General features: G+C 39.0%; 16 protein-coding genes across 35 annotated transcripts in view; 6 read left to right on the forward strand and 10 right to left on the reverse strand.

The window, feature by feature from the left end:
* The window catches only part of LOC104822667, an 8,444-nt gene extending 2,194 nt beyond the window's left edge, over window positions 1–6,250 (reverse strand). The window contains exons 1-10 of one of the 2 annotated variants that reach the window (XM_010553955.1): window positions 5,865–6,250; window positions 5,268–5,437; window positions 4,991–5,173; window positions 4,802–4,901; window positions 4,699–4,729; window positions 4,058–4,094; window positions 3,746–3,898; window positions 1,784–2,982; window positions 688–1,421; window positions 9–587 (exon numbers count right to left, since the gene is read on the reverse strand). In XM_010553955.1, coding sequence (XP_010552257.1) covers window positions 9–587; window positions 688–1,421; window positions 1,784–2,982; window positions 3,746–3,898; window positions 4,058–4,094; window positions 4,699–4,729; window positions 4,802–4,901; window positions 4,991–5,173; window positions 5,268–5,326 — 3,075 coding nt within the window. In that variant the 5' untranslated portion in view covers window positions 5,327–5,437; window positions 5,865–6,250. Of the gene's footprint in view, window positions 588–687; window positions 1,422–1,783; window positions 2,983–3,745; window positions 3,899–4,057; window positions 4,095–4,698; window positions 4,730–4,801; window positions 4,902–4,990; window positions 5,174–5,267; window positions 5,438–5,864 lie in introns of both variants that reach the window. The other variant, XM_010553954.1, reaches the window with a different exon arrangement.
* A 1,934-nt stretch (window positions 6,251–8,184) lies between these two features.
* LOC104822668 (trihelix transcription factor ASIL2) lies at window positions 8,185–10,117 on the reverse strand. Its single transcript, XM_010553956.1, has one exon. It carries the CDS (start codon window positions 9,734–9,736, stop codon window positions 8,432–8,434), a length of 1,305 nt encoding a protein of 434 aa, XP_010552258.1. The 5' UTR covers window positions 9,737–10,117; the 3' UTR covers window positions 8,185–8,431.
* A 322-nt stretch (window positions 10,118–10,439) lies between these two features.
* Window positions 10,440–12,252, reverse strand: LOC104822669 (dormancy-associated protein homolog 4). The gene is made up of 4 exons (XM_010553957.2): window positions 11,799–12,252; window positions 11,018–11,348; window positions 10,716–10,764; window positions 10,440–10,606 (listed from the first exon to the last, which is right to left on the reverse strand). Exons 2-4 carry the CDS (start codon window positions 11,280–11,282, stop codon window positions 10,579–10,581), a joined length of 342 nt encoding a protein of 113 aa, XP_010552259.1. The 5' UTR covers window positions 11,283–11,348; window positions 11,799–12,252; the 3' UTR covers window positions 10,440–10,578.
* A 2,460-nt stretch (window positions 12,253–14,712) lies between these two features.
* LOC104822672 (probable polyamine transporter At3g13620) lies at window positions 14,713–16,924 on the forward strand. Its single transcript, XM_010553959.2, has 2 exons — window positions 14,713–15,222; window positions 15,642–16,924. Exons 1-2 carry the CDS (start codon window positions 14,946–14,948, stop codon window positions 16,772–16,774), a joined length of 1,410 nt encoding a protein of 469 aa, XP_010552261.1. The 5' UTR covers window positions 14,713–14,945; the 3' UTR covers window positions 16,775–16,924.
* LOC104822670 (feruloyl CoA ortho-hydroxylase 1) lies at window positions 16,842–18,316 on the reverse strand. Its single transcript, XM_010553958.2, is given in 4 exon segments — window positions 16,842–17,602; window positions 17,680–17,921; window positions 18,007–18,100; window positions 18,102–18,316. Coding segments are annotated over 4 exon segments (1,065 nt in total). The 5' UTR covers window positions 18,254–18,316; the 3' UTR covers window positions 16,842–17,025.
* Window positions 18,317–19,141: 825 nt separating this feature from the next.
* Window positions 19,142–22,717, reverse strand: LOC104822673 (IQ domain-containing protein IQM2). Its single transcript, XM_010553960.2, has 9 exons — window positions 22,469–22,717; window positions 21,487–21,956; window positions 21,271–21,385; window positions 21,120–21,185; window positions 20,932–21,020; window positions 20,749–20,839; window positions 20,413–20,655; window positions 20,200–20,301; window positions 19,142–20,071 (listed from the first exon to the last, which is right to left on the reverse strand). Exons 2-9 carry the CDS (start codon window positions 21,912–21,914, stop codon window positions 19,397–19,399), a joined length of 1,809 nt encoding a protein of 602 aa, XP_010552262.1. The 5' UTR covers window positions 21,915–21,956; window positions 22,469–22,717; the 3' UTR covers window positions 19,142–19,396.
* Window positions 22,718–37,231: 14,514 nt separating this feature from the next.
* Window positions 37,232–40,716, reverse strand: LOC104822674 (transcription initiation factor TFIID subunit 7). Of its 5 annotated transcripts, none has more exons than XM_010553966.2 (8): window positions 40,634–40,716; window positions 40,418–40,523; window positions 39,651–39,796; window positions 38,986–39,116; window positions 38,770–38,889; window positions 38,422–38,487; window positions 38,142–38,305; window positions 37,232–37,585 (listed from the first exon to the last, which is right to left on the reverse strand). In XM_010553966.2, the coding sequence occupies exons 3-8, from the start codon at window positions 39,763–39,765 to the stop codon at window positions 37,582–37,584; spliced, it is 600 nt and encodes a 199-aa protein (XP_010552268.1). In that variant the 5' UTR covers window positions 39,766–39,796; window positions 40,418–40,523; window positions 40,634–40,716; the 3' UTR covers window positions 37,232–37,581. The 5 variants fall into 5 exon arrangements, with proteins under 5 accessions (XP_010552268.1, XP_010552263.1, XP_010552266.1 ...); XM_010553961.2 differs by having other exon boundaries at window positions 38,986–39,119; XM_010553964.2 differs by lacking the exon at window positions 40,418–40,523 and having other exon boundaries at window positions 38,986–39,119; window positions 40,634–40,712.
* Window positions 40,717–41,254: 538 nt separating this feature from the next.
* LOC104822675 (40S ribosomal protein S6-like) lies at window positions 41,255–42,985 on the reverse strand. Its single transcript, XM_010553967.2, has 6 exons — window positions 42,876–42,985; window positions 42,728–42,792; window positions 42,297–42,354; window positions 42,087–42,195; window positions 41,737–42,009; window positions 41,255–41,654 (listed from the first exon to the last, which is right to left on the reverse strand). Exons 1-6 carry the CDS (start codon window positions 42,879–42,881, stop codon window positions 41,416–41,418), a joined length of 750 nt encoding a protein of 249 aa, XP_010552269.1. The 5' UTR covers window positions 42,882–42,985; the 3' UTR covers window positions 41,255–41,415.
* Window positions 42,986–43,594: 609 nt separating this feature from the next.
* LOC104822676 (serine/arginine-rich SC35-like splicing factor SCL30A) lies at window positions 43,595–47,067 on the forward strand. The gene is made up of 6 exons (XM_010553968.1): window positions 43,595–43,682; window positions 44,550–44,711; window positions 44,994–45,071; window positions 45,846–46,016; window positions 46,149–46,292; window positions 46,491–47,067. Exons 2-6 carry the CDS (start codon window positions 44,569–44,571, stop codon window positions 46,780–46,782), a joined length of 828 nt encoding a protein of 275 aa, XP_010552270.1. The 5' UTR covers window positions 43,595–43,682; window positions 44,550–44,568; the 3' UTR covers window positions 46,783–47,067.
* Window positions 47,068–48,489: 1,422 nt separating this feature from the next.
* LOC104822678 (glucan endo-1,3-beta-glucosidase 4-like) lies at window positions 48,490–52,015 on the forward strand. 6 transcript variants are annotated; one of them, XR_002024538.1, is made up of 6 exons: window positions 48,490–48,682; window positions 49,440–49,637; window positions 49,713–50,963; window positions 51,051–51,078; window positions 51,161–51,430; window positions 51,533–52,015. XR_002024538.1 is itself a non-coding variant. In XM_010553976.2 (5 exons), exons 2-5 carry the CDS (start codon window positions 49,571–49,573, stop codon window positions 51,336–51,338), a joined length of 1,524 nt encoding a protein of 507 aa, XP_010552278.1. In that variant the 5' UTR covers window positions 48,490–48,682; window positions 49,458–49,570; the 3' UTR covers window positions 51,339–51,519. The 6 variants fall into 6 exon arrangements, 1 of the variants encoding a protein (XP_010552278.1); XR_002024539.1 differs by having other exon boundaries at window positions 49,446–49,637; XR_002024537.1 differs by having other exon boundaries at window positions 49,458–49,637.
* Window positions 52,016–52,223: 208 nt separating this feature from the next.
* On the forward strand, window positions 52,224–57,235 carry LOC104822677 (probable acyl-activating enzyme 18, peroxisomal). Of its 7 annotated transcripts, XM_010553971.1 has the most exons (15): window positions 52,514–52,824; window positions 52,936–53,065; window positions 53,142–53,437; window positions 53,553–53,754; window positions 53,839–53,879; window positions 54,434–54,562; window positions 54,646–54,722; window positions 54,821–54,904; window positions 55,033–55,041; window positions 55,129–55,216; window positions 55,939–56,155; window positions 56,224–56,352; window positions 56,430–56,528; window positions 56,614–56,820; window positions 56,922–57,235. In XM_010553971.1, exons 1-15 carry the CDS (start codon window positions 52,556–52,558, stop codon window positions 57,033–57,035), a joined length of 2,091 nt encoding a protein of 696 aa, XP_010552273.1. In that variant the 5' UTR covers window positions 52,514–52,555; the 3' UTR covers window positions 57,036–57,235. The 7 variants fall into 7 exon arrangements, with proteins under 7 accessions (XP_019059114.1, XP_010552273.1, XP_010552275.1 ...); XM_019203569.1 differs by adding an exon at window positions 52,224–52,366 and having other exon boundaries at window positions 53,169–53,437; window positions 53,553–53,879; window positions 54,821–55,041; window positions 55,122–55,216; XM_010553973.1 differs by lacking the exon at window positions 55,129–55,216 and having other exon boundaries at window positions 55,033–55,078.
* A 510-nt stretch (window positions 57,236–57,745) lies between these two features.
* Window positions 57,746–67,209, forward strand: LOC104822679 (MAP3K epsilon protein kinase 1). 4 transcript variants are annotated; one of them, XM_019203573.1, is made up of 24 exons: window positions 57,746–58,069; window positions 58,295–58,429; window positions 58,814–58,834; window positions 59,194–59,267; window positions 59,342–59,432; window positions 59,497–59,580; window positions 59,791–59,892; window positions 60,058–60,189; window positions 60,362–60,433; window positions 60,580–60,683; window positions 60,819–60,918; window positions 61,072–61,464; window positions 61,860–62,192; window positions 62,274–62,318; window positions 62,540–62,719; window positions 62,831–62,914; window positions 63,212–63,309; window positions 63,395–63,478; window positions 64,012–64,757; window positions 65,042–65,421; window positions 65,509–65,643; window positions 65,857–66,263; window positions 66,406–66,520; window positions 66,672–67,209. In XM_019203573.1, the coding sequence occupies exons 2-24, from the start codon at window positions 58,295–58,297 to the stop codon at window positions 66,846–66,848; spliced, it is 4,092 nt and encodes a 1,363-aa protein (XP_019059118.1). In that variant the 5' UTR covers window positions 57,746–58,069; the 3' UTR covers window positions 66,849–67,209. The 4 variants fall into 4 exon arrangements, with proteins under 4 accessions (XP_019059118.1, XP_010552279.1, XP_010552280.1 ...); XM_010553977.2 differs by having other exon boundaries at window positions 57,746–58,028; XM_010553978.1 differs by having other exon boundaries at window positions 57,746–58,028; window positions 60,819–60,894.
* A 435-nt stretch (window positions 67,210–67,644) lies between these two features.
* On the forward strand, window positions 67,645–80,777 carry LOC104822680 (mediator of RNA polymerase II transcription subunit 13-like). The gene is given in 24 exon segments (XM_010553981.1): window positions 67,645–67,946; window positions 68,318–68,437; window positions 69,233–69,303; window positions 69,419–69,558; window positions 69,639–69,725; window positions 69,895–69,982; window positions 70,056–70,136; window positions 70,926–71,003; window positions 71,097–71,176; window positions 71,548–71,674; window positions 72,071–72,130; window positions 72,573–72,819; window positions 72,989–73,037; window positions 73,126–73,259; window positions 73,542–74,585; window positions 74,587–74,880; window positions 75,031–75,208; window positions 75,340–75,457; window positions 75,690–75,777; window positions 75,906–75,984; window positions 76,126–76,421; window positions 76,539–77,625; window positions 77,790–78,161; window positions 78,281–80,777. Coding segments are annotated over 23 exon segments (5,427 nt in total). The 5' UTR covers window positions 67,645–67,946; window positions 68,318–68,413; the 3' UTR covers window positions 78,886–80,777.
* Window positions 80,778–84,323: 3,546 nt separating this feature from the next.
* On the reverse strand, window positions 84,324–96,101 carry LOC104822681 (calpain-type cysteine protease DEK1). The gene is made up of 31 exons (XM_010553982.1): window positions 95,694–96,101; window positions 95,394–95,539; window positions 94,980–95,230; window positions 94,472–94,654; window positions 94,184–94,319; window positions 93,570–93,700; window positions 93,367–93,481; window positions 92,266–93,271; window positions 91,981–92,091; window positions 91,831–91,889; window positions 91,554–91,716; window positions 91,193–91,466; window positions 90,956–91,106; window positions 90,750–90,861; window positions 90,497–90,662; window positions 90,317–90,387; window positions 90,131–90,222; window positions 89,826–89,988; window positions 89,616–89,687; window positions 88,985–89,478; window positions 88,594–88,891; window positions 88,169–88,488; window positions 87,654–88,005; window positions 87,232–87,552; window positions 86,987–87,091; window positions 86,718–86,846; window positions 86,216–86,596; window positions 85,992–86,129; window positions 85,449–85,685; window positions 84,895–85,352; window positions 84,324–84,789 (listed from the first exon to the last, which is right to left on the reverse strand). The coding sequence occupies exons 2-30, from the start codon at window positions 95,516–95,518 to the stop codon at window positions 85,047–85,049; spliced, it is 6,462 nt and encodes a 2,153-aa protein (XP_010552284.1). The 5' UTR covers window positions 95,519–95,539; window positions 95,694–96,101; the 3' UTR covers window positions 84,324–84,789; window positions 84,895–85,046.
* Window positions 96,102–97,493: 1,392 nt separating this feature from the next.
* LOC104822780 lies at window positions 97,494–100,952 on the reverse strand. The gene is made up of 8 exons (XM_010554127.2): window positions 100,512–100,952; window positions 99,566–99,652; window positions 99,230–99,487; window positions 98,959–99,123; window positions 98,802–98,855; window positions 98,545–98,691; window positions 98,170–98,388; window positions 97,494–98,041 (listed from the first exon to the last, which is right to left on the reverse strand). The coding sequence occupies exons 1-8, from the start codon at window positions 100,683–100,685 to the stop codon at window positions 97,820–97,822; spliced, it is 1,326 nt and encodes a 441-aa protein (XP_010552429.1). The 5' UTR covers window positions 100,686–100,952; the 3' UTR covers window positions 97,494–97,819.
* Window positions 100,953–105,294: 4,342 nt separating this feature from the next.
* LOC104822682 (serine/threonine-protein kinase BRI1-like 1) lies at window positions 105,295–109,931 on the reverse strand. Its single transcript, XM_019203549.1, is given in 4 exon segments — window positions 105,295–106,081; window positions 106,083–106,467; window positions 106,470–109,030; window positions 109,667–109,931. Coding segments are annotated over 3 exon segments (3,393 nt in total). The 5' UTR covers window positions 108,931–109,030; window positions 109,667–109,931; the 3' UTR covers window positions 105,295–105,534.
* Window positions 109,932–116,209: the final 6,278 nt, after the last annotated feature.

Raw genomic sequence — 116,209 nt, forward strand, 5'->3', positions numbered from 1 at the left:
TCTTTCCCTGCATCCTCTGACCCCTCGGACTCAAAGGTATGTTCACCATACTTCTCATCATTTCTGAAACTCTCAGAGCCGTCTGAAACTTTTAGCTGGGCAATATCAGAACCGATACCTAGTCCAAGATTGGTACATTCTATCCCATTTTGCTCCTGATCAAGATTCAGAGGGATGGTAACACTATCATCAGACTTCGTAGGAGACAACTCTGCTAACTCAGCAGCTTCAGAAGCAGTTTTCCTGAGGTTCGTCGGCCTCTGAGGTTTTTCTTCTTCATTTGTACTCTTTGGGCGGGCAGAGTTTCTTGCCTGTAGACGGAGACCAGTTTTTCCAGGCCCAGAGGATAGTTTCATGCCCTCCTTCTTTACGTCAGAGAAGTTGGGGACTGACTGTGCAAGAGATTTGTCTGAATGCACTCTCCGTTTAACAGAGCTAGTGGTAGAAGCTTTAGCCGTTGACCGTAAACCTGATGTAGCAGTAGTTCGAGTAGCCAAGAAATTATTTTTGTTTTGTTGAAGCTTCTTACTCTGGTTGATCCTAGAAACATCCCCATCTTCTTCACTCTGAAATGAGCTAACCGGATGCTGTCAAATCATCACATTATCAGATTAATTAGAAAACGAAAAATAAAACTTCATCATATCCTACCCCAAGTACTCTTCAGTTTCAGAAAGCTTAGTATACCTGTTCCTTTTTGGCACTCATCCTAGAATTGAAGTACACAAGTTTCTCTGCTCGTCGAGCATTTGAATCATATTTTGTTGCAGACACAGAAAACTTGGCCTTCATCTCGGCGCTACTGCTATCAAGTGTATCTTGCATCGCCTTCAATTTGGCTTCCTTCTCAGACCTTCTAGAACTCCATTCTTCCCTCAACTTGGCATCCCTTTTCTCCATATATTTCTCATAGAACTTTCCTCTAGAATCAACTGAAAAGCTGAGATCTGAAAACTTCAGCCTCGCAGTATCCCCATAGTCATTGTTGCCAACCATCTTTGTTGTTGGCGGAGTTCTGAAGTCTGCATCGCTTGATCCTAAAGCGGGTTTCGCCATTGTCTTCCTATCAGGTAGTTGTACAGGAGATGATTCTGAAGCTGCATGTCTTCTAAGCTGTGAAGTTGCCACCTTTTCACTTGGCTTTCCAGCGGGTATACCACGTCGACCAGAACTGGATTGTTCCCCAGGAACACGGAGCATGTGTTCAGCAAACAGTTTCTCAAGCTCATTCGCTTTCATTTTCAATTCATCATTTAGCTCTTGGTTCCCCTTTGTCAGTCTTGTCCTTTGAGCTTGCTCTGCTGGGAATGGATGTGTCAGAGAATCATTCTCTGACCTGTCTGAAACACTTGGCTTTGTACTCGAATCAGCAGAATCAATTCCAGTCCTCTGATCATAAGGCCTTTTTATCTGTTCAGAACCTAAACAAAGAATGAGCAAGAAAAATAATCAAAAGAGAGATGAGCTAATTTGTGTCAATCCAAGCCCATATAAAAAAAAGGAGAAAAGAAAAAGGTTCAATTGTATAACACTTACATATCTGTAGTCATGATCATTTTAAGAATAGGAAGAAAGGAATCAGGAAGCCACAAAAAGACGGAGGATAATCATAGTTAAGCACACAAAACGAATGAGCAAGGATACACAGCAGTTAAAGAAGACTTGACGCAGTAATGCAGATCATAAACATCTGAAATTATAAAGGATGCTATTGCTAACACACAAAATGATTTACCCTGGAACAGGCATGTGAACTAAAATTCACCATATTCCTGTCACTAACCTGCAGAAACCAGTTTCTGGGCCCTCCTTCCCTGGGGATCTTCAACCAATGATGGTTGCCTATCTGAAGATGTTAGCTCTTTTTTCTGAGTTTCCACTGATCCTCCGTTGTACCGGACACTCGCATTGTTAGGTTCAATACCATCCAGATGCTGCAACAGAGACAATGACTGACTCTGGGAATCCCTGGATTGTTGTATAAGGTTCTTGCTGTTCATTTCCAAATCACCCATGTCTGCATTGGATTCATCATTCGTTTTTTCATTCTCTGAGTTATCCAAAGCCCCTCTGGAGCTCACCTCAGAATATGATTGGTTCATACACCTGGAATCCTTTTCCCCACGGACCAAAGAACCATGTGAGACTCCTCGATGTTCCACTTGATTCTTCGTATTCAATTTCACCTTCAAGTCCACCTCCTTGTTTTTTCCCAACAAACTAGAACTTGAATTTTGAATCTCTAATTGGCCCAATCCCAGGACACCGACACCATCAGAACTTGAGATTGCGGGATTGCTCAAACCATTTTGGTGTTTCTGGTCACTGTTAACAAATTGGTTTTGATATACATTGCTTCCATCTTTCAACACTGATGATGATGAGGGTGTGCACAATGGACTATCGCCAGTACCATCTTGCTTGTCATTGCTTAAATCGATGCTCATGTCACTAGCACCACTCCATCTCCGTAACACAACCTTCTCCATACCCATAGAAGATGATAAGTCAGTAGAGAGTCTTTTCACCTCAATGGATTTTCCTGCAGCTGGTTTCCCTCCAGAGTTTGAGCTCTCTTTCTGCTTGTTCTCAAAGAGGTTGATTCTATCTTGCACGCTAAGCCTTCTTGTGAGTTGTTTAGGCTGACTTGACGATGGCTCATTCACCACTGGACCTGTCTCCTCTTCATCATTCTTTTCACTTTGGCTAGTTTGCTGCATGAGAAAGTTGGGATTGGACCTGGACTGACGAAACATGGGAAGCTTTGATTCTTGTTGGGATTCTTCCATCCCAGTTTGATGGCTCCTATCTGTCTGAGATCTAGTCACGTCTTGGAGACCAGATTGCCCTTCACTAGGGTCATCAATAGACATATCAGATCCCCATGATGCTCGTATGGCTTTGTCTTCCAAAGTGGCTCCGCTAGAGCTGATCAGCTCTGGCCTTCTTTGGCAAACTAAGATAAATTTGGTACATACTTCACTGCAATAAGATTAGCAGACGAAGTAAAATGAGAATATGCATCACTGACAATTAAGAAAGCCAAAGAGCAAAACACGTATGGAACTCTAAGATATAGAAGGGCCTCTGCAAAAAAGTGGGATAACTCACCACCTTGACTCTCAGTAACTAATGGTGAGATCCAGATCTTGTAGGTTCAGTTAGATATCCTAGTCATAAAAAATCATCTACATCCACCTAAAAGCAGTTCGCAAGTCTCCATCAGACCAATCCTACCTAAAGTCTATAATCTATTGTGGCATATATAATGCCTGTTTAGGTTTCTGTTTATGGAAAAAAGTTTGTCAGCTAAGATCTAACAATGTCTAACCCATTACCATAAATAGGTGCCTGTATATATATATATATATATATGGGAGATTATACAGAAATCAGATCTAGCAGTTTTGCGGCCTAAAGGTTTGTTTAGGAGGAATACCAAAACACTCTTTAGTATCAAAAGAGTTCAAACTTCACAATAGGATGGGGACCTCACTGAAATTCGGAGACCCAACATGAAGGTTGACAAAATAAAATCTTAACCGCATAGTACACATATCAAAAATTGATGTAGGAATATGCTGGTTTGTAAAAGCCAAAATGTGGATAGCCTCCGCTCTGGAAAAGCTAGAACTCATAATACAGTGCCAAACTTTTCTATGAGAGAAAAATTAAAAAGGTTCCATAAAGGCTTCAATAATGCTCATACAAATAATAGATGTTATGAAGGCTATGAAAAACTTACTTCAAGCGACTGGCCCCAAATTGATCAGCAAATTTCCTTAATTCAGAGACAGTGTCAGGATAGAAACCAGCAGCAGATGCACGATTACATGCAGTGGCTAGGTCCTGCCTAACTGCTGCCAGTCGCAAATCAATAGCTCTCAGTAGCTCCTTCCTGGAAAACATACAATAATGCAATAATAAAATCTTCTTTATATCGCGTTTGAAGTCAGAGCAGATGTGTGCACATATTATCATCTTTGATATCCTATAAAAGAATCATCATTCACCAAATTAGGGAAAGTTTGTTAAGAGTAGAAACAGAGATTTTTACTTTGTCAGATCAGCTGCCGCCATAGCTTCTGTGCCATCTGAACCAAGAAAAGCTAAGCCAGATTAGCAAGGAAAGAAGAACAAATGATTCACAATGTTGGCAGATGATGGAACTCCATGGGTGTAATTGGAAACGATGATGATACAATAATTTTCAGAATGTTTTTAAAATCTGTAGATAACAACATGAGAGGCCACCATATGACAGTAGGAAGCAAGCTTCTGAAAGAGTCTCATTTACAAGCTAGTCTGTCGCCGGTACTGAAGAAAAACTACATTTGTACCTTTTCAAAGACCTCATGTTCAACCAAATAGAAGTTTATGTTACATATGGTCTTAAAGACCCAAAGGTAAAATCAAATCAGCTAATTAGTCTGGTCTTGTAGATGGTTTCTCCAAATCAAGGCGTAAAAATCAGTTACGATAAAGCTTATATGTCGTGGGGGAATAAATCTTGGAAACTCGGCCTATATGAGTCAATCAAGGACCACAGTTACAACTAAAACAAAATACTACTCTCACATCAATAGTGACTTACCCAACACTATCCAGTTCTATTTTTCGATACATTTATCATTACTATACAGAATCTTCAAGTTCATGGACAGAATACACCCAGAAGACAAGTAACAACATACGTACCTCTTGATGTAGATTGCTGATCACCCATCCCCTATTAAAAATTGTAAAAGTCAGTACAAACATCCAAGTTAACATAGCTTTTGCTTTAAATGATTTGAAGAACCTCAGCATATATTTGTCGGGCTGCTTCCAACTGTGACATCTCCACATCCAAAGCGTTTACCAATTCCAAGACCTCTGGAGTGCTAACAAACCGTACAAACCTATAAACCAGCAAGCACAAGAAAATCAAAGTTTTAGCATAAGCCCTGATCCAAAATACACAAATATCAGGTTCTGCATTACATATAACCTTTCAAGTGTCCCTTTTGTGAACCAAGTTTCAGCATGTTTATTGCTTTCAACTTCTAGCCTGATAGACTGAACTGCCTCGGCAACCTGTTCTTTTGCCACTTTTAAATGAGCAACAAACGGCTTTACTAGTCCAGAAGCCAGCTTCTCCGTAATCCCGGCACTAGATACAAACAACTCGCATCTGCCAGAAATGAAAGAGGAGAAGATTATCCAAAAACCCTACAAGCACTGGCACTATAACAGTGAAAAGAAGAATCATTCTGTAATTCAATTACCTTGATCGCCTCGGGGAAAGCTGGAAGATGGCATAGTCAAGGGGTGTAGAGGACTTCATCTTCTGCTCGAAACTATACAACCTTGTACAAAATCTTCGTCTTAATATCAAACTTATCGCTTAACATCAATGTTGAACAGCATCAAAAGCTCTGAGTCCATAATTCACATCCTAAGAAACAACAAGGGAAAAGCCATCACTATAACTTAAATGCTATACGAAGAACAAAGTTCCATCACTGACGGATCCACATGAACAGAAGAAACATCACAACTACATTGGCGCTAGAAATAGAAATCTTTCAACTTAAAAGAACAAAGGAGACATGACCAAAATAGTAAGCCCAGAATCCAGAATCAAGTACATTTGCTAGATCCGATTCCAATCATGGAAAATTAAAACTCGATCCAATAAAGGAAACTAATTCAAGACGATTAAGAAAATCGTACAGCCGCATCAAGAAAATCGGAGAATTCAAATTGAAAACAAAGTACATCCCCAACAGGAAAGGAACCACAAGAAAAGAACTTCACTGCGATCGGGGGAACAAAAAAAGTTCAAGTGAAGTGCTTGCCGGATCGTCGAAGTCGGAGTATACCTGCCGAGAAGAATAAGCAAGATCTTCGTGTAGTTAAGGTGAATCGGTATTTGCAAGATTCACATTCAAATAGTGACTCCCATTGCCGAGTCCCTTTCCCAATTTTCTCCTGCTCGGCCTCGATTATGCATTTTCTTCTTCTCAAAGTTTCTTAAAACCCTAACAATGGAGGTGGTTGTGGCTTCACTCGAATCTCACATCACCTTTTCAAATTTTCTGATTTCGAATAGCTTCCGCGGGGAGATTGTGATTTCTCTCTCTCTCTCTCTCGCGTCGTCTCTCCCTCCACCGTGAACACCCTTTTTCCCAAAGATACAGTAGAGAGAGAAATAAGAGAGAGAAAATGCGCTTCAGACAGAAATCACCATTTTTGTAGACGTAAAGTAATTGAGCGTAGACTTGAAACTTAAAAACAAAAGGATTATTATAAAACAAACATGAAGCGAAAGGAAAAAATCGAATTTCCGGAATTACCCTAACACCTAAAATTTACTTTGTTTTCTTTTGTCTTTAAGGAGAGATTAATTAGCCTGATGCACGAAATGGCGAGGAGCATACCAGGGCATTTTGGTAATTCAACTTATAGATTTAGAAGACGGCCAAACATTTGAAAAAACCAAAAGATTCCAGAATTTAACGGTAAAGGACTCGAGGGTGACAATGATTGGACGTTTGAAGAGTAATGAATACATTTGATTACATATATATATATATATATATTATACACTCGCAAATGTTATATACATATATAAAACAAATTTTCAAATAACAAATTATTTGTAAGGGTATTATTTAACGTTATTAGAAAGTAATGTAGTAATTCCATAAACAAATGTAGTAATTCCTGTAAATGATAATTAGCATACGTGGAAAAAAATTATACGAAGGATTAAATGTATGGAAATATAAGGTGACTGTATTATAAATTTATAATTTGGAAGCTGATTTGGTCATTTCTAGTCAGCAAAAAAATAATAATTTTTAAAAACTATCTTACCATTTTCTTACCAACTTTTGGAGACATATTCGTAAACAGATGCTGTGGGTCCCCCAGAAAAATAAAATTTTAGAATAGGAGATCACTTTTTTCTTTAAATTAAATGGAGAATTGACCCGTACATGGAGGGTGGTGAAGAGGGTAGATACACAATGGAATATTTGAAAATTTTATATTCTAATTTTTTTTGTAATCAGATATCTTTAACCAAAGTTCAAACTAATTACTAAGACGAGAATAAATAAATGACTCTAAATTTGAACAAAAAATATGTTTTGCAACCTTCATTTCACGGGTTGTTGCACTGTTAAGTTTAGATTTTTATATTTGAGTTTTATTCAAATATAAAAATAATATCATATATCAAAACTTAGTCTTGTAAAACAATAACGGTATACACTGTTTTATGTGCAAAACTGCAGAGAAGCAAGTGATTAATCAAAGGCTAAACCGATACAAAGCAGCCATATTATATTAATATTACAATCCATCCAATACAAAATGAGAAAAACATCTCAAACAGATTATTAGATGTTTGGTTGTTGGCCAAGAATCTCCAAAAGAATAAAAAAAATGAAAATGTTTGAAACATGAATGCGGGACTCTAAAGTTTCCACTTTTATAATTAGTATCTAATGACGCCAAAAGGTCCATCTAAATCAGATGAATGCATATGATATTTTATAGAAAATTTTTATTTTAAAAAAAAAAACATTTTGTTCAAACATTGCTTTATAGATAATCATGGGTTATAGATAATCATGGGTTGTTGATGCTTTGGACACAAGAAATCTGGACAGGACAAAACATACATAGGTTCATGAAACAAATTATTAAGAACCCACCTCGCTAAACTCTGTGGACTATCTAAACTTACCTCACGCAGTGAAATGGTGAAATAAAACTAACGAGTTTTGGTGAAAGGAGAAGAAACCTAACCAAGATTTCAGACAGTAACCGACGAAAGAGTCCCACATCTAACATGTATGCAAGGAAAATTGAGTCCATACAAAGATATGGACACCCTCTTCCAACAAATTAGTTTTAGACCTATAGACGACGCAACAGTAGAGAAACCGTCAGGAGAGGAACACAAAGATGCATAGCCGCTAGTAATTGAGAAGCCGCCAATCATCGCTGTCTAAAGGGGCAATATTGTTAGAGTCCCACATCTAATGTATATGGGGAAAACTAAATCTTTATAAGATTATGGACACCCTCGATAAACTAGTTTTTAGGGTATTTAGTTGGACCCTGGTTCTATCAAGATAGAGCTAGATTCAAATCTAAAATCAAGAAGAGCTCAAAATTTGCAGAAGAAGATATAAACCCAAATACCTTCAGCAAGCACAGATCAAAGATGTTGAAGAAGAGATCCGATCTGGGTGTCTCAGTGAATCCAGAAACTTGGGTAAGTTAAAGATCTGTTCCACTGGAGAAAGTTAACAAGATTGGCAACAATGACAATAATTATAATAATACACTCTCCTGAATCCTAATGCTGACGACACAGTGAGCATTACCAATGCAGAATGCTATGAATCACGAACTGATTTGCTTAGCTTAACCTCTAGTTACTAACATCGCTGTTATTGTTGATGGCAGCAATGTTGTTGTTCTTACTGCTATGATCCTTACTAGTGTTCCCCATTCCACCGCCTCCACCTCCGTTTCTCCTCCCATGTTGCCCAAGCTGCGTTATCTCCAATTGGGTTTTCATGAAGAACTGCATTCTCTGTAACTCAAGATCCTTCAAAAACTTCATACGCTCCTTCTCCATTTCCACCACCTGCTGAAGCTTCGTTGTCTCTGCTTGCTCATAAGCCTCACCCAATCTCAGAATTGCCCTCGTCAGCTCCATCCATTTGTTTGCTTCTCCTCCTCCACTGTCTTTCTTCTTCTCTGTCTTCAGCCTTTTTGTCAGTGGAGGAGGCGGGAGACTGTCTGCGGAATCAGCAGACATCTCTGTTTCTGATTCCGAGTCGGAATCAACAGCGTTTCTCTTCCTGAAATGCCAACGTTTCGACTCACTGTTCCTTTTCACTATCCCTTGCTGCAATGGTGTCCTCCCCTGCGGCTGGAACGGATTTGATCGGTTGCTCATCGGAATCCCCATAGCAACATTCGGGGATCCTCCTCCTCCGCCACCGAGCGAAGCGGTATGAATCCTCGTCGTGGCTCCAATTAGACGGTCAAGCTTGTCGACCGACATCGGCGGCGGAGTAACCTTCCCTTGTCGGTACAGATTCGAACGGCTGCTCATAGGGATCCCCATCGGAATCTTATTCGATGATCCGCCGCCGCCGCCACTCGGAGAGGACGTCGGGATCTTCGTCGTTGATCCAATCAGACGGTCAAGCTTCTCGAAGAAGACCCATCTGCTGGGTCCACCACCAGCAGACATTCTCGCCTTCTCTTGCTTATACTTCTTCTTCACCGTATCGATCCTGTTCTTACACTGTATATCGGTCTTCGGAGTTTTGCCGTAAACCTCCCTACTGCTCACGATCTCCGCCACCTCCTTCCAGTGCTGCTGCTTCAGATTCCCTCTGCTCAGTTCTAAGTACCTCTCCCCCCACGCATCGATCAACACCGCCGTCGCTCCCTCACTCCAGCAATCCTCTCTCCCTCCTCCGCCTCCTCCGTCTCTGCCGTTGCTGCTACATCCTCCGCCACCCCCACCGCTCGCCTGGACCGGGAGAGTCAAAGCCAACGCGTTCGCATCCTGCCGTGACAACGACACTGGAGAATACGGGGGCGGCCCCGTCGAAGCCACCGTCACCGTGATCCGCCCCACCGGCGGGGTCGACAGTTGATCCGGGGAACCGGAAGCCGCCGGAGAAGGCTGAGAGCGGATCTCGTCGACGTCGTCCATGGATCTGGAAGCCGGCGAAATCGTGGAGAGGGAAATTAGGGTTTGGTAAAAGGATCTGTTCAGACGGAGAGAAGGGGGTCATAACGGGAGGGTGACGGCGTCGGTGAGAGGGGAGGACACGTGGAAAGATGTTGAGATATGGACGGTGTCGACGTGGAGGGCTGTGATTGGTTGGAGAGGGTGAGTTTCCGTCACCGGCGCAAGTGAGAGTTTTGCCGGCTCGGTTAGGTAAGATGAGTCTAGACGGTTTTTCCCCCTTCTGTTTTTTTAATCTTAAAGGGGCGAATTGACGGAAAACGCCATGAAATTTCGATGCAATTACCGGAAATAGCCCCGACAGATCGCTTTTCCGGTGATGTACCGAAACTACCCCTGCCTGTTTTTTTTTCCCGACGATAAGCGAAGAAGCTTCCATGTTCTGTTCTCCTCCTTCGGTCATCATCATTCCACAAGCGGGAAAAAAATTTAAAGAAATCTAATAAATAAATACCTCTTTCTAAATGATTTTTATATAATCCATGCAATTACGTAAAAAAAAAAAATTATCATACATGCGTATCATTATGTAGTTTAAGTTATATCGTCGATGAATAAAATATCAAGTTTATTTATTTATATGGGCTTTGAGTGTTGGGCTAAGTAATGGGTATTTGCGGGCTTAACACCAACAATAACAATAAAAAAGCATTGTCTTTTGTCTTGGTTATGTAACAAAATATCAATAATATTCACAAGCATAAGATACATATACATGTTATGTACATTAATGTATACACATATTAGATTTTTATATTCATATTGGTTATGTACAAATCCATACTCCTCGGGTGGTTCTATTCTCATCAACGGTCCAACGCGTTTATCACAATCCTGTGTGATTACGTGGGAAGAAAAAAAAAACCCAACATCAGATGAAAAAATACGTACAAAGATCCGTACTTTAAAAGAACAAAATTTGAAAAGAGGAAGAGAGGTAAACCAGTCATAAGTAGTGAGGGTTTGGGCATCGACTTCACCAGGTGTTCCAGCTGCATATACACATACAACATTCTTTTTAATATTTATTTAATATATATATATGACGGAGGATTTAACGAAATTCTTAAAAACAAACGCAATCGTAACCAATTATAAAATACGGGGTTTAATTGTAAATACAAAAAATAGAGTCCTTTTCCCAAGTTTGTCAAAACAAGAGGGGGTAGATGACAAATTATTTATTATTTTTAGCATGAATTTAATTTTTTTTAAAAAAAAAGAGTATAGTAATGAGAAACTCACGGGTGTGAGGAGTTCCCGGGTTGCTGCTGGATCCGACCGGAGAATCAGGAAGACGACCGGAATCAATCCTCAAGTTCCGGAGAATTCCGCCGTTGTTTCCCTTCACGACGGTTATGCTCCTCGTCACCGCATGATCGCCGGAGATCTGCGGCGGCGATCGGACGGCGGAGATCTGATCTTTTTGCTTCTTCAGTTTCCCGAGACCGGTCTCCGGCGCCGGACCGGCCACAGTTTCGTCCCAAAGCTTGTGTAGGAGAGTACCCATTTGTTCGAATTACGAAAAAAGATTTTTTTTTTTTCTAGGATTCTTCTTCTTCTTCTCCTTCTCCATCTGCGGATTAGGGTTATTATAGGGAGAGAGTCGTTGAATATTTTTGGAGAGGCTAATCTATGGATTTACGTTTACCTTTCAAAATTAAGGAGATTTAATTCAGGGAATACGCTAATTAAGAAAATTTATATTTTCATTCGGCTAGTAGACCATAAATAATTCATTGATACAATGATTTCGATTGTACAAATTAAGCGCAAATTAGGGCAGACAAGTTTGCTACCAATACAACCCAAGTTGCGAAATTGGCTAGGGTTCTTACGGGAAGAAACAAAATTCAGCTACGGGAAGCAGAACAGAACATATTCCAGAGATTCCCCACGATCCAAACAGAAACTCGGTCAAAAGCTGTCAGCGTGACGGAGAAGTCGACAACTGTGTACACTACCATTCTCATAAATTCAGCGAGAGTTTCCACGGAAATGCCAGAGAAAGAAGACAGAAGCTTACCAACGGAGCTTGAAGACGAAAACCCCTCGGCCCGTTCGGGGACTGTCGTTGAGAAGATAGATCCATATTCAAAGAGCTAAACTCATAGACGGACCCCCAAAAAACAAGAAATCAAACGAAACCCGGTGCGAAAAGTTCCAAGCTCTGAGCCGATCGAGAACCGATCAGCGGAATCCGATCAAAACCCAGAAACCTAATCGTCGATTTTCACCAAATGCCAAAAAGAACAAGAAAGTTTGGACAAAAGAACGAGGTTGTCTTCACGAGGCCAAGGAAGAAGCAAAACGTGAATCACCTTCCTCTCCTTCGCTATCAGACACGTAAACTGGGACTGGTATGGTGACTCTCTCTCTCTCTCTCTCTCTCTCTCTCTCCCTCCCTCCCTCCTGTAGGCAAGTCTCGGCTCACAGCCTCACAGGAGTATTTTACAGAAAACTTTCCAATTCTGAATTTTGCTTCCACCAACCCAAACAAGCAAATTGTAATTCTGTATTTATACAAATCTTGACATTATGAAGTACCAGTAGACATATTATTTTATATAGCTTCAATATATTTTCAAACCCTAAAAAATATAATTATAAAGTATTAAATTTAAAACTTGATTTCAACCACCTTTTTTAAATAAAATAAAAAAACTCTCAACTCTTTTCAACTTTCACAAACCATGTTGACATTGACTATATTGTGGAAAGACTGTTAAAAAAATAAATTTATATGTTACTTTTAAACAATATTGAAAATTAATACAAAAGATTGGGTAGCATCTAAACAGTTTATCTATATTGGTATTTATCAAATTTAAAATATATGAGAAAATAAAAATGTAAAATAAAAATTTCGAAACTATGAAATTTGCAAGAGACATATTTCTTCATAACAGAAGCGTATTTTAGTATTATCCTGTTTTGTCGCATTTACCTTTTTGTCTGATTTTGTTATTATAATTATTACTTATCTCTAACAAATAGTTTGTCGGACTATTAAGATTTTATTTGATTTATAACAAATCTTGATCTGAAGGACCTACCAAACATACAATTAATAACTTTTATTTCTCGTAGTAATATATTTAATTAGAAATTAGTTTCATTAATTTAATTTATTTGTCAACCACTTCACCAAAGGCCAAGGATTAAAGAAATGAAAATACATGATACGTGGATATTTTTATTTGTAGTATACGTGACGGAACTTTTTTATTAGTATCAGGATAAAAATAAAAGATAAGCCTATTTAAAATTTATTACTATTTTATTGTAAATATGAATACACACGCATATGGACAATCTCCGTGACTCGATGATGATTAAAAAAAATTAATTATGTTTAACCTAACTAAGATGGAATTTAGCTATGGTTAGCATATAATTTTACTTTAGTTTTTGCATGAATCAATTAAATTAATTCAACCAATTATATCACCACAAATTTTGTTAACTTTTTAAAATTCTTTTTATTCAACCAATTACTTATTTATTATGATATTTATTTATCATGTTGACTTTTTTATTGGGAGAAAGAAACTCATCATTAATTATGAATTTCACCCCAAATTATGTTGGCTACCTAATTAAGTCCCTGATATTGACATCTTACTAAATCCCATGTAACATAAGTAAATCCTAATTTTCTTGACACACATTCTTGTATATACATGTATGTATCTTCATTCTCACACACATATACATATACTGTATATATCGGTGTGTATTTATACAACATAAAACTCAACAACAGCTACTTTGCAGACAAGAGAGGAAGCCCCAAAGTCCACATCAAAATCTCCCTCCGAGACGATGCAAATTCGTCAAGTTCTCCTCCAATATCGCCTTTTCACATCTAAAACAGCCAATGCAAGACTCAGAGTCGGGATCTTGAATCTTGAATCTTGAGCTAAGCTTTTTGTCCGAGTAATTTTTCAAATGACGAAGATTCTGATGATGGGCAACCCTTCAACAGATCTTTATAGCACCAACAAGTAGAGAACAACCGGAGGTTCCACCGGTGAAGAACGCAATGCCCGACAGCTTTCTTCCTCGAGGGGGAAAGAAAAAGATAAAAAGTTTCGACAAGAACGAGAAGTAAGTAGCATCACAGCATAGCAAAAGAGAATTTTCAGGTCAGTTTCTCAATGGGAAGTTCTGTATGGCTCCCAGACTCCATTGAGCTAGACATGGAAATGGAGACAAAGAAATAAACTTTATAGAATAACCCTCACCAAAAGTTCAATGTAGATATGAGTAGAGCACAATGGCCAGCTCAAGTTAATCGTCGATCAATTCTCAAGTAAACCCAAATGTCTATGACCAATTTGTTATTGATATAATGCAATTGGGAAAGTAATGGTCAACTATCCTTTTTCCACAGCCTTACTGTCATGTAAATGGATTCCTAATTGGCAATATTTTAGTGCAAAGATAAAGGGTATTTTTTATATAATGCAATGTGGGAAATAATGGTCATTTATCTTTTCTCCACCCGTGTAAATGAATCTCCTAATTGGTAATACTTTAGTACAAAGATGGCCGTAATTTTATAATTTGGTAGTTAAGATGCAATTTGATTTGGCACAACAATAGAAAATTCAGGTTACAAATATCCCCTCATGTCTTATCTTATCCCTTTATATATTAATTAATTTGTTACAGAAGATTTTGTATACAGTCACGCATGTGTGTATGTACACGCACCCCAATCTGTCCAATCATCATGCATGAAACCATAAAATAAAGCATGAAATGACAAATTGGTCAACAGAAAAAAAAAAGATTCTTTGTTTTTAGAACTATTGAGGGTTGAATTTCCCTTTTTTTTAATATAACTCCATGATTATGGTAAAAAAAATGTAAAAAAAAATGGATTTTATAAATTTAGGAGAGATATTAACAGATTAATCGAATCATAAAAAGCCGGAAATCATAAAGATCGGACGGTCCGTCATCTTTCCCAGAGATTCGGTGTCAGATGATGAAACTGACTTGCGTTTCTGGAAACATATCTTCACGATATTTTTTTGGAATCCGTGATTTATATATTTCCATAGAATCGTTTCTTCCCTTATAAATCCCTTTATTGGGATCATCAGATTCTCCCAGATCTCGGAAACCCACAAAAAAGGGAGAGAGAGAGAGAGAGAGAGAAAGCATGACAGTTGCGGAAGCGGAAGCATCGAACCACAACAACTCGGCGGAGCTCCCCCTAACCACCGCCGGCTCCGACGGCGGAGCGACGGCGAAGAAGCTGACTTTGGTTCCTCTGATATTCCTTATATACTTCGAAGTCGCCGGCGGTCCCTTTGGGGAAGAACCGGCGGGTCAAGCCGCCGGTCCGCTTCTGGCGATCCTCGGTTTCCTAATCTTCCCTTTCATCTGGAGTGTTCCTGAAGCCCTAATCACTGCAGAACTCTCCACTGCTTTTCCAGGTGTGTGTGTATGTATTCAAATGCATCGGAATCGAATCTATATCGCCAAAGATCCAAACTTTTGTATGATTTTCCCGAGTTTTTGGAGTTGTGTAATCATGGGTTTTGAACTTTCAAATCTCCTGATCTCATTTTGTCTGGTCGTTGGATTGAAGAAAGCTCGCAACTTTATGTACTTTCATGAACTTTTCGTAACTGTTGAGATTGCTTAACATATAAGCACTGTGGCTCTGATTCGTGTCTTAAGTCTCAACCTGAAAATCATGAATTCGATCATCAAATTCATGAAGGGTCCAAACTTTATATATGGAGGTCGCTTCTCTAAATCGTGTCTGAACCTGAAATTCTGGGTTTTAACCTTCATAGACCAGTGATTTAACTAAAACCCGTGTTCGGTCTGATTCTGTTGGTGTTTCCAGGCAATGGAGGGTTCGTGATATGGGCTCACCGTGCATTTGGATCGTTCGTCGGGTCCATGATGGGTTCGTGGAAGTTTCTTAGCGGTGTGATCAACGTTGCTTCGTTTCCTGTCCTCTGCGTCGATTACTTGGATAAGCTCTTCCCCGCCCTTGAATCTGGTTGGCCAAGAAAAGTTTCAATATTCGCCTCGACAGTGCTCTTATCTATCTTGAACTATACAGGCCTGAGCATTGTAGGATATGCTGCGGTTATTCTCGGTGTCGTTTCTCTCTCGCCTTTCCTTCTCATGTCCGCCATTGCAATCCCCAAGATCAAACCTCACCGTTGGGGTAACTTGGGAAGCAAGAAAAGGGATTGGACCCTCTACTTCAATACCCTTTTCTGGAACTTGAATTTCTGGGACAATGTCAGCACTCTTGCCGGCGAAGTGGACAAGCCCCAGAAGACGTTTCCCTTGGCTCTTCTCGTTGCCGTGATCTTCACCTGCATAGCTTACCTGATTCCTCTTTTCGCAGTCACTGGGGCAGTGTCGGTAGACCAGAGCAGATGGGAATCAGGGTTTCATGCCGAAGCAGCAGAGATGCTGGCCGGAAAATGGCTGAAAATATGGATAGAGATCGGTGCTGTCTTATCAAGTATCGGCCTTTTCGAAGCTCAGTTAAGCAGCAGCGCTTTTCAGCTGGAGGGCATGGCGGATTTAGGGTTCTTGCCCAAATTCTTCGCTGTTCGATCCAAATGGTTCAACACTCCATGGGTCGGAATTCTCTTGTCAGCTCTCATGTCTCTCGGTTTGGCTTACATGGACTTCACAGACATCATATCCTCTGCAAATTTCTTGTACAGTTTGGGGATGTTGTTGGAATTCGCATCGTTCATATGGCTAAGGAAAAAGCTTCCTGGGCTTAAGCGCCCTTACAGAGTTCCGTTTAACATTCCGGGACTGGTGGCGATGTGTTTGATCCCATCAGGGTTCCTTTTTGTGATAATGGTGTTTGCTACTAAGACTGTCTATCTTCTGAGCGGTCTAATGACTGCAGGAGCGATCGGTTGGTATTTTCTGATGAATTTCTGCAGATCAAGGAAGATCTTCGAGTTCAGTGATGGTGCCATTGATGATGATCGTGAATCATGATGGTTCAGCACAAGTTCGGTTTGAAGACATGAATGGAGTTCTTGCTCCTGTTTGTACTTCTGTCTACTTTCTGTACCATGTTATCTGCATTTATATGAACACTGAAACCGAATCATTCAGAGAGAAAGTGATTCTTCCATCTTCGATCTACCGTTATCTCCGTCTATCAGGTCAGGATTTTTGTTGAATCATGTACATTTTGATCATTCAACAGATTGATATGTTCTGTGAGTTTACAGTTATTGTTACTATTAGATCTTAGCAAAATCGAGTGTTTTCTTCCCGTCGTGAGCTTTCTTGAAGAAATGCTTCACGTAATCGGAGTAGAGAACGTTCTTGTACAGCGGTTCCTGTCCTCGGGCGACCATTTCAGGCAGAGGACTGATCACTGAGCTCGGTTTGGGGTTCACAAAAATCGGGACAGAGATCCTGTTCTTGCTTCCATTGGCGAGTACACGATGCTCCACGCTCTTGTACAGACCGTTGCTCATTATCTGCATCGCGTCTCCGATATTAATCACTAGAGATCCTTTGATAGGTTGGACATGAACCCAGTTCCCTGTCGTGAGGGACCGTACGTGTAGACCGCCGGTCTCGTCTTGTAAGAGGATGGTGAACGAGGAAACGTCCGAGTGGGGACCGACACCGACTGCGAGGCTCGGGTCGGGACAGATCGGGTAATAGTTAAGGTTGACTCGGAATGAACCCATGAATAGTGACTCTCTCTCCTCTTCGTCGAGCTTTCTCACGTTGAGTTTCTTCAGCAACATCTCTAGAAGCTTCCTGACAAGATTCTTGGACTTGTTCATGTACTCCAGTGCTTCATGTCTGTAAACCAGACAAGAACATGCATAAATACATGAACATGACATGATCATGTATATGTAATGTTTTCGATCGCCAACCTGCAGACTTGAGGCCAAAACTGCGAGGCCTCGGATTCGGAGACAAAGAAGAGACTGAGATAATCTTTCCACTCGAGAGCCTTATCGGCTTGTGGGTTGAAGCTCGTAACGAGACGTACGTTCTTGGAGGGAGAATATTCCTTCAAGAACTTCCTCTTCTCCTCAACTGGCAAACCGAAGAATCTGCTCGTTGCAGTTTTCACATTCTCCAGAACCTCTAAAGGAACTCCATGGTTAACCACCTTGAACACAATGATCAGTGTTCTTATATATCTATAGGTCGGATTACAGTATAGATATCTGTTTTTAGTGTATACGTACACTTACCTGAAAGAAACCCCACTTCTCGGCAGCATCAGACACGGCTTCTCCGATCTTTTTCTCGTCCGGGTCCGACATATCGATCACGGGAATGGATTCTGTTGATGAGCTGCTCTTCGAAAGGCTGAATGTATTCATCAGGAATCGATTTGATGCCGGTTTCGGACAAGCCCTTGACTCCATTCCCTTTGATCACGACAAAGTCGTACACTTTGGATGGATCTGAGAACTGGGTTGCCTGTGTTAGATTCATTTTTTGAATTTGAACTCTTAGAAAAAGTTTAGATCTTCACAATATATATATATATATATATATATATATATATACATGCAAATTTCTATACATGCAAAAATCCCTAAAGTGTAATTGTCTTGGATGAGATCGTTTACATTTGAAATATTTTCATTTCTCCTAAAATAAGGTTAAATACGTCATAAATTAATAACCATGTTTTATAGATGGCTAAAATTCGTATGATCTGCCTAGATTTGACAACTTTAATCAAATTTTCACCGCACGTTTTAATGTTTTATAGACATTTAACTCGTTTATAATGATGCGTTGAAAAGTAAATCCTCACCCGCCATCACCATCGATAGCGGTGTCAATTAAGGTCCGAAGTCCGACCCGAACTCATCCGAAAAATGTTGGGTTTTGGGTTTAAGTTTATTTATCCGAAAAAATTGGGTTTTCAAACCGGTTTCAAATCAGCCTTCGGATCCGATTTGGAAAAAAAAAAAAACCCGATAATTTTCTTCTCAAAACATCTTAAATTTACAAAGAAATTGAGCGAGTCCACCCGATCCGAATCCGAAATCTATAAAACTGGATTTCGGGCTTAGTTATATAGATCCGAAAAAGTCGGATCAATCCGAACTTGAACTGAAACCCTCAGATCGAGTACTGACTCAGATCGGACCGACCAGACTCTAAGATCAATCGGTCTAGAGAGGAAAAAACTTTTGTACTCCACAGTGTAAAATTTAGTGAAAGTAGCCCAGTTGGACGGAGCTTCTGACTCGAGCAGAGGATTTAGGTTAGGCCGGTTTGGGCTTAACCGAATCGAAATCGAACAATTGGGCTAAATCAGGAAGAAAACGTCGTGTTCATTGGGCTCTTTATAGAGTGTATAAGGGAATATCTAAGATCTCTTGTTCTCACCCTCAGTTGTCTATTACAAACTTGCCAAAGAGAACAAATGTTCAAAAGGAAATAATCTTACATTTATGCAATTTCTTGATCAACAAGAAACTGAATGAACAAATGAAATCCTGTAAAATGTTAAAGAAGAAGAAAAGTGGAAAAAAGAATCCCTATGTCATCTTCTCTATTCACACAAAAAGAATAGATCAGAAGAATATAGTGAACTGGAAAACGTTTTCTGAGTAAAACTTCTCAGTCATGGCGTGTAATCCCTGCAGGCAGAGAAGATCCTCTCCACATCGGTGAAGCGTGATGGGTTTGGGGAGAGAAACAAGATCTGGAGATGGACAGTGCACTTCTGGGAGACAAGTTCACTTGTTCCAGTGCCCGAAACTGAAGCTCGGATGGATAATCTCTTACACAACCGATCCTCGGCCCTGCCCCTGTTGTCCATTTGCATGATAGCTGTTTCCCCAGCTGGAAAGATCTCGTCTCTTTCTTGGAGTTTATCCTCTTAAGGATTGATTCTTCTGGAATCTCCCCGTTCTCTTCTCTGGGTGAGTTCGATTCCACTGGCTTTGATTCTTGGTCTATTTCAAGCATCTCTTCCTCATCTTCATCTCCCGAGTCATACCCTTCAGAGATTTGGCTATGATTTGGGTCCATGGATCGGTTTTCTTCACTAAATCCGCTGAAAGATTCGACCCTTTTCGGTAATTCGAGATTGGCCAACTTTCTGGACTTGGAATGTTTCATCACCAGAGTTGTTTCTTCTTCTCTTGAACCGGCTTTCTCGTGACAGATACTGCTATTCTCGGTCTCTACACAGTCCAACTCTTGTGTTAAATCTTCTTCCAACGAGTGGTTTCTTAGATGAGTACTTCTTTGCTTGTGAATTGAGAACTCATCCTCATCCGTTGGACTCATCTGAAAAGAACAGAAAGCAGAATAATTCAACAACATAATCTTTGAAAAACTATTCCCGAGTACAAAGATCTTCAAGAAGAAAAGCCGAGAATCTAATATTATGATGATGTTTGTTATATCTCTCTTACCTTCACATCGGTGATATCAACACGGGTCTCTCCGAGGAAGGAAAGGAAGTCCATGAAATTCTCTTCTGTAGGCTGATAATGCCCGCTGTGTGGCCAAACAGCCTGTTTCAAAGCCACCAATACAACAAAAAGCTTAAGCTTATATTCTTCAAGATACCAAACAGGATATATATATATATATAAACAATATACTGATCATGTATCCATCAATACCTTAAGAACACCATTTTCAATGACCAATCTTCCAGCTGCAGCAGTGGCTCCTCCCGCCAAGAAGCTCGAATGCTGAAACGTACCCTTCTTCTTCTTCCCGATGTATAAAACCTTTGACGTGCTGAGGACAAAAATCCACTTAGAATCAATATCTTCTGCAGCAGTTGTGTGAAGAATCTCTCCACTTTGCTTGTAGAAGAATTTCCCATCTCGCACAACCACCTCATAAGCCTTTCTTTCCATCTGCAGACACAAAAACCGGAACAAAGTAAAGAAAACGTTCTACGTTTTTGTAGATAAATTCGTTTTTTGAGTAGATATCAAACTGATACTAACCGGACCAAGGTACTTTATGCACTGCTGTTGAAGTTTCCACCGGGGACATTTCTCCACGATATTCACTTCTTTCCCCTCTCCGATATCAAGCCTGCAACATTTGAATCAATTCCACATACATGATCAGCTTCACGATTCTACAAAGAAGATTTAGAAGAATAAAAGGATAAGTGCATCGGTTACCAGTAGAAGAAGGGTTCTCTGCTCTGACAATGGAGCCATTTGTTATAATAGAAGTGCAGATTGTGTCCATACCGATGTCTCGGGTCAATCTGTTTAACAAAAATGCATAATAATGTCTGAACACATTAGACCCGACAAGCTAGGAAATTTGGCTATGATTTGGCTCCATGGATCGGTTTTCAACTCACCGCCTCTAGCCAGTGTTGTAAAGCGAGTTTTTGAGCTCTTCCATTCTTTGACAAACCTTTACCGACCTGTAAAATTCCAGCAATAAACAGAGTGAGTATGGTGAAACAGATTTAAGGAAACAAAGATCAGAAAAGTATTAATCTTGGTCACCTTAGCGGCTCTGGTCCTCGCTCTTGACCACCGAGAAATAGCAGTTTCATGTTTCTCGATATCGAAGAACGATATAGAACTCCTCTTCAGCTCCGCAAAATCCAAGAGCTTCCACCTGTGATGCATTAGAAGGAAAAAAAACACCAATTAGACATAAAACACTTTTGACATTACCCGAAATCCAGCTTCAAGCCTCTAAGTAAACTCGGAACTAACCAGCTTTGCTCGACAAGAACTGCACAATCAGCTAGCTTTCTTCTGGTGCGGAAGCTTTTGTAAACTTTCTGCAATTTGATGGCAGCCTCGTGTTTCGGGTTTTTCAGATCCAAGAGAGACAATTCTCTAGCAATATCCATCTCATAGACATCGTCTTTCTTATGATCCTCCATTGGAAGAGACCTGTTGAGAGAGATCATCCTCTGCAGTTGCCTCCCTTTGAAGCTAACGGATTTCTCCACGACCATTTTACCGGATCCCATAGATTTCAGAATCGTGGGTTCCAGAGTTCCGTCGTTGAAGCTGACAGATCTTGTCGGAGTTTTACACTCATCATCTCCGAAACTTATTGACTTCACTTTGACTGATTCCAAAACAGCTTCCACATCGTTGTGCTCCGCAAACGGGCAAGAGAAAGAGATCCCCATTCAACAGAAACCTTCAGATCTTCAATCCGAAAATATACAAATCTGCCATGGAAAAAAACAATCGGATCAGAAGTTAAAAAAATCGGGAATATGTGCAATTTACACATATCCGGAGATATACATATATACAGAGGAAGAGCATTTTCACAAACACCGTAGGATCAAAAGATTCAGGCCGAAAACAGAACTAAAACAAGAACTTCACGGATCTGCGAGACATCGTAACCCAGTTGAAGAATCTTGGAAATGAATCAGACCCGAGAATCTGATCAACATAAACGAGAGCTTCAGACAAAACCCATAAACGAGACGCATTATCCCGATAACATCGTATTTCAGTAAATCAGTGAGGGGTCACGGACTATCAAATACTACTCAAAAACCATGGAGAACTACGAGAGATCACGGAAATCTGTTCGAGTGGAGTAAAATACAAATGCTGATCAAAACAATCTCGTGGAGACATCACGAAACAATCCATTGGAAACATCGCAGGCACAAATAGAACAAACAAGAGAAAATTTCTATTCCAGAAATCAAGGGCGCGTTATTACCTTGAAGACAAAGTCAGAGATAACGGGGTTTATCCCCAAACTGTAAAATTTTCCAGAAATGCCGAAACTTTCCGATTGTATTCTCTCGAATCTTCTTCTGTTGATTCTCTTCTGTCCTCAGAACGATGATTCTTAGGTTCTTTCCTTCTTTAAACACGGGAAAATGTAAATTCGAAGCTTACAAGCTCTTCGGCAATGGAGTTATATATAATGGCGTCAACAGAGAGAGAGAGAGAGAGAGAGAGAGAGAGAGAGAGGGAGGCGTCGGTTTTTTCCAAACACGTGTTTGTAGCTACGGAATATTCACAAGAGTTTAATTAAAAAGTTCAATTTCATATCTTCACCGTTTACTCCTTCAAAATTTCTGCCCCAATAAAAAAACAAAAACATTTATTATCTAATATAAAAAAAAATCGTAATAATTACGATATTTTATGAAAATAATCTTTAACAAATGCTTGAATTGGATCTTCCAATTGCTACTCCGCCTCTATTTCTATAGTAAAACTATATAACCGTATTGTTTTTTGCGTAAATTCAGAAATTATGTGATCAAATTGTCACTTTCCCATCAGTTATATATATATATATATATATATATAATATGGTACGGATTCATGGTTTTGACATTGTCTTCACACTTTCCGTGGACTATTAATATCCAAGAGTGAAGGACATTTGCTAAGTCAATTTTCATATGTAATTTCATCACGCAGCGTGAATTGTTGGAGCCCATACCTTAGCCGAAAAGCAAATACATGATCTGGAAGATGGCGATAATCCTGCATCCAAGTGCTACGATCTCAATCAAGAGAATCCATGATTTGACGACTGAGATTATGCTAATATATTCTCGGTTTCTATAACTTTCCTCCTGCAGATATTAGTTTCCTTATATTATACTGTTGCCTTTAGTATAATTACACGACATTGTATACTCTGTAAAATTAGATCAGACAATAAGAACTTTTTCTTCTTTCCTCTGGTTGTTCTGCAACCCCAAGTTTCGAAGGTTTTCACATGGTATCAAGAGCCTCTGGGTTGCTGATTCTGTGATTCCTTTCGTCATCATTCTGCTTTCCTCCCAACAACTCCTTCCTCCATCTTTTTTTTTTTCCCCGGCTTAAGCATGGATCTAAATGCCCCGAAAACAATCCCTGTGCTCCTCTCCGGAGATAACTATTTCTATTGGTCGAAAGCGGCTAAGGCTATTCTCAAGAGTCGTGGCCTTTGGGATCACACAACCCAAACACAAGTCACGCCCCAACCTATTGCTGCAACAGAGCAAGAAACTCGGATTCGCCCAGATCTGTCAACTGAGTGGGTGAAGGAGGATAATCTCGCTCTTGCTATTCTTCAGAGCTCGTTGGATTCCAACGTCCTGAAATCATTCATTGCCTTGGAGACCACTAAGGAGCTTTGGGAGGCTCTTCAGAATGTCTATGGTAATGTTAGCAATCTCTGTCGAATTTTTGAACTCAAGAAACGTATGTTTGCTCTCCAACAGAATGGCAAATCATTCAACACGATCCATGGAGAACTCAGCTCCCTGTGGACTGAACTCGAGGAATTGCGCCCCCCTACGGCGGACATCAAGGCGTACAAAGACAGGTTGGAGGAGGATAAGGTTTTCTCCATCCTCCTTACTCTTGACAGCTCGTACAATAATCTCATATACCATATTCTTCGCCAAGACAAGCTCCCAAAATATGATGATGTCTGCATGATGATTAAAAGAGAGGAAGGAGGACATATTCTGTTTTCAGGTCCAAGCGAACTTGCTCATTATCGCCGCGGTCCGAACCATTTTTCCTCGCCTTCTGCTCCCGGTCGTGACCGACGTCCTCTCTCGTGCGATCACTGCAAGAGGCAAGGCCATTCCAAGGAGAAGTGTTGGCTTCTCCATCCTCACCTCAAGCCTTCAAGATACAAAGATTCACCCAAAAGCGATCAGGCAATGACTGCTGCTACTACAACTCTGTCATTTACACCTGATGAAGTTCAAGGTTTTAAGCAACTTCTCCTTGCCATGAAGGACAAGGAGTCGGGTAATGTTGTCTCTGATTCATCTCTTTCTCTAAATGCATCTTTCATAGTTGATTCGGGAGCCACCAATCACATGATTAGTAATCCAAACTTGTTGAGTAATCTGAAAAAAATTTGGGGCAAGGTGAGTGTGGCTGATGGTCAAACTCTCCCAATTTTAGGACACGGCCAACTACATGTTTTTGATAATCATGTTCCGGCATTTCATGTTCCAGATTTTCAAAACAATTTGCTCTCCATTCCTGCTCTTACACTCTAGGGTTTGCGCAGTGGATGTAAAACAAAAATTTATAAGAAACCCCTAGAACCATGTAGTATGATCTTGTAGAAACGTCAGAACGCTTACCTCAATCGATCCGGGGCCTGTATCAATCGAAGAACTCGTCTGATCACGGAAGGGAGGAAGAGTACTTCGCCCTCTACACGTATCCACACGGAGGAAAGGATTCCAACGCTTGGAACTCGTATGCTAGGACTGTTTTTTTGTAGTGTTTTTAACTCAGTATACCCCAGAAGGGGGTATGGTGGAAGGACTAGGGGTCTCGGGCAGACCCGAGAAATCGGATTGCAGGAGAAGGCCAAGGACCAGGTGGAGTGAGTGGTTCTGCGGGTAGATAGGGACACTACAAGAAGTGTTGTAGGTCCCGGATGACGAGGTAGGGAGAGTCCGAGGTAGAAGGACATGTTGATCTCAGACGAGTAAACCGAAGTTGCTTCGGTTCTCGGTGGTAGGTCAGGAGGTGAGGTCTCCACATTTAGGTGGAGCTTCCTCGGGTAGGATGCTCGAGAGATGGTGTGAGGTGGGAGGTGCCGGATTTCACCGGGTAGAGTCGGTGTAGGTTGGAGCGCTAGGACACTCCCTCTCGAGGTGGAGTACGTGCACTCACGTGTCTCATTCTCGGTGGAGCATTCGTAGATGACTAGGAGCGTCTTCACGGGACAAAACCGTGGGACAATCTTAGTTGGCAGGTTAGGGTCCGAGGGTAGAAGTCGCATACTCATAGATAGTGTAGACTCTATGGGGATCCTGGGCTAGGTAGGTATCTATCGGGTCTCGATAGTATGACTCAGGTTAGTCTCAGAGGATGTCGGGATAGACTTAGGGGGTGGGTAGACGTCGGGTATAATCCTCGAGTTGCTAGCAGGTGAAGTCTCGGACTTTACCAAGGAGGGTTAGTTTGACGATCTAGGGAGTCATACAACCGAGGGTAGCGTCTGCCGGTCGGGTGACGTATGTTAGGACTTCTGTTCGAGTCCTATCGGGGTGAACGTTCTAACACGTTTACCGAGTGTTTTAGGTTTGGATGAGCAGGATCAGTGGCAGAATAAGGCGACGAGTCCTTGAGGAGTCATTGGTGGGAGCGTCATCAGGTTCAAAGGCAGCAGCATATGACTAACTCTGATGCATCAGATAAGTGAGGTATGTCAGGTAAGTTGTGTTTTAAATTTTGACGAAAATCGATCGGTGTTGGAAACAGCGAGTTCCACTAGTGTTTATTTTTATTATTTCTTGTTCTCTTTCTCCACCAAGATGGAGATTGTTGGGCCTCACGGCTCAGTTGGCAAAAAAGAGAACCTTCTGTTTTGGAAGGAGATTTCGGTTTTAATTGAAACGATGCGCTTCGATGTTAGGGTGAATACCCTATCGTGTTTCATTATGCGGAGACGACGCACATGCTCGAGGAGGAACGTTCGAGAGAGAAAGAAAGATCGCGGAGATGGAGGAGCCTCTCGGCGACGCCGAAGCTCAGAGACGACCAAGGAGAGAGGTGAGATTGAAGGTCTCGGTAAGGGCCTTCTGGTTCTCGCTTGTAACTCAAGGGCTGTCATGTTTTTTCCCGATTCTTTCTTGGGTGAGCCTACGGTGATTGTGGAGGTCGCCGATTGTTGGTTTCTCTCGATTCTTCTCTAGTGGATTCGTCGACACCGTCCGACCGAGATGTAGGCCCGAGCTTGCCCGGTAACCGAACTCGTTAAAACGTCTCTGTCTTCTTTCGTTTCTCGCAATAACCCTAACACTAAGGGGCCGAAATAAAGAACTTCTTCAGACCTTTTTGGAGAGTCTAAGGGGTTGAAGAAGTGATCTAAATCTCTTTTTCTAAAAGCACATCATCGAATAGAAGATTCGAGTCCTAGCAGACAAGTTCGTTTGTCGGCTCCGTAAGGCGCTCTATGGTCTTAAACAATCGCCCCGAGCATGGTACAAGAAGCTCCATGATGCTCTTGTCACACATGGTTTTTCTCGCTCGGAGGCTGACCATTCTCTGTTTTTCCGTCATAATGCTTCTCTTATTACAATTATTCTCGTATACGTTGACGACATTGTGATTACAGGAAGTGACAACCTTGGCATCGCGAGCGCAAAACAGCTTCTAAGAACCTCCTTTGACATTAAGGATCTCGGCAATCTCACATATTTCCTCGGAATCGAGATTCACCGTAATTCGGATGGTTTGTTCCTTTCGCAACAAAAATACTTACTTGACTTGCTTCATGACACAGGCAAGCTTGGAGCCAAACCTGTGACTACACCTCTTGAGGCGGCTTACAAACATCAACGCGAGGGGGAATGCTTTTCGGATGTCACACTTTATCGCCGCGTTGTGGGTAAGCTAATTTACTTAACTATTACACGACCTGATATCTGTTTCTCCGTGAACCAGGTTAGTCAATGGATGCATTCGCCAACCAAGGACCACTGGCACATGGTGAACCGAATTCTCAAGTATCTCAAGGGAACACCAACAAAAGGACTATGGATGAAGTGCAACAATGACGTTGGGATCACGGCGTACTGCGATGCGGATTGGGCTGGAGACAAGAATGATCGAAAATCAACCACAGGCTACTGCACATTTGTTGGAGGAAACTTAGTGACGTGGAAAAGCAAAAAACAAACGGTGGTCGCAAGATCAAGTGCAGAAGCCGAGTACAGATCAATGGCTAACACTACATGCGAGATTATTTGGTTAAGGCATCTCCTTAATGATCTCGGGATAACTCCGACACTCCCGATACCTCTCCATTGCGACAATCAAGCGGCGATGCACATAGCGGCAAACTCGGTGTTTCATGAAAGGACAAAACACATAGAGGTAGACTGTCACCTCATTCGGGAAAAGATTGCTCACGGGATCATCTCCACCGAGTATACCAAAAGCTCGGAACAACTCGCAGATATTTTCACCAAAGCTACAGGTGCTTATATTCTCAACAAACTCCTCGGCAAGATTGGCCTCATTGATAATCGAGGTCCAATCTTGAGGGGGAATGTTGGAGCCCATACCTTAGCCGAAAAGCAAATACATGATCTGGAAGATGGCGATAATCCTGCATCCAAGTGCTACGATCTCAATCAAGAGAATCCATGATTTGACGACTGAGATTATGCTAATATATTCTCGGTTTCTATAACTTTCCTCCTGCAGATATTAGTTTCCTTATATTATACTGTTGCCTTTAGTATAATTACACGACATTGTATACTCTGTAAAATTAGATCAGACAATAAGAACTTTTTCTTCTTTCCTCTGGTTGTTCTGCAACCCCAAGTTTCGAAGGTTTTCACATGAATTACAAGTTTGCGATATTTTTTTCTCACCAAATATAAATTTCAAGGAAAGAATGGTTTTAGTATAATTAAATAAAACACAGACCAATTAGAGAATTAAATTAAATATTTTAGTTCAGATATATAAAATTAGATCGAATAAAATTATATTGAATTAAATATTTAAAAACTTATTGTATATAAAAAATAATTAAATCGAAATAAATACAAAAAATATATATATAACTAACTTTTAACAAAAACCAAACTCAAAACAGATTATAATGGAGACAAGAAGTTTCAATCTTCAATAAAAAATTAGTATTTGACTCAATCTGTTTTTCGGCGTATTAGGAGAAAAAAATGCAAGTTTAGGTGACGTAGTTGCACACGTGGAATTTACTGTAATATTGTTGGGTTGAATTTTGTAATAAATCCAATCTCCTTTGACTGATAAACAAAAATAATAATAAATAATATTTTGAACATAATCCATCAATGAAATTTCTTTCTACCTTTCGCAACGGCCCACGAATTGACCACTTTGTACAAAAAAACCGAGGAAGAACAAAATATATATATGAAATTTAAATAACAATAATGCAAAATTCAATGGACCATTCGAGTTTTGCACCAAATGACACTCTATTGCATAAATGTAGTATCTACCCTAATTATTTTATTGTGAAAATCGCTGTCATCAATACAAACATATATATATATATATATGTATGTATGTGTTCGCTTGGTTATTATTGCAATCATTTATTTCTAAATATATTTATAGGTAATGGGAACAAAGGTTACAAATCACCATTGTAATTATAAAAACATAACAGAGAAACCCAACAGATTGTGTGTGAGTGGTCAAGCTTGGGGTATGAGGTAATTTCATCTTGAGGTTGAGTGTTCGATTTCTGGTTGGTGGGGAGAGAGGTAATTTCTGGGTTTATATGATCCATATACAAAGGCTGCTCCAGTCCGGGAGTTTACCTAGTCAGATGTATGAAAAAAAAAACATAACAGGAAATATTATGGCGATTATAATTTTTAATTATAAAAATCTTATAAGATAATTCATATGTATAACTTTTTTGTAAGGACTATTAACAAAAAAAAGATAATTGATTTAGAATAAACTTTTTGTGACGCAAAATAAACAAATCATTTTTTTTCTCTAAGCACCTAATCGAGTCGATAGTGACTTGTCTCCGTTTATGTCCCTCTAATTATCATATGACTAGACACAAGATATAAATATTAAATTAAATTGCACCTTATTACGCAACACTTTTTATTCTAAATAATTTCGCTTGTCACTTAATATTATTATATTTCCAGCAGAATCATATATTGTCTGTATATGTTTAGAATTAATAACAATTAAACATAAAAATCAATTTTGATAATATAACCTAATTAAAAGATACGTAGACTGAATTCCATATATCGTTCAATCGTTTTTCACATTCGAAATTAATCGCCGGTGGTTCATCTAAAAAGGCACATTTTGATTATTATTAAGTGGTATTTTTTTATATATTATTGTATAGGAGATTCCGTGACTCGTGAATTAAATAAGTTATTATATATTATAATAAGCAAATAAAGGTGATTTAAAAGTGAGTTTGAACAAGAGGTCATATACGTAACTTTACACATCACACATACTGACGTGCATACGTTAGTAGATATACATACGCATATACATATCGCTTTAGTTATAAGAGAATCAACGCGTAATACAGATAATAGAATTGTATAACATGTCGTATGTGTGCGAAAGTACAGTAACACCGCCGTACGTATGCGCGTATTTTGGACCGAACAGATAAATTTATATATCTACCTTTCTATCACAATTTAAAAAAAAAAGAAAAAGAAAACAATGCAGAGGACGACAAATTAAAAGAAACAAGAAACATAAAGAAAACAAATTAAATGGTCGAGGTTTAGGTAATGATATGGAAAATTGCTGTGGACTATATACATATATATATATATATATATAGTTTGTTTATAAATACAATACTAGATCATATATTGTGGAAAACATATATATATATATATAATATTAAAACAGAAAAATGAATATATGATTGGAGAAAAATATAGATTAATTTTGAGATATTATTTTCGATAATAAGAAACACAATATTAGATTAAATTGTGTATCATATTCATTTCTATTATATCTATATTTTTTATTTTATTTGTTAATTTTTCTATAAATATGTACGTTGTTTTCGTTTTAATGTAATAAGAATTGAAGAAGATGTGTAACAATAAAATAATTTCGTTATTTTTTATTTAATTTTTGAAATTTTATATTTCTATATAAAGTTTGTTTATAAATATAATATTATTTTTAATCAAATAAAAAAAATATAACATACGAGTAATTTATTTAAAATGTTCTTTTAAATTACATTATATAGATTAAAAAAACCCATCTAAATAAGAGAAAAATTCAAACAAATTTCGACCGACTATCTTAATGAGGGGTGAAGATGTCCGCTATGTACTCAACTGTCTGCACATCATAAAACATCTCTCTCGTCTTATATATGCCTGTTTAATGAGGTATAACATACGCAAAACCTGTATTAAACTATGATTTTTTATTTGATTTTGATTATTCTCTACCCTAAACATTAGATACGTTATATATATGTATATAAAACTGTCGTGTCAATATCTCAAATGGGGGGTCAATGATATAATGAATTAGCAATTCGCTGGTACGTACGGATAAATTAATTGCAGCATTTATTTTCATGGTATCTGAAATAAATTTATGATAATCATCATTATATTTATTTTTATTTTTCTTTTTAAGAAAATGGCACTAGGTTTTGATACCGTACAGGTTAGGTAATTGACACGTGTCGTATTCACGTTGAAACACGAAGTGATGTCCTGGGTGAAGCACCGCCGTACCCAACACAGAGAGAACCGTATCTCAATGACGGCAGTCACTTTTTATATCTGTCTTCGAGAATCTCTTGAAACACGAATCTCTAGATTTGCTAATGTGAATGCCCGTTTTGTTTTTGTTTTTTTCTTTCAAATATCCGTCTAAATTAGTGTGTTTATTTCTTAATAAACGAGCTATTTTCTCTTTTTATCCAATCAATGAGTTAGATTTAAAATTTTGAAGCGTACCACGAAACATATATATATATATATATATACATAGTCATATATTGAGATTATTTAAGAGAAAAGTTGACCTAATTTTTACCTTTTCACGAGATTCTATGCGTGTATATGAAAGTATACATTTTAAAATATAGGAAAAAATGGCATTGTATCATCAGTTCTGTTTATTTTTAGATATTCTGTTTTATTAAAAGATACAAAAAATACGATATAATAATAATAATAATTTTTTTAGGGTATTGGTTTCGTTTTAAAAAAAAATATCGAGCATAGGAACAAAATATAGATGGTGTTGGGTATTAATTAGGAACACATGAGGGTAAGAAAGTCAAAGGGAGAGCAAGTGATAGCGTAACAACCGGGGCACAGCTGGGTAGCACAAGGCCGAATTAAAGAAGATGTGTAACAATAAAATAATTTCGTTATTTTTTATTTAATTTTTGAAATTTTATATTTCTATATAAAGTTTGTTTATAAATATAATATTATTTTTAATCAGATAAAGAAATATAACATACGAGTAATTTATTTAAAATGTTCTCTTAAATTACATTGTATAGATAAAAAAAACCCATCTAAATAAGAGAAAAATTGAAACAAATTTCGACCGACTATCTTAATGAGGGGTGAAGATATCCGCTATTTACTCAACTGTCTGCACATCATAAAACATCTCTCTCGTCTTATATATGCCTGTTTAATGAGGTATAACATACGCAAAACATGCACTTAATTAAGTAACTTGGTATACGATATACGCTTAATTAAGCATTAATCCAAAAAGATTCGACGTGTATATATATATATATATATATATATATATATGTATGCCTGTTTATCACACATTGTATTAAACTATGATTTTCATTTGATTTTGATTATTCTCTACCCTAAACATTAGATACGTTATATATATGCATATAAAACTGTCGTGTCAATATCTCAAATGGGGGGTCAATGATAGAATGAATTAGCAATTCGCTGGTACGTACGGATAAATTAATTGCAGCATTTATTTTCATGGTATCTGAACTTTTATCATTTGATATCCGAAGATCTAACTGATGGTAGCAAAATAAATTTATGATAATCATCATTATATTTATTTTTATTTTCTTTTTAAGAAAATGGCACTAGGTTTTGATACCGTACAGGTTAGGTTTAGAATTGACACGTGTCGTATTCACGTTGAAACACGAAGTGATGTCTGGGTGAAGCACCGCCGTACCCAACACAGAGAGACAACCGTATCTCAATGACGGCAGTCACTTTTTATATCTGTCTTCGAGAAACGAATCTCTAGATTTGCTAATGTGAATGCCCGTTTTGTTTTTGTTTTTTTCTTTCAAATATCCGTCTAAATTAGTGAGTTTATTTCTTAATAAACGAGCTATTTTCTCTTTTTATCCAATCAATGAGTTAGATTTAAAATTTTGAAGCGTACCACGAAACATATATATATATATATACATAGACATATATTGAGATTATTTAAGATATTCTGTTTATTTTTAGATATTCTGTTTTATTAAAAGATACAAAAAATATGATATAATAATAATAATAATAATATTTTCAGTGTATTGGTTTCTTTTAAAAAAATATCGAGCATAGGAACAAAATATAGATGGTTTTGGGTATTAATTAGGAACACATGAGGGTAAGAAAGTCAAAGGGAGAGCAAGTGATAGCGTAACAACCGGGGCACAGCTGGGTAGCACAAGGCCGAATTAAATATTGACAGGTAGGATCCTCCCTTAGGGGTAAAACCGTCCTTTTACTAATCGCATGCTCCAACCAGACACAAATAACAAAGGGAAACGCGCTTGGTTCAGAGGGGCAGTGCACCGTCCGATGCGACGACCAGTAGCAGAGAAAAAAAGACAAGAAGCACCCACCCACCGCTGCAAAGGTGCACCGTCACACACTGGATTATTTTCAAACTTAAACTCCTTTGACCATTGTTTGTCGTTGACTCTTTCCTCTCCGACTTGTACCGTACGTACGCGTAGACCCCCTCGCGCGTGTATAACACTTTCATATGGTTTTTAAAATAACTATATTGAAATGTCCGAATAATTCTTATTTTACCCCAATATTTTTTAATCTAAATGATAAATTTTCTTCAATATGATAATATTAGGATATTCTTCTTTTTTTTTTTACCACAAATTGCATATTATATTTTGTTTTCTTAATTATTGTATAATAAACTTAAGGTGAGATTGTTAAAGGCAATATATATATGTATATATATATATATGATTTTCCAATATGAAGACATGTGTTTTGTGAATATATATATATATATCACAAGCTTTTTTTAGGACGTTATCGTCGTATAAGTGACGCAGCAACAGTCAAACTCAAGACCATAGAACGGGTTTAACGTCCACCATTTTCAATTTTAATACGTAGGCGATAAGAGATGTTGAATTTTATAAAGATAGATACTATATATAGTTATCGATTTTAAAAAAATGATTCGTAATAATTTTTTTTGCATTGTATTGCAAAAGAAGAAATATATAATGAACTTATAAATTAGACGAATACAAACCAACTGCTAATTTTATATGAATTTAAAATACGAAAACAAATGTATATTAGTTAAAAAGCGTTGGAATTTGGTCGCACCGAAAACAATAACTCCACCAAAATGTCATTGAATAAGTTTTCAAACCAAAATTAATATGAATTTATATTTTTTTTTTCATTTTTGGTCATTATGGGGCCAAGGGAATGCAATTATGCGACCCTTTTTAAGAAGAAAATTTTCAACTACCACATCTTTTTGGACTTACATGGCACATCCAACAAAGCATCCTCACAATGTATCAACATCATCTGTTACATCATGACCGTCCACTTCGATCTGGGTGCCCACACTTATGGTTATATATATTATCTTCATTTATTGTGAAATTTTTATTAATTAGCTCTAACCCTTTAGTTATTTCATTAAAAATACTCATCTCCCATATAGTTAATTGCGTTATTGATATGCATAATCTAGCAAATATTTGATAGATCGAACCTACTCGTTTGATATTAGGATCGAGCATCTTGTAGATAAAAATCATAGAAGGTGATACAATTAAACAAATAAACTATTATTTTATAATTAAAAAAAATATGAGTAGTATATACTTTTTTTTTGGTGAAATGTAAATATACACCAAAAAATGGATGTTTTACAATTGCTATATCTTATATATATATATATAATATGATTTAGATGAATTCGACGTTGCTGGATTTAAAGGTCAAAATAAAGATTTACGTTTTATTATGGGTTTCTTGATATAATTCATACACATATATGTGTATATATACCGTTTTTCAATGAACTTGTACGGCAAGTTGGTCTAAGTCAAGGAGTTGGAGTGCTTCCCAAGAAAACAACGGTCCAAATCAACCATGCTAGTGAGATACCAAAAAGTGCAATTTCCAAGTGAACACTATTTTTATTTTTGTTTTTTTTTATTTATTTATTTCGTCCCCATTTATACCAAATTGCCCTTCTCGGCTTCAATGCATATATATATATATATATAGGAGACAATTTTGTAAGAATATGACAATTAATGATATGACAAATTCGGTGTTTTTCTTTACATTTTCTCTATCTAATTAAGAGTCCCGCCGACTAAATTGGATTAAGTTGAAAATGAATACATTCCATTTCGGGGAAATTACAGGTAAATTTATATGTGATAATTACATCAAAAATCAATTTTTTTTATCAGAAGAATATATATCATTCTTTAATTTCTAAGAAATACATCTCCTATGTATGCATACACAAGTGTGTAAATTATACAATGAATAACGACAAGTCATTGGCCAATGAAGTAATTTCCCGGAAATTTACAACGCACTTAAGAATATATATATATATATATATATATATATATATATCATATGGTATTATCCCTAAAGGATCGATCCAAATATTGGTGAATCAGTCATTAAATTATAGATCGATCATCTAAGAATATAGACAGACATCAAGACATGTGTGTGTTAGTTGTGGTGCTTATCATCAGACCAAGAAAACACAACTCGACTAAATTAATATTTAATCAAACTCAGTTAGTACACATAATTATACCATTATTAATTAATTAAATTAATGCAACGCCTTAGTTAGAGGGTAACGAGGGCATGCAATGCATGAGGAGTGATTAAAAAAAAACTAATTAGTGGTTAATGTATAATACCACAGTGGAGATTTGTTAAAGAACATGCATATGAGGAGGGATAAGATCAACTACAGCTAATGGCATCAATCATAGAGATACTGAAGCATATATTTAGTATTTAAAACTGGGATTAGGGTTTTGGTGGGTAATTAAGGAGGGCTAATCCCCGATTAATCAGAAGGGTCAGAGTTGGTACGAAGGCATACACGCATGGTTCACATGGTCAACCTCGTGAAATATATTTTCCAATTCAACACCATTTTAAGATAATGGAACGACGATTACATTATGCACTTTTTTTTATAAAATATCTCAATAGATTCAAAAAATCAAATTCACGAGATAAACTCGTTGATTACCCACCTAGCTAAACCATAATCTGAATTTTTTTTAACATTAATAAATTTTAGTCGAACTATTTTTTTTTTTATCAATGATTTTTTTTTAAAAATCCAGGCCATGTGCTCGGAAGCATGTTGGAACTAAAACACACACCTCTTTTTCTGTATTTCAAACTTAAAAATGAATTTCTAAAATCACATGTCTTCGACTTAAATTTTGGTCAAACCCTAAAAATATCCAATGAAACGACGCATATAATATTATATACATTATATGTAAATTTACGTGTGAAGACTTCAAAAGATCATGAGAAGCCCTAGCATTTATGTGTAAATTCATAGCAAAAAAAAAAATCAAATATCTATAATCGATGAAACGTATAAAATATTGCAAAACCAAATTTAAAAAAATATTAGCAATGCAGAGTCAATGGTGAAATAATTTTTTTTAAAAAATGGATGAAAGAACATGTGGTCATAAATTTAATAGAAATCCTTCTTTGGATCCCTCCCCGACATAAAAAAAGGTACTCGGACACGTACAACTAGCTGTACTCGAAACCGCACTTAAAAGAGTTGGACGTAATAAATGTGAACAGGTTATGAAAATCAACACAAAGGTATAGTACGGAAAAAAACAAGATCCGAGGAATTTAATAATATGGAAATTATATATTATGATCAATCTCACATGGGCATTGCCTTGTGATGAGTATTGGAGACAAATCTTGCATGAGCATGAAAAACTAGGACAATCTCTTGGTTTATATAGTTTTTTTTTTATTATAAAAAATGAGTTATTGAAAATAGAATATTTAAAACTTATATTGAATCATAGGATAAAAAGAAATTAACATGGCTACACGGGGGAATAGTTAAGAATTGATGTGATAATTCACCAAGTAAATTATAAGAGTGTCAATTTAGCCACGAGATCCGAAACACGATCCGATCCCACCCAAAAAATATTAGGTTTTGGGTATAAATTTTTTGGTTTGAAAAAAATCGAATTTTAGTATCAAGTTTAGTTCGGATTTCGGGTCGATCTGAAAGTACGATATTTTTTTTTGTAAAAAAATTATTAATTGATAAAAATAATAAAATTATAAAGGAATTGAATGGGTCAATCCAGCCCGATCTAAGTACAAAATTTATAGGATCGGATATGACTATATATACCTGAAAAAATCGGACCGGTTAACTCAAACCTGAAACCTTTGAGTCGAATGCGGATTCGGACCGATAACCCTAGTAAATTATTCTAAGAAGGAAGTGGATAATAAAGGTAACCAAAACAAAAGTATCTTACATTTTTTCAACCTAATAATCTCAATTTTTTTTTTCTTATGGATCAAAGCTAAGAAGAATTGCAGCCCAAAAGCGATCGTGCTTTCTCAAGAGCCTCAATGTATGTCCCCCAATTATCATGGTTTATTAATGGCCCAACGAATACTGCCCATTTAAGTGGTACCAAAAAAGTGGTACCAAAAAAAGCTTAAAACATGGGCTTCACATTCACATGGGTCAACCTCTTGATTTTTTTTCTTCTGTTTTCTAATTCAAACACCATTAACAAGATACTGACCAAACCCTAGCAAAGTCAGAGAGGAAGACAGAAAACCTAATCCTTCTCCTCCAAAGCTGGCTTCCATTCCATACCAACAACAGCCAAAAAACGGTGCATATACACATATATGAATCGTACGTAACGTACCTTCCATGGACATTTGAATTATTCCCATTGTTATACATTTGAAGCTTCCATCATTCATCTTTTTCATGCCCTTCTTCATTGATCTCTGCATTTTCTCACCTGTCACACAACCAAAGAGAACCCGTGGGACAAATATCTAGTTTTTTACAGTGCAGATGACCTGTCGCTGCCATAGTAAAACCCGTAATTACCATGGCTATAGACACTAATTAACTGGTTCAAGTAAACCGACAAGTTCGATGCTTCTGTTTTTTTTTGGTAACACAGAGAGTTGCATCTGCATCTGTGACGACTGTTAACGTTCACACTATAACCTCGGCCAGCAGAAAGGGAAAAATATTTGCCAAAAATGTAGATGAACAACATCCGTACGAGTAAACATCTATATAACCTCCGTCCCAGAAGCGATGAGGTTTGGAGACAAAGTTTGCATGAGTATTCAATCTATGGCATAACATTAGCTGGACTGGACTGGATGCAGCAGTACTGACAATCTCTTGGTGATATTAGTTTCAATAAAAGGAATGCTACATGCATGGATCTGGTAAATACCAGAAACATGATGACATTGACTAGAGAAGCACCGATTCTTTTATTTTTTTCTGCAGGTAGACGAACATATATTTAGTTATTGAAAAGAGTATTTAAAACTTACATTGAATCATCGGAGTCGTCTGATTCACTTCTCTCTGGCTCAGGCCCTGCAGGATTAGGCCCGGTTGTTTCAGGAGCTTCGGGCTTTTCCGCTGGGGTGGGTGATGGAGGCTTCTTGTTCATGTTACTAGCGTTTTCGTTGGCAGCTTCCTCTTGCTCGTTTACCTATCGCCAAATTAACAAGACTAGTAACGCACGGAAGTAATTTACCCAGGCTTACATGATTTTTAATGTTCGAAAATCACCTTTAAGTAACCAATTCTATAACAAAAATATCTTACATTTTCAACTGTACCGCCAGTCAAGATGTTCACCAGGTCTCTCTCAACACGCTGTACAAGCTCTGGCTGTAACATTTGACAGTAATCATGTCAGTTAAATAAATCAGATGTCGAAAATCAAACACCACTCCCATGTTTAGATATCCCAATACTCTCAATCTTTATGGCTCAAGCTAAGAGCAATGCCCAATACTCAACCGCCTTTCCTAAGGGCCTAAAGAACACAACTACTAAAACACAATTTGACTGCCCTTGTAAACTACTATATGTTTCCATAACCCCACGCTATTTGTAAATACTTGATGTATTTTAAAATAATCACAAGATACTACAGGTAGAGGAAAGTACATTAAGGTCAGGCTCTCGACGGAATCTTCGTTTCCGAGCATCCTTCATAGGAGGAGTGAGACCATGCCTATATTCTACTGTACTGGGTGCAGGGTCACCTGTCTCCCTGACCATGATCATCTATAGCAAAGCAAAACGATTAACGTTCATATTGCCTTTCATCAAAATGGAATGGAAAAGGTTATTGGAATTTGGAAGAGATGTGTCGATATCTACCTGCCCGATATCAGCAGTTTTTACCAAAGCACAGTCATCATAGGTTTTAAAGGACTCAACAACACAAGGGAGATCTAGCAGAGAAGCAGGGAACTCTTCGTTTCCAATGACAAATGTCCCGGTTCTCCCATCTTCTGCAACACAAACCATATCCATCAATCCAGTTGCTCTAGTTGCATATTGAATGTCAACTACACCATAATTGTGAAGATTAGATGAACAAAAACACCTGAACAGCGATAATGACCTCATAACGCAAGAGAGCGAATGCAAATGATTTACTAGAAAAAAGCACACAAAGCCATAAAACTCATCCTAAGCAACTGCACGAATCAAAGTGACAAGAATGTCTTTACCCTTGACAGGCGAGAACCTCAGGCAACATCTACCAACTGATCAAGTTCCAAAGGACCAACTAGTCAGGTCAATACCACACCAAACACTACAATATTCATTAATCAGAAACTCGCACTACAGGTTCCAAAACACGAACAAATTAGCTATTATAGGTACTTCAAACCGGATCTCTACAAAATTCATTGATTCCATGTGCACTAGTTCAGGAAAAAGAGAGGAGCGAAAAGGAAGAAACCTGGGGTTAAACCTAGATAAAAAAACTAAAAAACTAAAAAAAAGGAAACTATGGACTTGGCAAGGATCCTCACCGGAAAAGGACAAATCCAAAGGGATTTCGTCGGTGGAAGAACCATCATCGCCCAAAAGCCGATCAATTCGCTCTGAAATAGATGGCGGAACCCTAAGAATGAACTGCTCCTCCATCAAGATGGTGACAACAATTTCGGTTAAAAACCTTTGCACACAAAAATTATCACAAGACCGATCAATTTCCTGAAACTGTAACACCATCAGATGAGAGATTCCAGAACTCTCTCTTTACCAAATGTAATGCAAAATCAATTACGTTCTAATTAGAAATCCACAATGCTGAACCCAGAAAAAAACAAGTTCCAATTAAGTTTTTTGTTCAGAACAAAACTTATTGATCTGTAGAAAACGATAGAATCATCACATAGGAAAAGAAATACCATCATAGAACTTCACACAATGGAAAATATCTATTCCTATCTTGCCAAAAATTCAATATTTCAATCCTTTAGAAGCAACACTACAACATTCCTCAAGGGCAGAGAAAAAAAGAGAAAAACTTTGGGTTTGTGGATCAAGGTTATTTTTTTTCATTGGAGGAAATAACCGTTACATACCAGTAGATTTGTAGTCTAAATTCAAAAACTTCAAAATAGTAATGTACGACAACCCATAGAAATCGAGAATTTCTCAAACAGAGATATTTCAAATGATTTCTACGAACAAATAAAACGTGATATCGGCCGCAAAGATCGATAATTACGGGGAAATTTAATCAGAACTCGAAATACCAAATCAATTTGCAAAACAGAGAACAAAAACAGACCAAAACTACTAATTTCCCTCAGGAACCACGACCATGAGTCGGCGGATCAACGGCGTTAGCGTCAACGATTGCTTCACCAGACTAGTGGGTTTAGGGGCTGTAAATCCTGGTTCCGACAAGAGGGAATCGCAGCCAGAGAAACGGTCGGAATCTTCAGCGCAACAGGAAAGATGTGCAGGAAAAAAACATACAGATAGATGAAACCCTAAAACGCACCAGAGAGAGAGAGAGAGCGCGCGCGTTGGCGGCGAGGCAGGGAGCGACTTCGACAGCGCCGGCGAGAGGAGAGAGAGAAAGAGAGATGGTCTGATTTGTTTTGGGCCTTAAAAATATTTTAGATAAAATCAGTAAGCCCAAATTAAAATTGTAATGGGCCTACGGTTAAATCTATATATACACACATATCAATCAATCAATGAGCTCTGCAGGTTCTTTTTCTCTACGTTATAGACTTTCAGAGTCTTTGGATATTGTTTCTTCCTTTCTTTTTGATAATGAGAAGTTTAATTTAACACCACTATATATATATTTATATATATAATGATATATAGATAACAATGAAATACACATTTTACACAAGTTCATTTTTTTAATAAATTTTTGTCACTAGTTTCAGATATAGAAAAATATTCTTGTTGCAGAAGTAGATCTATTGTATTTTAATTTTATCCAAAAAAAAAAAAAATAGATCTATTGCAAATTTGTAAAACATATTGACCATAAAAAATTTGGTAAGAACCCATTATTTGTTCCGATCCAAAATCACTTGTTTCAGTAAAAAACATTTGTTTCGTCTACAGGCGAACACCTTGAGAGATTGCAAGCAGCTTTCGTAGGGAAACAGAAAGAGAACACACGTGCTGATAGGATGAGAGAGCAAAGCCAACGGAGATAAGCATGGAATCCACCCGGTTACATGATCGAGCTTCACATGAACAATTTAAACAAACAACAGTTCCCTCGACTACTACAATGCCAGATCACCAAAACGAGAGAGCCTAAGCAGCAACAGAAGGCTTGGAAGCAACAGACAGCCTCGACCTCTTCTTTGCCAAACTCTCACTGCGACGTTCCCTCTGCTCCTTCAAGCGGGTTGCCAAAAGCTTCTGGTACTCAGCAGCATCTGCATTCGCCTTTGCGATTCTCTTCTTCTTCTCTGCAATTCTCGACCTCTTCCTCTGAAGGGTCAATGGAGTCACCAGCCTCTGTATCTTTGGTGCCTTGCTAACCTTCTTACCTGAAGTTTATAATCAAATGTAAGGAAGATCCACAACATCCGAGGACAAAAACTCTCAACTGTTTTTCGTGATTTTGCTTACCGGTTTTGGTTGTGAAGGTGCGACGGTAGGTGTTAACATACTTCCTGACATCATCCTCCTTGGAGAGGTTGAACAGCTTGCGAATCTTTGATGCCCTTTTCGGCCCCCTCATTCTCGGCTTCTCGGTGTCAGTTAGCCCAGGAAGATCGTTCTCCCCTTTCTTCACGATAACCAGATTCAATACCGAAAGATCCGGACTCACAATGCATCCACGGACAGACTTCCTTCTACGCTCTCCATTCCTCCTGCCGTATCCTCTGAAGCATGGTGTGCCTATTCAAATCAAATAGATCGTGTAAGTCGGATAATCTGATAAGACCATTCGCTGAAAAGAAGAAACGACATTGTACCTCGGTGAAGAAGAAGGCGGACACGGCCAGGAGTAAGAACTCCCTGCTTCATTGGGAAACCCTGCTTGTCACATCCTCCCATGATTTTGAACACGTATCCCTTGAACTCCTGTAAACAAACAGTCGGAGAAAAAAGAACAATCTCAAAGATGTTACACAATATAAAGAGCATGACTTTCTAAACCAATCAAGGAAACATAGGAATCGAACCTCTCCCAAGGCATCTCCACTGACTTCCTGAGAAATCCTCTTGTCAAAGAATGCCCGGCTGTTTCATCAGGATTCAAACTCAGAAACTTTACCCATAAAACCAATCTAAATCCATGGGCGATCAACACTGATCAGGTAACTTCGAACATAAGATGATTCCAACAAACATTAAGTCCCGAATTACATTATTAATCAATAGCAGCATAAATCTAACATAATCCGAATCCGAAACCGAAAAAGCAATCAATAGGGCTAGTTTTCACACCACAGTAGCACACCGAGAAAATGCACAAATTCTCAAAAAAGATTTCCCACGAATCAAATCTAAAACTGGAAGAAACCTAATCTAGAGTCATGCACAAAACAACGTTACCTGAAACTATATAACGAATCTAAAAGAAGGACGCGAGAACAGAGAGGATAGTGCTTACAGTTTCTGGTCATCATCGATCTCGAGCTTCTTCTGGCAACCAGTTGTGGGATTCGCGATATTGAACTAAAACAGACAAAAGCAACGGGTCATGAAACAAAAGCTCTAATCTCGTGAGAAAACAAGAGAAGAAAAGGAATCAATCTCACCTTCATCTTGTCTGATAAACACTACACCACCACTGCAGCACGCGCCGAGAGAAAAACGCTGGTTAGCAAACTAGGGTTTAGCAAACACCAGCAGCAGACATCTACATTTACAAGGAGATGAAAACGGGTCGGGTGCTGTTTCAGAATATGGGCCAATAAAATATCACCTCGGCCCGGCCAGGTCAATTAATGGGCTTTTCTACGATAAACCCTTAATATTAACCATCTGCTCTCAAATAGCGTGTGTATATATATAAAGATTCTATATATACTTTCTATCAATAGATGTGTAATTCAATTCTATCGATTCCACATATGTATCTATATTCCTTCATAAAAATGAAAACACATGTTTATAAGATGAAAATGGCCATCAGGGTTTCTTTATTTTTTGTTTATACTTTCGTCTCGTAAGAATCAAAATATCTCATATTTGTCCTTAACATTTTAAAATTTATTTGCAGACCCTAGAAAATAAGAAGGTATTAGATATAATTTTGTGTCATAAAAACTTATAAAACCATCTGTTTTTTATTTTATCGCGGAAAATCGAAACAGAACGTACATAAATGTGTGGCTCAATACGATTTTGGACATGATTTGGGGTCCATTTCAATTTTAATTGTTTGAGGCATAAAATGAAATGTTAATTATATTGAAGGGTGAAAATATAAAACAAAAGAAGGATATAGAAGCCCTAATGTCCCTTTTCGCTTGATACTGTAAGGAGATTTTGGGTTTCTCCGCTCTCTCTCTCCACTTCGCTGCCGCGCCTTTTCAACGGTGGTTCGCCGTCCGTCGTCGCCGGTAAGCCCTTCCCGTGCTTCTCCTTTTTCCCCTTCCCGGGCTGAAGATTTCGACGGTTTCTCTGGCGGTGTTTCTGTCTTGTCGGAACCGGTTATTCACAACCCCTGAACCCACTAGCCTGGTGGAGTAATCGCTGACGCGAACGCCGTTGATCGGCCCATTCATGCTTGAGGGAAATTTGGAGTTTTGATCTGTTTTTTGTCTCTGTTTCTGTCAAATTGTTTTTTTTTTTAAAAACTTTCGCGTTCTTATTAAAATTTCCCAGTAAGTACCGATCTTTTAGAAAAAGTTGCGATTTCTTTGGGGTGTAGTACATTACTTCTGCTGTTTTGAAGTTTTAATGTTGAGTTAGGCTACAGATCTACATGTAACAGTCATTTGTTCCAATAAAAAAGAACCTTGATCCACAAACCCAATGTTTTTGGTTTTCTTTGTCAGAGCTGCTTATGAGGTCATGTTGTAGTGTTACTTCCAAAAGATTGAATTTTGGGTAGGAACAGAGATTGGGAATTCTAAATTTGGGAGGAGATACCATTATATTTGCCGTTGTTGGAAGTTCTATGATGGCTTTTCCACCTATCGAAGCGGTGGTGAATCTATCCTTTTGCAGAGGTCAATAAGTTTTGTTCTGAACCAAAAACCTTATTTGGAACTTTTTTTTTTCTGGGTTCCGCATGTGTGATTTCAAATTAGATCATAATGTTTCGGTGGACTTTGGTTTTTGTGGTATGTAGTAACTCAGAAATAGAATTTTGTCTTAAGTTTCTGGCATTCTGATTTTTGAGCTAAATGCCCGAGGCTTTTCTTTTTAATTGTGCAACGATATTTTGGTGTTGTTTTCTAACTCAATTTCATTGATTGATAAAGAGGTTGAAGATTATCCACAATGAGGGGAAGGAGCTACACTCCATCACCACCAAGGGGTTATGGGAGGAGAGGTCGAAGCCCTAGCCCTCGGGGACGATATGGGGGTCGTGGCCGAGACTTACCTACTAGTCTTTTGGTTCGCAACCTACGCCATGATTGCAGGTATACCCTTGTTCACATCTCACTTGGTGTGAAGGTTTTCAGAATGTTGATTGTATATTTTATGTTCTCTTACTTATCATGAAATAAATGTGTGTTTGAGCAGGACATTGTTTTTCTAATAGAAATATGTAAGGAAACATGTAAATTGTAGCTGAGAAATTTTCTTTTAAGATACTTCTCAAATTAAGATTCTCCATATTTGGTTTAGGTTCCTACTGTCTTTTAGTTTTATAGCTTTTACCAATTGGTTTTTGCTACTTATATACTTTTCTGTTTTTGCAGGCCAGAAGACCTCAGGAGGCCATTTGAACAGTTTGGTCCTCTCAAGGACATCTACATGCCGAGGGATTATTATACTGGGTGAGCAAGTGCAGTAAACTAGATGTTGAAAAAGCATTTGAATGTTTTCTTTCGTTTTGGTTGGGTAGTACCTCCATGCTTTTCTTTTTTCTTTTTAAACCATGCTTCTTGAATCTTTGTTTCCTAACTTTTTATTTGTTTTCCTTTTTGCCATTTTCTGCATCTGGGTGTTGCTTATGATTCGATGGGATGTTTATGTGGACGTACCAAACAACAGTGATTTGTGAATCATATTTAGTGTACCTTTTGTTTCCATTTCTTTCAACATGAGTTGTCGTTTTTTATCATTAAGTCCTTATTTTAGCTACAATGATTGATTTTCAGGGTCAGCTAAGTAGCAACAGCCAATAAGTTTACATCATTTTCAATTGAGTATTACCAAAACCCCATCTTGTTTTGTTTTGGTAGTATGGGGGGGAAGAATACATTGATGATATGTTCCATGTGATCACACTTCGAGTGTGTTAATTGAAGTTGTTGAGGTTTAACAGTGAAACTAAAGAATTGAAGGCAACAAAGAAGTAATTAGAGTTCTTTTGAAGATGATGTAAATGATAATGAAGAATGGAAGGAAGTTGGGTTTGATTTCAATTTGAAGATGTATCAAGTCTTGCAAGGTTAGCAGGCAAGTGCTTGCTATTTCCAGTTTACCATCATGCTGCAGGGGTTTGCCAATTCCATTCCAACACTTTCTGTCACAACGGTATATTTTCCTGAGTGTATGGTTTCTTGGTTTCTAGTCTTAGATGTTTTCCTTTGTTGTCTTTTATGCAGAGAACCACGAGGTTTTGGTTTCGTCCAGTATGTGGATCCTGCCGATGCTTCTGAGGCAAAACATCACATGGATGGCTATCTTCTTCTTGGCCGTGAACTGACTGTTGTATTTGCTGAAGAGAACAGAAAGAAGCCAACTGAAATGAGGGCAAGGGAGCGAGGAGGAGGAAGGTGAGCTGAGCTTTTCTTCTTTACAACTCTCTGTGTTTGATATGATCTTTGGGTGCCAGGTGGGCGTAAGAGTAGTATCTCTACTTTCTTAAGAAATACCCAATGCTCAATCTTGAATTTCCGTGTTTGTAGGGGCAAATTCCGCGACAGAAGACGTAGTCCCCCTCGCTACTCTCGTTCACCTCGATATTCTCGATCTCCACCTCCTCGACATGGTAGATCTCGATCCCGGAGCCGTGACTATTACTCTCCTCCACCTAGGAGGCATCACTCAAGGTATTGTTTTTGTCTGAAAATCATAGGATGTCTGATGAAGAATCAAGGGCATTCTCAACTAAGTCGTGGTAGCAGAATACTCCTTTGTGTATTTTGATGTTAAAACTGGAATGAGAATGCTAATCACGATTTTCGTTGATGAAAACCATACCATCAACTGGACTGCCTGTTTTATAATCCGATCCTCTTGTGTTGTAGGTCTGTCTCGCCCCGGAATGATAGGTACGAGAGGGAGAGGTCGTACTCACGCTCACCAGCCCGTAATGGCTCAAGGGGTCGCAGCGGAAGTCCACCGAGAGGCAGAAGTCATAGCCCTAAAAGCAGGAGCCCGGGCCCGAGAAGGAGCAGGAGCCAGACCCCGAGAAGAAGCAGGAGCTACACTCCTGAGCCAGCCAGGAGCCGCAGCCCTAGCCGGAGCAGGAGCCCGAGCCCTCGAGGACGTGAAAACTACAGGAGGGAGCAGAATGCTGACCGTTCTCCTAGCCAGTGAGTGATAATATATAGCGTCTTTCACTGTCACTCTTTTCTGGTGGTTTTCTGCTATATATAGCTGCAGATACTTGTGCCATTAGAATGAGAATTTTCTCCCTCTTATCAGGACAAATCTTTTGTAGGGTTATTATCTTGTTTGCTGTTAAGAGTCTTCCCATGAAAGATCACCTAAAAACACATGTTACTGTAAGATGCGGTTTGCTTTTCAAGTTTCTTAAATGTGTTGTGTCTTCTGTCCGGATCTAGATGGGGCCACCAATGGAGGAAGCTTTTTGACGTTTTATTTCCACTTGTTTGAATTGGCTCTTTTCGCTTTCCAGCTATTCACTCCATGTTTTCTCTCTGCTTCCACACTTCCTTTTCCTGAACCATCAAAGATTCCATTGCCCAAAAGGAGAAAATCTTTACATATATATATATATATATATTTCATTTGATATGCTTATGTTGTTCCTGTAATCTTATACTGGTGCTGATGTTTAATTTATTTTTTGGTTCTTGTTCACAAAATGTGCGACATGCTTTGATTCTGTAAGGAAATCCAAAACATGTTTTCGCTTTTGCAGAGGAAAAAACCCGACCAAAAGGCTCTTCCTTTTCCTCAGGTTGCGAAAATCTTTCTGTATGCGTCTCTTCATTCACGGCGATAATTTTGACATCTCCTCCTTTTAAAGTTTTCCCCCAAGAAAAATACATAAAAATGAAAATAAAATTGTATTTATAGGAGATGCGCATCTATGTAATTTTATTATAAAGTTGACATTTTTCTAACGAGTATAAGCATTTCTAATTGCAAATCCTAATTGTAAATATTTTCTTAAAGGAAACAAACAGTGGTTTTTTTATAAATTGACATTTCTATGAATAAAAATTTTAAAATGCCATTTGTTCAAAAGAATAATTGCGGTTTTTTAATTATTTTTTGGAGTGTTTATTTTAATCAATATTTGTGTGAAGGAAGGGGTATAGTTGTCGAGAATGTAAAAGCTGCAGTCATAATGAATTTGTAATAAGACTGGTCCTCTCTTCTGTATTTATTTAGCTTAAGCCCTTTTGGTTTCCCACGCATTAAAGTGAAGTAGGGGTGGGCACAAATACCCGAAAATCGGGTATCCGTCGGATACTCGTCTCACGGATACCCGATTTTAGGGTACTCGTAATTTTCAAATCCGAATCCAAATCCTTATTTTTCAATACCCGTGAATCCGGATCCAAATCCGGATAATAGAATTTTTAAAACCGGATATCCGCGGGTACCCGCGTATTATGATTATAAATAATTATATCTTATATTTATATAACATTTTTATAAAATACAATTATTTTAGATGAAATAATTTCATATTTTTTTAATATTAATTCAAAAAAATTAAATTTATTATTATTTGTCTCTTATTATCTCTTTTGTCTTATATATTTTATCATAATTCATCAATTTTTATAAATATATCTTCATGTTTTAAAAATTTTATATATGAATATTGTTGTTTTTCTTAAATAAATCCGGATCCGGATATCCGCGAGTACCCGACTATTATTCCGGATACCCGTACCCCGGATACTCGTAAATACCAAATCCCGGATACAAATCTCATAGTTAAATATCCGAGCCTCCCGGATCCGAATCCAAATCTCTCGATTTTCCCGGGTATCCGACCCGTGCCCACCCCTAAAGTGAAGTGAAGAAGTGAATTCTGAGAGAGAGAGAGAGAGAGAGAGAGAGAGAGAGAGACGAAAAGTGTACTTTTTTCTTGGTGGGTTTTTTACATTGCAACGTCTCTGAAGCTGCTGCTCTCTCCCCTCTTCTGTCTTGGAAGAAAGATCTCTTCTTTCCTTTCTGTTTTGTCGTGACTGAATCCTTCCGAGTGAATCTGGTCGGAGCTTTGAGTTCGAATCAGGTGAATCTTTCATCTTTTCTTGATTTCTGCATCTGGGTGTCTGATAGATTTCGGCGTTTAGTTTGTCTGCTGCACGCACTAGAATTTCTTGGACATTCTTGTCTGGTCTTCACTCGCAGTCTCAGAGAACATGTATGGATGAATCATGGAATCTTGTGGCTTTTTCCCTGTGCTCGGAGGATTCATGTTGGCCCACTCTCATTTCGGAGCCGTTCCATATTTCCAGATATATCTACGTTGCATTTACTTGGAGATGATCTGTTACTTATTTTCTTTGTCGGAATCTTGAGTTCATGTCTGTGTAAGCAAGTGCCATGTGCACTTGTATTGATATTATATCAGTTCATCCTCCAAAACCCAGATTCACTCGAGTAAGAAACTGAGGTTTCCTGCTCAGTTCCGGGGTTCCTAGATCAGTTTCTCAATGGTAATTCGCCTGAAATTCCTGTGAAATTTGCATTTATCTCTGGCTTTTGGCATAGTTTATAGACAATTCAAAGAACAAACTCCAAGCAATTGATGTTGCCAGTGATGTTTATGATCTTAAGTAGCAGTGAGAATCATCAATGGTTTGATTCATCGATCAAGAGAGAGAGATGATGATCCATGATCTTGCTTAGCATATCATGTGATTGTGTTCTTCCTGATTCTTGTTCGCGGAAAACCTGTTTCCCAGAGCTTCTGCAGTTCAAGATCATGTTTCAACTTTCAAGTTTCCATGTCTGAATCTTTCAAACTGGATCCATGATCTTTTAAGTTCAAGAACATGTTTCAGGTTCCGTGATCTTGCTTGGTGTATCGTTTTGGTTGCGTTCTTTGTGATTCCTGGCCGCGGAATAACGTATCAGGTTTCAAGTTTCAAAGTCTGAATCTTTAATCTTCGCCTAGATGCTGCTCCGGAGATGGTTTGCAGATACGGTTTCGATCCTATTCGCCCTTCTTTCTTGCACAAACGGTACGCATTCCCTTCTCCTCATGCTTTTCGTCATTCTTCAATCTGAAAATCTCGGTTCTTATGCTGTATACATAGGAGCATTTGTCGGAGTAAACCTCGGGACCGATATTACCAAAATGCCATCTCCCTCGGACGTCGTCTCCTTACTCAAATCGCACCAAATCACTCATATCCGCCTCTACAACGCCGATAGCCACATGCTCAAGGCATTAGCCAACAGTAATATCGAAGTTATGGTCGGTGTAACAAATGATGAGCTGATCAGTATCGGGCGAAACCCTTCATCGGCGGCCTCGTGGATCAGTGAAAACGTCGTTTCTTACGTACCTTCGACCAATATAACCGCCATTTCCATCGGAAGCGAGGTTCTCACGACGATCCCTCATGTCGCCCCAGTTCTCGTCTTGGCTTTAAACAACGTTCACAAGGCTCTCGTGGCGGCTAACTTGAACTTTAAGGTGAAAGTTTCGACTCCGATGTCTATGGATATCATCCCGAAGCCATTTCCTCCGTCCACCGCGACTTTTGACTCGTCTTGGAACACGACGGTTTATCAGATTCTTCGGTTTTTGAAGAACACGGGATCGTATTTCATGCTGAATGCTTATCCTTACTATGGTTACACTACCGGAGATGGGATTTTTCCGCTCGAGTACGTTCTCTTCAAGCCGGTTTCTCCAGTTAAACAGATCGTGGATCCGAACACGCTTTTACGCTACAACAGCATGTTCGACGCCATGGTTGACGCTGCTTATTACTCAATACAAGCTCTGAACTTTTCCAAGATCCCGGTTTTTGTCACGGAAACAGGCTGGCCATGGCTCGGGGGAGGGAACGAACCAGCTGCCACGGCTGGAAACGCCGAGACATTCAACGGTAACCTGATAAAGCGAGTCATGAACGGCTCGGGACCGCCTAGTCAGCCGGATATCCCCGTCAATACATATATATACGAGCTCTACAACGAAGATAAGCGATCCGGGCCAGTTTCTGAGAGGAACTGGGGGATGTTCTACTCGAACGGTTCAGCGGTTTATCCTCTGAGCTTGAGCGGATCAGAACCCGCGGCTCTGAACGGTTCAGGCGGCGTTTTCTGCATGGCGAGAGAGGAGACAGACCCGGACAAGCTTCAGGACGGTCTGAACTGGGCATGCGGCCAAGGCCGAGCCAATTGCGCAGCCATTCAGCAGGGACAACCTTGTTATCTGCCCAACAATCTCAAGAGTCATGCTTCTTTTGCATACAATGATTATTACCAGAAGATGAGAAGTGTCGGAGGAACATGCGATTTCGACGGGACCGCCATTACCACGACAAGAGATCCTAGTAAGCTTCCTTCATTACATCATTAGATCAAGAATCACTCGTATATTCGTCGTATAATCTCTGATATTAGTTCGTCGGTCCTTGCAGGCTACGGAAAATGTATATACACCGGCAGGTAAAGATCTGCTTCGTTCTTTATCTTGGATTCCGGTGAGTTTCTGAACTCAGAAATCCCAATCTTTTTTTGTAACTTTCAGCGCAAACGCAAACGCTACGGGTGGTGGAAACTTCCCTCCGGCTGCGTTTGGACCTGTGAGTCCCTTTCGAGGAAACGCAAACGCGGTCGTGGTCTCAGGCCGCTATCTTACGTTCTTGGCTCCGTCATTGGTTACGGTGATAGCAGTCTTGATTCAGAACAACGACCGCGTTTTGTAGCTTGGTGATCACGTTTCCCGGTGGTTCCTGAACGGCGTTTTGAGTTAAACCGGAGAAGACCAGGATATGTGAAATATCGTTTTCCTTTTGGGGTTAGTTAAGAAATAGTTTTGGAATATTAAAGATATTATTACAAAATTATTGGTGTGAGGAAAAAAAGGATTATTTTTTTGTGGCTTTATTATATCTGCCAGATCAGCGAGAAATTAGCAAGTCCAATGATGAGTTCAAAACGCTGCGTTTCGACGAACCGTCGTTCGAGACGTTACGGGGTAGTGAACGTAAAAGCAGGTTTTGGATTTCGATTAGCGGCGGAGGCGGCGGCGGCGGAATGATGCCACCGGCGGAGACGGGAGGCTGAAAGGCCATTCCTAGTGGAGGAACGGGAACGGCATCGTCTTGGGTATCGAAGACCTCTGTGTCGGAGCTGAACATGGATCCACCTCCCGAGTGATCCGCCGGACCAGAGGGCGATAATCTCTGCCATTGGATCGCCACCATTATGGATCCCGATGGGTTGTGTCCTTCGATCTCTATGTGCTTGTTTTCCAGAAGATTCAATGTTGCTCCCGTTGTCGTTTTGAATTCCTTTGGCTTTGTCCTGGGTTTTTTGTTTTGACGAATGTAGAGTGACTTCCAGTTTTGAGGCGTTGATTTCAAAACCCGGTTCCTTCTAATGCTATTTCTTGTGAAAAAAGCTTCCTATTTAGGTTAGTTTCTGGTGAAGTCTTGGAAACAAATGATTGAAATAGTCAGAATTCCCCTAGCGATTCTCTCGGTGGCCAAGATGGGGCTTTTCGATTCAACCCAAGACAATATATACCGATTTGGTAATTATAAAAGAGTGAATCTTATTATCCCCACGATACCGACTTTACTGATAGTTTGTACCATTAAGGGTCGATTCTTTGTACGCCATTTAGTGGAAGCTACTAAGACTGGTAGGTTTGGTTTTTCGGAGGAATCTAAGAACCGTACAGGAGGAAAAGGGGGAAGAAAACAAGAGGGTTTGGTCCGAATTCAACTCAGTAAGTCGACTTATACAAAAGATTAAGAGCATTTAAAGACTTTGAACCATTATTTGCTTGTCTAGAGCTTTCGTGTCCGCATGATCCACCTACCACTGTTTGTGTGGTTGGTTGAACCCAAAATATTAATGAAGACGGAACCTCCAGTCTTTACAGAGAGAAAAAAGAGTCACTTTTAGAGAGAGAGAGATGTGGAAGAGCATAGGAGAGGTGGGGGTGGATGACTATGTGAATGCTGGGCTGAGCTTGGAAGAGGCAAAGAGATTCGACGAAGTGGTGAGAGATGTGATTTCGAAGGTCGAAGGGTCTGACCCAAGAGAGCAATGGAAGGCGTTGGTAGGTTCGAGTGAGCTGAGGCCATCGCACCCATATTCTCTGCATCAGCTCGTCTACTACTCTGTCTACTCAAACTGGGATGACTCCCTTCATGGCCCTCCTCTCTACTGGTTCCCTTCTCTGTACGCCTCTCTCTCTCTTTCCCCTCAGTGTTCAGTGTCCATTGATTCTGATTGGAATTCGAACTTGAGTTTCTTGACTATGGGTTGATGTTTATCTTCTGTGTATTACAGGACTGAATCGAAATCGACAAACTTGGGAAGGTTGATGGAAACTCACTGTCCTAGGCTTCTGGGTTCTTCCTACAATAACCCAATTGAAAGTTTTGGCCTTTTCCGAGAATTCTCTCTCCAACACCCTGATGTGAGATGTTTTCCATTTCAGATAATGATGCCTGATAATATTTTGTGGGGAATCCTTTTCTTCCATTTTGATTTAGTGTTTTCCAATTTCTTTTCTTCCTCAGGTTTATTGGTCGATTGTTCTTGATGAGCTCTCACTGGCATTTTTCTCTTGTCCGAGGTGCATTCTTGACACTACTGACAAATCAAAACCTGGAGGGACATGGCTTCCTGGAGCGGTTTTAAACATCGCTGAGTGTTGTTTACTTCCTTCAAGCCACCCTAGAAAGGAGGATGATAGTGTGGCCGTTGTATGGAGAGATGAAGGCTCTGATGATGACGATGATTCCCATGTCAATCGTATGACACTGAAGGAACTCCGAGAGCAAGTAATGTATGTATTATGATGAACAAATTGTGATTAATTAGGGATAAAGATTGAAACCTTAATCTGAATATGTTCAATGGCTTTGTGAAAAGCATATGATCTTGTTGCCCTTTTGCTTCAGGATGGTGGCAAAGGCATTGGCTGGAGTTTTCGCAAAGGGCGACACAGTAGCAATTGATATGCCAATGACGGTGAATGCGGTGATTATATACCTGGCCATTGTATTGGCCGGATGTATCGTTGTATCAATTGCAGACAGTTTTGCAGCTAAGGAAATTGCTACACGGTTAAGAGTTTCTAAGGCCAAAGGCATATTCACTCAGGTGTCATTTCCTGCCTTTTATGTATTCTGTCTCTCGTTTACCTTATCAGACAGTGTATTTATTCTGTTCGGGTTGCATTCTCAGGACTATATATTTAGAGGAGGTCGGAGATTTCCTTTATACAGGTGAATACAACTTTCTTTCAATCCTGCTCTAACTAGGGTTACCCGAGATTTTCGGGCAACCCCCGACCTGGTTTCCCCCTCTGGGACTTCTCAGTCAAGGGTACTCCGTCTCGGCCTCGCAAGGGTCGGGTACCCGCAAGGTCCGCCAAGGGCTCGCGAGGGTAAGTGAGGCTCGAGGCGAGAGGGAAAGATTCGAGAAGAGAGAGGAAGATTCGTGAGTGTCTAGCGGAGGACTTGAGTCGAGGGGTACCAGACCCACAATCAATCGGCTGAGCTCTCGAGCTTCCGAGATTTTGCTGTTCAGCTTTCTCTCATCGGCTCGCTTCCTCTACGCCGCGATTCTCCCCTCTCTTTGGGTTACCATGGGTTTGGGTTTTCGCTAGACAGAACCTGACCTCGAACCTAAAGCTCAGTTTTCTGTTAGTGGCTTGGGTACCCACGGGACGGATACCCATGAAACCCGTGGGTTCGAATCCCCATGCCCAGCCACAGTTATAACCTCTTCTATTAATTGGATAACATATGTTCGCTTAAACATTTCTGTTTCTGTGTAGTCGAGTGGTGGAGGCCGCTCCATCTAAGGTCATTGTCCTCCCTGCCACTGGAACTGAACTCGGTGTTCAGTTAAGAGAACAGGACTTATCATGGAATGACTTTCTTTCCAACGCAAAAAACCATCCTAGGTAAAATTTACTGTGTTCAAAACTAAAGGCTTTTGTTAGAAAAGAATGCCTTTTAGACATGGGGAACTCTCATTTGGCTGCAGAGGCGTATACTACTTTTGTCCAGCTTATCAGCCCGTGGATGCTATGATTAACATTCTCTTCTCATCTGGTACTACAGGTAAAGAATATGATCCGAGGATACAAGTAATCTTATATGGTTGAAGATATATATATATATATATATATATATGCATTTATTGATGTGTATTCTTGCAGGTGAACCGAAAGCTATCCCCTGGACGCAGCTCTCCCCGATTCGAAGTGCTTGTGATGGATGGGCGCATGTTGATATCCAGCCAGGTGATACATACTGTTGGCCTACAAATCTCGGGTGGGTAATGGGACCAACCCTAATATTTTCATGCTTTCTTGCTGGTGCGACGCTTGCTCTATATCACGGGTCTCCCCTTGGCCGCGGTTTTGGAAAGTTTGTTCAGGCAAGGCACCTTTCGTTGCTGAATTCAGACAAAGCGGGTGAGAAACATTTTGTGCTTTATGTGATTAAATGCTGTTTCAGGATGCAGGAGTTACCGTTCTGGGTACGGTTCCGAGCTTGGTGAAAACATGGAAGAGCACAAAGTGTATGGAAGGCCTTGATTGGTCAAAGATAAAGTAAATATGTATATTCCATTCTAGGAATATTCAAGCAGGGGTTGGTGCAGATTGGATACCTGAGTTTTTTTAAATATCCGACTTCGGTTTTGCTCTCTCGGGTTTCACAGTTAAACTACCCTTTCTCAGCCTCATGAAGGGTGGGTGCCCGAACTTCGGGTACTCACGAGGTGCGGTGAGGGCTCAGTTAACCGTGGAGGCGAGCGAGATTTTGGCCGAGAGGAAGAAAGGGAGGGAGGAATGAGATAGAGGAAGTAGAGAAGGGTGAACGGTGAGATGTCCAGCGAGGTGAGGCGAAAGTTCCCTCGCTCCTCGCGGCCTTCTTCAGTCTTCAGAACCCCTAGTTAGGGGTTTAATGAAAAATGGTCGGGTTTATTGAAATCGCAAAAGAAAAACTCTAACCCCTCGACCCTCGCATGGTCACGCTATTCGTCTCGCGGTCTCTCTTTGCCAAACCTCCACCCCTATTCCCCTCGACTTGACCCTCCCTCTCTCTCCGTCAACTCGGGTTAACCGCAGGTACAGATAACTGCCCGATGAAACCCGACCTCGAACCTGCGGCTTAGATTCTCCAACCCCATGTACCTGAGTTCGCTCTCGCCGGGTCTTGGGTTCTGAATTTCAGTTCCTTAACATATACCACGGGACCTGCTGGTTTGGGTATCTGTCCACCCCTAGCTTCAAGTGATCCGTTTTCTGACTCCATAAACATGGTTTTTCAGGAGTTATGCAACCACGGGTGAAGCTTCCAATGTCGATGACGATCTCTGGATTTCATCGAAATCCGGTTATAAACCCGTGATCGAATGCTGTGGTGGTACAGAACTTTCATCATCTTACATCATAGGATGCCCACTTCAACCTCAGGCTTTTGGAGCATTCAGCACTCCTTCCATGACTACTGGAATCGTCATCCTCGATGAAAATGGCTTCCCTTTCGTAAGAATTTCTCGATTTCAACGTTTATATCTGTTGCAAAGAGACTTTTTGACATCGGTTTTTGGCAGCCCGGTGATGATAAACCCTGTTCCGGAGAGATAGCTTTGTTCCCTCGATACCTCGGGGCCACAGATAGACTCCTGAATGCAGATCATGATGCAGTTTACTTCAAGGGAATGCCTTTCTACAAAGGAATGGTATAGTATTGCAGATGATGATGATCATCATCATTGCCGTCATGCATCATCATATTCTCCTTGGTTCTTTACTGCAGCGTCTCAGAAGGCATGGGGATATCGTGAAGAGAACTGTTGGAGGATATTACACTGTTCAAGGCCGAGCCGATGATACCATGAACCTTGGAGGCATCAAGGTATATATTAGATTTATTACACCTTAAGTGTCATTTTCTGAAACTTTTCCTTTTTTAAGTTTGTGATTGTTTCTGGAAAATGCAGACGAGCTCTATTGAGATTGAACGAGTTTGTGACAATGCCGATCAGTGCGTTTCCGAGACCGCTGCAATCAGCGTGGCACCGAGAGATGGCGGTCCGGAAATGCTGGCCATACTCGTGGTCTTGAAGAAAGGGTTTAAAAAGAAACCTGAAGAACTGAAGAATATGTTCTCCAGAGCTATCCAGAGAGATCTCAATCCTCTCTTCAAGGTTCGAACTCGTGTGAGATTTTTACGTTTTCGATCGAGAGAGAGAGCGATTATTATGAGGGTTTTTTTTAATGTTGCGAGAGAATTCGTGTTTTTTTGCAGGTAAGCATTGTTAAGATTGTGCCCGAGTTTCCAAGAACAGCTTCGAACAAGTTACTGAGGAGAGTTCTGAGAGATGAGATGAAGCAGGAACTGTCCGTATGGAGCAGAATCTGAACTGGAACATGTCCACGGATTCACAGTACGGAGCAGAATCTAAACTGGAACAATGATCGTAGAATCACAGTCACTGTATCTTACTTTTCAATAAATTGTTTACTTTAATCTTCGGTTTGAATAGCCAATGAATATACTATATATATATATGCGTGTATATAAATGTAAGGACTGTTATATGAGATGTGATTGTTTAATTATGTGGGTTTGTAAAACCAATACAAAAATCTCGGTTTTAAAAATGTGAAAATCATTTTCGCAAATGGTAACATCAATGGGGAGGGGGGGGGAGCCTTTAACTGAATATAAAGGTTTATGATATGATTGCAATTTGCATTTTATATCATTATAATAGTTTTGATTTAATCTAGAATTTGGTGATAAAATTATAGTGTATAAAAGAAAATAACATTTCATTTCAATACGTAACCGATCTTATTATCTCTTGTGCCTCCTGACACGGTCCCGAATTATCTCTTGTGCCTCCTGACACGGTCCCGAAGACAAATGTGAAGTAAACGTTAATAATAATATTTGTAAAATTCCTTGTCAAGTTTTAGTGTTTAGACATACTTTTAGGTCAGAAATTAAACAAATGAAAAATAAAGGGGTCAAATGTTAAACAAAAAAAGCAAAAGAGAGGGCCCCACAAAAAAGATCAACCGCATTTTCCAAAGGCCAAACCTTTTGTTCTCCTCCCTTCACTCTCTCGATTTCTTTCTCACCCCTTACTTCAAATTTTTATTTCTTCTTGTCATTTTCAGTACCGTGTCAGGGCTGGCATCTGATCATCGTCAACCTTTGTTTAATCCCCTCAATTTCTCAGTTAAACCCTAATTCATGTGAATTATCGCTCCTAATGTACCGATTTCTGGGGTTTCCTTGATGAGCAACCGTCGGAGGATTTTGTGACACGGTGGAGGGAGCGGTAAGATGGCGCGGCAAATGACTTCCTCCCAGTTTCACAAATCGAAGACTCTCGACAACAAATACGTCAGCTTAATTTCCTCAATTTTCTCGGATTTAAATCGGGGGTTGATTTCTTTTGTCTGGTTTCGTTTAGGGTTCCGTTAGCTTTTTCGGGTTTGTTCAATGGGTGATTTTGTAATTGAGATGCGGGATTGGAGTGTGAATTGTGTGGAATCGTCGGAGTTTATGCTCTTTTGTTTCTTTTTCTGCTAAAAGCTTGTACTTTACGGGGGAGATTTCCTTTACTATTATATGCACATTCCAAGAACGGTTCTTGATTTTGGGCGCAGATGCTGGGAGATGAAATTGGGAAAGGAGCTTATGGTCGAGTTTATAAAGGATTAGATCTTGAAAATGGGGACTTTGTGGCCATTAAGCAAGTCTCCTTGGAGAATATTGCTCAGGAGGATCTTAATATTATCATGGTTTGTTCCTTTCTTTTTCCAGTCTTGGTATTGCTCCGGAGGATCTTCCTCAGCATCTTACATTGTGCGAACATGTGTAGTTGCTCCTTCTTGCGTGTATTGTATTCCGTAGGCTTTAATCAGTTCGTGCAGAGCTGTTGGGCGATGTATTTTGTGGATTAGATTTTGTAAAGGAGTTTGTGATCTCATATGCTGTAGTTTTACTCATAGAGTTTGGAAGGTTGTTGGACAGCTCCAGGGGAGAGAAGGGGGTGGGATGGGTGGAAAATAGATTTCTGTTGTGCCATTTTTATCGGTTTCTTTCCTTTCTCAGTTAAATGCATTGCTGACTGAATCCTGGTTTTACATGTGGATGCTGTTCGGCTGTTGGGATGATTTCTCCAGCAAGAAATCGATCTATTGAAGGTGGCTGCTTTCTTCCACGATACTTTCTTGTTCCACGATATGTTCTTTAGCTTTAGGATGGGCATGGACCTGCAAACTGATGAGCTTTATTCAGGGTTTTGCATTCACCTCGGTGAAGGGCAATAGGCTGTATAACATTTCTTTTGTCCTACTTGGGATAGAGGTTGTTTTTGTCTCTGTTGTTGAATGGAGTATATAACTGTTTCATATGTAGGCTACATTGATGCTAAGTATGCTGGAACTGAAGTCAAATCAATCACCATTTTAATTGCCGCATTTTTGTTCCTCCTGATTTCTTAGTTCTGCGGGTAAAAGATTTATCTCTCTTTCCCCCATCTAAGATGATCTTTTCAATGCAGAACTTGAACCATAAAAACATTGTGAAATATCTTGGGTCATTGAAGACAAAGACTCACCTTCATATTATTCTGGAGTAAGTAAGTTTGTCTTCACTTTGGTTCTTTTGGGCTATCGTTTGGAAACTGAAGTGGTGCTTGTGGTTTGCAGGTATGTTGAAAATGGCTCACTTGCAAACATTATAAAACCAAATAAATTTGGACCTTTCCCAGAATCGCTGGTAGCAGTTTACATTGCTCAGGTCAGTATATATATCCTTCTAGTGAAATTATTCTTTCTGTACCGTGTACTAATTAGTGAAATAGGTCTTGGAAGGCTTGGTATATCTGCATGAACAGGGTGTGATTCATCGCGATATCAAGGGTGCGAACATTTTGACAACCAAGGAGGTGTGATTTGCTATTCCTTCTGAATCTTAATAGTTAATTTGGTACATGTCATTTCTGGGAATAGGGAGATAGCCTCTGCTTGCTCTTATGCTGTTTTGGGTATCTTTAATTCTTATTTAATTCAAGATGTATTGTGTTCTGTGAATTTGGAGATGCATAAGATTCTCTTAAGTTATACACGAGACATGCTTGACTATCTTAATACCTCAGGGTCTTGTCAAGCTTGCTGACTTTGGAGTTGCAACTAAACTAAATGAGGCTGATGTCAACACTCATTCAGTAGTAGGAACTCCATACTGGATGGCCCCAGAGGTGCATTTTAATGAGATATGTATTTACCATTAGGATATTTTGCAAAGGTCTATGTTAAAGTCGTAATGGTCCTTTTTTTTTTTGCTTTGCTGGCATGTTTTGTGTTGTTCTCTCTTCTATAGAATTCTTACCTGTGTGTTTATCGAGATTCAAATTCTGTTTCAGGTTATTGAAATGTCCGGAGTTTGTGCTGCTTCTGACATTTGGAGTGTTGGGTGCACAGTTATCGAGCTTTTGACGTGTGTGCCTCCTTACTATGATTTGCAACCCATGCCGGCCCTCTTCCGTATTGTTCAGGTTTTGTCAATGTCTTATGAGTTCGTTTGAGCCAAAATGGATTTTAGCTGCTTCTTTATTCCCTTTTTCTGTTATCCTAACTCTTCCTTGTATATAGTTTCTCTCCTTGAATAATGCAAAAGCTGTAAGCAGGAAGCGGCTCACGCCCTTTCTTTCATGTTCTTTTATTCAGGATGACCACCCTCCGATTCCTGATAGCCTGTCTCCAGACATTACTGACTTCCTGCGTCAGTGCTTTAAGAAGGTGATTTTGGATTTAAAGTTTGATATTTGTTACTGTTTACTGTTTAGGCACTAGCCTTTTTCCTGTCCGCCTCTTTTCTGAAACCTGGACACTTTTAGTTTATTCAAAATCCGGTGGATACATTGATTTCTATCTTCATATTACAGGATGCTAGGCAGAGGCCTGATGCTAAGACACTGCTTTCTCACCCCTGGATACGGAACTCTAGACGTGCATTGCAGTCATCACTCCGTCATAGTGGAACTCTCAGGTGAGAACCTGTAAATTTTTATGCTAATTTCTGTAGTAGAATTTCAAACTTTATTATCTTATGTTAAAGTTAGTTCAAGTTCACTTTGTTTCACTAAACTAAAAATTTCTTCCTTGGGAAATTTCATTTCTGCAGATATATTCAGGAAGCCTCTGCAGAATCAGAAAGTGCTGATGAAGATGGCCAAGGTGCAACTGAAACCCTTCCAGCGGTAAAACTGAGTATATCAAAAACTGTGAGATTTTTCAGTCATATTTTAATTTTGAATTTACGATTAGTCAAAATTTCAAAGATGAAGATAAGAAGAAGTGAGAGCTACCTTTTCATCCTGGCACAATAGGGATGAGCTTTGTTAAAGCTACTCATTCGAGCCCTTATTTTTCATCAGAAATCGAAAAGCAAATTACATCTTGAGGAGGTTGCAAGTTTGAGATCGGACAAGGATCAATCCTTACCCAGTGATCTTGATGATGAACGAGCAGATAATTCGGAAGATGGTCTAATGTCAGATCAGGTTCCTACATTTTCTATTCACGGGCAATCGGCCCTTCAATCTGGCTCTAGCTTAGTCTCTTCAGATGCAAAGATGCCTTCTCAAGATTTATCAGAGTATCATGGGAAGTTTGACCATGATGAAACACCTGAAAATGGTGAAGTGGAAACTTCTGAAACAAGGAGAAATATTGTAGGAACAAAACAGGTGGAAAAAGAAAGTTCCTTCCTGGCTGAACAGGCATCACGTGGTTTTGGACAAAAGGGCCAAGATCGTGGTCTTCACAAGGTCGGTCTCATCCTATTACTCTTTCAGATAATATGCCCAATGATAAGGGAAATGCTATTGTTTATGTGTTGGGTTGAGTGATTAGTTCCAAAGTTTCTTAGTGATCATAACAAACAGTCTGTGTTTTACTTTTTAGTTTTTTGCTTTGCAAATTCCATAACCTCATACTCTGATGTTTCTCACTGGAACGAGTTTGTGTTTCGTGACCTGGTCATGATTAAGCATCTGAATTCTTTGTATGATTCTTCTAATGATGCATGTACTAATTGTAACAGGATTCTAGATTTCCATAGTTGGGTGAATGTATTCATATTAAGTGCTTTAATTCAAAATAACCCCTTTTATTAAGGGAAGGTACTAAGATGATGTTTTCCTTTGTTGTTTCTACTTTGAAGACTGTGAAGACTCCATCAAATGTTGGAGGGAATGAACTGACTAGATTTAGTGATCCTCCTGGAGATGCTTCTTTGGATGATCTGTTTCATCCATTGGATAAAGGTACTGAACGAAAACCAAATGAAGCCTTAACATCTGCACCCACATCAAATGTCAACCAGGACGATTCTCCTGTGGCCGATGGTGGAAAGAATGACTTGGCCACAAAGTTGAGAGCTACAATTGCTCAGAAACAAATGGAGGGTGAAACTGGGCAGTCAAATGATGGTGGTGACCTTTTCCGCTTGATGATGGGTGTTCTAAAGGATGATGTTATAGACATTGATGGTTTGGTATGTCTTGAATAAAATATGCAGGTTTGATAATTTGAATAGTACCCTATATAACATTTCTTTTGGTGTATTTTTTCTCAGGTATTTGATGAAAAATTGCCTGCGGAGAATCTCTTTCCTCTGCAGGTATTCAACAATTTTATACCTTGAGACTCCTGCAATCTGTTGGCATTCTGTATAATGCTGTTGTAGACTTTGATCAAGTCACATATTGTTCTAAGTGAGGAAATATTTGGGGAATTGTAGGATAATGTTGGATTTAAAACTTTAGCTTCTGCTCCTTTTTGCTGTTACATGTTTTCTAGTGATTTGCATATTTTGGTATTTATTTTCGATTTATTTGATAGGCAGTCGAGTTTAGCAGATTAATGAGCTGTTTGAGGCCGGATGAATCAGAAGATACAATAGTATCTACCTGTCAAAAACTTATTGGTATATTTCGTCAAAGATCTGCGCAGAAAGCTGTTTTTGTTACACAGCATGGTTTCCTGCCTCTAATGGATCTGCTCGACATTCCTAAATCTCGTGTAAGTTTATTCGTGAGAGGCAGGTTTGTTGTCTTTCATCATCAGTAGTCATCAACTTGCTGCAATTATCAACTGGAATATGGTTGGGATAACATTTTTTGGCGTTTACAGGTTATATGCTCCGTGCTGCAGCTGATAAACGAAATCATTAAAGATAACACAGACTTCCAGGAAAATGCTTGTCTTGTTGGCCTTGTAAGTCTTTATCTTACGAACTTAGTTCTGTGATTGTCGAGTTACCAGATAGTTCCTTGGTATAGTTGTCTGGGTGTTTCAAATCAATTTCATGATAATCGACTGTAGTGATCAAAGGTGGGATATCCACGTGGCCTGTCAAGACTAGTTGGGTGGTTGTACAGTTTATCCATGGTGTTCTCACCTTGTTTCCAAGTTCATGAATTAACTGTTGCTCTGTAACTAGTCATCTGTAGTTTTTTCCTGTTATGACTTCAAAGGTACTATGAGCGTTGATTATTCCAAGTCAAATGTCAGATACCTGTTGTCATGAGTTTTGCTGGTCCTGATCGGGATCGTTCGCGAGAAGTTCGTAGGGAAGCGGCCTATTTCTTGCAGCAGCTCTGTCAATCAAGGTTGTTATGGGTTTCCTCATGTTTTTGTTGCTTTTCTTCATTTATCTGCTCTAAGGCTTGAGTTGACATGAAAACTTCTTTTCAGCTCGTTGACGTTGCAAATGTTCATTGCTTGCCGAGGCATACCCGTTTTGGTTGGATTCCTTGAAGCTGATTACGCAAAATACAGGTTTGTACTCCTTGCACTATCCTTTTGTGGTGACCAGGTTTGTTTTCCTAATTTTTTTTCGTGTTAGCATATTAATTGAAAAGATTATTACAAGGTTCTAATGGAAGGGCTGGCTTGGCTCACGGTAAGATTACTTGCCGTGAGGTCTGAGGTCGTAGGTTCGAATCAGCCTCTCTGCATAAAAAGCAGGGGTAAGGCTGCCTAGTATATTCTCTTCCCCAGCACCCCCACCAGGTGGGGACTCAAACTGGGTTGGTCCTATTACGAGGTTTGTGGTGCCTGCATAGGGTCATGCCGATTGCTTTTTTGTTAGTCTTAGGCAGCATTCAGCTCTGATTATCCTTCTATTCTTATGAATCTTTGTGCATAATCTCTGGTGTGCATCCTAGTTGGAGAACAACAATCACGATTTCTCACTGCATGACCATTTTCTTTGTTTAGAACTTCTGTTTTTTAGCTACCTCAGTATATTTTACCCCTTGCTGTTATTTATGTTCATTGTAAACTATTCTGATCCGAGCTTTTATGTCCAGGGAGATGGTTCACTTAGCGATTGATGGGATGTGGCAGGTATTTAAGCTCCAGAGATCAACCCCGAGAAATGACTTCTGTCGTATAGCTGCAAAGAATGGAATTCTGCTTAGATTAATCAACACTCTGTACAGCTTGAATGAGGCGACTCGATTGGCTTCTATATCAGGGGGCACCTTGGCTGTGGATGGTCAAGCTCCACGGGCACGCTCTGGTCAACTTGATCCTAATCATCCTATTTTTATTCAAAATGAGCTATCACTCAGTGCTATTGATCAGCCTGACGCATTGAAAACTAGACATGGAGGTGGTGAAGAGCCTTCTCGTGCTTCTACTTCACAATCCCAAAGATTAGACGTCAATCAGCCAGATCCCAGACACCCAGACGGTGAGAGGCCCAGATCGAGCAGTGTTGCACCAGAGGCTTCAACTTCAACTGCAGAAGTTGATGTTAGACAGCAGAGGATATCCCTCTCTGCCAACAGGACATCTACAGACAGGCTTCAGAAGTTGGCGGAAGGTGCATCTAATGGTTTTCCGAGCACGATCGCCTCTCAACCCGAACAAGTTCGGCCTTTGCTTAGCTTGCTGGAGAAGGAACCTCCTTCCAGACATTTTTCTGGTCAACTGGATTATGTGAAGCACATCACTGGTATAGAGAGACATGAAAGCATACTTCCCCTTCTGCATGCGACAAATGAGAAGAAAACTAATGAAGAGCTAGATTTTTTGATGGCTGAATTTGCAGGTAATTTCTAATGTTCAACTGGCCATTTATCGTCCTTATCTTCAAGAACAATGTCTGGCATTCAGTTTAGGTTTACAAATTCACAGGATATGTATCTTCGAGAGTCTATATTTAGGGGCTAAAATTGGGGCGTAATATATTTTCTTTGGGCATGCTTGTCAATTTCTTGATTTTGTTTTAGGATGTGGCTAGATGGAAATGTCATATTTGGTGTAGCTGATTCTGCCGTTGGCATGTGTTTTGAATTATTTTTTCTTCATCTTATCATTACATTGTTTCTTCAGAGGTCTCTGGGCGTGGAAGAGAAAATGGTAATCTTGATACCACAACTAGATATTCCAGTAAAACAGTGACAAAGAAGGTTGCAGCTACTGAAGGAGCTGCTTCTACATCTGGGATTGTATCTCAGACGGCATCTGGAGTACTCTCAGGTTCAGGTGTTCTAAATGCTAGACCTGGTAGTGCCACATCATCCGGTTTACTTGCCCACATGGTTTCAACACTGAATGCGGACGTTGCCCGGGAGTACTTGGAGAAAGTGGCTGATCTCCTCCTCGAATTTGCTCGGGCGGATACAACAGTAAAATCATACATGTGTAGCCAAAGCTTGCTTAGTCGTCTTTTCCAGATGTTCAACCGTGTAGAACCTCCTATCCTTCTGAAGGTACTGTAAATGTTGTGATATATTTTTTTATATGGATGGTTCAATGGTCTTTGTTTTGCACACCTACTGTGTTTTTGTCTTGCTCAGTTACTAGAGTGCATCAATCACTTATCCACCGATCCAAATTGCTTGGAGAACCTTCAGCGGGCAGATGCGATTAAGCATTTGATCCCCAACCTCGAGCTTAAGGATGGGCCTCTTGTGTATCAAATCCACCATGAGGTTACCTTCTTCACTTGCATATAAAAGCAGTATATCTGTAGGTTGGAAAGATTGGAGTTTTGATCCTTATTGATTCACGGGTCTTTTTGGAAATAGGAATCATGCAAAACGAAAGTCATTTGAATTATAAGCCTTAAATGAACTTGGTTTCTGCTTTTCCATTTTTGTAGTTTACCCCAGGGGCTGATGTATCTGCTTACACTTTTTCTGAAGGTGCTTAGCGCGCTATTCAACCTGTGCAAGATAAACAAGAGGAGACAGGAACAAGCGGCCGAAAATGGAATCATACCGCACCTGATGCATTTTATAATGACGGATTCTCCTCTGAAACAGTATGCATTACCGCTACTGTGTGATATGGCGCATGCATCTCGTAATTCGAGAGAGCAGTTAAGGGCCCATGGTGGTCTAGATGTATACTTGAGCTTGCTGGACGATGAATTTTGGTCTGTGATAGCCTTAGATTCAATTGCTGTCTGCTTGGCTCATGACAATGACAACCGAAAGGTGGAGCATGCTTTGCTTAAGAAGGATTCTATCCAGAAACTGGTTAAATTCTTCCAGAGCTGTCCAGAGAGACACTTTGTGCACATATTGGAGCCATTCTTGAAGATTATCACGTATGTGGTTTTGAATTCATACTCTGTTCAAGTGTTATAACACGAAATCATTGAATCTGTTTCATATGTCCATGTGTAGTGAATGGACAAGGGCTTCTCGTGTTTTTTCTCATCTAATCGTTGAATTCCATCCATGGTGCAGGAAATCATCTCGAATCAATACAACCTTAGCTGTAAATGGGTTGACTCCTTTACTTATCTCGAGGCTGGACCACCAAGACGCCATTGCTCGGCTTAATCTCTTGAAACTTATCAAGGTTGGTTGTGCTGCTTTCCCCTTATGTAGGTTTAGGATATTATGGTTAATACAACTGTTTTTTTTTTGTTGAGAAAACGAATAGCTTAGATGGTATAATATGTCTTAACATAAGACAACAACACCTCTTGGGATTTGTCCCATGGTTTCAGGCTGTGTATGAGCACCATCCACGGCCAAAACAGCTAATTGTAGAGAATGACCTCCCTCAGAAACTGAAAAACCTCATAGAGGAACGGCGAGATGGACAGCGTTCAGGAGGACAAGTTCTTGTTAAACAAATGGCTACATCTCTTCTCAAAGCCCTTCACATCAACACTGTCTTATGAAAAATCCATCCTTTGTCCATTTTACGAATCTTTCTCCTGAGTGTATATTTTGTTCCGATTCCTTTTTTGAGGAAGATTTAGCGATGATTGTCGCTTTTGTCAACTGTATATTTCTCAGATTTCGAACCATACAAACACCAGGAGATGGCAGAGGTCGAATCTAAGGCTTTGTAATGGAAGCGGTGGTGGTTGTCTGGTGGCTCTGCTGTTTTTAGGCCCCCAAGAGCTGCCGACAACTCAGGTTTTGTGGTCTGTTTTTCTGTCTCTTGCTTGGTGTGGAAGTTACCTTTTTAGGTTTGTAATATGCGTGGGCTCTACGTAACATGAAATGTGACGTGAACGTGATTGTGTTGAATCCTCACCAGTGAGCCTGTGTTATGAAGTGTTTGTTTGCAAACTCCGTTGTTTGGAAGGTGAGGAAAGGCTATAGTTTGATAGATAAATTTAGGGTTGGGCATGTGGGTGGGTATCCGAAATTCGGAAATTCAAACCGCAATGAGTGAAAGGTCATATCTTTTGTTAGTGAAAACTTGAATCCCGGGTTTGAATTTGAATTTGGGGAGAGAAGATAAGTCGACGAGAAGGTGAGACAGTGAGGGTTGAGAGGTCGGTAGAGGAGGCGGTGGTGAATTGTTCTCGACTACATCATTTTCGGGGCAAGTCTTTCCTTGGGCTTTTCAACTTTTTTTGTCCCACGAAGCCCAAACCAGATATTTTGACCGCAAAACTCAACAGGTTTGTCGGCCATATCTAAAGCTTGAGTGCCAATCCGACCGAGGTCGAGGTCGAGGTCGAGGATTGACCCCCCTGCATAGATTTGCATCATCCGAGTTTTAAAATCTAACGAGCCGTCCGTCAATCAATCCTGGTTTTATAAAACCGGTCGCACCGGTTAGACTTCTGGTTTAACCCAACCCAACGCGTTTGAAACTTTTTGGTTTCATGGATTTTCAATTTGTTCTTGTTATATTGCGGATCATCGTGCGCCCAACGGAAATTTTCCTCCCCGTCATCGTCGCCGTTCCTTGCAGTGATTTCTCTCCGGCTACCGTTTTCCTCGTTCAGCGAATGTGTGTTCTTCTTCGCGGCTAGACGCAGGTACCAAGATCTTCACCAGTTTCTGATTGTGTTTCTATAGCTCCGAATTTTGTTCTCTTCTTTTTGGTTGCCAAGAAACTGTCGATGGAGTGCTACTAGTTGAACTGTTCGTGTTCGTGTTCGTGTTCGGAATTTTCGTCTGGGGTTGCCTCTCTGTTTCTATATTCTTCTTAGTTTCCGCTTTCTGAAATTCTCGTGTTTAGGGTTTTTATTGTTTACATCAGATTTTGAGCCCTTTTCAATTTTTATTGGAGTTTGAACGGGTTGGGAATGTGAGAGCATTTGGATAATTGTTTATCACTATTTCTCGAAGTTGAATTTCTTGTTATTTTCAGAATTATCGCCATAATTGTCAGCTTCTTTTCTTGTAGGTTTTACTATGAATTTTGGGTCCGCAATGATTTGTAGCCTGAAAGTGCAGTAAAGGATTGGAGAATTTTCATCAAGGTCTAATAAACATTTTCGTTATGTGGACTAATGTTTTCAGAATTGTAAGTTCCTCTACTGATGTTTTCCTAATCCTTCCACATAGTATGTATATCGCTTTCTTTGTCAGGAGGCTTTGGATCTTTTCGGTATGTTGAGTCACTGACTCGCCGTTCTGGTGAATTTGGTGAAGCTCATACATTTTTGTATCACGTGAGAAACTTCAGTGAGTTGTTTGGATTCATCTGGTGTTCTAGGATTAGTTTTTTTGTGCTTCACAGAAAATAAATTCCAGGAAGCATTTGTTTTCAAGTATGACTCAATAGGTCACAATCTTTGTAAATGCCTGTTTCATTGGATTGAGCATCTAATTTGACATCATTTAAAAAATGAAGCTACGATAAGGGGAATCGATTCTATGTTCCGTCGCATTTTCTGATGGACTATAAAATAGATCTTTATAATCAACTGATTTTTGGGTAGTTGGTTTTGGCTGGTTCAATTATTCTCTTCTGGTTCATATCTGTCATCTTAAAAAATTGATTTTTTTTTTTTAAGTTTACGCATTTAGAGTATGATTATATCTCATGTGTCTCCATGTACAACCTTGTATTATTTAGGTGTGCAGTGAAATTCAGTGTGCTACTATTATCAATATTCTTTTTGCATATCATCAGAAAATGTTATTTGGTTAGGAATAGGCACTCCATTAGTGTTTTTCCTGTGTTTCGCATATGGATTGGACAAATTAATCTCAAAATATAAGGTTAACCTGATAACTTGATGTTCTGTATTGACCTCAACAAGACTTGTGTAATAGGAGGTTTTGCTACAGCTTTTGATATTATTGATTTTTTCAGGGTGGTCTTCATAATGTATCATGGTTTCAGTTTCTCCCAAGTGAATCCGAGCTGCCATCTCCTGATAGAAGGTTAGACTGTGGACTTTATGAAATTCTTTATTGACAGGAGGGAAGTAATTAAACAAATTCAGTTTATGTAAGGAGAGTGTACTGATTGTTTACTGTTTCTATTGGGATTGTACAGTTCTAGAGCTGAACAGAATGATGTTGCAATATATCTTGTGCTCTCATCTTATCTACGGTTGCAGAAGGAAGGCTTTCTCAGCACATGGACAAATTCTTTTGTTGGACCCTGGGATCCATCTCAAGGTCTACACAACCCTGGTAAGCGGAGTTCTTGTGGTATTTAATCTTAACAGTTTTTATTTGGATCTGTATATTATCTTCTTCGCTGTCTGTCCCAGATGAAAAGATCAAGCTTTGGCTCTTTATCCCTGGGCGGCATGCATCTGTTACTGAAAATGCTCAGTCCGCAATCTCAAAACTTAGAGGTAGTTTGCCTTTACTGTTTGTTTCTCCATGATAGAAAGTTTCATTACATCCACAAACAAACACATGCATATTGTATCTGTTCCGATCTGACTTTTTATAGTGTTAAGTGCTGTGATACGTGGCTCTTTTAGTATTTACGTCTTTACTTTACTGTTTGTCTTTTGAAAGTTGTTGCGTCAGGATTTTGGGTGGCTCCTGGGGATTCCGAAGAGGTTTCTGTTGCCCTTTCTCAGGCATTGCGTAATTGCATTGAAAGGTTAGATTCTGCTGAATTCCCAGCGTAAAGGATCAAAGCACCTATCGTGACTGGTATCGTATTGGTATGACAGAGCAATACTTGGACTTTCCTACATGAGGTTTGGAGATGTATTTTCCAAATTCAGCCCTTCTCAAAGCAAAGAATATTTCAGGTATCCTTTAGTTTTTGGTTGGGTATCACTGTTGAAAAGAATATCAAAATCATATGATTTATTTGTGCATTTAGTAGAGCTTCTGTCCTCTAATCAGGTTTTTAGCATTGTGCAAAGTGTTCTTCAGCACCAGTGAATATTTTTCCTTTTTAAAGGCATGACCCTTTAATAGATATAACAACGTTGATATTGAAAAGCCTACTTTTTGTCTTTCTGTTACTTTGTTTAAGCTACTTGGTCATTTTTAGCTGTATTATAGGAGCTGCCTATCTTGCATTGTCTCTGTCATTGGAAAGAGATGTTTTTTTAATACTATACTAGTTGCCTGGATTGATCAAGAAAAAACTGTGGAGACGAGAAACTATGTCGTATGTGACTGTATCTGCTATCTACTACTGTAACAGTTGCAATTGGAGGCCAAATGTTATGAGCTTTGAGTTTCTTTGTATTATTGAATCATTATTCCTTTCCTTAAATGAACAGCACTTTCTGTTCTAGCTTTTACTTGTCTCTTATTCTTCTTTCGTTCACTTTCATGTTTTGAAGAGTAAAAAATGAGGGTCTTCATTAGCAGGTAGTTATTGTTGTATACGTTCTCCTGAGATTCTATTTTATTTTCCCTAGGTCTACAAGATTTGGGTTTCCAAGCTTTATATAACAGCTAACGCTAAGATAATTTTATATAATATATATGTATGTATGTATGTATTTGTGTGTGTTGTGTGTTTGCTACAACCTACAGTTGAATTTGGATTATCTCATGGTTGAATCTTTTTTGATATTATGTAGGAGGGGGCAACCTACAGTTGAATTTGTCTTTGCTACAACGGAAGAGGCAATTTTTGTCCATGCCATTATAACTGCCAAGTTCGTACCTATTCTAATGTTGGTTTTGTTTGAGATTATTGTTCATGGTCCTGCATATAGTCACTAGACTAACACTTAAATCAATGTTCAAAGGAACGTTCGGACACTTTCAAGTGGAGATTCTGAAAGAATATTACGGAGTTCGTTGAAAAATTCCGGATACAAGCTTCCGGGTTAGTTATAAAAAGTTCTTCTCCTTCATTATTAGCTGGATACCTTTACAAATAGAAACTAGAGAATTGATGGCTCCTAGTGGTAAATCTTGTCACCTAATAGTGAGGTTCCGATCCCTTAAGTTTTGAATGTTGAACAAGTGTTTTCAACTAATATTTAACGTCGTCTTTATACAGCCCTGGGAATTTTAGGATATCAACCAGATACTTAGGCCTACCTTCTCATGTTGGTCAAGGATCTGGTAGTCCGATGAGTAGCCGGAATTGCTATGTGGAGGTTATGCTTGGTTGTTGTCAATCGAATACAAGGGACACCTTTCCAAACTTTACCACGAACTTACCCATGAATCATTACCCTGAATATTCCGTAGGGAGTAAGGGCAATCAGAAGGTGTTACCAGACCGCTTTTCAGCATATGAGAAAAGGTTCATATATCCAGCCGAGGCAGTGCTTGTACCAGTCTTGCAGTCAACATTTCCTAGATTTTCCTTGAAAAGGTAACCAGATTTGACTTCTATCTGCTTAGTCAATTTCTTCACGGCAAGGTCCAGATTGGTTGTTGATGTTGACTAATGTAGTCGATTTGGGGTTTCCAAGTGCCGTCTATTGCATACATACTTCTTGGGGTAATATAACTTCCCTGAGTGATTGGTTGCCTTTTTTTTTTCTGTGCAGTAGTTTACATGAAATATGTTTTGGGTCCTTGTTAAATTTGTCCACAATTTGGTCTCTGCATGGATGTGCATTTGTGCATTCATTGTAGTTTGACCAAGTCACTTATAATTTTAAGGATTGTCTGAGGTCCATGTTATATAGCCCCAACCTATGAAAGATCCACTGCTTGTTGCCTCCCTTCAGCTTGGTCCTGATGTGACGTGGATTCATGTATGCAGATTTTGGCTTCAAAACTGGATAGGACCGTCGTTAGCAGGCTCATCATTATTTATGCACTGGTATGTTTATTCTTTATCCTAAAGCAGATTTGTTATTAAGTTGTCGTTTTTAAAATACCGGAGCACTACATTTATATTTTGTACATTGAAAACAACCAACGAGACTATTTGGCAATGATATTTTGTACATTGGAAGCTACAGGAGCATAATGACAGTCATGAGTCACACTGTTTGGCAATGATATTTTTGGCATTTTTTGATTTATATTCAAATAAAACAAGGCTGTGATCAAACAATGCAATTCATAGTGATATAACTTTTGCACTTTTAGATTAAGTGTTTTTTATGCATGGCGCTTGCAGATAGAGCAACTGTTAACTACATATGGGAGCTTTCTATTTTTCCATGCAAGTGTCAATAGAATGTATTACTGATGGTGCAACGTGACAAGAAGGCATCTCAGTACGTGCTTCCTGAAAATTGATACTTTTTTATATGTAGGGCTGGTGATTTTGATTTCCTTGGGGTGTCTGGAAATAAAAGTGGTGGCTTCTACATGCCAAATGGTTATAGTAGCAGTGGCAGCAGCAATTGTAGCAGCATTAGTTCGACAAGTAGCACTTCTAGTGAGAGTGATGGCAAGATAACCTCAAGAACTGGTGAACTTGTGGCAGATGCAGATTCTGGGATATGTAGGCAATCAGGTCTATCTTCTAATGATCAGCTGGACTACGATGGTCAGAAAATGGTATGGCTTTAATGTTTATGAAGGGTGGAGATTTAGCACGACACTAATGAGAAAAATGAATTGGTGGTGATAGCATTTGCTTGTGCACTACGATAGATCACACATTTAGTGTTTTGCCCTTGTATACCATGGTTGATTGGCATAATTAATAGCTTATTTCACCATGCAGGGTTCTAAGCGGCCCCGAACAGGGATGGAAGAGTCATTCGGTCAAGTAGGTACAGTCACTAGTGCAACTTTGCAAGGACACAAAACAGGATTAAGTTCCACTGAAGCTGATATAAATAAATACATTGGTTGTTACAGGCATGGCAAACGATCAAGTTGGTTGGGACTGGGATAATGATGATAGAGGAGCTGGCATGGATATCCAAGCTCTTCTATCTGAGTTTGGAGACTTTGGTGACTTCTTTGAAAATGATGCTTTGCCTTTTGGGGAGGTAATACCCACATTTTGTTATTTATAGTATTCCAGGAACCTTGTAATTCTGTCATGTGGAAATAAATTATTCTGTTTTATCATAGAAATTTTATTCCAGAATCTTAGATGGGCAAGTCCTGAAAGCTTTGTTGATATCTAGAATTAGCTTCAGGGATGTTCTCTTTTTATGTGGTGTTGGGAAAAATGGCTTATCTAGTTTTCTCCATGTATCTTAAACTCTTGTCGACTTTGGTATTTGATACTTCCCTGATGAGCACCTGATGATGTTCTGTTTTTCCAGCCTCCAGGGACAGCAGAGTCACAAGCACTAATGCTTCCTCCAGATTGCGCAGATGTAGATTCTAGTCCTGTGGGTATGATGGATGTATCGGACCAGATGCTTTTGCCTGTAGGCTTCCCATCCTTTGAGAGCTTTAATCCTGTCCCCCCTGTCATGGATGAGTGTCTTGACAAAAGTCAAGAAGTCCTCGCAAACAGTGTCGTGTCTGCTCCTTTAAGCCAATTGCCAGCCTCTTATACTGGCGAGTTTGATCATTTGATGAAAGAAGAGGCTATGATGACCTTTGCTCCAGAGTATGGGGCTGTAGAAACTCCCACGAGTGAGATATCTTACACCTCTTTCAAAGGCTCCTATCTTCCTCAATCTCGTAAAGTGGAACGCTCAAATCCAAGGACAAATGACCATGTATATGATGCTACTCCACCTTCCATTGCTACTGATGGATCAGAGGATAAGGTGATGCTTGGATCAAAAGCATTAATTGGTAAATACGATGGACCAAGGAAGTACTACACTCAGGTAGAGGGAAGCAAGGAGCAAAATGATAAGCGGACTACTACAAACAGTGATGCCAGTAGAAAGGAGGGTGTTTCCCAATCTCAGTTCTCAAATTATAGTTCTGCTGGTTCTATCAAAACTGTACCGGGGAAAAGGACAGATCGCACATCTGCTGCAAGTAGTATTTTGTTGTCTTCAAAGACCTTGCTGGCAACTGGTATTGAAAGCATTATGTACCAAGCTTTCATGTGTAGAATGCGGCACGCGGTCATTTCTCCAAATCACAGTTCACCTTTTAGTTTGACCAGGTTTAATGCAAATTCTTTTCTTACCCAGATGCCCACTGAGCCTAGTACTCTGTCAGACAACACATCTATTATGATAGAGATGAAGAAGAAAGACATACCTACCAGAATAGCTGGCGATCTTGATGGAGGAATGCTAGATAGTCACATGAGTGCACCAGTTGGTGTGTGGCGTACTGTGGGGGCCCCAAATGCAGCAAAACCTGCTGATTCACCAAATGTTGAAGCAGGCTCATCATTGACCCCATAGTTCTTTTAACGAAGATAACTTACTTTCTTATGGTCAAAGGCAGCCTCTTCAGGAACTCCTTGACGGTATAGCGTTACTTGTACAGCAAACTACTTCGTTTGTTGATTTAGCACTGGATTCAGACTGTGGTAATGGACCTTACGGCTGGCTTGCACTAAACGAAATGTGGAGACGTGAACTTTCTTGTGGCCCATCAAGTATCCATGCAGGTTGTGGGGGGACTCTGGCCTCTTGCCATTCTCTGGACATTGCTGGTGTCAAGCTAGTAGATCCGCTTTCAGTTGAGGTAAACTTTTCAATCCTATAGGATCAGTTCTGATGTATAATAAGTGATTGTAAATCTCTCACGTAAGCTGTGAGCCTTATTTCAACATTAATTTTGACTATTTTGACCAGAGACCTTACTCCTGTTCTTTTTTTTTTTTCTCATTTCCAGATTCTTCCTTCATCTGTAATCAATCTGCTGCAATCTGATATTAAAACAGCTCTTAAAACTGCGTTTAGCCAGTTGGATGGCCCATTAACTGTCACAGATTGGTGCAAAGGCCGCAATCCATCAGGGGATGGAGGTGCCATTCCTGAAGGATCTACTGCTGAGTCAGCAGTTAGTGAGGGTAGGAATTCAAATTATGATACTTGAGCGATATTCTGCTGGATCACCATTGTGCTAAACTCAACTTATATTTCATGCATGTTCAGCATATTCTTGACAATTTTTTTAAAATGCATTTTGGCATAAATGCAGTTTCTAATGCTTTAGATGGCGGAAAATTAGATGACACAGCTCAGAGCCAAGATGTCTACAGCTCAGAATTACTCAGACCGACACTTTTTGTTCTTCCTTCACCTTCTATACTTGTTGGGTATGTGTCCACAAGTCTGTTTGGTGTGTTAGTAGTTGGAGGGTGATAGACTTATACTCATAGACATGGTATTGATGAAAATGCTCTTGTGAGATCATTATGAGCTTGGGCAGGAGTCATTATGGCCTTTGTTATTCTAAGTTTTTTCTTATTATATGCCAAGGTGTGCTGTCTATTTGGTTCAGACAGTTCAGATTTTCTTTAACTTTTGTGCTCCTTTCCTCTGTGACAGATACCAGGATGACTGGCTTAAAACGTCACCAAATTCCTTGCCTCAGTGGGAAAAGGCCCCTTTTGAGCCCTACGCTCTGCCAAAAAATGTGAGTTTTAGTAATTCCTTGCTTTATTTGAATCCTTCTCTCAGAGTTGCATTTGTTTTCACAAAGTTATATCCATTGACAATCTTTTCTATTCAGATATTTATGTCTTTCTTTGTTACTTCTTGCAGGTTAGTTATACCGTAGTATGCCCAGACATTGATCCTCTAATCTTTGCTGCCGCTGATTTCTTCCAGCAACTTGGTACTGGTGAGTCAACTATCTTATCAATACTGAAGGGGTGGTATGTAACATTGTTGGTGCTGGTTCTTGTTAAGATCGTTTTTGTGAAAAACACTCTAGTTCAAATATTCCAGTGGTCTGTCTTATTGTATACCTTTCTCTGTATAGTTTATGAGACGTGCAGGCTGGGAACCCACTTGCCCCACAGTGTTGGAAATCAAATGGAAATAGACTCTGGGAAGTTGTCGGCATCCGGTTTTGTTCTGCTTGATTGCCCTCAGTCGATGAAGATTGAAAGCAATAATACGTCACTTCTTGGATCGCTAAGTGATTATTTTCTGTCTTTGTCAAATGGGTGGAATGTAACAAGCTATCTGAAATCTTTATCAAAAGCACTAAAGGGACTTAAGCTTGGATCTTGCCTACACATGAACCAAAAGGAAGGAACTGGGAGTTCTTGTATGGTAAGCATGTGTTGGAGAAACGGTGTTTTGCTGATGACTTCAATGCTTCTTTACCCATTTGTATTAATATCTGTTGGTTTCCGTTCTGCCTTTCACTGCTTTCTTTCTTTTCCGCAGGTTGTGTACATTGTGTGTCCATTTCCTGACCCTTCAGCTATCCTAAAGACAGTAATTGAATCATCTGTTGCACTTGGATCAGTAATTTTACAGTCAGATAGAGACAGGAGATCGATACTTCATAGTCAGGTTGCAAGGGTGTTGAGTAGTTCTGCTGCTGCAGATGAAGCTGCAATATCTCAAATCCCAGTGCTTTCGGGGTTTAGTATTCCTAAACTTGTCCTGCAGGTGGTGACTGTCGATTCTGTTTTCCGGATAACAAGTCCAACTTTTAATGAGCTTGTCATTCTTAAGGACACTGCTTTTTCTGTATACAATAAGGCACGTAGGATTGCACGAGGATCGCCTAATGATGCATTGATGTCATCAAATTTGCCAAGCAGATCCCCGCCAGTCTTGACACCGATGAGTTCTATTCCAGGAATATGGAAGGACTGTGTTGGTTCTCGAATGACAGGATCTTCACTAGCGAGAGAGAGCGAAATTGATGCTACCTTGAGGACCAGTGCTTGGGATAATTCCTGGCAAACAGCAAGATCTGGAGCATTAAGCTGCGATCCAAGCAGAAATGGGGATTTCTACCTTAGTGACGAAGTTTGCTATTTGTTTGAACCGCTTTTTATTCTTTCCGAACCTGGCTCTGTAGAGCATGGAATTTCACCTAATTTTGGGGGTATGGTGTCAGAAGCTTCAAAGCCAGTGCCTGAGGATGGTAACAGAGGTTACGGACAAAGTGGGAGTTCAATGGAAGGTATAAATTCAGGTTCTGGTTCTCAGGTTGATACATCCCAGCTTGATGAAAAGGCTCCTCCAAGCCTGCATTGTTGTTACGATTGGACAGAGGACTGGAGGTGGCTTATAAGCATCTGGACTGATTCTAGAGGTGAATTGCTCGACAGCCATATATTTCCTTTCGGCAGAATCAGTAGTAGACAGGATACAAAAGGGCTGCAATGTCTTTTTGTGCAAGTTCTGCAGCATGGATGTCAGATACTGCAGGCGTGCTCTTCTCCTGATACCGGATCTTTCAAGCTCAGAGATTTTGTGATTACTCGCATTGGGAATTTCTTTGAGCTTGAATATCAAGGTACTTCTAATTTCTTTTTCCTGACCTATCTTTTTTTTGTGCTTTTTTATTTCTTTGTTGTCTATTTCGTCGCCAAATGCAGTTCATGAATTACTAGACTTGTCATGGTCTGTTTTGGTCTCTCATGCTGCTGTTGTTATTGGTTCACAATTGATATTCAACAGAGTGGCAGAAAGCAATTTTCTTAGCTGGGGGCCCCGATATTAAGAAGTGGCCTATTCAGCTTCGACAATCTGTGCATACAGGCATAGCAGCCAATAGCAACGGAACTTCCTTGCAACAGCAGGATCTGAGTTTGATTCAAGATAGGTCCCTGCCCTCATCAACTAGCAATCTTTACACCTCTCATGCAAAGCCGTCTACCTTTGTAAAAGGTGGTATTGGACAAACTGCTGGAAGAAAGCAGATCATGGGTACTCAACCTGTTGCTGACATCCCGAGGGGATTGCTTCAGTGGGTTCGTAGCATCAGTTTTGCCTCTGTTTCCCTTGATCATTCTTTACATTTTGTTTACCCTGTGGAGTCAGTATCTCCTGGTTAGTGTTCCTTCTTTGTTTTATCCATATATCCGTCATTTTTTTAATCACATTCATGTGAAATTGGAAAAGCGAGAAAGAAGTAACTGGTCTCTATCATTGTCCTTGTGGTTTCGCAGGTGGTGGCCAGAGTGGTAACAGTTTGGGTTCGTTAGGTTATCTCGAGGGTTTCACCCCTGTCAGATCTCTTGGGTCTACGCCTGTCTCTTACATGCTAATACCATCGCCGAACATGCGCTTTTTACACCCAAGTCCGCTTCAACTTCCGACTTGTTTAACTGCCCAGTCTCCTCCACTTGCTCACCTCCTTCATAGCAAGGGCAGTGCAACCCCAATATCTACCGGTTTTGTTGTTTCTAAAGCGGTGCCTTCTTTGAAAAAGGACTCAAGGATGAACATGAAAGAAGAATGGCCCTCAGTGCTCTCTGTCAGTCTCATTGACTATCATGGTGGCTACAGTCTCGCTCATGACAAAATTCTCCAAGGGATTATGAAGCAGGGCAGCGGGACCAAAGAAACAAGAGATTTCGAGATTGAAAGCCATCTAATCCTTGAGTCTGTCGCAGCCGAACTCCATGCTCTGTCATGGATGACAGTTAGTCCTGCATATCTGGACCGGCGAACAGCATTGCCTTTTCACTGTGATGCGGTTCTGAGACTCAGACGTCTGCTTCATTTTGCGGACAAAGAACTCTCAAGGCAACCGGATAAGTCGCAAGTTTGAAACAAGGAGAAAGCAGCAAGAAATATCTAATTGCACGTAAAGTTCGAGCTAAGTAGCTTCTCTACAATGATTTGACTAGTGATGTACCAAAGTTATAGCCTAGTAGGAAGAAATGGTTTAGAGAGCTATTGGTGTTTATGAAATCTGTAAAAAAAAACGTTTAGCTTTTAGGACTCTGTTCTGATTATCTGGTCTGCAAAATTAGTTGCAACAGTCCTAGGGTGTGTGTTTTTTTCCACCTTTTGTCTTTGTAATTTAGCTTTTATGTATCATTCGTCCGGAAAGATAACCACAAAACCTCAATCTATCACTTGTTTTTGTAAATTTGATTTCACTTCTCTTTGTCTTGTTGAACTCTTATCAGCAGGCGATTTTGTAGCTCTTTCCAGAACCTTGCAGCAGACTCCTCTATATTAAAAGGAGTCGCCGAAGTCTCTTTCTTAGGTGGCAAGTTTTCTCAACAATGGTTTAAAGTGTCGTAGCCCGAGAGGGAAGCTTAGAGGCTTTATATTCACTTTGAAGGTTGGTTTCGGTCATAATTTGTCTTTCTCGATCTATGGTTCACAGGTCACGGAGTTGATTGAGAAACTTTTGGAAAGGAGGAAGAAAGCGAAAGATAAAAGGAGGATTCACTTTTTTAATACGGCGTTGGTTATCTCTCCAGCTCAAGGTATGGATCCATTCTGCTGCTTCCCACTTTGCTTTTCTGAATTTCACATGCATGGAACATTCATGTCTGATTTGTCCAACACACTCACCAATATGACCCTTTATTTTATTTTATATGAAATTTGAGTAGGCAGACTAGAAAGAATGAGAAATGGTAACCTTAGTAGTAGGTGGTTTGTTTCCAATGTTTACGATCCATACGTTATATGAGGCATGGCACTCCTCATCCACAGTTGAAAGAGTGACGGTAGCTTGACGTTTTCCCTGTCATGTTGTTGGTACTTTCCTTCAATCACTTCCTCTTGTCATGGCCTCAATTTCCAACATCGTTAGTCTGTAAGAATAGGTAACTTTTTATAATTTGAAGATCATTAACAGATAAATCTCCAATGGGGTGTCATAGATTGCAGTTGATGGTCTTGTGGAAACATAGACCTTGATGATATCGCTATATATGATTTTAATTTACTGCAATGAAGATTCTAACATCTGCTCTCTTCTCTCTTTTTTTTTTTTCCCTCAGAGATCTTTGAGCCATCCAAGGATTATTTCCTGTGGTCACCTTTTTAGATCCTTTATTTGACAGTCACATGGAAAATTCCATGGTGGTGGTGATGATGATGATGATGATGCCCACATATTCCCCACACTACCTTCCAAAGTTTCACAGCTCATTTACATCTTTTGATATCACCGACTTCTTTCTTTGCAATTCCTACACCACCCAATTTCATTCAAAAAATAATAATTCCTTTTCCTTTCGTCTCCTCCTAGATTGGACGAGTGAAATTCATGCTCAGGATTTTAAAATCTAGGAGCCTGGTTGGTCTTGGTCGAAATTTTGAACCAAGAAACTCGGCCCTGAACAATGAGTTAAAATACAATCGAGTTAATATAATGAAACCTCGAAATCCCTTTTTTTTTTTTGGGGTAATTTGGCATTGCTCTTGCGAATCAATCAAAAACTAGTAATCATAAATTGCTCACAAGAAGAATGGAAGGTCGACACAATATATGTGACTCGTGGAGTAAAAAAAAGCCGACATATGATACACATATACACGCGCACATACATCCATACATACAGAAACCAATGGAAAGGTGACTCTCAACAACACAAACAACATAACAAAAACAATAGAAATCAAATAAGGAATGTAAATTCCCCTGCACAAACACAAAGAAGCTAAAAACTCTTTAAGAGAGAGAGAGTCTCATCAGAAGAAGAAACCAAAGGCCAAAGCGGCAAGAGAAGCAAACAATGTGGGAACAAAGAGAGGAGCATCAGAAGCAGGGCTTGGGGCTGGAGCCTCAGCCATTGCGGCCTCTACCTTCCCCACGGCTGAGAAGGCCAATGCCATGATGACGACCATTACCACCTCCTCCATCTTCATCTTCATCTTCATCTTCTCTCCTCCTCGTGATATTTTTTAGTGAAAGAGAGAGAATGAGAAGTGTGTTTGTGTTTCTGTGTGTGTGTAAGGAGGGTGGTCTATTTATAAAACTATTTGTGGGAGGGGCCGATACCATTATTAGTTGGTTCTAGAATATTTGTAAAAATATTTTTGGAATACTTTGTTATTTTATTTTGTGAAGCTTATGTTCATCTTATTTATATCCATCAAACCAAGATCCAAGAGCATTAATTAATGATATGGTGAATATTCTCATCTAATCTCCAAGCATATAAACATACTATTTGTAAATAAACTCAATTTCTAATTTGGTAATGAGTAATATATTATCCATTAGAATATTTTTATCAATTGATTATGGCATAATTAAGAGGAATTAGAGATGATTGCTTAACTAATGGGGCTAATCAGCAGTTTTAGGGTTTCTTTTGCAACAGTGTTCACACCAAACTATGAAAATGACGAACCACCCCATCATCAAACAAAGCTCTTTCACACCTAATAAACAACATTCTCTTGTACCCTTAATAACTCAATATCTAGATAATACGTTAATTAATTTTATTATACAGATAAAGAATTAGCTGGACAGCTTGAACAGCAAACATTACAATATAAGTGAGGCTTTATCATCATGCTGTGGGCAAAAGGGACCAACGCAGATAAAATGGACCGTTTTATTACAGAAAAAAGAACATTTAAGGCAAAGTGAGTTGTTCGTTTCCGAAATATTTATTATTGTTTCGTGAATATATTATACACAAATACGTTTGCACGTGCTTACATGTACGTGTGTAAGATAAACACGTTTTGTTTTAGATGCATATATATATATATATATGTATATATATATATGCATTTATTATTCCCGGAGTTTTGATTTCTCGAGTGACAGATATATAAATTTTTTTCTATAAAAAAAATCCTCAATTAATTATTTTTTTATGTGTTTTGGATTGGTCATTGTGATGTAGGTGAAAACTACTGGGCTTTTAATCGGAAACATATAGGCCCAATATTAGTTGTACACAGATTAGCCCATGACCCAAATGAAAATTTGTAAATATTTTAAGAGGCCCAAGCGCACCCTGCGCGCGTGAGCAACACCGCCCCAAAATGTCTTGTACCAGCAAAATCTTCTTTACGATTCTCTGCAAGGAAATTCTCCGGTGCGATGGCACCACGTAGTCCTTGTTTATGCTATACACGTGTCCTATTTTTATTCGCTCTAACGCAAACATTTGTCATTCTCAAAAAGGGAAACGAACGTGATTAAGAACGAGGGCAATGCAGTTATGGTGAAGAAGATAACACCGCGAGAGACGAATGTTTCCGATCTTTGGAGAGAGATTAAATTTGGAACACAAATACATTATTTTATTGTGATGTGGGCCGAAATTAATGGGCTTCTATTGAAAAAAGAAGGCCCACTTAATAATACGCAGATTAGCCCATGGCCCAGATTAAATTTTATAAATATTTTAAGAGGCCCAAGCGCACCCTGCGCGCGTGAGAAACACCGCCCCAAAATCCCTATGTTATACCCTATGTTATAACCCACGCGATTCCATCAAATCCGCAAACTCGGAGTCCGACAGCGCGTGAGCGAATGTTCTCTTTACGATCTCCCCAAGGAAATTATCCAGTGAGGTTGAACCCACGTAGTCCTTATGACATACACGTGTTTTATTTTTATTCGCTCTAGCCGACCACACTTTCCATTCCCATCCGACCGTCCGTATTTGCATCCGACGGTTGTTATTTAACAAAGAAACACTGGAAGATATTTAAAGGAAATAAGATAAATAAATCATAAAAACTCAAATTCATTGAAAAAACGACTGTTTCTGATCTTCGAGTTCGTCGAAGACAATAGCTCAGAAAAATATGAGAATGAGATGTTGGTATTTTAGAGTAAACGGTTGATTGGTTTGAATCTTTCAAAAGGATTCATGTTTCACGTGTATTACAAGTATGGTGAAGGAGGTAAATGTTTGTAAAAGACGTGTCATGAGTTGAAGTATTAAGGATTTGTCGGAAAAGTTTACATTCGGTTTTGAACGTGAAAGGTGATCTCAGAAAAAATGGTAGGATAGCTCGAAAACATGGGCGGACAACCTGTTTTTTCTGAGGAATATAGCTCAGAAATAAACGGGCGGTAGCTCAAAAATACGGGCGGATAGCCCGTTTTTTCTGAGTAGTTTGAATGAGCAAAAAATGTGACCGTTCGGAAAAACTTCCGATTTCTTTGCATCTTTCGACTTTTAGAGTGTTTATAAATACCCCTGGACATCCTAACATGATATAGAATATATAGAAGAGATCTAACTAGTTGTTTGAGAAATTTGAGTGTTCTTGCGGATAGTTTTTCTGCAGAAAAACTATCGCAAGGGTCTTTTTGTTTTCGGTTAAACAAGGTTCTGTTTGATGATTGTCGGAAGGGTAAACCGAAATCATTGTCGCTTCATTGTACCTCAAAAGTGTATTCCTATAATCTCATTTACCCGACAGGGATGGAATAACGCTTTTAAGAAAGTATATCACGCCTTGAACTCATATCTGTTTCCTTACTATTTCATACGTGTTTTGATAGGTTGAAGACATGATTATCAGATCAGATTGAAGTCGTCGTCTTACCGGGTACGTATGAGTATTTATTATTTATTTAAACTCCTACAATCTAAAAACGTTATTTGGGATCTATGACTTCATGGTGATAATGAAACGGAAATACTTGTAAAGTGTACTCAAAGTCTCGGTTAAATCCGTGGATAGAAAACTGATCATGTTTATGATCGGTGGATATCAGATTTCAACGGTTCAAGTTGAAGATATCGGAAATATATCGAACATGGTGTTTTGGACATAAAGAGAAAACTTTATGTTGTCTTATGTCTTGTTGGTTGAAAAATCGACGGTAGATCTTTCTTCGATTGCGATTGTATAGACGTTTTTCGGTTTGAAAAATGAAAATATATTATAGTTTGGTCTAAACTATAATGTTGAAAACTTTCGGAAAAAGAAAATTTTTGTTTCTATAAGTTAATCGCAAAGAATAAGATCTTTGGAAATGGTATGTATATATTGTATAATGATGAATAGACATACATGTTAAATCATAGCTATGTGGAAAAATGCTTGTATATCGGTTATTTTGTGCGAAGGAAAAGATTGACAGAATATGTCAATGACATGTTGCACAAAATACTTTAGGGATGAAAATAAAACCTTATTGTTGATTACGAATAAAAGGATCTCTACTCAACCTCTAATACAACGTTAGAGTTTGAATTCAAAGAGTTAAACCTTTTATCTTGTGATTGAAAATACGCAAATAAAAATCTGCATGAGACGTGAAGAATGACAGGATGAATACATTATAGGATGAAAGAACAAATCTGCACACACACACAGTTAGTGTCTTGACCTTACAACACACCAAAACTGCAGCTACAACTATGGACCCTTTGCCCAAAATTTTTTTTTTTTTTAAAACATGTCCTATTTCCCACCTTTTTTTTTTTGGGTTGCTGATGATATCCTGCATTTTTACATGAATGAACCTATATACTCGGTTACAATACCTACAAAATGTACAGATTGATGCAAGCCGCCCAAGAGCCATCTGGAGTGCCAGCCTGCAAAAGATCCGTGGCACCGCCTGCAAATCCCCCACACCCTCTTGTGCAATCACACTTACAAAACGCAGTAGCCACCATCTAGGACCGCTTTCACAAGGCGGTTCAGACAGCAGACCAATACCGTACCGTGTCATCCGAAGGTTTTACTCTGGGAACTCAGATTCGCAAACTACCAAATGCTGTTGTCAAGGAGAGTTTCGAAAAGATAAGAACCAATACAAGTAGCTGGACGTGAAATAAACCTGAACAGAGTAATCACAGCAAGGATGAAGTAAGAAGGTTACCTTCTCAGATGATGAACCTTCTCAAAGTGAGCCAACAAAGATCTTGCATTGACAAGTTTGGTGGCCGTGCAGAAACTCCATGAACAACACAAGCACTCAGGTGAGGTGCCCATCACTGAGAAGGAGAGAGAAAAATCTGGCTTACAGTGCATTCACAAAGTTTCTAAGACAACCGACGCTTTCGTGAAGACGGACAGGACAAAGGGTGCTTCTTCCCCGGGGTGTATAGTTGTTGGAATTATGGTATATCCCTTTGGATCAGGATCCAGCACCATTTCACATGATATCTCACGGGAATTCACATAGTCTGTTCCACCAACCGATTCATGAAGATATATATTGTAAGCTGCTCGACGCCCACGTGTTTTCAGAATCCTCATTCCAATGTAGAACAACTGAGAATCATGGCTGGATTGGTAATTACGAAACCCTGGAGTCGTTCTTGAGAAACCGACGCCCTGCAAGTGAAACTGGACGATGAGATTTTCTTTCTTCAAGGACTCCATAAAAGGTTCAACAACCAGCAGATACAGATATATATAGTTGATATAAACCTGAGTTAAGGTGATGAAAGCATGAATGGGCAGAGAAGCATCAGGACCAGTGGCCCTTAGCCGGAATTGTGGATTTTGATGCCATGAACTATAATCTTGGCAGCCACCAGCACTGTAACCTCGCCATTGGCCATGCACTGAATAGCGCATCTCTGGAGGGTAGACCCGACAGACGTAAACTGATCTGAAATGGATCTGAAAGTCTTGCCAAGACATCCAGAATATACCTTCTTTTGACTGTTGAACAAAATTTTAAGATGGTCAGCAATTCACATATCATGCTTGTTGCACTAACTTAACATATGACCTATAGCGTATGCAAAACATATATATATATGTGTGCATGTAAAGCATTTTGAGTGCCTGGACACGATTTGCATGGGTATAATAATATATGAGAAAAGAAACATAATATTTGTATTGAAGAAGAAAAAAATCTTCTACCCACTTCTGAACAGTCCAGGGACATGACTCGTTTAGAGGAATCAATATAACATTTTAAGGAATAAGACTTTAAGAAGTGAAGCACAGTAGTGGAACTACCTGTGGGACATGCTTCAGTTTGTGCTTCATCCTATCAGTCCATTCCGGAGACGAGTCTGACCAGGCACCATTCCACTCAACCTCATTAGCCCACGGGTTTCGAATTTGAACTAGTTTGTGCCCATCAATCTCTCTCACCTGAGCATGAACAAATGGGTAACTACCCTAAAATGCTTTTCTTTATCAATGATACAGAAAGAAGCAGACATGTGCAAGTGAAATACCTGCAGGACAGAGTAAGCATGCCCCTGCACGATGCCACTGGAAGATACATGCACATCAGATCCTGACGGGCTCCCAGCTCCAAGCAAGAAGCCCTCTTGTTTGAACCGTAACAATTGAGACCATAATCTGCCACTTGCAAGGTCGATTTGTGCAAGAGCACTCCTCAAATCAATCTCCTCACCAGCGCCTCCAGTTAGGTCGACAAGAGCATCCTGAACTAATCCCCCTTCCAGTGCTTCATAAGAACCATGGAGTTTGGCATATGCTTTTTCCAAAATGGAAACCCAGAGTTCATTAACCTTCTTGCTAGTGGCAAAGGCGGGTTTACCAGGTGATTCACATGGAATCCAGTCATCGACAACTACAGGAACCCACTCTCCCTGCATTGTGCAGAAACAAAACCTGAGAACTCAAGCTACAGGGGAAGGAATGCCAAAGTTTTATTGTGAGAGCAAATCAGTATAAAGCAGACTTGACCAAATGATAATGTGGGATGACAACCTGAATACAAAAACGAACAGTATAGATTCCTTCTTCATTGTAGTCTGAAGTGATTATCACTTCTGATATCCGTGAAACCTCCGTTAAAACTGCAACAGCGCTTAAAAACCAACAATCACCTAGACGCCCCTATAGAACACAAGGTCGAACCAATAACAAGTGTTAAAAAACTTTTAACTGAAGTGGATGCATGAATTGGAAATTTATCAAGAAATAACGTCAAGGTTCATGTGTCGGTACAACATATCAAAGCCAGCAACTGGCCAAACCTGGCAAACATCTGCAGGATTTGCAGCCCCAGAGAACAAGCAAGGGTGACAATCGCTACTGTTCTCTTTCACAATGGAAGCAGGTCTCATCCATTCAGACACAACCTGAATTATTATCAGTTCAGAGAAGTTTAGGATTGCTATCAAATTTGGTCATTCTGGGACATAAAACACAAAAGAAAAAGCTCATAAAATGCAAACAAATAAAAGCAAAAAAGGAGAGTGAAATAGTCCACATTATCCACCTGCAATTTTGAAGGAGGATTCTGTGTATCCACAAATAGGGACCGATCATTTGGGGGGAATTCCTGGTCTGTAAATTGCTTTTCACCTCGGGCAAAGAGAGCTTCTTTGACAGCCAACTCAACTGAATGCATTCGCTGATTTATTTCTTCTTGAGTCTCCATCCTGGGTCTCCTATATCTCCTAGCAAATGAATCAACACTGAATAAGAAATCACGACCTGATCTTCGTTTTCTCCCACTTGAATATTGGCCATCCCAATCTACATCATCTCTATCATAGAAGTCAACATCTGCAGCAGGATCACTATCCCAATCGTCGACCTAATACAACAAATAACCCCAACAATCAGTACAAACTTGAACCTTAAATCCAAATATCATGTTGCACTAAGATGCCAACGTTCAACTGGAAGAAAACATACTCTGGGAGGCGAATCCATCCATTGCCAGTTGTCATCAGAGAAATCAATCATGTCTAAGTCAGTCACGCCGATAGCTGCATGTATCGAAGCAATCTCATCTTCAGTTAAGCACTTTCCCCACACGAAGACATCCATCATATGCATCTTTGACTCGACCCCATCACTATCTGATCTCCCAAACGCATCAACATCTATAGGCGGCCTAACACCCAGCCAAACATCAGCACCTTGTTCCCAAATGGCACTACCAACACTCAGAGGCAACCCAGTCTGGTAGCCATCAAATCCACCATCTAAGTAACAAGCAGCCTCCCCCACATCAGCATCAATGGTCATTGTCACCATATGCCACCTGCAGTAGAAACCAAACCAAATATTTCTAAGAGACGGGGATAAAACAGAATAGATTTGCCAAGACGGGTGACAAGGGAAAAGAAGCAGCAGGTGTAGTATAACAGAATGATTCCATGCATAAAGCTGCTGACAATATGGAAAATGAAGGCCACAAGTCAAACCTTCCATCAGTAATGCTTGTTGCACCAATATACCACTCTTTTGCGACAGTTGTCTGCCTCTCACCTTTAGTTATTAATCTCAACCCCACTAGTCCAGCCTCAATACCTTGTTCAGAACCAGCAACCAGAACCTCCCAACAGATCGTCTTTTGAAATTCAGTGCCAAACACACAAACAGGTCCAGAATCTGGTTGGATCATCACCGTAATTGAAAGGCTAATCTTTTGACTTTGACATACACTCGAGTCAATTTGGCCACAATTTTTACCACTCATCATAGGTTCATCATCAAGAACACAAATAGTCCCAGCGATACCAGTCTGTCAATAAGTTCAGAAAGTTAGTTCCCTGGCAATCAGCATGAAAGGAAAGAATATTTTTGGGGGGAAAGAAAGAAAAAAAAGAAAGAAAAACTAAACATGAACCTGTTGTGCTCGTCGGTCTAGTTGAGCAGTGCGTATTCTACGTGCAATACTCGAGACTCTCTCTCTTGCAAAGGAATCCTCAAGAACAGAATCTCCCCCAACCGCGCGTACTGCAGCTGCCATGGCTGCTGCCTCTCTGCTACCAGCATTAGGAATAGATGAAATAAGGGAAGCTTCAATCTCCTTCCATTTGCGCTCTTCTTTCTCCAAAAGAGCTTTCCTTCTTTCTTTACCTCTCCCTTCTTCTTCGCGTCTCTGCATAAGGACATCCTCTTCCATCTCTTTCTCTCTCAAATAACTACAATTTTGCACAAAGAAAATGGATAAGCTACCTGTTTGGGAAAACCTAATTGCATAGAAAATCCAACATTGCAAAATTAAAGAAACTTGCCTCTCCTGGATAATTTCAAACTGCCTTCTGTCCTCTGGTTTCCATTTACTTATTTTCCTGGCACTTAAGTCGGAAAATCCAATGCTATCCAGAAAGAGTCTCAAGCGTACTTCATCCTGAACTCTTTCTGCCTTTGCCGTCAAACCCAGCAGAAGTAGCAAATAACCACCAAATTTGTCCCACATGTACACCCATTCTGTATCAATTGCCTCTTCCAAAGCTAAAATCCTTGCATGAGCACACATGTCTCTTCGGTAATCTACATCACTTGATGGTTCATGGCGGAATCTCTTTCTGTATCTCATTTTATAGAAGAAAGATCCTGCAACTCTTTCCTCGTTCCTAAGACGATCTCTTAGTTTCATGACATCATCTCTAGGAAGCACAAAGTTCCCTGCCTTGTCACGCATCACTGTGGGATCCCCAACCAAAAGAGCTGCTGAGCTAGCAGACCTTTGTGGAGCTGAATACGTGCCAGATAGAGCATTTCTTGTCTGCAAGCGCACGGGAAAGGGCATAAGAACTACACATTCTAAAGAATTGTCACATGCAAACTATTGGTAATCTCGTTGAACAGTATAGAAGTAATTCTAGAACATAAACATCAAGAAAATATGAAAGAGAGTCGTACTTTGGTGGCAGATCGAGCGATGGCTTGCACTACAGTATCCTTGCTAAGAAAACGAACAGCATCCTCCATCATCTGGAGAACAAAAGGCATTTAGCAATGAGCAAGAGAGGCATAAGATAGTGGGAATACAGAAAACATGAAATGTAGGAGATGAGTGTGTTCACTGAAAGTATATAAGGGAACAGATTAATCAAACAATGGGGAACCTACCTCAAGAGTCAGACAAGGACGTGAGACAGCAAAGCCAAAGGCTACAACAAGGTTGATAGCTGATACAGCAGCACCAGCAAACGGAGGATATATCATCAGACTAGCCACAACACCCCAACCTTCTGTTGCCAATGCAATGCCATAAAGGACAAGAAACGCAGCACTGAAGAAAGTCCATGACGATTGATGCAAAACAATATATAAGCCATTAGGTTCATCTTTCATGAAATCAATGTCAATGGAAGAACAAAATTTAAAACAATATTTCAGATTCACACATAAAGAAGAGAACTAGCTGAGCCAACCTGACATTCTTTCCGCAATCCGCATGAGCATCATACACATACACTGGTAATACCCGTGGAGAATAAACCACAATAGGCGGGGATAGAAGAGCCTATAGGAAAGCCAATTTATGGGCTAGATAAGACAGAGTAACAGATGAAGCTTATGTTGAATTGAGATCTTTGTTAGAAGGTTGACTAGCTCACCGCTAATGCTCTTCCAGACAAAAGAAACAGGAACGAAAAATAGCCAACAGATGCCCCAACAAATGGTTTATCTGGAAAAAAATTCGTGTATGAAATTAATTCATCATTTATTCCAATTCAATGGAACAGGCCTAGCCTCTATGAAGGTCTGAAATCGCATACAGGCAATGTTTACTTTACCTTGAAACCACCCGACAAGAAATGCTGCCAAACCCAAAAGAAAGGCAAGAGAGCAGACAGCAAATGTCTGTCTCCTGGTCAAATAGAAATTGTTTGACGCCCAATGATGGATTACACCAATAGCTAGCATGACAAGGAGAAGAACTAAGAGAAAGGATGCACCAATCTGTCACAATTAAAACACAGGAAATGTGTCAGATGGATTGAGTTCAACTAATAATTATGACAATCATGCAAGCAATTTCTCACTTACCGTCCATGGCTTAATTACAACAATAACAGCTGATATTGCACCAAAAAGAAGAAGAAGTCCTGTAGAAACAAAAACATATACACCCCGTGATAGTATCCAACCGTCGTCTCTCCTGTAAGAAAATCAAGACCCAAATTAGAAGACATAATGAACAGCATCAGGCAGCAAGTATTAGGTATCAAATGAGATAAGAAATAGTCAGGCACCATTTAATCAATCCACAACACAGAGAGAGCAGTGCGGGAATGCATGCCAGGGGCAGCAAAGCAGCAAGAAAATCGCCCTTTGTAGGAACCTGATCACCTCTAGATTTCACAACCTCCAAATATGATGTCCCACAAAATGCCACAAGAACAACTACAATGTAGTTGAAAGAAATGAGGAATGAATTTAAGGAAAAAAGATATGCTAGCGTAGAGGCAAATTCACAAAAGACAAATTACCTGAGAATATCACAACACAGATGGCAGAAGAAAGGGAGAATCTATATGTCGCAAACCATGAGATAATTGGCAGAACTGCGGTAACTACTAAGGCAATTCCAGATGCCATTGCCCAGCCAAGGTACACAGAAGATGTGTAAGGAGAAGCGAAGAAGTTCTCCTTAGAGCTAAAGGACTTGTACTTCAGATCATCCAAAGGCTTAGCAGATATAATTGCACCAAGAGCAATTACAGATCCCACAAATACCACAACGCAAATGTAAAGAACAATTCCCTAAAAGGACAAAAAAAAGTTAATTAGAAATATATATATCCGACAAAGGATAGTCTTTAGAAATCAGGTCACAGACAAACAACAGACCTTCTTCAACCGAGGAGATTGCGGATCTCCTGCCTGATCACCGCAGGGAAAATGAGGAACCCAGAACTGATAACCACTATGGATCCATATTGGAATTGCAATAGAAAGGCATGCCGCCATGAGAGGCACAGTCAAGGATATTCCCAAAAGGACAGAAGATTTACTGCAACATGAAGCACAACCATAAAAAGGCACAATGCATGCCATAAGAACATAATATGCAACCACGTGAGAAGCGATGGTAAAAATCCATATTAAAGTTCAAAATCCCTTGTACCTCAAGAAAGAGAGTAATAACCCAACTGAAGTGCTCAGCAGCCAGGCCACAAAACCATACTAAAAACACACGAATGACATCCAGTATTAGCACCATCTATACAAAACACCAAAGACCAATAATTTACCAAACTCAAAAGAGGAACTATACCTTCTGAGATTTTGATGTCAAGGCCATTTCTTCAACTTGAAGTGACCGAAGAAAAGCCATGATTGAACAGACAACAGGTGACAACAGCAGTACAGCAAACCCGAATTCAAACTGCAACATGGTAAATTCTTAGCATTAACAGAGATACAAAAGAAAACACCAACTAATAATGCTACTAAATAATTCTGGTGTATTGATTTCAGTAAATTGACTTCAACGTGCCAACCAATCGCTGGACAACCAAAACCATAAATAAACCACCACCCCTTCAAAGAGAGGACTCACCTGTTGGTGACTAGAATTTATGATTGTAATGGTCTTTGGACGAAAAATAGCAACAATAATTGTTTCAAGAATGAAGACAAGACTAAAGAGGCCCCATGCTCTCTCTGGTGTCCCTGCTACATGGTGCAGAACAAGTCTGGACAGTTTGAGCCACTTCTCTAGCCCTCGTAACCTCAATTCTTCGGATAAGGAAATCTGATTTGGCAGAGTGTTGTCAACACTGTTTGAGTCAATAATGGTAATGTCAGTATTGTCACGGTGATCTCTATCCGCATCCAAACTACTTCTCTGAAGCAGAGCCAGAATAGTTGGATCCAAATTTCTTTCCTTCAACATCATGGCAAAGTTGGGGTCCAGCCCCTTGTCTTGCAATAAACCAGTCAGTTCAAGGTCGCCTTCTTTAGCTTTCTTTTTTAGCATCGATGTAATCCTGGGATCGTTCAAGCGGTCCTTGAAAGCAAGTGCCAAGTTTAAGTCCAGAAGTTGATTATTTGCAGAATTTGATGCGCTAGACTCACAACCTTGACTGTCAAGACCGCTGCTAGAACAGTCCACCAGATTGTTATCCTGATCAGAAACTTTCTCAAGATAAGAAGACATTCCAGCTTCAGGCTCTTGGGCCATAGAACGACATGAGCTACTGCGTAAACCCAAGCTTGGTCTTCCACTATCTAAGCTCTTTTCACTATTGATACCCTCTTGGGAACTTCCGGTTCTTGGTAGAATATTATTCTGATTGTTGGCAATGCATTGTACAGCAGTACGATTAGCTTCCTGGCCAGCCTCTATGCTGCTGCTTCTTTTCATGCTTGAGCCACAACCATCGGAAGAACTTGAAGAGCTATTATGCTCCTTTCTCCGGAAACCTTCTCTCAAACGGATCACAGTGCTTTGTAAGGCATCTCTCCTTGCAGTTGAAGGATCTGTCACTGATAAATGCCGGGAAACAGCAGCACCTGATAGAACTGATGCTACGAAAATGTAACTAATGCAATGCCCCAGGTACCTGAACCAACAGAAAAAGGATAATAACTCCCATGCTGCAAAGGCAACAAACTGCGATCAATAAATTACTAAAAGAGCTTCTAGTCCAGAACAAACCAGTAATGTACACCAAAGCATATTAGGAAAAGCCGAGATGTTCCTGCCACAAATAGCGCCAGAACACGACTCCGAAGAAGCTTAAACCCATACAAGCATGCCCCAATATTCCAATCTACAAGATAATTATGCATGAAGATTAGATTGAGAAACAATCCTAACAGCCTGCTTCTGCTGAAGCCATATTCAACATGTCATTTTACCAAGAACTATAATCGCAACTGAAGTAATGCCTCCAAGCCAACGGGCCTCCCTAGCTGTGAGACCGTATAGGACTGAGTAGGCAACAAGTACAACAAGTGAGCCAAGGTACAGTAACCCGAGATGTGAAGCCCTGCAGAAGATCATGACAAGAACATTAATACAGAATACTTTTAAAAAAACAGATAAAAAAAACTGCAATGATTGAAATAAGCATATATGATTATCAGAAAGGCCTGAAAACTTTTCAGAGCTTAACCCTGAATATAAAACACCAACTGCACCATCTTTGTCAATCGAAGAGTAGATATCTTGGGGAGGGATACCACATGTCGTGATATTTAAGCTACTACAACAAAGGCCACTAGAACCACATCCCATTAATCTTTAGAGTATATCCAAACATTCTGGTAATGATGGGTTGCGCAACTCAAGACTGACAATTAAATAGGACGCTGAAACAACAATACACTAGTGAAACGGTGACAAGCTCCCCCCCCCCTTTTTTTTTTACTTTTCAAACAAAAATCCAAGACAAAAAAATAAGATCCTAGGACATTAAGTTCATTAACTAAGCACAGTGATTGATTCCCAGGAAAGAGAAAATTGAACTTGCCTGCTGGTTTGTCGCGGATATAATTCATTGGGATCAGGCGGCTCTGGAAAACAAGCCACAGGACCTACCTCAATACAATCTGAATAGGCAAATTTGTAAGCTCTCCTTACATATTCATCCACATCTAACCCATTCCCTGCATCAATGGAAAGTCAACCAATATAAACAACTTAAAAATGATAAGAAAATTGAAGTATTGATGGAGGAAAACAAATGAGCCGATCCATACCAAGACCACATTTAATAACGAAATAGACACCAACCATGTAAGGATTGAGAAAGCTTTACCATTAAAGACCATCCGGCAGATAAAAAGCATATTGATTGCCAAGGCGATTGCAGATACACCAAAAAAGAGACCAGAAGGAGAATATTGCTCAGATGCATGCGCCCCAACAGTCACATAGACGGCACAAAGTTCATATGCACAAAGTAAGGCAACACCAAGAAGGAGAAGTAAAGCGACAGCTCCTGTTAAACCGAATGACAATGTAAGAAAACAATCTAAAAGATACATTCAAGACAACTAAAAATAAGAGCGCATGGAATGTTCACCTACACATACAATCTTACATCCCAAACTTCTTTTACTCTCTTAGTCTATCACCGTTATTAACAATTTACAACAGCATGACAGCTATGAATCCACAGGGACAGCGACCACAATATCCAGACACTCACTAGTCACTATAGCCCCCTAAACCCCTAAACTCTAGTGATATGTCTTTTATGCCAAATTGTTGCATCGGTATTCATATGAAATAAAAAACAGAAAGGAATGGTCATGCAAACATACGTGAGCTTTGCCACTGAGTCCTCCACCAAAGCATGATTGAATAAAACGCCAGTAAAAGCGCTGATCCAGCCATTATTACAGCAAGGCCAATTATATCTCGATCTAGTATCACAATCAGCCAGGAACCCCATGCGATAAGGATCAGGATTGGGGATACGACAACCATCCATGCAAAAAGAGACAGAAACCCACATAATGCGCCGAGCTGGGGACCTTGAAATACTTTTGGCCATTTTCTAGCGAATATCCAGCTGCAAAAATAGAATGTATCCCCAAAACATTGAATTAAGATGGCGGTTCGATACACCTAACTCAATGTTACGCAGAAATATGAAATTTTCTATTTGGAAACCAAATGGCATGCATAAAAGGTAAGTCTGGGAATATAACAACACCAGGCAAATGGAAAGTTACCTATAGAGCCGCCAGGGCCGCCAATTCACTGCCCAGAGTATCCAGAAGGAGCCCGAACCGAAAACAGCGAAAAGGGTACCCGAAATTACACAAGACAGCAAGATTCCTCGCTCGTCCCCTTCCATGGCTCCTTCTCCCACCTACATCTGCATGCAACAAGGTAATCAAAATTCTCAAAGCCGAGAAGCTAAAGCCCCAAGATTGCGCAGAAAACACAAAATGTGCAACTCAAATCAACAAAAGAACACCCAAATCGAACAAAAAAATTCACAAATGCCGCAGAAAAATGGGGATTCATACCTACTCGACAAAACGGAGCTCAACGGGCAGTGGCATGACGGTAAATTCGGAGCAAACGGGTCATTTCCAACGCGGAAAAATCAGAGATTGAGCAAAATGGGTCATTTCTGATACGGATTCGGCAGTCTGTGATTAGGGTTTTCCGGCAGAGAGTCGAACTGTAAGCACGGAAAGGAGAGTGCAAGAAACCAAGTTGGGGTTGCTCTTGAGAGCTTGAAGAACAGAAATCAAGCACCTTTAGGGTTTTGCTGGCTTTTTTGTCAGGAATTTTCCTGGAAATCTTTCATCATCTCGGAGAATTTCTCAGGTTAGAGAGAACGGACAGAGAGAATGGTAAAGATTAAAACCCTACCCTTTTCCGTGTGTGAACTTGAGAAGTCAAAAAGTTCGTAGCTTTTTTTTTTCAAAGAGCAGAGAGGATTGTAGAGCGAGAAAAGCGAGTGTGGAAAAAAAAATGTAAAAAAAAAGCTAAACGTCTCTGTCTGGAGGAATAATACGCTGACTCTCGGGCATTCACGCGTACGTACACGCACCAATGAGAATTCAGAAAACATAAAGTAATGAATATTATTGGACTGTGAGAATGGGTGAAATTCCGGGCATATCTTTGGGGCTATGGATTTTTTTCCCGTAAAAGACAGGAAAAATATTTTAAAAAAATTGAAACTTTTTTCATAAACACGAAATTTGGTAATTTGGTAGAAAGAAAAAAATGGTCACAATTGGTTTCGGTTAAAAAATATAGTGGCGTTTAAATTAAATATAATTTAAAATAATGAATATAGAAACGAAAATAAATCAAACCAGAAATATGTAGCTTTAATAAGAAATATGTTACTTATGTTCTTGATTTTATGGTATAAATCAGAAACCAGTTTATTAGCCGTAGGTATCTATATTCGATTATTTGTAAATCAAAACAATTTCATTTGAGTATTGGTGGTTTGGGAGCCATGGAATATGTTCCCAAATATTTTAAAGTATTTCCAATTTAATATATTTATTATTTTTTTCTAAAAACTAATTGGAAATTTACATGGAGAGCTAGATGCTGACGAGTATGTAATATCCAAAATCAAATTCGGAAATTTACAAAAAAAAAATGTTTGATTTAGACCGACGGTGCACAATACCAAAACATTTGAATTTTAGGAAGAAATAAATAGTGCAAGTCATGTAACAAATATTTAAAAAAAATTACCTAACCCTGCATTTTTTTATTTTATTCTATAAATAAAATATTAATCTTTTCCTTAATGTAAAGTACTTTAAGGTAAATGCTCAAAACTCAAAAACAGGAAAAGCGGTTTCTTTGCAACATTCAATAAAACGTATTGAAATTTTAATGCTTTATTATTAAGACGTTTTAAACCCTAATAAGTCAAAGTTAGTCAACCATACACCCAAAGACAAATTTGATTTAAAAAACAAGAAATTAATGTAATAAAATATAAATATTTTTGCCTAAACAAAAACATATGTACACCATATTATATATATATATATATATATACACATACATTGTTTTTTTAAAAAAAAATCACCATTTCAACGAAAGTGGGGAACAGGTAAATATAAAATATGATCTCCACTCACATGCAAATGCAAATGCAATCTGAGCCGCTTTTAGACACACACTCTATCTCTCCCGCAACTAGGAAAAGGAAACAAGAAAGTTGAATCATTCATGGGATCTCATAGGCAAATCCAGTGTCATTCACTTGCTGAAATCCATCTCAATTATGATATTGATATATATATATATATATATGTGTGTGTGTGTGTGTATAGAGAGAGAGGGGGGGAGGATGGGAAGTGCATTCACTTGTCAAGAGATTACTCAGAGACAGGAGAAGCAAACCACATTACAAAGAAAGACAAAAGTAAAATTTCACTAAGAGCTTCAGGTTTCAGACTTGAAGCATCTTTGTCTCGTTTCCCCCATCTATTTACATGGAGAAAAACCAGACAACCCTCAAAACTTCACATTACACGGAGAGGGCACTTCAACACACATTTTACTGAATTAGTTTGAACAGAGAGCCTAATACTACCACTCAAAGAAGGCAGAGCCATACCAAAGAAGGAACATGATGAATTCACAGGAACAGAGAGGAGGTGCCCAGTTATGGACAGTTGGGGTTCTTACCAGGACCTCCATAGTAGAAGTAATGGCCCCAGTCATCATTGCTGCCCGTCTGAACGTCGTAGCAGTTGGACTGCTCGGTGAATGTCCCGAGTCCTTTGGGCGCTTTTAGGTTATTAGAACTGTCGACCACCTGGATGTTCCGGAAGTAGCTTGACCTGCTGAAAAGACCGCTGCTAGAACAGTCCACCAGATTGTTATCCTGATCAGAAACTTTCTCAAGATAAGAAGACATTCCAGCTTCAGGCTCTTGGGCCATAGAACGACATGAGCTACTGCGTAAACCCAAGCTTGGTCTTCCACTATCTAAGCTCTTTTCACTATTGATACCCTCTTGGGAACTTCCGGTTCTTGGTAGAATATTATTCTGATTGTTGGCAATGCATTGTACAGCAGTACGATTAGCTTCCTGGATTCTGCATTCACGACTTCGCCTCCCCATTCGATCATTGATGCACTGTCTGCTAAGTAGGAGAAGAGGAATGATGGCCAGTAGCCTAAAACGTAGTCATTTCCGAATTGCATCCACCAATGCCCCTCCTTTGGATCCTGCATGAATTTCACCAAACAGTCCTCCTCAATCAATACCAGCATTAAAGAAGCAAGCTTAGGTCTATTGATATCGCCAAGAATTTTTTTGGATCCTTGGGTTATTTCATCTCTCTTCTACTTTCTTGATTATTTGTGATATTCATGGCTTTTTACCTTCCAAATAAGGATACTGATATCATACTGGGAATTACGATATCCAGAGACAGGGGAGATGCTTGCCCCCATTGCTATTTCGCTGTTGATCTGAATAAAACCCGAGCAAAGAAGATTGTAGCAGCCTGTAGCTTGATACGCATCACTCTGCAAATAGTTTGTAACCAAAGAAACATGGGAGGATCATAAGCAACAGCTACTATGTTCATGTTGTTATATAACAAAATTCTTGTTCTACAGAAGTTTCAGAATCTTACTGTCCAGTAAGTGAATAGTCTGGTATTATTGTCTCCATATAGATCCGGGCTCACCTGTTGTATCACATACAACACCAGATGTTAAAAGGGTTGGCTCAAAAATCTTCTTTCTTTTTTTGGTTCTCCAAAGACTACAAACACGATTACAGCACCGCACCTGCCAACCAGCTTCAATGCTGTTAAGATCTTCACCAAAGGAGCCACCCAAAATCCAAATCTGTGACAAGCTGAACTCGTTTGGCTGCTGTATCTTTGGCTCCCACACGTTAATAGTCGCCTTTGCTCCAAAATACTTATCTCCTTCCACATAAGCTATGGCATGCTAAATTCATGCAAGAACAATGAACCAGTACATAACATGTTTCAGGTGAAGAAATCAGCAAAATGTGTCAAAACACAAAAACTAAAGAACACTGAATTTTGTTCACCTGATGCCCATTTTGGTTCATGAGGTCGGGTTCCGCTGACCTTGGCACCGGAACGGTTCTGTGCTTCTTCTTACCATATCTCTTAACTGAACTTGCCCTCAAGACATCATCTTCTTTTGTCCTCCTTATCGGAATGGTGCCTTCAGGGCATTTACCGTATTCATGCCACAATTGCCGCACAGGGTTTGTTTTATCTTTCGGTTTTGCAGACACCTTATTGTCACCAAAAAGCCCTTCAGGGTGATAATTAGGCCTCATCTGAAGAAACAGAGTGATTATATATCAGCATCAAAAGAGCCCTTCAAGTTTTTAAGACAACATCAATTTTCTATGGACCTGAATCTTGTGATCTTTGAGGAAAGGATGGTCGAAAGCCGGCTGCTTTGACATATGAACGCAGTCGATTATGTCACCATCTGGGCTCTGTTTTAACCGCCAAGAAGCAAAAGAGCAAAGTAAGAACATTTCCCTTAAAACATCAAACTTCTCCAACTCTTTGACAAACCTAAAGACTTCCAATTTCACGAACTTGTTCAGAGCAAACTTGTAGGCTCAAATTCATCAGGCTTCAACAGGGGCTTAAACCAACGTATCCAGGGCAAAACCACATGCTGCTACAACTAACAACTTGTAGCAGAAAAACTGAACTAAAAATTACAGAGTCACTGACATTGACATACTGTAATCTTAGTAAGAAAATGGTAAGACCCTTCATCATTACAGTAAACTTCACCAACTCTTGGCACATAATTCACCTATCGTTTCAATCAGTTCACGCAGATAAAAAGAAGTAAAGTAAATCATCGTGTAGCATTTCTATCCACTTTGAGCCTTGGCGGGAGACATAACATCACGATGGTTTGGATAATCCTCGGAATTAATTTTGTGAAATTTTGTATGCTCTCTCTAGAGCTCTGTACCATTTCTATCCACTTTCTCTTTTGGGTCATGATTATTGTAAAACTCTGGAGTCGATTTAGACAGCAAAATTTATTTTGGAGATGGTGGCTTTTCCAACAATTATGTAATGTAATGTTGGGAAAGAACACGAAGATGTAAGGAAATCGGATCGAATATATACCTTTTACCAAAAAAAAAAAAATCATCGTGTAGCAGTAGACAAAGGAGGAATAATCAGACTAGGATTTTTTCCAGATTTTCCTTCATTTCCCCGTCAAACAAACAAATTTGAAAAGAGAGAGAGAGAAAAAGACACACACAAAAAAACCCTGAACTCGGCTAAAAAAATCCTTAAATTACAAAGAGAGGAGAGATTCTGAACCTGAATGATCTTAGCAGCTGGTTTGTTCAACCTGATCAAGTGCTTCTGCACCTCAAACTTCTGCCTTGAATCGCTAAACCTCGCGGCGCAGGATACCGAAATCAGCCCACAAAGCCAAAACCACAATAAAAACCCTGTCGCTAACCTCCCCGTGCTAAAATGCACCGCCCTCATCTTCCCAAACCCAGAAGAACACACCCAAAAAAAACCCAAAAATCCTCTCTCTTAATGTTAACAACACACTGAGCTAAGAAGAGCTTAAGAAACAAAGGAAACAGGACAGAGCAAGAAGCAAAAAAAAACCCTAAGGAGAAGAAGAATCCCAAACAACACAATGATAATGTTGTTCGTCGGGACAAGCTTGGGGGTGGGTCTGATTTCGTTTGCGCAAAAATCCAACCACACAGATCAAAATCCAAACTTTCCCACTGTCCACTCTCTCTCTCTCTCTAAAAGAAAAGCTTCCACTTTCTCTCTCTTACCACTTCCCTCCCCCCCTTTTTTTAATTAATCTAGTTAAGAATAATATATCTTTTCAATAATTAATAGAAAAGAATATGTTTTTCGTCACACTGTCTAATCGTTCTATAAATAACAATAATTCGACCAGGCTCGTATAATACCACAATGATTACAAAAAATTGTTACATTTGTATGAATTGGTCTTCACGTGAGCTTGTTTGCGGCTCTCTCTCTCACACTCTCTCTCTCTCTCTCTCTCCCCATCTCATCTCCTCAAATTCCCTATTTGCCCCCACATGGACCAAACATTTTCATTTCGCTCCTTTGCAAATAGTAATTGTTTGGTTAGTTCTAAATTTTACTTAGTTTAATATTAATTCATCAATATTAAATTCGGCATTTATAATGTGAAACAAATTTTTATGTTGTTACAAGACAAAGATTCTTATTGATCTAAAATCTTGGTCGCATGTCGTTGTTATTTAATGACTTTTTTGTTACACGACTGAGTATTAGTATTAATATAATATATAGTATTTTTTATTTTATTGGAAGGGATAGTGGTATAGTATAGATTCGAAAAAAGCGTTAGAAACCGCAGTTCGCCGTTAAATATCAAGAGTAACGCCGTTAACTCCCGTCAGCCGCGGGTCACGCTTGGAATAAGTCACAGCCAGTGACCGTCGCATAGACGTCACACATAAAGGGATCAAATGTCACACGTGTGACTCATCGCATCAGACCGTACACGTGTCTCCCGCCCGTGAACGACGCTCGAATGACGGAAAGGGGTAAAATTGGAATAGTATAAATATACCCGACGCTCCAAAATCGTGGAATCCGATGCGGAAGAAAAAGATTATTAGATTATGGAAATTAAAGTAGGGGGAAAGTTATGACTTTCTCTCTCTAAAAGGGTAAAAAAATTATTCGATCTCTAAAAGGGCTTTTTTTTGTGTGGGTAGATGTGCATGTCGTGTCTGTTTTCGTCACGGGCACATGGGTTGGGCTCAGGACACCGGAGGTGCAGAGTGGGGACTGATTGGTCATTTTGTCGTGAAGCTCAAGGGCGTTATCGTCTTTCATCTCTTCAAACCCACCATTACGAAAACGAAAATCGCATCTTTTCAATAAATTCAACATCTTGTTTCATGACACATAACAATGTTTTTTTTTGTGCATTGGAGAACCGGCTGCTACCTTCGGACGCGCTAACCGGATAAATATCAAATCCACGCGCATGAGTTTGCAATATACGCGTGGATGGTAAATGAGCCCGGAGACTGATAGTTGAACAGATAAGAGGAAGTGACATGATGGAGAATCGAATACATGACAATGTTTGATAGAGATGTTAAGTACTCAACATAAATGAAGCCGTGTCTAAATCTATTTAATATGCATACACATTAATAAATTGGTCTTAATAGAACATGACATTCTAAAAAAAAAAGTGAAAATGACGTATCAACGTGATTATTAGACTGAATATGTTATAAAATGTTACTATAATTAACAAAATTAGTCTTGATTACGTAGAAAGGACTAGTTACAGAAATATTCAAAATTAATTCAATTATAAAATTCTCTGAGATATAAAATTTTAAAATAGTTTACCAAAAAAAAGTTAAAATAGAATCAATCGAATTCTAATTATACATAAAAGTTAATCTACTTTTATAATTATTTAAGGCTTAGAGGAACCGTATAAAATGTGAATTAAAAGTTGACAAACGGGCATAGTTGTATAATCTAAGACATTATATCATTTTTTTATAACAATCGATGAATCTTTGCGATCAATCTCTTTGATATTGAAACCCTAATAATAATATTTTGGTTAAATTTGTCGGTGATTGATCTCTGGCCATTTATATAATAGGCCAAAGGCTCAGCCACAACGCTCAATTATATAAGCAAACAATTTAAATAACAGAGCTATATATATATATATATATAGCTCTGTATATATATATATATATATATATATAGTGGACAAACTAATAGGGTTGCATATGGACAAAGATCCATTAGGTAGCCACCCAAAACATGTCTTTTTATTACATTTTATAACATTTTTTCGGCGAACTTTTGAATTATTAAAAAAAATATTTTCCCGTATATGTTTTTTTTTAATTTAAACTTTATTTAATAGTGTGGAGTCTGACCACTTGTGCTTGAAGCCAAATACTGCATAGTGGGATGTCAATCATGTCATCGATAAGAAGTGCAAGGTCACGACACGATATTACACGCCACGAATATGCGTATATCTATACGTACATACACATTCATGGAATTCTAAATTAATTTCTTCCATTTCTACATTAACATACAAGTTTTAGTCAAATTTTCGATACAAGATGTTGAAATATCTGTTTTCGTTTTTTTTTTGTATGTACATTGATAATACGATAATTAGGAGAAAAAACAACGAAAATATATATATTTTTTTGCGTTTGCGCAATATTAATAGCAAAATTCAAAGACGGTGCAACGAAATTAAGTTATCATAATAGAAACGGACTGGTACTGCACATGCATAATGCGTCCATGATACAAAATAAAAGGAGGGGATAAGGACGAATCAAACTGGCTTTAGCTTTTAATTACACGATATGTTTATCGTTAGAAAAATATAAAATCGGATATAATCGTGACCCAACGTTCGTACGTGCTTGCATGGCCACAAGAAAGGATGTGGAGCCAGCCATGCATGCATTATGCATATATAAGCTTATATATATATATATATATATATATATATATATATATATATATATCGCATCCTTTTATATTCCATGATGGTGTTCCCTTCATTAAACCCGTTGATCTTTTCATTAAAAAAAAAACGATACAAAGTTGATAAAAGAGAGCATTTCTTTTTTTTTCGGTGGACCCAAGATTTTAGTCCATAATTTATGTGAGTTTGTGCCACGTGGAGTACGTAATTATGTGTATATATGTGATTTAATTGTGTAATTAATTATAAGAAACTTCTTCGCTGCATAGAGAGCAAATAGGGTTTTTGTCGCCATTGAGTTGATTATTATTATTATTATGTATCCTCTTAGTCTTAACCCTATGGTACGATTGAATGAGATTGTAGATAGACACGGGCGCTCCAAGATATCGTTAAATCTGTGAAAATGTTATCCAGGTTTTGTTATTTGTATATATTATATAATAAAGTATTTCCGATGTGTAATTTAAATTTTATTTATATATGTTTTAAAAAAAACGAAAATCCATTGTAAATATGTTTTTTTTTTCATTTTGGAATTATAATCAATATTAATCTATACAAATTATGAATATGATGAGATTCAAGCCCTAAATATTTTACGAAACATATTTGCATTTAATTTATTTACGTCTATTATAAATAAAAATAAATCATTAACATGCATATATGTTCCATATTACGTCAAATACCAGAAGACTCATATATATACATATATATATATACACACCAAATATTTATATATAAATATATAGAGTGTATATAGAGGTGAATACATACAGAAGCAGACATATATATATATATATAGTAGATGGATGATCATGTGAATGGGTTTGGCTGACTGTGAGGCATGTGAGACCTTTTTCACCTTTGAATCTAAACATTTTTTTTGTGTGTTCATCATTTTCATCGTCATGGTAATAATCCAAGAAAGTCGTCCCATAGTGAAACAAAACAATCTTTTTTTTTTGGGTCATGGAATTACTATTACAATATACAAATGGTCCTCATAGATATCTTGCGAAGGTTCTTTGCGAGCATTTCACGTACAAATATTCAAGATTTTTTTTTTAAAAAAATTTCATCGCTCATATAGCGATGGTTAGCACAGGAATTAATCTAGTGACGGTCCAAACGAGTTAGAGAATACAGAAATTTTATATTATAAGCAGGGTTTATATGCCCCCCAACGAGGTCGTTTACGGTAGATAATATTTTTCTGGGCTTTATTTGGGCCACATTAAGGGCCCACATTTAGGTCATTTTTCTGGGCCATAAATAATATTTTTCCTTTCTGCAGAGCACACATTGGAACTGCGATTCAACTTCCACCTTGCAGGAAACAAAAAATAAATAAAAACCCTACAAGATCCAATCTCAAATCGGCGAACCCAGATGCAAAGTTTCCGACTTTTTTCCCGGAAAATCCTTTTTTTTTTCTCGGAATGTCACCGCCTTTTTTCCCTCACCATGGTGCGAAGACAAGTTCAATGCTTGTTAGAAGCCGATTTCTAAAAGCGAACCAAGAAAATCTCGATGTGCTTCCGAATTGCTCAAATGAAATATAGTTTTCTGAAATTGATTTACCTCTTCTCACCAATTTGTATTTGCAGAAACGGTGATTGGGGAAAAAAAAAATCAAAACTTTACAAGAGAAACCCTAAATACCAATACTAAGCCTTTCACTAAATCATATCACATCTTCTTCTTCTTCTTCTGTTATATACAGACACTCGGAGAAAAACGAACAATTCAAAATTCTCAAACTTCCTACGAATTCGGAATCTTTCGTCTTCTAGGACTTAATATCTCTGAGGGTTATTCAACGGAAGGCGTCTGGTCGAGATTGCCATTCTCTGTATCAACCTGAAGCTCTTTGAACATGGCCATCACCTGAACCATGGTCGGTCTCTTGAACGGCCTGTCGTCCACGCACTGAAACGCGATCTTCAGATACTGAACCATCTCGTCAACGTCTCGGGATTTTCCCGTCACGAGCTCGGGGTCCAGGATCTCGCCGCCTCTGTCATCTCGAAGCAGCTGTTTCGCCCACCCGATGAGGTTGTTGTCCTCTCCGAAGTCCCACGGATCGATCGGCTTCTTGCCCGAGAGAAGCTCCAACAGTATAACGCCGTAGCTGTAAACATCACCTTTGGCCGTACACCGAAAGCTCAGATAATACTCGGGTGGGACGTAACCAGGCGTTCCCGCGAGCGTGCTCACGCTCAGATGCGTGTCCAGAGCGTTCACGAGCCTCGCCATTCCGAAGTCAGAGACCCGAGCCTCGAGTTCTTCATCCAGAAGAACGTTGCTCGACTTCATGTCCCTGTGAATGATGTGAGGGACGCAACTGTGGTGCAGGAATCGCCGACCAGTCTAGGAACATGTGGCTGTCGTGAAGAACGCTCTCTAAGCTTCCCCATTTCATGTACTCGTAGACGAGAAGCCTCTCTTCCCCGACCTTGCAGTAACCCAGAAGCGGCACGAGGTTTCTGTGTTTGATTTTTCCAATTGTCTCCATCTCGGCCATGAACTCTCTCTCGCCCTGACCCATGACGTGGATCAACTTCTTGATCGCAACGACCGAACCGTCACTGAGTTTGGCTCTGAAAACCTCTCCAAACCCACCTGATCCGATCAAGCTGTCAGCACTGAATCCGTTTGTAGCCTCGAGGAGGTGGGCAAAGGTTAACTTCCGTAACGGCTTATCGAACGTAGCGACATTGATGCTCAGCGGCTCCGGGAAGCCCTGCTTCCCCCGCCGGAAGTCGAAAGGCTCTCAATGCGCTTCTCCCTCTCTTCTTCCTTCAGCGCTTTCCTCGCGTGGTAAAGCACCATGAAAAGCAACACAACCCCTAAGAAAGAAAATGCAAAACCCGATATAATCCCGGCTGCACGAGAGGGTCGTTTCTCGGGACGGAAGCCAGGGCTCATGGCCCGAGATCTTGAGCCACAGGGCCAGAGGGGAAGGCCGCAGAGACCAGAGTTGTTGGCGTATCTTGAGAAAGGGAATGTCATGAGTTGTCCTCCAAGAGGGATTGGACCGGTGAGGTTGTTGTTAGAGACATCTAGGTCGCTGAGGAATGATAACGTCCCGAGTGACGCGGGCAAAACACCTTGCAGATCGTTGTGTGACAGATCAAGAGAGCCGATCTCTTTTATTCCTCCGAGACTGTCGGGGATGGTTCCAGTTAACCGGTTGTGTCCGAGGTTCAAGACCTTTAGATAGGTCATGGAACCGAGACTCGGAGGGATTGAACCTGTGATGGCATTGTAGGACAGGTCGAGGTAGATCATGCTGCCATTGCTCGAGAATGTATACATTGCCATGCCCGAGTATATACGCGTTGTGGGACACGAGTGGATCATCGGAAAGCTTTCCAACCTCTCGGTTTGAATGCCTGCAAACTCGACCAGCCCACCTGATCCTCTGCAATCAGTGCCGCCCTCGTTCCTAACAAAAGCAAACTGTTTACCCGAGACGCTCCCAGGCATTACCAGCCCGGTCTGGCTCGCTAGCTCGGCCGGAAGGTTCCCGGTTAGGTTGTTGCTGTTCAGGTCAAGCCAGATGAGGTTTCTGCAGTTCCCGAGCATGCGGGGAACCTTTCCGGTCAACGAATTGTTCCCGAGCTGCAGAATGGCCAAGTTCACGAGGTTTCCAATCCCAGACGGGATTTTCCCGGTTAAGCGATTGCTCGAGAGGGAGATCCAGATCATGTTCGTGCACTGGGAGATAGACTCCGGTATTGAACCGGTTAAGAGATTGTTGTTCAAGATCAGTGTTTCCAAGTTCCCACCATTGACGCAAATACCCTTAGGGATCTCTCCGGTGAGGTTGTTCGCCCACATAACCAAATCAAACAGATTCGGCAATGTCCAAATCTCCATGGGAATCCCACCAGTGAGTGCGTTGAAGCTGAGATCGATCGTCTTCAAGCTCTTGCATTTGCCGAGCTCCACAGGAACAGCGCCTGAGAGGTAATTGTTGGCTATGAGTATCTTCTCCAAAGGCGGCGAACTTTGCAGAGAACAGAGACCGGACGGCACATTTCCGGTGAATCCATTTGAGCTAATATCAAGAACTCGAAGGTTAGTGCAGTTGGCGATCGAGAGAGGGACAGAACCAGTTATGTTGTTGAAGGCGACGGATAGGTACTCCAGTCGAGGGAGCTTGCTCGCGACAGTGCTCAGGAAATCGCCCGAGAGCATGTTGTTTCCGAGGTTTAGGTTCTGTAATGAGCCGCAAACGGTGAAGGTCTCCGGCAGGTCGCCGGAGAGAAGGTTCCCGGAGAGATCGAGGATCTCGAGTGCTCTGCATATTTGTGACAGCTCCGCCGGAATCTCTCCGCTAAACCGGTTGTGAGCGAGGGAGAGCTGCTTCAGGCTCTGGAAACTTGCCCAGAATCCACCGCCGGGGATTTTTCCGGCGACTCTGTTCCGGGAGACGTTGAGGAACTCGAGGAGCCTACAATTCGATAAACTGGTGGGAAATTTATCGCCGGAGAGATTGTTCTGAGATAGGCTGAGGAAGGTGAGGTTCCCGCAGGGCCAGAAATTGACGCCGGAGAAGTCGCCGGAGAAATTATTGTGCGACAGGTCGAGGTGCTTCAACGACGCCGGAGAATCGGCGACGAAACTCTTCGGGATCTCCTCCGACAAGAGATTATGAGATAGATCGACGGTCGTGAGGCTCTTACACGACGACGGAGCAGAACCCAGTTTTCCGGTGAGATTGTTGTCGGAGAAATTGACGGAAACTAGGTTGAAACAGCTCGAGAAAACGTAATCCACCATTGAATAATCCGAGAGCTTGTTCGAAGACAAGTCAAGAACTTGAAGAGAACAACCAGAGGAACCAGAGGAATCTCCTCGGGAAAAGGCGTTTCCTTGCAAGTAGAGATTCCGGAGATTCGGCAACGCCGTGAGGTTTCCGAGGTTTAGGGTTCCGGCGAGTCCTCCGTAGCGGAGGTCGAGACCGACGACGTGGCCGTCAACGGAGCAGGAGACGCCTCGCCATGAACATGGGACAGGACCCGACCCATATTTCCAGTTGGCGAGAATGTTGTTTGGGTCAGAGCGGACGGAGATTTGCTTGAACGCCATTAACAGAGCAGCTTCGTCGTTGTCGTCGCCGATTAGCATCTTTCCATGCGTGCCCATAATCAGAGACAGAGCAAAACTGCAGATTATCAGGAACCGCCATTGTCGTTTCATTTTTCACAGCTCGCAACTGTTCGATCAAATCCCCGAGTTCCAGATTTCTGTGTCTGAGTCGAAATATCACCAAAACTCCATCGAAGCAGAGCTTGCAACGCTGAAATCCAAGGGGAAAAAATGTCAACTTTAGAATGATAACAGCAACAACAAAAGGGGAAAAAAAAAGCAAACATCTTTTCCAATGCACAATCAAGCCATGACAAGTCTCAAAACTTGTCCAAACGTATTCAAAGAAGGAGACGACATGAGTAGGCTGTTGGCATATGTATGGGAGAGAGGGAGAGAGAGATTTCCCCAGAGAGTGTAAGTGAACGGATGACAAGGATGGGGATGGATACGACAGAGAGATGGAGAGAAAGAGGCTGAAGATGTACAGAGAGACAGAGAGTTCTGCTTACGAAGAAGACAATCAGATAGTCCGTGACAGAGTTGTCTGTTCGAGTACGATGTTGCAGAGATGGTCAGACTCGGACCCCAGACAACCAAACAAAAAAAATCCCTCAACCGAAACCAGAAAAGAAAAAGAGCTGATTTTCAAGATTCCATAGCTCAACTGCTTATACACGCCGTCAAACAAGGAAGCTTTTCTTCAAGAACAACCGCCCACCAGAAACAGGGAGGGGGGAACAAAGGAATTTTCCGGGAAAACCCCACGAATTTCTCGGGAAAAAAAACTCATTTCTATCTGGACAAGATGATGATAGATATGAAGTCCTCAGCTTTCTTCCATTACCGGAGACGAAAGGAAAGATCCTTGCAAGAAGCGAACGTGTTCTTTGCCAAGAAATTGTTAAAAGCAGCCGAGAGGAAATTGGGCAGAGGAGGAAAAAAAACCCAAAGACAGGCAAAAGTAAGACGCCATAGTCTGAAGTCTAAACCTACGGGAAAAGAGGGAAGAGGACACTAATATGGTATTACTCACTAATTTTCCTTTTCTAAAACATACTTAAAACATTATCCTATGGGAAACTTCGGTGGTTCTTATTAGTAATAACCAGCATAGAGTTCTGGATCTGAGTTGTTATTTCATGCCAAATTACAAATTTCTATCTCATTATTTTATATTATTTAATCTTGAAAATATTAATAAAATTAAATTATAAAAATTTTAGAGTAAAAATCTTAGCCTTTTAATTTTTTAAAAATTAATTAATTGAAATCTCTATTATTGAAATAAATCTCCATATTTGGAAAAATATCATATCTATTAACTTATCCAGTCAAAATGAATATAAAAAGAGGTAATAATAACAATATATTTACCTTTTTTTTTATAGAAATAGAGATTCTTTTTGGATTTTGTTGAGGCTGAAATATGTTTTTTTTTTAAATATAGGTTTATAATTAATTGAATTTTTAAATATTTTTAAAAAAAATTATATTTTTCGCCTTTTTTCTTCAGAACATATCAATATAATGTTTTAAACATGTTTTTTTTTCTCTGTGGTATGAAGACCAACCAGTTGATATAAGTAAGATCCATTAAACGAGTTCCATTATAATTTAACGTTACAACTGCTTTATATAAATTCAGTATTAAATATGATAACTGCCACTATTTATTTCGGTTGTTCCGTACGGCATCATTAAATTTACATAGAATCCTAAATGCAAAAATCATTCATTTTAACGAGTTAAAAATTAAATGAAATGATCATATGTTGCAGATTTATTTACGCATTTTGTAGACGTATATATTTTAAATTTACAAAAAAAAAAATCGGGATATTATTTTCCGATTTTTAAGGGTGCTTTACTCAAAGCTTCTTTCGATTTGATTATTTTAATAATATCTCTCTCGTTTCATATAAACATATATACAAAGGGAAAGCATTATAAAAGTAGAGCCTACGAAAATAAATAAATAGAACATTGGTACAATTTATTTCACGATAATTACGATAAAAGGCCTACGATGTTTTTATGATATATATTATCCGGTATACTATATTTGATCCTTAAAATACTTGAATTCCCTCAACGGATTTCGATGATATATATTTAACATTTTGATAAAATTTATTTTTTTTGCTTTGTAATCCATCGTCAAATTAATGATTATTCAGTAATTATTGAATACAAACTAGTTTTGTGACTATATATATATTACGATTTGCGGATAAATATCATACAATAAATAACCAAGTATTTCCAAAACAATTCATTTATACGAAACATGCGCATGTATGCATGCATGTATATCATAAACTTACGTATTCTATCCAACTTCTACCTAAGCGCATTTAACTCTATTATTTTTCATTTGAATATATGGCAAATCTATTAGAAAAATAATCATTTAAGTACAATAAAAAATAAATCTTTAGTATATGCGTAAACACATTAAAAAATTTGGCCTACGAATGAATCTAGCACTTGAATCGTATAAAATAACTTAATATATTATAGAAAAAGAAAACATTAGGTCAAAAAAATCCGTGGTATTCACATGTGTTAGCGATAGGGTGTTCCATATAATAGGGTCCAAAAGTTTGTATAAATTATAATGACGAAGGACCAGGGTCACCAAGGATAAATATACATATGTACATGTGTGTATATAATATATACTACAAATTTTGTGGGGAAATAAAAAATAAAAAATGAGGAATTAGGAAAAGACGAAAATGGGCACGGGGCCCGGAGATGTAGCGGGGTGGGGGAATATTGAGGCAATATTGTCAGTTTCTTTGTGCGCACGAGCGCATGTATTGTGTCGTGTGACCTCTTATTTAAAATCTTTTTATATATAAATCGTTATAATTAGGTGTGATGACAATTGAATTAAAAATATACATCAGTAAATATTTGATATTGTAACCAAAGACAATTCATACTATTATATAATTTATTTCTACACATCAATATACAATTCTATATACGATTTGTTTAAATAGATTTGAAAGTGTTAGAGCTGATCTGATTCATGAATAATATTTAAAAAAAACATATGTAACTGTATTTAGATCACTAGTTCAGTTGTATTTTATGATATATCAGTAAAAATAAAAACATTATATAAAAAAATTAATGGTGTAGATGGATAGAAGATAGAATTAGAAAGTTCTATCAACCACTTTGACTTAGTAATAGTTATTTCACTATTAAAGAGCGGAATCCTCGCAAAGAAATCTGCCTGATGTCCGGTCCAATGGCAATTATCCCTCTTTTCCTCAATTTAATTTAATTTAATTAATATAATTCAATTTAAACCGGCAAGAAAACGAGACATCTGTGTGTGTGTTACTATAGATAACAACATTTATAAGCTTTTCGAAATACGTAGAAAATTTCTTTGGAACCTTTGTATGTATGTATGCAGTGGCGGACGCAGACAGAAATTCAATTGGGGGCAACTAATATACATATAATAAAAAAACTTTATTTAACGGGGGCATAATCTCTATTTTAAAATTTTTTTGTTAAATTTATAAAACAATTTATATTTTTTTCTAATTTCACTGGGGGCACGTGCCCCCACTCTCTAACAAGTGGATCCGCCACTAATGTATGTATGTATGTATGTATGTATATATGTATGTATGCATACAAATGAAGTAAAGTAAATTAATATAATCAAATATAAACCCGACTCTAAAATTTTAAAATTTACTAATATTGAACGTAGTATATATATTACGCTGACAAAAATAAAATATTTAATTTGTCAAACTTCTTCTTAGTGTGATCTCAAGTAATTGTTCCGTATTATCACCATATTTTTTTTTTAAAAAAAAGGGTGGTCAAAACGGGTTATATAAAATAATTAATATATATATATATGTATCATATATGCGTAATGAATTAGATGCATGACAGACACGTATGTATATAAATAACTGGTGATGGAATGTATTCACATTTAAAAAGTTCATATATATATATATATATATAATATGAATACGTATATATATAAGAAAAAAGAGTCTAACAAATCTTACTGTTTTTATTGGAGAATGACAAAAAGGAAAGGGAAATGTGACGTTTCGAATTTGTTGGAAGTCCGACGTCGACCGAACCGCCCGTCCGATTTGCTTCTTACGTGCTCTCAGATCTAAAAAGTTCATATATACGTACATAATTATAATTTGTCTTTTACTTATATATATATTCATAATTTGTATATGCCTTATGATGATGATGATGATGCCATGCATACATACATGCATGCATGCAGCGTACATAACATTAGTAGGTGGGAGTGAAAATTGTGATTATATGCATATAGGATCGGGCGGAAACTAATCAAAATATACAAAACAAGTGAACATTTTTTTTATATAAAAAAAAGGAGCAGAAGTTGATAAATGATAAGATGAGGATTTTCAATAGCTAAGAGGAATATATAATACTGTTTATATATATATATATATATATATATATAAAGATGGGCCAAATCGTAATGATATCCAAACAGTGTCTTATTTGTCCTAATCACAGTATATAACATTTTCTATTTATATTATTTTCTTATTCTTTTTCCAAACATTATAAAAGGAAGCAATAAAAAGGTTACCAAAGAAAGACATATGGTCCAACATGTAATTATTTAAACTAGGAAAACATCTCAAGTGTTATGGTCCAATCCATATAAAAAAGGAAGACATAGGGGAAACCCCAGTCCAGTAAGATGACAACTCCTCCTTATATAAGTTCACGGGTTTGATTCTTCCTTGTGTAAAATTTTCGCTGAACCGATCAGCTTCTCCTAGTTTAACTGTTCGGCGTAGTTTGCCGGCTGTTGTGTTGAGCCGTTGGGTTTACTGTTCACGATACTGTATCATTCGTCCGACCCTCTGAGTTGTGAGGCATTGCGGAGTCCGACCCGAAAGGTCGAAGGCGGATTCCCATCGTTATAAAAAAAAAAAGACATATGATCCTATATATATTAAAAAAAGGTAATAGAATGTGTAATTGATTTTCTTTGTGGAGACCAACCAATCCTTTTGATTTCGTTAAGTGGAAGTTAAGATTTTTTTTCTTGCAGTATTTATATTTGAATAGATGATATTCGTTCATTTCATTCATTTGGTTTGGCATTGTGGACGGACCCAGTGATGAAGAAAAAGCGAAGCGTAGAGGAATTGTCATCCATCACCCACTCACTATAACACACACACACAGATATATATATATATATATATATATATATATATATATATTCAATTTCGGTCACATATATATTGATCAAATGTTCAATTGTTTATTAATTTTTAACATTTAAATTCAAAATTCTTTTTAGTTGAACTATCATTACACTCATATGGTAGTATGGAGACATCATCAAACTCATGAACATGTCTGATATCCGGGGGAAAAAGTTATGTTGAAATGCAATTACTATTTATATTATTAGATATAATCAAAATAAGCAAAATTAAATCAAATGGATCAAATACAAATATAGCCCATTGGGTAGTTTGTTCAGTTGGGCCGAAATATATTATGCCCAAATTGGGCCGAAATTTAATTTGAGCTATATAATTTATTTTGGGCGGAAATATATATTGGTTGTGTTTGTATCAAAATTTTATATGATCACTCAAATTTTAGATGATCAAATTTATTTAATTTTATATGATCAGTCAAATGTATCAAACGGTGTGAGAAAATTCCAATCAATTACAACTATAAATACCTGGGTTCTCAACTTCTCAATAATGATCATAGATTAAATGTGGAGGAAATTAAATGTAATTAAATGTTTATAAATAAAATATTTTTTATTTTTCAAAAAGATTTTTAATCCAAATCATTCTATTTATTCTCTTAAATTTTAATAAAATAATAAAATAGAAGGAGATCGAAGGTTTGAAAAATGATATAAAAAGGTTCCATAAATTTTTTTTTAAAAATCCATTCATAATTGAAATTTCGATAATCGTTTTTTTTGTAATATCGAAAATTTGATTTATTATTGGTAACGTAAAACGGGATTTTTGTAGACTAGGAACGTAAACTACGCCATCTTTTGGGATTAGTATGAATATTATTTAGAATAGAATAAATATAAATATACAAAAAATGACGTGGCCACTGAGTTTGTGGGACTCAGAGAGCAGACAGAGAAATGACACGTCGCTTTCACGTTGAATCTAAAAAGTCTTTGGTCCGTTGTTCTTCCACTCTTCCTTGTCACTATTTACTATTACTATTTACTAATGTCGATATCTTTCTTTTTTTTATCTTCAGTTCACGATTATAATAACAGCATGCAGCGGCTTAAATATATCTATATCTATATATATATATTAACATAATTTAAAATAGAAATCTAGTTATAAATATACTAATTTGAGGTAATTACGATAAATTTATTACATTTTATAATATTACATAAAACTTTTGATTTTTGGAAAGTATGGTAAGGTATGCGTCATATCTCTATATATGTGTATGTAAATACAGCCGACCATGGTGATCGCATTTGTTTATTAAACCAAATCCAAGGTTTCCTTAAATTCATTTATTTTGTATGTCCACGCACTTGCATTTGCATATACAGATAACAAAAATATTCGGTGGATTATATTTATATAATTAACAGATAAAAAATTGCTCACGCCAAATTTATTGGTACTAATAACATTTTTTAGATTTTTTCAAAATTTGTTTTTTTTTTTCAAATTTGATAGAGACACTATCTATCTATATGTATATACACGTGTCTACACACACACACACATATATATATATATATGATAAGTGCATATATTCATTGAAATGCGTGTCCTGCTTTTAAAAATCACGATACGAACACCACAAACTTGAATTTAAATGCGTCCACCGAAACCAAAAAAGAAAAAATATTTTAAATTGGTCCGAATCTCCCTTGAACCCAAAAAAACAAAACAACCATTTGCATATTATATCACAAAAATATAAATCAAGAATTTCCAAAATCGGTGATCTTTTTTGTCATAACCATAAAAAAGTTAGATTTTCTCCAAATTATCACGTAAATCCAACTTTTCGATCATAATCGTTTTCATGTCTATGGTCGTGTTATATATATATATATATATATATAGTATCAAAATAAAATGATTTCCACTGATTGGTCGTAAATGCTGTGTAAACTAATATAATAATGGAAAAAAAGTTGGATAGAAACAACCTAAGAAACCTCATTCACATCAGCATTGGCTTTGTTTGGAACCCCAACAATGTGGAATTTAGGAGAAATTACGAAGAGAAATTAGAAAAAAATGCATAATCGCAAAGCGCGCACACACACATATATATATAATCAAATAGTTTATAGAATATATATATA

The sequence above is a fragment of the Tarenaya hassleriana genome, unplaced genomic scaffold (genome assembly GCF_000463585.1).
Source record: "Tarenaya hassleriana unplaced genomic scaffold, ASM46358v1 Cleome37, whole genome shotgun sequence".
Taxonomy (NCBI): domain Eukaryota; kingdom Viridiplantae; phylum Streptophyta; class Magnoliopsida; order Brassicales; family Cleomaceae; genus Tarenaya; species Tarenaya hassleriana.

Coding starts and splice junctions, on each gene's coding strand:
- LOC104822668 (XM_010553956.1), bottom strand. CDS start 9,736: ATGGACGACGTCGACGAGATCCGCTCTCAGCCTTCTCCGGCGGCTTCC.
- LOC104822669 (XM_010553957.2), bottom strand. CDS start 11,282: ATGGGTACTCTCCTACACAAGCTTTGGGACGAAACTGTGGCCGGTCCG. Junction 10,765..11,017: donor CCCGGGAACTCCTCACACCC/GTGAGTTTCTCA, acceptor GTGTATATGCAG/CTGGAACACCTGGTGAAGTC. Junction 10,607..10,715: donor ACCCTCACTACTTATGACTG/GTTTACCTCTCT, acceptor GTAATCACACAG/GATTGTGATAAACGCGTTGG.
- LOC104822672 (XM_010553959.2), top strand. CDS start 14,946: ATGACAGTTGCGGAAGCGGAAGCATCGAACCACAACAACTCGGCGGAG. Junction 15,223..15,641: donor ACTCTCCACTGCTTTTCCAG/GTGTGTGTGTAT, acceptor TGGTGTTTCCAG/GCAATGGAGGGTTCGTGATA.
- LOC104822673 (XM_010553960.2), bottom strand. CDS start 21,914: ATGGGGATCTCTTTCTCTTGCCCGTTTGCGGAGCACAACGATGTGGAA. Junction 21,386..21,486: donor GTTCTTGTCGAGCAAAGCTG/GTTAGTTCCGAG, acceptor AATGCATCACAG/GTGGAAGCTCTTGGATTTTG. Junction 21,186..21,270: donor CGAGGACCAGAGCCGCTAAG/GTGACCAAGATT, acceptor GGAATTTTACAG/GTCGGTAAAGGTTTGTCAAA.
- LOC104822674 (XM_010553961.2), bottom strand. CDS start 39,765: ATGGAGGAGCAGTTCATTCTTAGGGTTCCGCCATCTATTTCAGAGCGA. Junction 38,488..38,769: donor GTCGAGAGCCTGACCTTAAT/GTACTTTCCTCT, acceptor CAAATGTTACAG/CCAGAGCTTGTACAGCGTGT. Junction 38,306..38,421: donor CTGGCGGTACAGTTGAAAAT/GTAAGATATTTT, acceptor ATTTGGCGATAG/GTAAACGAGCAAGAGGAAGC.
- LOC104822675 (XM_010553967.2), bottom strand. Junction 42,355..42,727: donor ATCGATGATGACCAGAAACT/GTAAGCACTATC, acceptor CTGATGAAACAG/CCGGGCATTCTTTGACAAGA. Junction 42,010..42,086: donor CCGCCTTCTTCTTCACCGAG/GTACAATGTCGT, acceptor TGATTTGAATAG/GCACACCATGCTTCAGAGGA.
- LOC104822676 (XM_010553968.1), top strand. CDS start 44,569: ATGAGGGGAAGGAGCTACACTCCATCACCACCAAGGGGTTATGGGAGG. Junction 44,712..44,993: donor AACCTACGCCATGATTGCAG/GTATACCCTTGT, acceptor CTGTTTTTGCAG/GCCAGAAGACCTCAGGAGGC. Junction 46,017..46,148: donor AGGGAGCGAGGAGGAGGAAG/GTGAGCTGAGCT, acceptor CCGTGTTTGTAG/GGGCAAATTCCGCGACAGAA.
- LOC104822678 (XM_010553976.2), top strand. CDS start 49,571: ATGCTGCTCCGGAGATGGTTTGCAGATACGGTTTCGATCCTATTCGCC. Junction 50,964..51,050: donor TACCACGACAAGAGATCCTA/GTAAGCTTCCTT, acceptor CGGTCCTTGCAG/GCTACGGAAAATGTATATAC. Junction 51,079..51,160: donor AAATGTATATACACCGGCAG/GTAAAGATCTGC, acceptor TGTAACTTTCAG/CGCAAACGCAAACGCTACGG.
- LOC104822677 (XM_019203569.1), top strand. CDS start 52,556: ATGTGGAAGAGCATAGGAGAGGTGGGGGTGGATGACTATGTGAATGCT. Junction 53,438..53,552: donor GAACTCCGAGAGCAAGTAAT/GTATGTATTATG, acceptor CTTTTGCTTCAG/GATGGTGGCAAAGGCATTGG. Junction 56,529..56,613: donor TGAACCTTGGAGGCATCAAG/GTATATATTAGA, acceptor TGGAAAATGCAG/ACGAGCTCTATTGAGATTGA.
- LOC104822679 (XM_010553977.2), top strand. CDS start 57,969: ATGGCGCGGCAAATGACTTCCTCCCAGTTTCACAAATCGAAGACTCTC. Junction 58,835..59,193: donor AAGAAATCGATCTATTGAAG/GTGGCTGCTTTC, acceptor TTTTCAATGCAG/AACTTGAACCATAAAAACAT. Junction 60,190..60,361: donor CCCTCTTCCGTATTGTTCAG/GTTTTGTCAATG, acceptor TCTTTTATTCAG/GATGACCACCCTCCGATTCC.
- LOC104822681 (XM_010553982.1), bottom strand. CDS start 95,518: ATGGAAGGGGACGAGCGAGGAATCTTGCTGTCTTGTGTAATTTCGGGT. Junction 93,272..93,366: donor TGCTTTGGTGTACATTACTG/GTTTGTTCTGGA, acceptor CTGTTGGTTCAG/GTACCTGGGGCATTGCATTA. Junction 90,223..90,316: donor TGTCTGGAAGAGCATTAGCG/GTGAGCTAGTCA, acceptor GCTTTCCTATAG/GCTCTTCTATCCCCGCCTAT.
- LOC104822780 (XM_010554127.2), bottom strand. CDS start 100,685: ATGAGGGCGGTGCATTTTAGCACGGGGAGGTTAGCGACAGGGTTTTTA. Junction 98,856..98,958: donor GCATTGAAGCTGGTTGGCAG/GTGCGGTGCTGT, acceptor GTGATACAACAG/GTGAGCCCGGATCTATATGG. Junction 98,042..98,169: donor AACCGGAAGTTCCCAAGAGG/GTATCAATAGTG, acceptor GTTTCTGATCAG/GATAACAATCTGGTGGACTG.